Source organism: Pseudonaja textilis, chromosome 2 (assembly GCF_049901715.1).
Source record: "Pseudonaja textilis isolate UNSWEBS1 chromosome 2, rPseTex1.2, whole genome shotgun sequence".
Classification (NCBI taxonomy): Eukaryota; Metazoa; Chordata; class Lepidosauria; order Squamata; family Elapidae; genus Pseudonaja; species Pseudonaja textilis.
Genome location: NC_141991.1, coordinates 18,813,577 through 18,957,755, shown reverse-complemented (window position 1 = coordinate 18,957,755; position 144,179 = coordinate 18,813,577). Strand labels below are relative to the sequence as shown.

General features: G+C 41.2%; 5 protein-coding genes across 7 annotated transcripts; 3 read left to right on the top strand and 2 right to left on the bottom strand.

Annotated features, from left to right (window-relative positions):
• Nucleotides 1–13,119: 13,119 nt before the first annotated feature.
• Nucleotides 13,120–18,429, bottom strand: LOC148126782 (uncharacterized). Its single transcript, XM_087923067.1, has 4 exons — nt 18,138–18,429; nt 16,807–17,055; nt 14,308–14,411; nt 13,120–13,491 (listed from the first exon to the last, which is right to left on the bottom strand). The coding sequence occupies exons 1-4, from the start codon at nt 18,214–18,216 to the stop codon at nt 13,384–13,386; spliced, it is 540 nt and encodes a 179-aa protein (XP_087779193.1). The 5' UTR covers nt 18,217–18,429; the 3' UTR covers nt 13,120–13,383.
• Nucleotides 18,430–30,483: 12,054 nt separating this feature from the next.
• VARS2 (valyl-tRNA synthetase 2, mitochondrial) lies at nt 30,484–71,508 on the bottom strand. The gene is made up of 30 exons (XM_026720741.2): nt 71,382–71,508; nt 69,419–69,797; nt 67,581–67,662; nt 66,306–66,406; nt 65,484–65,605; nt 64,324–64,390; nt 63,531–63,628; nt 62,636–62,717; nt 61,122–61,241; nt 60,928–61,039; nt 60,637–60,725; nt 59,557–59,647; nt 59,324–59,451; nt 59,046–59,149; nt 58,169–58,250; nt 57,184–57,260; nt 56,045–56,132; nt 55,816–55,924; nt 53,095–53,165; nt 48,556–48,681; nt 46,878–46,982; nt 39,808–39,876; nt 39,650–39,728; nt 38,856–38,983; nt 35,960–36,112; nt 34,706–34,915; nt 33,589–33,700; nt 32,152–32,333; nt 31,234–31,368; nt 30,484–31,076 (listed from the first exon to the last, which is right to left on the bottom strand). The coding sequence occupies exons 2-30, from the start codon at nt 69,665–69,667 to the stop codon at nt 31,005–31,007; spliced, it is 3,243 nt and encodes a 1,080-aa protein (XP_026576526.2). The 5' UTR covers nt 69,668–69,797; nt 71,382–71,508; the 3' UTR covers nt 30,484–31,004.
• Nucleotides 71,427–87,058, top strand: GTF2H4 (general transcription factor IIH subunit 4). 2 transcript variants are annotated; one of them, XM_026720742.2, is made up of 14 exons: nt 71,427–71,557; nt 74,731–74,904; nt 76,045–76,149; nt 76,755–76,886; nt 77,615–77,711; nt 78,777–78,865; nt 78,952–79,063; nt 79,168–79,236; nt 80,563–80,646; nt 80,840–80,972; nt 82,453–82,583; nt 82,703–82,750; nt 83,554–83,632; nt 85,410–87,058. In XM_026720742.2, exons 2-14 carry the CDS (start codon nt 74,771–74,773, stop codon nt 85,580–85,582), a joined length of 1,386 nt encoding a protein of 461 aa, XP_026576527.1. In that variant the 5' UTR covers nt 71,427–71,557; nt 74,731–74,770; the 3' UTR covers nt 85,583–87,058. The 2 variants fall into 2 exon arrangements, with proteins under 2 accessions (XP_026576527.1, XP_026576528.1); XM_026720743.2 differs by having other exon boundaries at nt 71,442–71,557; nt 78,955–79,063.
• Nucleotides 87,059–90,275: 3,217 nt separating this feature from the next.
• Nucleotides 90,276–98,529, top strand: LOC113449649 (cholinesterase-like). 2 transcript variants are annotated; one of them, XM_026720756.2, is made up of 5 exons: nt 90,276–90,358; nt 92,089–93,610; nt 95,055–95,209; nt 95,857–95,905; nt 98,179–98,529. In XM_026720756.2, exons 2-4 carry the CDS (start codon nt 92,115–92,117, stop codon nt 95,889–95,891), a joined length of 1,686 nt encoding a protein of 561 aa, XP_026576541.1. In that variant the 5' UTR covers nt 90,276–90,358; nt 92,089–92,114; the 3' UTR covers nt 95,892–95,905; nt 98,179–98,529. The 2 variants fall into 2 exon arrangements, with proteins under 2 accessions (XP_026576541.1, XP_026576542.1); XM_026720757.2 differs by having other exon boundaries at nt 97,999–98,529.
• Nucleotides 98,530–103,478: 4,949 nt separating this feature from the next.
• LOC113449639 (killer cell lectin-like receptor subfamily B member 1B allele B) lies at nt 103,479–118,194 on the top strand. The gene is made up of 6 exons (XM_087923146.1): nt 103,479–103,803; nt 107,286–107,428; nt 108,643–108,792; nt 111,775–111,929; nt 113,270–113,382; nt 116,183–118,194. The coding sequence occupies exons 1-6, from the start codon at nt 103,676–103,678 to the stop codon at nt 116,319–116,321; spliced, it is 828 nt and encodes a 275-aa protein (XP_087779272.1). The 5' UTR covers nt 103,479–103,675; the 3' UTR covers nt 116,322–118,194.
• Nucleotides 118,195–144,179: the final 25,985 nt, after the last annotated feature.

Sequence of the window (144,179 nt, the reverse complement as noted above, 5' to 3'; positions counted from 1 at the left end):
CAGATTGGTAAGAGTAATAAAAATAAATTAGGTTATACAAAATATTCATAATGTTGAATAAATCAGGTTTGAAATTGTATAACTCTAGAAATAGAATATTGGATAAGAACAAGTAGAATTTAAGGGAAAATGTCTACCTCTTGAAACAAGTTTCTTTAATTTGGATGTGGCTTCCAAATATGTGGCTTTTGATTTCCATTCCCAGAATTCTCAGTAAGGTCTGGAGAATTATGGGAGCTGATATCTACACATTTGGGAAGCATACATTCATTGGTATCTCTAACTAAAATGTTTAGCATATAGTAGAGAGTAGTGAGACATATGGGCCATCTAATCAGATTATAAAATACACTTCAGTAGAATTTACCCTAACCATTGAATTAACTTACTTCTCCATTGCATATCGTCCCCAAGGGATTACAAAACTAACACTTCTGCTACCCAAAATGAGAACTTGCTAGCTGGAAATAGGGTGAACGGAAGCTCCATTGACAAAAATAAAGAAAGGAAAGAAAAGGCACGATGACTGCAAGAACATCCATTATTATATAGTTCATAACCTACATTTGCCTGCGTATTTGTAGACCAATTTATTTATTTATTTTATTTATTTATTTGGTTTGTCAATTGCTTACAAGGTAATAGGTATAAGTAAAAACATAGATATGAATACATGGATACATATAAGAAAAATAAAAGAAACGTCGTATTTCCTGCAATCAAGTTTGTAGGATTTAAACCACAGAACTATCTCTGAGTAGCAGTGAACATGGTAGGCTTCATGGAAGTTAAGACTGATGAGACAAGAATTATGAAGGAAGCATGACCAACTCACAGCAGCCTCTCTTGCTATGTGAGAGCTTTCAGCTCTACTCAGAGAAGATGCAATGAGATGCAATACAAATGTACAAAATTTTGTCTTACCAGACTTCCTTTCGGAAATAACACGATCCCTTTTTTGCAAGAAAGAAAGACTTACATGTCCCATGAAGGTATAAAGCAATCCAGAGGCACACTGTTGAGAAGAAGAAAAGTGATCTTTTGGGGGGATCCATGATGGATGAGTTGAAAAGAGAGAAGGCAGCTGGTTTCCAGGTGCCTACTTTCAGATCTTGTCCCTGTCTCCAGTTTTATCCTTGCTTAAATAATCCTGGATAAAGTGGCTCTACCACCAACTAACCAGTTCCGGCTGTTATCATAAGACAGGGCTGCTGACATACATTTTGCCTGACAAGATTCCTGACTTTTGGTATTTTTGTAAGGAAAAACAAAAAAGAAGGGAGAGAGAATCCCTGTCCACTCATTCCAGAATTGCCTATCACAGGAAACTGACACACAGTTCCATGTAGACACAGGGATTAAGAAAAATAATTCTGGATTAATGTGGGGAAATGATGTATTAAGTACACAAAGAAGAACACTAGTACACCCAGAAACATGCCACAAACTTTAATGTGGAGTCTCTATCTCACAAAAGAATTATAAAGTACATCTTAAAGATGGCATGGTTTATTTTGGGGGGCTATGGATGGAATTTGACAAGGACATTTGATATCCGAATATTAATTCTGGGCTCAAGTGCTGCTTTGCAATTCTGGAGTTCGAACAATATGGCCAATTCTGCTCCATTTCTTTGTTACCTTCCTATTGTAGAGTGGACTGAACAGAGAAGAGCAACGAAGATGATTAGGGGACTGCAGACAAACACATATAAAGAACAGTTGCTAGAATTGGGTATGTCTAGTTTAATGAAAATAAAGACTGAGGCGGGTATGATAGTGTTCCAGTATCTCAGGGGTGGCCACAAAGAAGAGGGAGTCAAGCTATTCTCCACCTGGGTGGAGAAACTAATCAAGGAGAGGAGCAACTTAGAACTAAGGAGAAATTTCCTGACAGTGAGAACAATTAATCAGTGGAATAACTTGCCTCCAAAAGTTGTGAATGCTCCAACATTGGAAGTTTTTAACAAAAGATTGGATATCCATTTGTCTGAAGTGGTGTAGGGTTTCCTGCCTGAGCAGGGGGTTGGACTAGAAGACCTCAAAGGTCCCTTCCAACTCCGTTATTCTGTACATAAGGTCTAGATATAGTTATTGGTTATTCACACTTGGCTAATAAAGTGTTGCAGTGTTATGTATTTATAGAATGCTGTAATTCTTTGATTGATGTAGACTTTATCACGTTGAACTAAAGGATTGTTTTTGATTTGGCCAGCTGGATATTCTAGGAACTGTGATCCTAACACATCTGGAGAATGCCAGGTTGAAGAAAAATGGACTTATTCAAAACCTACATCCTATTGCATCTATTGTAACCCTATCTTTTATTCCTGTTTTTTAAAACTTTGTTCATATTTAGGCTTTTATATTTAGTGACATGTTGTTATTGTGAGCTCCTCAGGGTCACTTAGAGGAGATAGATAGTATAGAAATGTGATGAATGAATGAACAAATGAATGAATGAATGCACGTCATATAGGAAGCCATCATTTAATGATAACCCCTAGATCTTTAGGCTTTGAATTAATTCATACTTCTCCGACCTGACACCCTCCACATATGTTGGGATTTATTTATTGACTTATCTATCTATCATCTATCTATTATTTATATCTATCTATCTGCCTACCTATCTATTTACCTACCTGCCTGCCTGCCTACCTACCTACCTACCTACTACCTATCTACCTGTCTACCTATCTACCTATCTACCCACCTACCCACCTACCTACCTATCTATTTATCTATCATCTATGAGGGCTATCCACAAAATAGATTACGTTTTCGTCTGTAGCAAGAAGGGGCGGAGCTAGTCGTGCTAGTGGGAGGTTCGTATCATTGCCCGTTATTTCACAGCAAACGTTTGAAATGTGTGCTGCAATTGAAAACCCCGCGAGTTGTGAGGTGCGATCAGTGATAAGGTTTTTGTTGGCAAAAAACCATAAACCGATTGAAATTTCCATCCTCGTAAGAAGAGCAATTCAGAACAAGCGTAGAGGAAAGTTAAGCTCAAAAATTTTGTTTTTGCATGACAATGCCCGACCACACACAGCAAATCGCACTTGAGAAGTCCTGAATGCTTTCAAGTGGGAGATTTTTCCTCATCTGCCCTACAGCCCTGGTCTTGCACCAGGAGGCTGAATTTTATGACAATGGAATTACAAAGATTGTTCACCGCTGTGATAAGTGCCTCAATATGTTTGGTGAATATGTTGAAAAGTAGTATTTGTCACTTTCAAGTGTATATAATAAAATTTTTTTCCTACACTTTGTTTTTTTTCTATCGCAAAACGTAATCTATTTTGTGGATAGCCCTCATAGCTAGCTAGCTAGCTATCTCTCTACCATCTATCATTTCTCTCTCTCTCTCTCTCTCTCTCTCTCTATCTATCTATCTATCTATCTATCTATCTATCTACCTACCTACCTATCTATCTATTGTCTATCATCTCTCTGGTATGCTGCCCATTCTTGCCTAGAGATGATTTATATTATTGAATGATGACAGCAATGTTTCTTTTTTTCCGCTCTCCATGGGAATGCTTTGGAAAGGTTTTATAAAGAACCTTTTGAAACACTAATCGTTTTACCATGACAAATATGCAAAAGGTTTTATAACAATAACACTACTTAAATTAAATCCTCAAGCAGAAGTTTGGTAAGGAAGCGTCTCAACCATGAGGCTAAACCATCACATGGAGCTAAAACCAAGTAATAGTAAATGGAGCATTAGGATATAGCACCAATATCCTGGTGATGTCATATCTAGGAATGAATACAAAGGGTGAATGCACTTAAATGAGGATCTACAATGTGATCCCTGCACATGAGCAAGTGTTTAAGAAATGGAGGTGAAAAGATCCAATCTGGGTCACCATCACCAGAGGCAAATGCTCTTTGCAAGGGTCTGCAAGGGTCTCCAAACTAGGCAATTGTGGATTCAACTCCCAGAATTCCTCAACTAGCCAGTTTGGGGACTCCTGGGATATTTTCTGCACTTGGCAATGTAAATAGTAGAGGCCTGTCACTTTTAGAGGAGATGAATTGTACATTTCTAACTGGGTCTAGCAAGCAATTTACTTTGTGTAATTCTGAGTCAGCGTTAGAATAGAATAGAGTTGGAAGGGACCTTGAACGTCTTCTAGTCAGACCCCCTACTCAAGCAAGAGAACCTATATTATGTCAAACAAGTGACTGTCCAGTCTCCTCTTAAAAACCTCCAGTGGGGGAGCGCCCACGATTTCTGAAGACAAGCTGTTCCACTGGTTAATTAACCTCATTGTTAGGAAGTTAATTCTTAATTCCAGGTTGCTTCTCTCTTCGATTAGTTTCCAACCATCGTTTCTTGTCCTGCCCTCTGGTGATTTGTAGACTAATTTGACTCCCTCTTCTTTGTGGCAGCCTCTCAAATACTGGAAGACTGCTATCATGTCCCCCCTAGTCCTTCTTTTTTCTAGACTAGTCACACCAAATCCTGCAGTCGTTCTTCATATGTTTTAGTCTCCAGGCCTTTGATCATCTTAGTTGCTCTTCTCTGCACTTTTTCCAAAGTCTCAACATCTTTTTTGTAGTATGGTATGGTGACCAAAATTGGTTGCAGTATTCCAGGTGTGGTCTTACTAGAACACAGGTGTGTTTCTCAACTTGGCCTGTGGACTTCAACTCCCAGAATTCTCCAACCAGCAATGAAAGAATGGTCATAACTTCAGCACTACTTGTATCATAAAAACAATATCACTGAATCATTTCAGATGTCATTTCAACAAATTATCATTGATAATTTCATCAGTTTTCACCTTAATAGGCATACTCTCAGCTGGCACTCTTCACCAGCCTGTATGCGAACTCGATAATATGCCTCACATAAATCTAGATTTGTGAAGATGCATCCTTTTGCCAAGGTGGCTAGAACAGTGGATGCCAACCAGTGAGCTGGGGACCACTGGTGGTCCATGAGAAAATTTTGGTGGTCCACAGAGAAATGTCACCCCCAAAGCACCCTCCAAGGCAATTAATCCAGGCTGCATGGGAACACAAGGCTGTGCCACCCAAATGGCCCGTGGAAACACAAGGCTTGCATTACTTGCATTGTGAACAACATGAGGTAGTGACGGGAGTGGGGAAAGGATGGAGGGGGTGAACTCATCCCACTCGCCCCACATGCCTTGCCTGGCCACCAGGCTGCTTCTTTCCGCTTCTTTCTTCTTCTGCTTTTGGCTGTACAGAAGGAATGTAGCAAAAGTCTTTCTTTCTCCCCCCCAAATTCCACCAGAAATTAGTCTTTGGGACCCTGCAAGGCATCCTGCTCTAAGAGGCTGCACCGGCATGACAAGTTTCACAAAGACTTCTTTCTGGTGGAATTTGGGGGAGAGAAAAAAAGATTTCTGCTGCTCCTGCTGCTTTCCTTGCATGAAGCCAAAAGTCTCTCTGTCTCTCTCTCTCCCTCTCTCTCCACACACCCCTGAAAACGGAGCTGGAGATGGTATCCTGCAATCCCAAATGAAGAATGATCAATTGGTAGGAAAACAGGGTGGGGAATTTTCCTGCAGACTTTTTTGGGGGTTCTCCCAGGGTCTCTAGTCCATGGGATTTAAAATTATGGGTTTGGGGGTCCCTGAGGTCCAAAAGGTTGGTGACCCCTGGGCCAGAAGGCCTTTCATGAGAGGTAATGGGTATAATGGTTCCATACATATGGTGTTGAGACCCCGGAAGTCCACACAAAGTCACAAGCCTCCATCCTTCTCTTGAAACAAGACTGGCACTGCTATGTGAGCCCAACCTGGTCGAATGAATCCCTGTGCCAAGGTTTTATCAATGTATTTGCACATCTCCTCCATCTCTTTCAGAATCCTGGACTACATCTGGGTTTGGGCAATTTCGCCCCGGGGAGCAACTCAATCGTACAGTCCGTAGGTCAATGTGGGTGTAAACAGTCACTTCCAGTCTTGGAGAACACCTCTGCTTCCACTGTACAGCCTGGCTCTGTTCCCTCTGCCATCCTTCACCAGGTCCCCAAACACATTCACAACAGAAACAGGTAGAGAATGTAATGAGCGCCTCTCAGCCAGCTCAGGATCCAGGGTAAATGCGTAGAAATACAAGTTGGCATTCATGCTTGTGCTGTGCAGTCACGTCTTTATTTCAGATCACAACCTGGCAACTTCAACGACAAGAACGATAGCTCGTGCAAAGCTAGCACTGAGAGCTGCTTCCTCTCAGCGTGTTATATATCCACCCCGGCTGCTTGCCTAACATCCACCCACCTCATTATCTAAACCACCCCCCTGACGCTTGAATAATCATGAAACTGGTCCCTGGTACAAAGAAGGTTGGGGACCACTGATCTAAACCACCCCCTGTGTCGTTTCCCCGCTTGCAGAAGATCTCCGAAAGAGATGGATTGCCAACTAGTGGCATTCTGAAACTTTGCAGCCCATATGTGATAATGCTTTTATTCTATACTTCTATATTATTTATACAGGCAGTCCTTGAACTATGATGACAATAGAGCCCAAAATTTCGGTTGCTAAACAAAACATTTGTTAAATGAATTTTGCCCCAAATTATGACTATTCCTGTCCTGCCACAGTTGTTAAGTGAAACGGTGCAGTTGTTAAATCAGTGGCACGGTTATAAAGTGAATCTGGCTTCCTTGTTGACTTTGCTTATTAGAAAGTTACAAAAGGGGATCATGTGACTCCAAGACATTGCAACCGTCATAAATATGAATCAGTTGCCAAGTGTCTGAATTTGGATCCCATGACCATGAGGATGCTAGAAAGGTCATAAGTGTGAAAAATGGTCATAATTCACTTTTTTCAGTGAATTAATTTTAATTTTGAATATTCACTTAACAAACTGTTGTAAGTTGAGGACTACCTATATTGTTTTATTCTATACCTCTGTACGTATGTGATGGTCCTTTTATTCTATACCTTACTCTATGTTTGTGGTTCACTCCACAGCCTTCTCCTTTCTTTATTTGAAGCTCTCCCCATTTCCTATTTCCCTTCAAACTAACTAACTAACTGGCTAGGTGGGGTTCTCCAAGCTATAGGAAGTCTTATTTCTAGTATGGCTTTCTTAGTTGGCCTTTTGTGACCAATATCATGGACTCTGCTCTTGTAACAAAAACTGCCTTCTGACTTCTCTGTTAATATTGATTGCTTTGCTGATGCACTTCTGTACTGCAGCTCAGAGCTAATGGACTCTCATGGCCCAGTAGAGAGAAATGAATCTGATGGAAGAAATCTACTTTGGATTTCAAACTCTTCCTCCACTTTGATCGTGGCAATGTCCAAGTGGTCCATTCAGGCTGATCGGTGGATTCTCCTGCTTCTTAACCCATTTCACTCATGCTGTGAAAGCAAAAAACTTATCATATCTCTTTCATGGTGGTCCCAAAGATGCTTTTTTCAAGAGGCAACTGGACTCTCTGGTTTTTCTTTGAAGAGGTTTCACTTCTCATCCAAGAAGCTTTTTCAGTGAAGTGAATGAGAAGTGCAACGTCTTCAAAGAAAAACACAGGAAGTCCTGCCTCTTGAAAAGAAAGCACCTTTGGGACGTCCATCACTCTACATAAATAAATACATACTCTATATAAATGACCTCTGTGATCATATTAAGAGCAATTGCATTCTCTTCACTGATGATGTAAAGCTATTCAACACCACAGACAATACTGCTACCCTTGACTATGACCTTGACTATGTATCAGAATGGTCAAACAAATGGCAACTTCAAATCTCAACAAACAAATGCTCTGTCTTATATATTGGCAAAAAAAAATCAGAAAATAAAATACAAGCTGAATAGTCAAGACCTTGTTGATGATCCAAGCTCTGTAAAGGACCTTGGAGTTCTCATCTCAAATGATCTAAGTGCTAGAGCCCAATGTAACTACATAGCCAAAAAGGCATTAAGAATTGTTAACCTAATCCTACGTAGCTTTTTCTCTGGTAATATCACACTACTAACGAGAGCATACAAAACATTTGCTAGACTAATACTTGAATAGAAGCTCATCAGTCTGGAACCCACATTACGTATCTGATATTAACACAGTTGAGAAAGTCCAGAAATATTTCACAAGAAGAGTTCTCCACTCCTCTACTCATTGCAGAATACCTGATGCTACCAGACTTGAAATTCTAGACCTATAAAACCTAGAACTACACTACCTTCTGTCCGATCTAAGTGTAGTATATAAAATTATACATTGCAATGTCCTATCTGTCAATGAATACTTCAGCTTCAACCATAACAACACAAGAGCACACAATAGATACAAATTCAAGGTAAACCGCACCAAACTTGACTGCAGGAAATACGACTTCAGCAACAGAGTGGTCAATGTCTGGAATACTCTACCTGACTCTGTGGTTTCTTCCCCAAACCCCAAAAACTTTAACCTTAGACCGTCTACTATTGACCCCTTTCCTAAGAGGTCTGTAGGGGGCGTGCATAAGTGCACCAACATGCCTACCATCCCTGTCCTATTGTTTCTTTTTTATTTTTATTTCTTTTATTTTTCTTATATGTATCCATTTCATGTATCCATAGCTATGTTTATACCTGTTATCTTATAATTGCTTGACAAAATAAATAAATAAATGACCTGGATGACTGAGAATCTCCATAGACTTTCATGGATGGGCTTTTGTCAGCCATTCAATGTAGACCAGACTAGGAAACCAAAGTTACATAGGTCAATATTACTTTAAGTGTAAAGTTATAGGAACAGAATCTTGTAAGTCTGAAGGCACATTTTAGAGGGGCTGAAAATACAGCAAGGATTTTATGGAATCTTGGACATGCCACCCAAGCATATGAATCACTGACAAGTTGCAGAGTCCTTCATAACCCAATAATGCTGCCCATCCAACCAATAGAGTGCTCTCTTTTGTTTAATTATTTTTCTTTATAAGTTTCTGTGTCTTTTGGCGGGTTAAACTCAATTTAATAAAACCCTCTTTTTTGCATATTCCCATTCTACCCCATCCTACTGGATTTCCTGGAACTGGAAAACCTTTGAATTTAAAACATTTGTTTTGGTATTGGGTATAACTTGCTGGCCTTTGCTTCGGATGGAATGAATGTGAAATCCCTCTAACAGAGGAACCAATTCTTACATTGACTTATTATGGTCAAAATATATTGTTGACGCGCAATTTACCTTGTAAAGTAACACATGCTTTTAGGGGTAAGTCCAATTAACTCTAATTCCAAGGTGCCAAAGAACAGGCTTACCCATTCCCCAGTTATACTCCCCCTAGTGTATGAAATAATAATGCCTTTTAACGCTAAATTCCTACCCTTTTCACAACTGCATTTGGGACAGAAATTTATTTTTTATTTATTTATTTTGATTTGTCAATCACTTACAAGTTAATAGGTATAAGTATATACATAGTTATGAATACATGAAATGGGTACATATAAGAAAAATAAAAGAAACAGTAGGACAGGAACGGTAGGCACGTTGGTGCGCTTATGCACACCATCTACAGACCTCTTAGGAAAGGGGTGAGGTCAATAGTAAACAGTCTAAGGTTAAAGTTTTTGGGATTTGGGGAAGAAACCACAGAGTCAGGTAGAGTATTCCAGACATTGACCACTCTGTTGGTGAAGTTGTATTTTCTGCAGTCAAGTTTGGTGTGGTTAACCTTGAGTTTGTATCTATTGTGTGCTTTTTTATTGTTATGGTTGACGCTGAAGTATTCATTGACAGGTAAGTCATTGCAATGTATGATTTTATATACCATACTTAGATCAGACTGAAAACAGTGTAATTCAAGGTTTTCTAGGTCTAGAATTTCAAGTTTGGTGGCATAAGGTATTCTGCAATGAGTAGAGGAGTGGAGAAACATTTCTGGACTTTCTCAACTGTGTTAATATCAGATACATAATGTAGGTTCCAGACTGATGAGCTGTATTCAAGTATTGATCTAGCAAATATATTGTATGCTCTAGTTAGTAGTGTGATATTACCAGAGAAAAAGCTACATAGGATTAGGTTAACAATTCTTAATGCAGTGGGCTCTAGCACTTAGATCATTAGAGATGAGTATTCCAAGGTCCTTTACAGAGCTTGGATCATCAACAAGGTCTTGACTATTCAGCTTGTATTTTATTTTCTGATTTTTTTTTGCCAATATGTAAGACAGAGCATTTATTTGTTGAGATTTGAAGTTGCCATTTGTTTGACCATTCTGATACATAGTCAAGACCTTTTTGAAGGTTAGCAGTATTGTCTGTTGTATTGAACAGCTTTACATCATCAGTGAAGAGGATGCAGTTGCTCTTAATATGATCACAGAGGTCATTTATGTAGAGTATGAAGAGAGTTGGTCCTAGAATGCTGCCTTGGGGGAACACCACTATTGACAGGTACAGAATTTGATAGGACCTTCCCAATTTTGACCATTTGTTGTCTGTTTGAAGGAATGCTTCTATCCAGTTATGCAGTTGACCAGAGATACCATAAGATTTTAGTTTTATGAGTAGTTTGTTGTGTACCACTGAATCAAAGACTTTACAGAAATCTATGTAGATTGCGTCTATTGTTTTGCCCTGATCAAGTTGTGTAGTCCATATGTTTTTGCAGTGTAAGAGTTACAGATTACAGGATAGTTTTTTTCTGAAACAAAATTGTTTATTGGAGAGTAGGTTGTTTGTCTCTAAGTGGAAGATAATGGATTTGTTAATAATTGATTCCATGACTTTACAGGTGATGCAGCATAAAGATGTTGGTCTGTAATTTTCAACTAGGCTGGGGTCTCCCTTTTTGAAGATGGGGATGACCGTGGTTTGTGACCATAGTTTTGGCAAGGAGCTGGTCCTGAAAGATTTTTCAAAGATTATGCTTAGAGGTTCTGCTATGGCAGTGGATAGCTTTTTAAAGAAGTAGGCACCTATTCTATCCAGTCCAATAGATAGAGATGGTTTTGGATTTCATAGCGCTTTTTCAACATTGTCTTCTGTAAAATCGATATGTATTAGATCATTGTAGTTTTCTGTGGTTCGGCTAGAAAATACTGGGCATGATCCATTGCTGTTTACAAATACTGAGCCAAAGAATGTGTTAAAGATGTTGGCTTTAATGGTGTCGTCGTTGCAGTCTTTACCATTAGGTCCGAGCTGGGATGGACCTTGAGTCTTTTAGTTTGTTGTTTACAAAATTGTAAAAAGCACGGGTGGAATTGGTGCATAGAAGGTTTTCCCCTTGTTTAATGTGATAATTGGTGCATTCAGTCGTTATCTGGTGGCATAAATTTTTGCATTGGCTTTTGAAGTTGGCAACGTGACCAGATTTGTTTTTCCGCCAGAGTGATCTCTTTTTGGATTGAAGTTTCCTTATTGTTATGGGTAATCTGTTTTTTTTTGTTGTTGTTTTGGGAGTTGTTATTGGTACATATAGTTTGATGACTCTTTTGACTTCAAGTAAAAATATGTTGTAATGGTCTTCAACAGTATTGCATCCAGTGAATAGAGATTGCCAATCAAGGGATGAGAAATTGTTGTCTGTAAGATCATAGTTGCCTTCTTTGAAGTTATAATTGGGGATTCTGTCATTGTGATTATTTTTGTGTGGGCGTATGTTGAGACAAAAGTCAATCATATTGTGGTCACTGTTGGAAAAGGGTTCTTTAGTTTGTATTCTGTAAATTAAATTCAAATTACTGCAGAAGATGAGATTGAGGCAGTTGTTAAGTCTAGTATTGTTGGTTACTAGTTGTTCCAGTCCCAGATTGTAACAGTATTGTAGAAGGTTGCATGTATGGGTTCAGTTGTACATTCATTTAGGGTCCAGTTCATATGAGGTAGATTGAAGTCACCAAGAAAGATAAAAGGCTATGGGCAAGATGCTGCCCATGTTAGTAGTGTATTTAGCTTGTTTACATGTTCAATGTCATAATCGGTGCTCTGTAACATAGTAAGAATCGAAATGTGATATTTAAGGATAGTTCACAGATGATGGTCTCAGGAAGAGCAAGCTCCTGGGTAACTTGGATGTTTTTTAGATGTAAGGACTTTTTATAGAAGATAGCAACACCACCTCCTCTACGAATTTCACAATCTGATCGGTAAACATGATAATCTCTTACTGTGGTAATGGAGTCAGGGAGAGATGCGTTGAGCCATGCTTCACAGACAAATATGAGGTCGAATGTAGCCATATTTAGTAAGAGGAGAAATTCAGGTATTTTATTCACAAGGCTTCTTGCATTGAGTAGCTTGCATTTAAGGCCAGCAGTAGTTGGAATTGAGGTAGTTAGGGGCATGCGTGCCTAGTCTTGGGTGATGGTGGGTTGGTTGAGGTAGGGTTGTGGTTGAAGGTTAAAGCTGAGTTGCGGGTTGTGTGACTTACTTTTGATACAGTCAGCACGGTAGTCAATGTACAGGTCCTTCTCTCCATTGTCTAGACGTTTTTTTGAGTTCAGTGCGGAGTACACAGGAGCGGGCACATTGCTGTATGGTTAGGTCAGGGTGAGAACAGAAGTTCTTATGGTTGGTGTTGCTTTTGGCAAGTGAATTTATAGTATAGATGAATTTACGTTTGCTTGATTCATTTTTGCAAATGACCCTGCAGAAGCATGGGGCCACAGAGCCGTCTCTGTTTTTGAGCTCTAGGTCGATGTGGGAAATGTCAAGTATTTCATCAGGGGAGATGGTTGATGCTTGATAATCACTGATGATGTTTCGGACAGTTGTGATGTCATCATTGTCATTGATGTCCTCTAGACCAAATAAGATAGCGTTTGGATGTTTCCATTCATGCTCAACAGCTTCTCCGATGAGGATTGGGATATCATTATTTGTCTGATTTATGTTTTTTTGTGGATTGGGTTGTGGATTGGGTTGTGGATTGGGTTGTGGTTGTTGGGTAGAGATGTGGTTTGTAGCTATTGGATGTTCAGGTTGGGTTAGGGTTAGGGCTAGGGTTAGATACTTCCTTTTCCAAATAATGTGTATCTTTTGATCTCCCAAAATATAAGCTTTCTTCTTCTCCCCCCAGCCCTTTTTCCCAGCAAGATGTCCATGATCTCCTGATTCCATCATCAAGAATAAAAAATAAGAGGAGGCATCTTTGGAATATTTTTTTTGTGCAGGTACAATATGATGGATTTTTCACTGAGATTAAATAGGGAGAAGAAGATGGGTGAAGATTGGTACTTGATGGGTTCCATCAACAGTCAAAGTGCCAATTGCTTGAAGACATCTCCACATCAGCTTTCTCCAAAAACGTGTCTACTTTCCTGACCTTCCATCTCTTGTGGTGGTGGCCTTGCAAGCACTAAATTGGAAACAAATGTCTAGTTTGTGTCAGAAAATAGTTGGAGCACTAGAGACCTTCGGATTGGGCCTTCTTCTTTATCTCCATTCATTCTAGCGGTAGGCTTTGTTCCTCTGGAGCCACATAGACCTTGTGGTTATATCGTGCACACGGTTGCTGAGCTCCCAAGCATCGGCAGCTAAGGAAGTAGCAGAGCTGGAGAACACAAACAAAAACAGTTTTAATTTGTGTTATTATGATGGTGGAAACTCATTGACCTCAGCAGCAAGAAATTATTCAAATTTAAAATGATAAATGATTTTTAAAATGTTCAAATTTAAAATGATAAATGATAATAAATTATTAAAATTTCAAATTTCAAAAAATTAAGACCTGAGTATCAAGTAGCAAAGGGGTCTAAGGGTATGTGATAACCCTGAAATGGCTGGTAATTTGAGGGCACTCCTGCAGACTTGTTAACCTTTTTTTTTAGCCTTCTGAATTTTTAACTTTGACTCTTACTTCTAACTTGTATGTTTTGACTTGTTTTTAACTCTGTTTTTATTCAGGTGTTTATATGGTTTTTTTATGCTGTTGTAAACCACCCAAGTGACATGGACAGTGTAGATATATAATAAATATTGTACTTGAACCAGAGGTGGTATTCAGACAGTTCTGACCAGTTCTGGAGAACCACTAGCGGACATTTTGAGTAGTTCAGAGAACTGGCAAAAACCACCTCTGAGTGGCCCCGCCCCCATCTATTCTCTGCCTCCTGAGTCCCAGCTGATTGGCTGAGTCTTCTTTTGTTGCCCTGCACAGGAGAACGGAGCTGGAAAGCAGGGTAGTGGGGTGGGGAGGGAATGGGGATTTTACAGTATCCTTCCCCTGCCACACCCATCAAGCCACGCCCACCATGCCATGCCACACCCACCAAGCCACACCAAGCCCACCAAGCCATACCCACAGAACCGGTAGTAAAAAAAAATGAATACCACCACTGACTGGAGCAGGTGTTTGTAGATCACTTACCATAACTGGGAGACCAGCTAGAAGGACCATTACCAATAGGGCAGATAAGAAGATAAGAAAAATGGCCCAGCCTTGCAAACAGGTGACATTCGATGGCACACTGTCTGTAGGGAACAGAGAATGAAATAAAACAATGTATTTTAAAAATTGCCCATTCCTTCTTTTACTTCCTGAAATCTAGAAACCACCCACCTGCGCAACTTAGTTACTTTATGATTTTGGTAGCCACATCAACTATTTAGCAATAGTTATCGAATCATTGTTTGTTTATTAAATCTGTATGCTGCCATCTTGCCTATAAGGTGACTCTGCTTTCTCCAGTTTTTACAGAATTATTCAGTAATGGTGAAGTGCTCAGTGGACTATCTAAGCTGGAACTTTAAAAGAGCGAAATTAGAGGAAAATAAGAGGAAGATACTAACCCAGGATGAATAGGGTAGAATAGCTTCAGGAAGGAGACAATCAAGCAGGTTAAGAATCATTGGTATGTTGTGATTTCTATTTTTTTTATAAAAGCCAAGGAATCCCTGCAGATTTTACTCCACCAGTCATTGCCGACTATAGGGGGCAGTGCTCATCTCCATTTCAAGGCTATTTCAAGGTCAGATCAGTCCAAAGACATTTCTATGGTCATGTGGCCAGCCCAGCATGACTTCATGGAGGGCAGCTACCTTCACACCAAAGTGGTACCTATTTATCTACTTGCGTTTGTATGCTTTCGAACTGTGAAGTTGGCAGGAGCTCACCCCCGCCACATGGTGCTGGGGTTTCAAACCTGGGCTGCCACCTTTCCAACCAACAAAGTCCAGATCTTAACCGCTGAGCCGTGTGGTTTCTATAGGAGGCTAAAAATAAGGACTTTGGGGGATGTCTCTAGAAGGAGAAGACCAAGGAAGTCCTTCTGCTTAGCAAAATGTTAACCAAGAAAAGGCAGAGCTTAGTTCATGTTTCAGCTCAGTTTGTTTCACAAAAGAAACTGATGGCTGGTTGATAGTTCCTCCATGGCCAAATGGGCCAAGCAGCCGGTGAAGGAATCTCTAGCCAGAATAAATGAGAATGCCAGAATACTGAATGTTCAGACCCAGATGAGTTTGAGCTTTTCACAAACCCCTGTTTTGCAGTATTTAAAACAACTGCCTGGAGAAAGCCAAAAAGATTGGAGATGGACAGATGGATAGAGTCCATACATGGCAAGATTAGGCAAGATTCTGCACCAGATTATGTAGGAGTCAATCTGTGAGCTTCTAAAATATAATGTACAGATTGCTGGAATAGAATACATACCCATCACTTCTGGAATACAATGGGTGATGGCATTTATAATCCATTTGTGATGTGTGAAGTGCAAAAAAAGGTTATGAATAATAAGCAAAGCAAATTAAAAGCATATAGAAAAGAAATACAGCTAAAACTATTTCAGTCCTTAAACCTCTCCGTGCCTTTCTACCCTTTCAAGCATATTCATATGCTGCTTAATAATTTATGTTCTTTAAGCTTCTCATCAGTCCTTTTCAAATTCTTCTCAACAATATGCAGTCAAACTTTGTCTTCCTTTATGAATTGGCCAATGCCTTCTTTTTTCCTATTTGTTCTAAGCTTATTCTTGTTTCATAACACTCATTCTAAGTACCTCATTCTTACTTCATTGTACTTTTTAATTTTTCCCCCCACATACCCATTTCTGATTTCCATGTAATCGAATAGAAGCATATTTTTATTTACAGAAATGTTGCTTCTTTCAATTACCTACAACCTACAAACGTTCTACCAGAATCTCTGCATCTTAAACCTTTTCCCATCCATGTTCCTCTATGAAAAATATTCTATAGAAGCCTACAAATTTATCTATTTGCTAGTTTTTCCACTTATTAATAACTTGCAATTCACTCCACTTTCTCTGAAAAGACAATTAAATTGGATTTGGATGCCTTAATGATGCGTTAATTTTCAGATCTATACTCTTGTTGCATCATACAATTCAGCTAGCTTTCCTTGCAAATAATTAAGGCTCTCAGCTATCAGCATGGCATCATCTATATATAAAGGTGTGTGCAAATGTACATGCCCTCAATTGAAACACCTCTTAATGTCACCACCAGCTTTCTGATGTATTTGTCCATAAGTAAATTCAACAACAGAAAGGATACTATACATCCTTGTCTTGCTCCCATTTCAGTGTCAATTATTTACTGAGTATATATAGTCTGCTCATCATATTGCAGACTATGTTCACTTGAATCATTATTCAAATTATCTCATCCAGATAACATAGAATGAGAACTTGCAGACTAGGAGGAAAGCAGAGGTCTGATATTTCTCCAAGGCAGAATATAGTTTGTAAGGAACTGAGACTTTTGTGAGAACCATCCATCAATTGAACCATGGCACTTAGAAGGCCCTTTTCCACTGGAAGGAGAATACTACCAAACATTATTGGCACCACTTTCAAAAATGGATTTTAAATGACAATTCCAACTCAGACCCATTTGAGTGACTTACCAGTGCTATTAGGTGAGGTGTAGAAGGGTAAATGAGTGACCTCTGGTGCATTTTCTGTGGCATTGTAAGTTTCATTGGCATTTATTGTGGCTGTTGAACTGGGGGTGGTACTCTTTGTTGGGCAAGTTATCTTTTTATGGGTGGCTTCTGGAGTCAAAGTTGCAGGAGTGGCATTAATCTTCTGAAGCCCAGCAAAGTCACTAGGAGGGTTGTCCTCACAGCCTGTGGTGGCGTTTGGATGGTGAGCGCCTGGAAAATGGAAAAAGGAAAAGGAAAAAAATGGGATGGATACCATTTGTCCTAAATCAACATTACTCATTATTACTGTGTCCTCAAGCATCGAGGATTGTCCTTAAGCCTTGTGTTTGGTCTGGGACTATAAATGAAATTTTGATTTGATTTTTAGCCTTTTGATTTTGGTTTATTGGTATGGTGTTATCCCTGGGAGCAACTGATTCAAAGAAGACCAAAAATGGAACCAGCATGTTATACAGATTAACAGAATTGGAAGGGACCTTGTAGGTCATCTAGTCCACCCCTCACCCCCCCAAGCAGGAGACCCTACTACACCATTTCTGACAAATAATAGTCCAATCTAAAAGAGTAACTTGATATTTCCTCAACTCAGCTATAAAAGGTATAGCAGAAATGTCAACATCCAAGAGAGCTGAGGAAATATCGAATTACCAGAAGCTCTTGACAATAATAACTTTAAAGAAAGGAACAGCCTCTGCTTTTCAGAGTTTAGGGTGTTTGAAGGTGAAGTGGAAGCTCTTCTGCACAGATCTGCAGATAGGCACGAAGAAAAGAGTTTCTTTTCTGAGATTCTGAGGTGATTGTTTCTGACTATCTATCCTTCTCCAAATACCTCCCATTATTTCATTTGGCACCAGAGGCTGAGGCAGGAAATTCTGCACTTCAGCTATTTTCAGTAAGATAGTCCTTTTGCCAACTCAGAAGGCCCTATTCTGTAAGTTCTGGAATAGAAATTCACCTTTCATCAAATACACTTTCTCTCAGCCATTTTGCCAAGCTAATACGATTTCAGTTGTCATCCATTCAGGCAGGGAAAGATTCAGGCAACATGGAAGAGAGATGCTCAATTTACTATGAACCTTTCGTTTTCTCTTGGAAATCCTCAACCTCCCACCCTTTCACAGCTGTATCTTCTTCCAGATTCTGACTCCCTGGGAAGAAGCATTGGATCTTGCCAGCAATGAAGGGACACTATTTTGCCTAACTATATTGAAACTTTGAAATGTTCCTCAACTGTTGGCAAAGTCTGATCTCCAGATGGCTTGATCCAAATAACACGGGGCAAAGATGCTCACCTGCTACACAGAGGAACAAGATAGTAAATATACAGAGAATCCAGGGAGAGCCCTTGAAGCTTTTCCATTTCTTCTCCATTGTAGCACAGTAGTGCAGAGTACAGAGGTCTTGGGTGTACTGGTCAATTTCTGGCAAGTCTTCTGTAATATTTACAACCCTTTTATATAAGTGATTGCAACAGCCAATTCTTTCCTAATTTAGTAATACCTCTTCAAGAAAATAGGTGTCTAATGCATGAAACATTTGTCATATTTTATCAAAATATGCATATATGTGCATTAAAACAGGAAAGGACCTGAAATACACTTGTAAATCTGGATATTTTTTTGTCATCTTCCTTCAGTTAATGGAAAAGATAGATTTGAAAAGAGAGAGAGAGAGAGAGAGAGAGACAGAAAGATATATTGTCCAGATGCATTAAATTGTAGTGTAGGTTAGTTCCATGCAGTTAATTACAGAGGCAACAATTAACAGTGTGATTAATAACCAAGCTGGAATGAACCCAAATTGAACTGAATTATGGGTGTTTCTGGAAATAAAAACTGGTTCCTGAAGTGTCCTATTATTATTTCTCTGTATATAGCCCCAGTCTTTATAAAAACTCAACCACTACCTTATTACCTGCTACCTCAAGAATGCCTAGGATAACAAGGGCAGAGAATGAGATTCCTTCCCAGGTGGCTTCATCTCAATCTTGATGAGAAGTCACTGAGATGTCAATGCAGAAGAGGCAAGAATGTACCTCTGGATGGAGGAAATCAATAACCCTCCCCACAAGAAATAAATAAGACTGACTCAACTCAGCCCAACCAATACCTTCCAATACATCATGATGACATCTCCAATATTCCTCAGTTCTTGGTATAAATGGGTATCACAGCCATGAATGGCTAGGAGAAATGGGAGATAGACTTACATGCCCTCTGTAGCCCCTTACATTGTAGCTATGTGCATATCCTTATATTCGAATTGTAGGATTTGGAAGTCAGGAAATATATCGTATTTGACTGACCTGAGCCCTTCCTTCTTTATTATGACATACCTATGTGCCTGTATGTACCTGTCAACAGTGGTGTCCCCCAAGGCAGTGTTCTAGGACCAACTCTCTTCATACTCTACATAAATGATCTCTGTGATCACATTAAGAGCAACTGCATCCTCTTCGCTGATGATATAAAGCTATTCAACACCACAGACAATACTGCTACTCTTCAAAAGACCTCGACTATGTATCAGAATGGTCAAACAAATGGCAACTTCAAATCTCAACAAACATGCTCTGTCTTACATATTGGCAAACAAAATTAGAAAATAAAATATAAGCTAAATAGTCAAGACCTTGTTGAGGATCCAAACTCTGTCAAGGACCTTGGAGTACTCATCTCTAATGATCAAAGTGCTAGAGCCCACTGTAACTACATAGCCAAAAAGACACTTAGAGTTGTAAACCTAATCCTGCATGGCTTTTTCTCCGGTAATATCACACTAAGAGCATACAAAACATTTGCTAGACCTATACTTGAATACAGCTCATCAGTCTGGAACCTACATTACATATCTGATATTAACACAGTTGAGAAAGTCCGGAAATATTTCACAAGAAGAATTCTCCACTCCTCTACTTGTTGCAGAATACCTGATGCCACCAGACTTGAAATTCTAGACCTAGAAAATCTAGAACTACGCCTCCTTCGGTCCGATCTAAGTATAGTATATAAAATCATACACTGCAATGTCCTACCTGCAAATGAATACTTCAGCTTCAATCATAACAATACAAGAGCACATAATAAATACAAACTCAAGGTTAACCGCTCCAAACTTGACTGCAGAAAATACGACTTTAGCAACAGAGTGGTCACTGTTTGGAATACTCTACCTGACTCTGTGGTTTCTTCCCCAAGCCCCCAAAACTTTAACCTTAGACTGTCTACTATTGACCTCACCCACTTCCTAAGAGGTCTGTAGGGGGTGTGCATAAGCGTACCAATCGTGCCTACCGTCCCTGTCTTATTGTTTCTTTTTATTTTTCTTATAAATATCTATCTCATGTATTCAAAACTATGTTTGTTCTTATACCTGTATCTTGTAAGCGATTGACAAATCAAATAAATACTAAAATACTAAAAAATACAATTATTTGGATCACCTGTATTTAGTGCTGATAACCCATTTGGGGCTGCTAATAATAGCAATAGCACTTAGACTTATATACAGCTTCGCAGTGCTTTACAGTCCTCTTTAAGTGGTTTACAGAGTCAGCATATGGCCCCCAACCATCTAGATCCTCATTTTGCCGATCTGGGAAGAATGAAGGCTGAGTCGACCATGAGTCGGTCAGGATCGAACAGTTGGCAGAATTAGCCTGCAATACTGCATTTTTACCACTGTGCCACCAAGACTCTTGGTACATATTTTTGTAATCAACAAATGTCAAATAAAAGACAACAAGATACAAAAAAGGAGTAAACCATTTTGGATTGTTTATGCACAGTATTTCCAGAAAATCTCCAAATATACAGAAATATTGATCAGAAGAGACTATTTATAACTCAGGGTAGAACTGTGGAATCCTTGATGCTCTCTGAGCTTGATTGTTTTATTGAAGTTTCAGTACCAAACTAGGTAACATCATCAGTGCTGATAAGTACTGGTAATGAAACATGAACAATAACCCAGCACAGAGAGCACCATAATACAGGAATATCCCTGACATCATCTGAGCTCATCATCATCCCTAAGAAGCTCTTCTGTACCTTTCTGGTATTTTAGAAGACTAGCAGGAAGAAGGAGGTTCATCTTTTGTTTTTGCAGTTATTTACAATAATTATTCTGTTTTAATGACAGGTTGTCCGTAAACTTTCATAGGAAATAGCATGCATTCTCTAGGTGTATATTGAGCCAGTGGTTCTTAATTTAACAGACTACTGTCCATAGTCTTTGCTAAACGTTTTGGCTTGATACACAATGAATAATTCACTCAAAAATGTTTTAATCATAGCATCCGTGTCTGGAATGATTCCACAATTCTATCAACACTGAAGCAATTGTTCACACAATATGTAATTTTTTTTTATTTTAAAACTAAGAAAATATTACAAACTCCCATTCTAAATAGTTCTGGAGACCTGGTCCACCTGCAGCCATTTTTTTTTTCTTGGTGTTCCTATTTCTTCTTTTCTCTATCCCACTTAATGTGAACTCCTTGTGTTGATGTACTGAAGAATTACTTTGAAATTGTTTTCAAAGTTGTTGTTAGTTGCAAAGTCATGTCCGACCCATCACGAACCCATGGACAACGTTCCTCCAGGCCTTCCTGTCCTCTACCTTCCCCCAGAGTCCATTTAAGCTCACACCAACTGCTTCAGTGACTCCATCTAGCCGCCTCATTCTTTGTCATCCTCTTCTTCATTTGCCCTCAATTGTTCCCAACATTAAGCTCTTCTCCAGAGAGTCCTTCCTTCTCATGAGGTGGCCAAAGTCTTTGAGTTTAATCTTCAGGATCTGGCCTTCTAAAGAGCATTCAGGGTTGATCTCCTCTAGGACTGACTGGTTCGATCACTGTGAAGTTCAAGGGACTCACAGGAGTCTTCTCCAGCACCATAGTTCAAAGGCCTCCATTCTTTGGCGCTCAGCCTTTCTTATGGTCCAGCTTTCACAGTCGTACATTGCAACTGGGAAACTTCCTTACAGAACTCTCTATAAATGATTTGAAACAATGAATTACTTAGCTTCAATAGTATATATGAAAACCAAGGAAAAGAGGAAGTCAAGCTCTCCACCTGACTTTGAGGATGTAATCTTTGAACATAAAATAACAGAGTTGGAAGGAACCTTGGACATCTTCTAGTGCCGCGCTCCTAAACCTTTGTGGCTTGGCAAGCCAGTTCAGGGGGATGCGGGGAAATAGGGGAAGTGGGTTTCGCAGACGTGCACAGTTCCATTCACACAAGAGAAAAGAGAAACTTGTGCATCCCAGTTCCAAACAGGCCCAGTAGTGTGCCGCGGCTGGGGGGCTGGGGACCCCTGTTCTAATCTCCTGCTCAGGTAGGAGATCCTATACCAGTGGTGATATTCAAAACTTTTTACTACTGGTTCTGTGGGTGCGGCTTGGTGGGCATGGTGTGGCTTGGTGGGTGTGGCAGGGGAAGGATACTGTAAAATCCCATTCCCTCCCCACTCTACTAACCTGCTTTCCAGCTCTGTTCTCCTACTCAGAGCAACAAAAGAAGACCCAACCAATGAGCTGGGATTCGGGAGGCAGCGAATAGATGGGGGCCGAGCCAACCAGAGGTGGCATTCATTAGTCCTCCGAACTACTCAAAATATCTGCTACCAGTTCTCCAGAACCTGTCAGAACTGGCTGAATACCACCTCTGCCCTATACCATTTCCAACAAATGGCTGTTTGAATGTCTTCTTAAAAACCTCTAGTGAGGTACCCCATGTTCTCCATGACTCCGGTGAAACCAGTTGAAAGTTTTTCCAGGACAATCTGGAATGTTGAAGACTGAATGTAGGCCCTTCTGCTTAGAAATCATGTGTGCTGACCATTAACTTACGCTCTCGGCTTAAAGCTGTGGAACTTTTTCACCTGTGACAATAGAAAAACATCTTGCCTCTTCTTCAGCAGACTCCCATATAAGCTTGTATTTATAAATTATTATTACAACACCTGCACAATGTTTAGGAAGTGTTAGATGCAGTCATCCTGTTGATGGAAATGTTAATTCTGGAGCTGAAACATTCTTTGTGGATGTGTCTTATTATGAATGCAGTTTGGACTGAAATTCACCATTATGAACGTAAGTCTACATCAGGTGCAGGATAAGTATAGTAAAAATTAGATGTATTAAGTTTGGTTACATTTTCAGTGTCTGGATTTTATTGAAAGAAATTAACAATTTCGAAGTTTTCACTCATAAAGGTTGGCTAACCCTGGAATATTCCATTTCTAATAACCATTGTTAGGCTGCTGGTTTTGTCTGACGACCTTTTTTTAAGAAAAAGTCAAAGAAAGAGATGTTTGAGCCACATTTTAATTCTAGGTATGTTTATGTTATGTTTATTGACAGATTTTGCTGTGGTTGAATTTTATGTTTCTGCTTTTATGCTTATTTTATCTTGATTGCTATGAATTACCCAGAGTCTATGACCGAAAGGCATACAAATCATGTATTGAATATAATATCATTTAATATAATAACAGATCAAACTTCTTTGAATGTTTGGGATAATTGTCCAAGCCTTCCTTCCTTCCTTCCTTCCTTCCTTCCTTCCTTCCTTCCTTCCTTCCTTCCTTCCTTCCTTCCTTCCTTCCTTCCCTTCCCTTCCCTTCCCTTCCCTTCCCTTTCTCTTCTTTCATTCTATTTTGAAATTATAACATGTGGTTAATCCCGTCCAATGTATGCATTTCCCTTAACTAATTAATATTATAATTTATATTTTAAGATAAATCCGATTGAGATAAGACCTAATCATATTTTTTTTTAAAAAAAAATCATATTTACTTCGTTTGCTTCCCTTTTGGCAAGTCCTGTCTGCCATGTAACTGCTTATTAGATAGGGAAGTCCATGTGTCACCATACCTCTGCAGTTTAGAATAACTGGAGCATATGAGATGATGCTGTTTGTGATGGATGTGACATTTTGTGCTGATAGCCAAAGGCCACATTATATTTAAGAAGTGTTTTAAAGAACAAACATCCTTTCTTACCATCCATATTACATCCACTGTGTGGGAAAATGAGTGTTTAATTCTATCTCCATGTTACAGTTCCACTGAATATCATGATTTCAAAGCTGGTATTTTCTGCAAGAACAATTTAACAACACTCATAACAGTGGTGGGATTCAATTTTTTTTAACTACGGTTCTGTGGGCGTGGCTTGGTGCATGTGGCAGGGGAAGAATACTGTAAAATCTCCATTCAGAGGTGGTATTTGCCAGTTCTCCAAACTACTCAAATTTCCGCTACCCGTTCTCCAGAACTGGTCAGAACCTGCTGAATACCACCTCTGACTCATAAACACCTGAAGCTACAAATGGGAAGGATTAAATCCATGCACCTATTTGGTAGCCCCAATCAGGTCTAGTTCTGATATAAACTTCAGATTCTGAGTGTCATAAAAAAACCCCAGCAAATAGCACAATTTGTTATTAGTAAATCTTTATTGCTTGATACATAGGCAAGGATGATGAGGGTTATTTGATTCAGAACACAATCTAATTTGTCCTCTTTGGGGTGTTTATATACAACAGTGTTTCCCAACCTCCTCTCAAATTGCTTGAGCAAGAAACTACTAGAAGACCTCCAAGGTCCCTTCCAACTCTATTCTGATTTATTGATTGAATTTGACTGCTTTAACATATGTGGACATCAACTCCCAAAATTCCCCTACCAGCCTTGCTGGCTGAATTATTCTGGGAGTTGAAGTCCATACATCTTAATATAATCAAAGTTGAGAAACACTGAATATCATCCTGGGGTGAATAAGACATTGGCTATTGCTGGTCTCAGTCCATATCTTGGTCAAAGAGTGGCAAAAACCTCTACAGCACATTAAAAAGCAGGTGATTGTGACAAAAATCAGGAGACAACCATATAGAATGTATTTGCTCATGCTTCACAATGTTCCAGGTGACACCCATGGACTCCCAGAGTTACTGTATATGATCTTCAAAAATAAAAGAGATGGCGGAAATGTGGCAAGATTACTACAACTCAGGAGAGGTCACAATTCCTGTAAAAGATCTTGCAAGATCAGAGGTGAGAATGGGTGAGCACTTGCTGTATTGTCTTGAGAATGTATAAAAGCTGGAAGCGGAGATAACACAAATCCTACAAGATTTGGTGATCTTGTACTATTTAAGCCAGGGGTCTCCAACCTTGGAAATTTTAAGACTTGTGGACTTCAACTCCCAGAATTCCTGAGTTAACATGACTGGAGGAGGAATTCTGGAAGTTGAAGTCCACAAGTCTTAAAGTTGCTAAGGTTGGAGACCCCTGATTTAAGCTATGTATAGGAGAGAATGGGCATATCTGAAACAATCTATTTTGTAAAATTATACCATGGCTGTTTGTAAAAGAAAAGCTGTTCTCTAACATGTTCTGTTTTGTTAAACTAAAAGTTTGTCCTGAAGAGACCGGCAACTCTAAAAAGACCATAGAAATATTTTATGAGTTGACATTTGGCTCAAAACTCATGATTTAATGGGGGTAACTGCCGGAATGCTGATAGATACTTTAAGATTTTTAGCATTTTATAATATATTTTATTTACCTGTTTGCTAGTTTATTAATTGATTAGTCCCAATGATTATATAAAAAGTAAAATTAAAATTAAAAAGGAAATTTAATTCCAGGGTAAATAGATAAAAGAAAATGCAGTAATAAAATACCTATATGATAAATACAAAGAATCAATTTGTCACCTTTACCGAATACTCAAACTTGTTGATATAACAGGTTCTTTGTTCAATTGCCTTAATTATAAACTCAGCAGTCCTATTCATAATGTACACTTTAGAGTCCGGGAGAAAATTATTTGGTGATAGAAAGTCTTAATATAGCGAGGAATAAACGTCAGCCTATTTTTAATTACATTCTCACTATGCACAATTGCATTACCCTGAATACTTTCTTAGAAGATGAGAGAAATAATATGATAAACCATATGCCACGTCTGCAGCAGAAAGTCTTATATTTTTTTTGGTGGAAAGCTAAATAAAGACATAAAAGGACTCATTCTAAAATCCCATTTTATTAGCATGAAAATAACTCACAGTGTTTCCTTTCTTGAAAAAAAAATTATATAATGCTTGAAAAATCCAAGTGTCCTTAAAGCAAAAGGATTCTTTTTTCCCAGTGAAAAGAAGGACCTTCTCTATAAGTTGAACGTTTTTCTCTGAAGTTATTTGGGTGAAAATGTGCTTCTCTTGTATTTAGGGGGAGGCTACTGTGAGTTCTAAGGATGGCTGCAGCTCGACAAAATAATTTCTAGAGATTTAGAGATGGTTTCTAGGCACCTTAAATCGACATGTCAGATCTTCTCAGATGGGATTTTGCTCTGGCCAGTTGATGCTTCTCTTCCTCCTTCCCCTTGACCGTCTGCTCCAGCAGGCCCCAAGAAGAAAGGGGTTTGGCTTGGTCAGTGATGGCCATGAGGGTTGCTGGAAAACATGCGTGCGGTCAGTTCCTTGCGCATCAACTCGTTCACTTCATATTGAAGGTCTTTGGAACTGAAGAAACAGAGATTCCTGACAACTCTTGTCCTTTTAGCTTTGGAGGAGGCCTGTCTGGTGGCACCGCTCCTGGTGGAGGAAGCTGCCTTCCCACTGCCCTTCACGGGCAAGCGAGCTTTCTTTTGGTGGCCCACTTGAGACGTCTTAGGCGCGGGCAAACCGGAAGCCTCTCCCATCTCCTTTCTCTTATTCTCCGGCCTCACAATTGATGTTTTTGGGCCCTGTTTCCTTTGTCTGAGCTCTGGTTTCTTCTCCTTGGGTTGTATTATCTTGCACGGGGTCTTCCCTCCTGGAAGCCGCTGTGCTTTCTTCTGAGGCTGAGATTTTTTCTTTCCCCTTTGGGCGGCAGCCATTTTCTTTTTCCTTCTCTCTGCCAGTTCTGAAGCTTAAGGACGAAGGCGTCTTGTCCTCTTGCCGCCTCTGGGAATTGGATTCGGTGAAGGACAGGTATGATCGGCTGGCTAGAGAAATACAACTGCCCTGTGACAGAGCACTTGGAGGACTTCATAATATGTATCTATGAGGCGTCCATCCTTCCCACCCATATGCAAATACAAGGAATTATGACATCAAACCCTTCGTTGGCCAATTGGAAAGATGTAAAAGGGTAATACGGTGGTTATTGGTGTCTCTGGGTTTGAAACATACCCAATCAAGTAACAAAAGCAGGGTTAAAAATTTAATAAATAAATAAATGAACTACACCCCACAATTAATTAACATCGTTTTGATTAAATGTAGCACAAATGTGGTGAAGGGGAGGATGACATTGCTTGTATTTTAGAGCAGATCTAAGAGCCAGTTTGGTGTAGTAGTTAAGGTGCCAGGCTGGAAACTGGGAGACAATGAGTTTTAATACAGATTAGGCATAAAGTCAGTTGGGTGTCCTTGGACCAGTCACTCTCTCAGTCGTAGGAATGAGGCAAGCCACTTCTGAAATCTCACCAGGAAAACTGCAGGGGCTTATCCAGGCCTCTGCCCGGAGCCAACACCTACTCAAAGGCAGGCCACACAGATAAGAAAACTTCAGACCTGAGCTATAAAGATTCATGCGATCACTAGGTGGCAGCAGAGATCAAAATTTCACAACCCAGAAACTTGTGGTTAAGACCACAATGGAGCCCAAGATTTATGCTGCTAAACGAGACATTTGTTAAGCAAGTTTTGCCTCATTTTATGACCATTCTTGACACAGTTGTTAAATGAATCAGTGCAGTTAAGTTAGTAACACAGTTGCCTTTGCTTGTCAGATCACAGAAGGGGATCACGTGATCCCAGGAAACTGCAACCGTCCCAAACATGAACCAGTTGCCAAGCGTCCAAATTTTGATCATGTGACCATGACTACAGGGCAGGGCAGATTTTGATGCAGTAGGGAAATTGAGGAAAAAGAGGATAATATTTAAGGAATATTTAAGAAAGTATAATAATGTAGGGTGTTGGGTACCCACCTGTTCACAATCTGAGAACTTTCAGACATGTTGAGACTGCACTAGCCAGAATGTTGTGAGCATGTTTCTAGAATTTCATGGCTTTCAGCAATAACCTGGCTCTCACTGCACAGTATCCTAGTTTGTAGTCTAGAGCAGAGGTCCCTAAACCACGATCCTTGAATCTGCATCGATCCATGGACCAGTGGTGGGATTCAATTTTTTTCTGTGGGCATAGCTAAGTGGGCATGGTCAGGTGGTCATGTGACTGGATGGATGTGGCTATGTGGTCATGTGACTGGGGGGGGGATCAAGTCTTTTTTCTTTTTTTTCTTTCACAGTCAGCCCTCCCTCCATGCCTCATTTTTGGCCTAGTAGGCCTCAGGGAAGCCTCCTGGGAGCAAAAACGGCGAGCCGAGGTGGTGGGGCGCAGCTTATTTTATCACAAAAATAAAACTCTTGCAAACTGAGGGCATAGAAAACTATTGAGTGATGCCTAGAAAAGTGGAAGATACAGAGAAGGACAAAGGAACCAGATTTATGGATTCCTGCACTGTTGTTCTTTGTACTGCCATGTCATCCAGAGCTTCCCAATCATGGGTATGTTACTCTAAAGTGTTTTTTCTTTGGGTAACAATACACAAATCCATTACTCATTAAACAGGGGCATTTAAGTTGACCTAAAGTGCACCACGCGTATTAAAAGATATTCAAAAATCTCCCGAAGTATTCCTATTAAGAGAAAAATGGATGAAACTACCAACAGAAATTTGTTGAAATGACATCAAGATCATTCAATGGTGTTGTTTTATAAAACTCAAGATAATCCTTGAGTTATGTTCATTCATTCAGCCATCATTCAAAGTTACATCAGTGCTGAAGGAAAGGACTTACGACCGGTCTTTGAAGTTTGACAAGACTTTTGATAAATGGTTTTGGGTAATGAAGAAAAAAGTTTGCAAGGCACTGATGTAGTGAGTCGGGCATCCTTAAAAGCAACCGCAGCTTTCTTGACTGCGGCTTTGGATGAAGTCATTCATTACCAAGTGGTCCCGTATAATCAGCCAGGATGGATTTATTTGCGTATCTCAAGGCATTTGAGGCCAACAAAAAAGTAGGAATGGCCGGATTTGATTCTACAATCAATGTAGCAGCTCTCCACGGATAGGACAAATTACAAGATAGCAGATCTAATGACACAGTGGCTCAGTAGCTAAGACACCGAGCTTGTCGATCAGAAAGCTTGGCAGTTCGGCAGTGCGAATCACTAGCACTGCGTAACGGAGCGAGCTCCCATTACTTGACCCAGCTTCTGCCAACCTAGTAGTTTGAAAGCATGTTAAAAAATGCAAATAGAAAAAATAGGGACCACTTTGGTGGGAAGGTAAGAGCATTCTGTGTGCCTTCGGCGTTTAGTCATGCCGGCCGCATGACCACGGAGATGTCTTTGGACAGCGCTGGCTCTTCGGCTTTGTAACGGAGATGAGCACCGCCCCCTAGAGCCAGAAAAGACTAGCACGTATGTGCAAAGGGAATCTTTACCTTTACCTTTAATCTAATGTAGCAGCAAACTGGACCGCATGGAAATAAGCCAGCAATTTAGAAATGGTTCTTTTGACAGTTGCCTTTTGCTTCTTGTTGGGACAACCAGGCCGCCTGCTGGTAAAATTACCAGATCTGGTCTATATAACACTCCAGGTGTCCACTAGATGGCAACAAAGACATACAGGAAAAATTACTTAGGCCTGTAAATTTCTGAAGCCAGAAATCAAAACTGACTCGAAGGGTCATACATACACAGCTAGATTATAAAGTTATAATGATGTACTTTGCACTATTTTTTTTTCTTTCATAAAATGAGGTCTGACCATGGAAAACTGGAAACAGCTGAAAATGTGGCATGGCTTCTGAGCACCTAGTGGGGTCATGTGACTGCGAGGGGGCAGCAACAACCAGGATTCCAGGTCGTAAGGTTGTAAATCCAGGCCGTAAGCACTCCTCAGGTAGGTCCATCAGAACTTCAAACTGTCACTTAAGCCAAGGACTACCTGTATTAGAGCAACTCTCCAACTACAACTTGGCTTTATGACCAGCTGGAAGAGTGAACTGTCTGTGGTCCTGAACTCCTCTGCCCTTCAACAAAGCAGTGGCCCCCAACCTTTTTTGTACCATGGCCCGGTACCGGCATCACAAAATGATCCACAGACCGGTACCGGTACCAGCACGCGCGACCAAGGCAAGGCAAGCTGAGCGACCGGCCAGCCAGCTGTCCCCCGCTTCTCCCTGCCACCTTCAACTCCTCCTTTGTACCTTCTCGCGGTCGATGGGCTTTTCTTTCTTAATCTCCTCCTGAGTAACGTGAGACTCCACCGCCATCGGGACGGCTCTTTGTTCGAAGCTGCCCCCCCCTTCGATGAAACTAAGGCGCGAGGATTCCTTCAGCACCCAAACGCCACTTTCCATCCAACCAACGACTGACAAGCTTACCTGGAAGCACTTTCTCAAGCGCCGTCGAAACAAGATAGCGGAGCCCAAGTAAAGTAGGTGGCCCGGTACAAAATGATCCACGGACCGGTACCGGTCCGGGGCCCGGTGGCTGGGAACCACTGCAACAAAGGATCTCCATAGACTCAAACTTGAAGAACCAACCTTTTTTTTAAAAAGTATAACAGTGTTTTAAAAACATAAATATTTTAATAGGCTACCAAACAATATTATACTCCAAGCCAAGCGGAGCCATCTGATCTATGTAGTCAAAAGGACCAAAAATGTTACCCTTGTGATCATCCCTGCTAATGGAAAGGAAGTTATCCCTAGGGGGAAAATACAATGCCCATTTTCTCTTTATTAGAGAATTAGAGCAATAAACCATGACACATTTCAGACATTCATGTCCTTTTTAAAATAATCTGTCCCAACAATTTCCAAGCAATGCATTCATCTGGAAAAAAAAAGTTTCATGGTAGATGCCACCATGATGGCTCTAATTTTTTTTTCCAGCCTCCATCATCACCGATGCTTCAAAAAAATTGGGCTGGTGCCAACAAACACCTGAGTAATTCCCACCATAGAAGGTGATGCCTAAACTCTTCCAGGATCTGCCCTCACGCTCAGCATCCTCTTCTTTGGAGTTAATTCTGCTATCTGGAACAGGGTAAATCCACTCGTTCTCCTTAGTCAGCTGAGCATCCTGCTATTCAGCCATTTTCTGAAAAGTGGCAAACGCTTGTTCTATGTGCTCCAGCTCTGAACGAAGCAAGGAAATCTGTGGGGAGGAAAAAAGAGCGTCAAGTAAGTAGGTGGGCCATCCCTTGCTAGCCTCGTGGCATGGTTTTCTTTGAGCTCTATGACAACGCTCTCAAAACGTCAACTGGGCCAGTGGAACCAAACAATCAGGAATCTCAGCATGAAGCTCTTGATACCTTTTGCTCATGATTCATCTTGGCTTTCAAGGAGTTTTGCTTCTGAAGTTTCTCTGTGAGGTTTGCCAGCTGTTGCTTTAATTTCTGTTGCCGAAGTGTCAGTTTGAGGAGTTCTTTGTGAGGATCCACCAAATCCTAGGATGAGAAGAAAAAAATCAGAAAAAAACTGTAGTGGAAGATATCCCCCCTTCTAAACATCCATTCTCCATCTACGGTCCTTCTATCTCTCTGTGGTATCTCTCTCTCCCCCCCACCATTATCTGTCTGTCTGTCTATCTGACTGCCATTTTGTCTAACTACTTGCCTATCATTCATCTATCATTCTATCACTTTATCCCTATCATCTATCTATCATCGATTCATCCATCGATCCATCCACCTACCTACCTATCATATCTATCTATCTATCTATCTATCTATCTATCTATCTATCTATCTATCTATCTATCTATCTATCTATCTATCTATCTATCTATGTCTGTCAGTCATCCATCCATGTGTATGTATGTATGTGTATACACACACACATACATACATACCTATCATTATCTATCTATCTATCTATCTATCTATCTATCTATCTATCTACCTACCTACCTACCTAGTTACCTACCTATCTATTGGCGTCTGTCTGTCTGTATGTCTGTCTGTCTGTCTGTCTGTCTATCTATCTATCTATCTATCTATCTATCTATCTATCTATCTATCTATCTATCTATCTATCTATCTATCTATCCATCTATCCATCCATCCATCCTCAGCGGCTCAAAGTTGACTAGCCTTCCATCCTTCCATCATCTATCTATGATGCTCTGGCCTATACCTGTCCCCTGATAAGAGGCCATAAACTTTCTACAATGCTTTCAATCATCTTTTCTTTGAATCTTGAATCCAGTAATATGTTAAATTGTAACCCACCTGCAGATCCATGTAAATGCTAGTATGGCCATTGACTTTCACAGCCAGGCAGTTCAGAGGTAGATCTAGTTCCTCAGAATTGGGGAGAAGATTCACAGATCCAGCCAAAGACAATGTCTGTAATGGCTCCTGATATTTGTCATAGGCAGCCCAGGGGGCTGTTTCTGAGCAAGCCAGATACACTGGAGAGAAGTAGGAAAAAAATAATGTATATGTGCCACCTTCAAGAAGTCAAGACCCTAAGAGAAGAGGCCAACCTACTTTTGATTGGGAATCTTGTTATTACCTGCACATGGATATATTTTATAAAGTCTATAAATAAGTATCTAATAAGCCTTGCAAGCAGGAGTGGGATTCTACCAGTTCGCCCCTATTTGGTAGAACCAGTTGTTAACATTCTAAGTAGTTCGGAGAACCGGTTGTTAGAAGAAATTACTGGACTAATCCTGTAAGGAAGGCATGAAGGAAAGATTCTGGTGTTGCTTACAGAAACTGCCTCTCTGCTAACTCTTATGACATTCTTAGCAGGACTAGACTTCCTGTTTCAGGAACATCTCTGGAGTTTTTTCCCCCTCCTTTGCTGGTACTTTGCTTGTGTGGAGTGACCAAAGTTACAATGGCACTGAAAAAAGTGACTTATGACCATTTTTCACACTTACGACTGTTGCAGCATCCCCACAGTCATGAGAGGCCAGGCGAGGTGATGCATGCCTCGATGCGAGTGATATTGAGTTGGCCACGCCCAGCCAATAACATGACCTCCAAGTCACGTCCACCCAGTCACATGACCAACAAGCCACGCCCACCAACTAAGCCACGCCCACAGAACCGGTTGTTAAAAATTTGAATCCCACCCCTGCTTGCAAGGAGAAACTTTCCTCATCAAATAAACATAAATCTTGATCTTCTGCCTACCTTTCCAACGAACCCGGGTGTAACTCAAGAGATATTGTGAGTTTCATTCCAGATCATTGCAAAAAAGCAAATACCACGAGAAAGTGAGTCCTATGCATTTTGGGGAGGTTCCCTGTACGTATTATTTTTCCCACAAGAAAGTGAGTCACATGAATTTTTGAATTTAGTGCTAATAATATTAATCATCATTTGAGCTTCAGCGACTTGTTACCGTTTTTGCTAGTGGAAAATTGTGATATCTGTGAAGCACTATCAAGAAAAGTGAATAAAACAAAATACCCCTGTACCTATTCAAATATCTTTTGGATTGAAATGGCTTTAAAGATATCTCTTGAAAATGCAGAACTGACAGAATGGACCACACCTGCCGGTGCGGGTGCTACAATCTGTAGGCCTGTGAGTACACCCTATTTATTATTTAAAATTATGTGCTACCCATGAAGTATTACCCATATAATACTCTGCTAGAGAGAAGTCCATGCATCCATAAGCTTTGATGGAAAATGGAGAGTTCAGACTCACCTGTTGGTCGGGCTTTAGTCAGCTGGTAAGTTGCCCTCATGGAGCGTATCACTTGGATAATTTGCTGCACTAACAAAAAGTTTGCCTCTTCCTCAGGATTACACCAATGTCTCTAGAAGTGGAAGAAAATCACTCTTGAAAAGATATCTTTTATTTTTATTTATACATTTTTCTTTAACATATGTAGGTATTTAATAGACAGTGTATTGTCTGGGTCATTTTACATACACATAATAATAACAGTAATAATATTCTTTACTTGTATATAATCGCATTCTTCCAACTTCTAATTTCTACCTTTATTAGCTAACTATTGATAAAACAAATCCAAAGTTAAAAAGTATTGTGTCTTCTTTTGTTCTTTATCTTTTAACCTGTCCATTTCCACACAATCTAATATTTTTTTATTATATTTTTCATCTGAAGGAGTTTCCTCATTTTTCCAGTGTTGCACAAATACAATTCTCGCTGCCATCAAAATATGTAATATTAAATATACATTCCCTTTATTATATATTTTTTCTGGCAAAATATCTAATAGAAATATTTCTGGCTTTAAATCTATATGTTGCTTTATCATTTTCTCTAACCATGTATGTATTTCCATCCATATATATATATATAATTTGCCTTTGGGCAGGTCCATCGCATATGGTAGAACGAACCCGGTATCTATCAGGGGAGACATGATAGCGGTCTTCCAATATTTGAGGGGCTGCCACAGAGAGGAAGGGGTCAAGCTATTTTCTAAAGCTCCTGTAGGCCAGACAAGGAATAATGGATGGAAACTGAACAAGGAGAGATTTAACCTGGAAATAAGGAGAAACTTTCTGACAGTTAGAACAATCAACCAATGGAACAGCTTTGCCTTCGGAAGTTGTGGGAGCTTCATCACTTGAGACTTTCAAGAAGAGACTGGACTGCCCTCTGTCAGAAATGGTGTGGGGTCTCCCGCTTGGGCGGGGGGTTGGACTAGATGACCTACAAGGTCCCTTTCAACTCTGATTATCTGTATCTTTTTCATGCTGTCAAATTCTAGAATTTCACTGTAATTTATTCGAGGAAGAACTAGGTTTGCCCCAAGGAATGGAGGTCACCATGTGAAAGTTGGACTTACCAGATATTCAGGGCTCGGGTACCTGGCCACACAGATACTAGGAGACGTCTCCAGGTGTGTCTTGGGAAGCCTCTGCCACAGCTCCTCAGTGAGGAAAGGCATGAAGGGGGACAGGAGGCGTAGTGCCAGGTCTACGCAACTGTACAAAGTCTGCTGAGTAGACAAAAGGCGGACCGGATCCCCAGACTTCAGGATGGGCTTGACAGATTCCTGGAAAGAGAGAGCAAACACCTTAATGACGGAGCTCTAAAATCTGCAGGCCCGTGAAAGGTTTTAGCACAAACGTCTGCAACCCAATAAGCTCTGCAGGAGTTAGATCACAATTCCTGGAACTGGCATCACCTTAGAGAAGCCCGTTTTAACATAAGACACTCCTTCTGGGCACTTTAGGAATAGCAGTAGCACTTAGACTTATATACCACTTCATGGTGTTTGCCAGCCCTCTCTAAGTGGTTTACAGAGTCAGCATATCTGCCCCCAACAATCTGGGTCCTCATTTTACCCACCTCGGAAGGACGGAAGGCTGAGTCAACCTTGAGCTTGGTGAGATTTGAACTGCCAAATTGCAGGCACCGGCAGTCAGCAGAAGTAGCCTGCAGTACTAAACTCTAACCACCGTGCCACCATGGCTCATATGGAATCCAACACATCCGGGTCTTTCAGACTCTTCAAAAAGGGTCCAACATAGAATAACCTATTTACAGGTAGGCCTCAACTTACAACCTTTCATTTAGTGACTGCTTGAAGTTACAATGGCACTGAAAATAGTAGCTTATGAGCATTTTTCACACTTAGAATCATCGCAGCATCCCCAGGTCATGTGATCAAAATTCAGACAGTTGGCAACAGGTTGATATTTAGGATGGTTGCAGTGTCCCGGAGTCTCCTTTTGCAACCTTCTGACAAGCAAAGTCACTGGGGAAGCCAGATTCATACAACAACTGTGTTGCTAAGTAACAGCAGCAGTGATTCATTTCACAATAAAGGTCATAAAATGGGGCAAAACTGACTTGACCACTGTCTCACTTAGCAATAGGAATGTTGGGTTCAATTGTGTTTGTAAATGGAGGACTACCTTTACTCCATGTGGAATAAATAAATGAGGAATCTCGCATGAAAAAACTCAAATCCCCCAAATTCTTGAACTCTCTGTGCCTTTTCCTTCTTAACATCGACCTGCATTCTTTCCTAGGCCAAACTAAGCTCCTCCCACAGCAAGGGAGTTGTTGAATCCTGAATCAATAGTAAGTTTACCAGATAGGTACTGCAAAAATCTTGCACCCAGAAAAGAGAAATAGCGTTGGCCACAGAATGCAATTTGTAGTTCTCGAAGTGCTGGGCACAATATTCTGCTGTGTGGTAGAGACGGCTCAAGATCCACTGGTCCATCGGAAAGCTTGGGAAGACCTGGAAGGCATAAAGAAAGATAATTCAGAATCACGATGCCTTGTGGTATTAATGAAGGTATCCTTTCTTGAAAACAGAGGAAGATTGCGTGGGATAAAAACTGATTGCCTAGAGGCCATAAGTATAGTAGATACTTATATAAGTATAGAGATATCTTGAGGAATGTATCTTTTTTTTATGTACACTGAGACCATATGCACCCAGACAAGTTCCTTGTGTGTCCAATCACACTTGGCCAATAAAGAATTCTACTCTATTCTATTCTATTTTTGATTTCTATGGGGTCAGGTAGAGGTTATGGCTGGCTCTATAGGATCTATGTTCAGGAGCTCACCTACTCGCAAGGTTCCTGTTCAGTTCAAATCTGTAACAATATTATGCACCAGAGACAAATTCCTTGTGTGTCCAATCACACTTGGCCAATAAAGAATTCTATTCTATTCTATTCTATTCTATTCTATTCTATTCTATTCTATTCTATTCTATTCTATTCTGTTCTGTTCTGTTCCGTTCTATTCTAATTGAGAGGATCATACATGTATGATCATCATAAACACACCTCTGTTTAAGGACAAGTTTGAAAGTGGGATCATTACATATAGTCTTCGACTTATGATTGGTTGCTCAAAGTTATGTCAGACCATCTAAAGGTATTTATGACCTGATTTTGAAGTTCCAATTGCCAGCCCCTCACCCTACAGGGTCATGTGAGTGCTATTTTTTTTACAGCGCCCTCTGGTCACATGACTGCTATTTACATTTTTACTTAGGATTTTTGGCAAAAATACATAAACTGTTCGGCATTCGCTAATGACCATGGATTCATTTAATGGCCTTGATTATTCCTTTAATGACTGCTGGATAAAGAAGTCATAAAATCGGGTCGTGATGATACACTTATGACTATCTCAATTTATAACCACAATGGGCAGGCTCCATTATGGTCCTAAGTCAAGGACTATCTTGCACACCAGTGGTGGGATTCAACTTTTTTTTACTACCAGTTCTGTGGGCGTGGCTTGGTGGACCTGGCAGGGGAAAGATACTGTAAAATTTCCAGTCAGAGGTGGTATTTGCTGGTTCTTTGAACTACTCAAAATTTCCCCTACTGGTTCTCCAGAACTGGTCAGAACCTGCTGAATACCACCCCTGTTGCACACTTGGAAAAATGATTTATTCCAGATTTCTATAGCACAGCCCCTATTTGCACATAATATCTCTCCATCCGTCTAGTTGTGCTAAAGGTGGTAGATGCGGAGACTGGAATTTCTTGTCCAACTCTAGATACGGTTATTTCTCAGTTGTCGTTATATGGTAAATCATAGCAGAAGCACAGTCCCCACTCACACAGCTTCTGAAGAATTGCCAGGAGTTAATAGTTAACTTTAGTGCAATAATTAATGTCTAGTCTAATGAAAAAAAAAGGAGTAGCAGTGACATGATAGCCGTGTTCCAATATTTGAGGGAACGCCACAAAGAAGACAAGGGATCAACCTATTCTCCAAAGCATTTGAAGGCTGGACAACAAGCAATGAATGGAAATTAAATCAAGAAGAGAACCAATGTAGAACTAAGGAGAAATTTCCTGACAGTGAAACCAATTAACCAGTGGAATAGCAATAGCAAACGCACTTAGGTTTATATACCGCTTTAAAGTGCTTTACAGTTCTGTCTAGGCGGTTTACAAAGTCAGCCTATTGTCCCCAATAATCTGGGCCCTCATTTTACCCACCTCGGAAGGAGGGAAGTCTGAGTCAACCTTGAGCCTGGTAAGACTTGAACTGCCGGCAGTCAGCAGAAGTAGTCTGCGGTAAAGCATTTTTAACTACTCTGCCAATGGCTTGCCTTCACAAGTTGTGGGCGCTCCCATCACTTTGAAGAAGAGATTGGACAGCCACTTATCTGGAATTGTATAGGGCAGTGGCCCCCAACCTTTTTTGTACCACGACCCGGTACCGGCATCACAAAATGATCCACAGACTGGTACCGGCATCAGCACACACGACCAAGGCGAGGCGAGCTGAGTGACCGGCCAGCCAGCTGTCCCCCGCTTCTCCCTGCCACCTTCAACTCCTCCTTTATACCTTCTCGCAGTCGATGGGCTTTTCGGGCTCTTTCTTAATCTCCTCCAGAGTAACGTGAGACTCCACCGCCATCGGGACGGCTCTTCATTCGAAGCCACCCTCCCCCTCGACGAAACTACACCGCGAGGATTCCTTCAGCAGCCATATGCCACTTTCCAACCGACGACTGACAAGCTCACCCGGAAGCACTTTCTCAAGCACCGTCGAAACAAGATGGCGGCGCCCAAGCAAAATAGGCAGCCCAGTACAAAATGATCCACGGACCGGTACTCGTCTGGAGCCCGGTGGTTGGGGACCACTGGTATAGGGTCTTCTGCTTGAGTAAAAGGTTGGACTTGAAGACCTCCAAGGACTGTTCCAACTCTGTTATTGTTATACGAGATAGTTATACACACCGCCAAGGGATCCAAAGTTCAGAAGACCCACAATATTTGGGGACTTGAAGTTTATTTATCTATGCCTCTCCTTACTTCTTGACCAAAGATAGACTACATCCAAGGAACTTCAACACCACCTGGGCACCCAAGATTAGAAATATTACCTAAATTGGATACAGGGATCACCAATGTCTCAACAAAGCTTTCCTCCCACACAATAAAAGACAGTGCCACTTTCAAACATCTTCCCACAATCTCATTATAGTTCTCACTCCCAGTTACCTGCTCTGGATCCAGTGGGGCAAACTCTTCTCCCAAGGCTGCAAAAGTAAACTTTAGGGCATTCCACACCTTGTTACAGAAATGGGAGGCTTTTTCCATGGCTGCCATATCTAGATTAATACTGGTTCCTGTTAGGATATAAATTAAAGAGAGTCTGAATTTTCGAGCACGCTGATGATAGACATTGTCAATAATTTATACAATAGTATAATAATTTATACCAATAGTTGTATTATGTCATAAAGTCAGCACTAACTACATGATGCCTATTGATTCCTCCCCTATCTCTCCTGACAACCCAGATTTCCTAATTCTTCTGACTTTTTCCATATCTCTTTCAAATCTAAATAAATAAACAGGATGTTCTTTGTTGCAAGAAAACCACCTTGGTATAATAGTTAAAGCAGTGCTTCACAGCCTTGGAAATTTTAAGATATATGGAGTTCTTCTGCCAGGGAGGGAGGGAGAGAGGGAGGGAGGGAGGGAGGGAGGGAGGGAGGGAAGGAAGGAAGGAAGGAAGGAAGGAAGGAAGGAAGGAAGGAAGGGCCACCTTAATTAATTTAATATAAGTCTCAATGGGACTTGACCCTTACAATTTTCAAGATTATATTTTCAACCAGACTAACATGAAAGAGACTTTTCCAAAATCTGTATCATTCTAGCCCCCTTGGTTGCCCAAATACCGAGAGCTTGTCCAATGGTCAATAATAAAGTGTTGATTTTTTGTTCTTGTTAGGAGTTCTTAAAGGGCCAGCAACAGTTCAGCTGAAAGACTGAAGGACTGAATTTCTCACCGTGGGCATCGTAACGGCAGAGAGCAAACCTTAGGACATCAGAGCCACTTTCAGCAATTCCTTGAGGAAAATTCTGAAGCTGAAAAGGAGCAGAGAGGGGAGCAGTGAGATCACAAGGGCCATGGGGATAAAGAGTGACCAAAAGGAAAAGGGCTTACCAGGCCTTCTGAACCAATGACAAGCTCTTGTGGACTCAAATTGCTATCTTTTAGTTTCTGCTGTAGGACCTGAGACAGGAATAGAAGTAGCTGGTGACTGATGGGAAGCCACCTCCATGCAACCCAAACCCATTTTTACAGCCTACCCAAAACCTTTCCCCAAAATCATAGCACCCAAACTCTGGCAGCACTTTTCTCGTGTTTTTCTTGATATAAGCCCCCACGTACATTTATAAGCCCCCAGGGTAGTTTAAAGCAGGGGTGGGATTCAAAATTTTTAACAACTGGTTCTGTGGGTATGGCTTAGTTGGTGGGTGTGGCTTGGTGGTCATGTTATTGGCTGGGTGTGGCCAACTCAATATCACTCGCATCGAGGCACGCATCTCCTCGCCTGGCCTCTCATGACTGTGGGGATTCTGCAAAAGTCGTAAGTGTGAAAAATGGTCATAAGTCACTTTTTTTCAGTCCCTTTGTAACTTTGAATGGTCATTCCACGCAAAATACCAGCAAAGAAGGAAAAAAAACTCCAGAGAAGTTCCAGAGACAGGAAGTCTAGTCCTGCCAAGAATGTAATAAGGGTTAACGGAGAGGCAGTTTCCGTAAGCAACACCAGAATGTTTCCTTCCTGCCTTCCTTACAGGATTAGTCCAGTAATTTCTTCTAACAACCGGTTCTCTGAAGTGCTTAGAATGTTAACAACCGGTTCTAGCAAATAGGTGCGAACTGGTAGAATCCTACCCCTGCTTTAAAGGTACTTTAAGATGACACATTCCTTTTTTAAAAATTTTTATTCTTTAAAAACAAAAAATACAAAAATCCCACTTCCATTAACAATTAGTGTCACTGTATATACCTGTTTCTTATTTTGTGACTATACATTATTTTTATCCTTATCCTTCACCCATTCGTACCACCTCTCCCATGTTGCATAGTATTTGTTAGTGTTTGGGGATAAACCCCCAAGCAGAGTATGCAGCAGCAGTCAAGCCAGGCAGGCAAATGAGAGAGAGAGTGGGCCCAAGAGTATACACACACTGGAGACAAAAACACTGTTTGTGGTTTTAAAATAGTTATTTAATACACACAGAGATTAAGAAGTGTCATTCAGTCCATATATCATTATCCAGTATATCCATCCAGTTATCAAGTCCATTAACAGTAAATACAATGTCCTTATCTGCTTGTAAATCTTCTCCTCCCGATACCTTTATCTCAAAGACAACGCTGAATCCACAGCTCACCAAGCAAACAGTCTTTGTGTTCAGTTGAAATGGTATCTGGCACAGTAGCCTCCAAAAGTAAGCAGATAGACGTTCCAACACAGCAGGCAGCAGACCAGGAACAGAACCAGGTGCATCCAGAAGCCACGTCTATTACGTTTCCCTTCCTACCTATATTGCTGCCTGCAACCGCACCCACAATGACATTGCAGTTTCTTGCTTAAAGCTACATAGACACTTAATCCTAGGTTTACATATTTATTCAACCCAAACCTGGTTGGTGTATCCATATACCCAACATTCTCCCCTTTTGGGTGATATAAATATGTAATGCCTTTACATTCTAAACCCATATTTTTTACAACTCTCTAGATGCTTAATAGCACCTTGGGCTTTAGTAAAATGATCAGCTACATTGTCCTCCGACATGCAGTACTCCAGCTGTATCAATTTACTCTGTACAGATTGTCTTACATTAAGATACCTCAAATCTGTATGTTTACTTCTCGTTTTAACTGCAATATTAGTGGCCATTTGAATTGCTGCCTGATTATCTTCATGTACAACTACAGGGTAATTTACAGTTATACCCATATCCTTCAACATTTGTTTGTACATAATCAACTCAGTACACAATAAAGATAAACAGGAGAATTCTGCCTCCATAGGAGACAAACTTATATGCTGTTGCCTTATTGACTTCCAGCCAATTAACGTCTTATCCAGCATTATGGCTGTTCCTGAAGTCGACTTTCTAGTATCTCTTTCTGCTGCAAAACTAGCATCTGCATAAGCACTCAATATGAGATCACCTTTTGGTTCTAGATACAGTGCATGGTGTAATGTACCTTTAAGATATCTTAGGATTCTTTTCAATGCTATCCAGTGACACTGAAGCGGATCATTATTGTGTCGTGCCAGCTGATTAATACTAAAAGCAATATCTGGCCTTGACCAATTGCTAATATATGATAAGCTACCAATCAAAGATTGATATAATGCCTTATCACATTTGGGACTTTGAGTATCCATTTTGCAAATATCCTGACTCATTGGAGTCTTTGCAGGCTTACAAAGTTCCATCTTATAATCTATTAGCAATTTAGATATCTTATCTTCCTGAGATATCTTAAAACCTTTCTGTGTTTTCAGTATATTCAATCCTAGATATCTCTTTATCTCCCCTAATTGCTTGATTTTTATTTTCTTGGCTAATGATGCAATTATTTCATTTGCTTCATCATTAGTCTTAGTTAACAGAGCAATATCATCAGTAAACAACAATAATAATGATATTTTCCCATTCTTTTCTCTCTTAAATAGACATGGGTCGGCTAAACCAGCTTTAAACCCTATATTGTTCAGTTCTTTCACAATATACTGGTTCCATTCATAGCCCGATTGTTTAAGACCATAAAGGCTCTTCTTTAATAACCAACAATCATTATTATTGTCTCCTTTAAATCCATTAGGCCTTTTCATATAAACAGTATGTCTTAGTGGAGCATGCAAGTAAGCAGTTTCCACATCAAGATGGTTAACTATATATTGCTTGCTTGCTGCCCACACTAATGCTGCCCTTAAAGTTGCTGCTTTCAGACTAGGTGCAAATACTTCATCATAGTCTTTTGCACTTTGTCTAAAACCTTGGGCTACTAACCTTGCCTTATGGATTGTGTTTCCATCCTTATCTGTTTTTATTTTAAAAATCCATTTGCAGCCAATGGGTTTTTCATTACTAGGTAATCTCACGTTTTCATACACCTTCATATCCTTCAATGATTGTAATTCCTTATTAATTGCTGCATACCAATTTTCTTTCTCTTTAGAAGGATATCTTTTAATCTCATCCACAGTATTTGGGATTCTATTTTCCTGGCACACTGTGTTAGCCTGGTATCTGTCAGGCGATCTAGATATACGTGTAGTCCTTCTGGGTATTACTGGGCTTGGTTGAGTTACTACCTGTTCCTCATCTTCAGCTATTTCTTCCTCTAGGGGCTGTACTTCTTCCTGTACTTCTTCCTTTACATTATTTTTAAAGTTACAGGGATACTTAATGGGATTTCTATATGATTCAATAACCACTTCGTTATTGCTATCCTGCTCTAACTTATCCCATCCTACATACTCTAGAAATTGGGCATTAGCACTACATAACACCTTAGATGTGCCTTTCTCCCAAAATCTATATGCCCTATGGTTAGCTTGGTAACCAACGAAGAAAAATTGTTTAGCTCTATGTTGCCCTTTACGCCTGAGTTGTGTAGGGATATGCACCCATGCTGGTGCACCAAATGTGTGCAGGTAACTCAGATCAGGCTTCCTGCCATGCCACATGGTGAATGGTATTTCACCAGTGGTTGAGTTAACAACATTATTTAATAAATGATTAGCACACATTGTGGCCTCCCCCCACAAAGAATCAGGTAACCCAGAATCAGTTAACATAGTACGGGTCATCGCCTGCAATGTTTGGCCTCGCCTTTCAACAAATGCATTGTGTTGTGGTCTGTATGGTGCAGATGTCTTATGAGCTATTCCAGCTGCCTTTAACCTATTCTGGAATTTGCTATTGACAAATTCCGTACCATTATCTGTCACCAGGGTTATCAGTTGCCGTTTGGTTTTTCTTTCAGCAAACCTTAGCCAATTGAAGAAATGTTGATATGTTTCAGTTTTGCTTTTCATTAGGTAGCAAAACCCATATCTAGAGTAATGGTCCATAATGCTCAGTATATATCGAGCACCCCCCATACTGGGTTTCTTTGGACCTATAATGTCTGCAAATACTACTTCTAAAGGTTCTTTAGTTTTGAAACCATTTAGCCTATTTGCAGGCATTATTTTACTCTTATCTTCACAACAGACATTACAACGCAAATACTTATCACAGGGTTTTAACCTTATTCCTTCAGATAACTCCACTGTACGTTTTAGCATTTTAAAATTCACATGCCCCAAACGCCTATGCAATAAATGGATACATTCATTATGAGGCTTGATATTATTAAATACAGTCTGTGCCTCCCCTTTCTTACTATCATGTAAGACATATAATGCTCCATTTAAAGCTGCAGTTACCCTTTTGCCGTCTCTTTCCAGTATGCACTTATTATTCTTAAATGTAACTACATATCCTAGTTTATCTAATACTCTTACAGAAAGTAAGTTCATCTTTAACTGTGGTACATACAACATTTTTATATTCTGGTTTAAACATGGACAATAAGCAATACCTTCACCCTTGGCCTTGAGGTGCCAACCATTGGCGAGTGATATATGTTGAGAGCTTGTAGACATTTTTATAAACTTTGTCTTATCTCTCGTGATGCAGTGGGATGCACCACTGTCCACCACCCATAAATCATTCTTCATGTCACAATTGCCAAACATGGCCAGTTCAAAGGATTTCTTTGGCTTCTTTACATTCTGGCTTTTTACTTTTCTGCAGAATCTTGCCAAATGTCCTCTGCCTCCACAATTAAAACACTTTTTAATTGTGTATGCCGTTGAAGATAACTTCTCTTCTTCCGGGTGCTTTACTTTACACAGCTGGTTTCTTTCCAGCCTTGAAGATAATTTCTCTTCTTTATTAGGGTTATCTTCTCTCAGCTCATCACGTTCAAACCTTCTTCTGGCTTCTTCTAATAGCCTGCCGGTAATCTCAGTTACTGATAAGCTGTCTTTTGGCAATACCTCTAATGCAGTCACAAAATCATCATAGCTTCGATCCAAAGAAGACAGTATGATGTATACTTGTTGCAACTCATTAAATATAAGCTCTTTTTCTTGCAATTCTTGAAAAATGCTTTTCATACAGTTTAAATGAGTTAACATGTCTCCATTCTTCTCAAGATGTGTTCTAAACAGCTTCCGTGTAAGATTGATATGAGCTCCTACACTGTCTCGAACATAAATCTTCTTGAGATTATCCCAGCAATCTGCAGCATTTTCCACTCCACGGATATGAATGAGTTGCTGGTCAGACAGGGTGAGACCTATGATGCACAAAGCCTGTTCATTCTTTCGTTCATAGTCCTGTATCAGTTTATAATCCTCTTCATCATTGGGATTTAAGTTAGATACATCTGGTGGGTTTGTAATTATGTTCCACAAACCTTCTCTTCGTAGAAGTAAACTACATTACATTGACCATGAAACATAGTTTGTTCCATCTAGTCTGGATATCATGGACAGACTTGGCAAATTTACTTGTGCCATTGCTCTTGTGATAAACAACTATTTAACAAACAGTTTGTATTTACAGTAATGTGCAACTCCCACCAGCTCTCACTGCTATATCCTGGTTAGTTAGACTGTGCGCACTCTGCTGGGCCCATAACCAATGTTAGTGTTTGGGGATAAACCCCCAAGCAGAGTATGCAGCAGCAGTCAAGCCAGGCAGGCAAATGAGAGAGAGAGTGGGCCCAAGAGTATACACACACTGGAGACAAAAACACTGTTTGTGGTTTTAAAATAGTTATTTAATACACACAGAGATTAAGAAGTGTCATTCAGTCCATATATCATTATCCAGTATATCCATCCAGTTATCAAGTCCATTAACAGTAAATACAATGTCCTTATCTGCTTGTAAATCTTCTCCTCCCGATACCTTTCTCAAAGACAACGCTGAATCCTCAGCTCACCAAGCAAACAGTCTTTGTGTTCAGTTGAAATGGTATCTGGCACAGTAGCCTCCAAAAGTAAGCAGATAGACGTTCCAAAACAGCAGGCAGCAGACCAGGAACAGAACCAGGTGCATCCAGAAGCCGCGTCTATTACGTTTCCCTTCCTACCTATATTGCTGCCTGCAACCGCACCCACAATGACATTGCAGTTTCTTGTGCTTAAAGCTACAAAACACTTAATCCTAGGTTTACATATTTATTCAACCCAAACCTGGTTGGTGTATCCATATACCCAACAGTATTCTCGATCCTCTTTGCCTTTCAGTTCCATACTGAATTTATCTAGTTCAGCACAGTACATTATTTTTTGAATCAAAACTTCATCTGGTGGTATTTTATCACTCTTCCAATTTTGTGCTAATGTGATTCTTGCTGCAGTTATGATGTGTACAATGAAGTATCTTTTATCTTTACTCAAATTCCCTTTGATCATACCTAATAAAAACATTTCGGGTTCCAAATTCAATTTATATTTTGTAATCTCAAAAAGCCATCTCTGTATTTTCTTCCAGTATTTTCTGACCTCTATACATTGCCACCACATATGGAAAAACGTTCCTTTCTTTTGTTTGCACTTCCAGCATTCTGATTTCAAGGTTGGATACATTTTCGCCAGTTGTGCCAGTGCTAAGTGCCATCTACAAAACATTCTATATTGATTTTCTTTGAATGCTGTTGACAAAGTCAGCTTCCAGTTCTTGGTCCAAGTCTTTTCCCACTCATCTAAATTTATATTTTGACCCACATTTCTTGCCCAGGCAATCATTGGTCCTTTAACAATTTCCTCCTCTAGTTCTACCTCCAGTAAATAATTTATATGTTCGTGTTATAAATATTATATCCTTGCCTATCAAGGTTTGGTCCAATTTTTGTAAGTCTTAGCTCCTTTACATCTTTCTTAAATTTAGTTTGAATTTGCAAATATACCCACCAGTCTAATATTATCCCTTGTTCTTTTAGTTTATCCAGTGTTTTTAATTCCCCCTGTTCATCTACCAATTCCTTATTCCCTTCTTTAAGAAGGTTCTGGGTTTCCGGGCTATAATCCTACATCCGTTGTTGTAGAAATAAGCCCAGTTGGAAGGATTTTTTTAAAACTCAAAGGGAAGGCTATTAAGAAAACTCTTAAATGTCCCCAAAAGCAAAAAAATAATACCTGCAAAGAGGCCCCATGAATAACATCCAAGGGGTCAATCACATTCCCAAGAGATTTGCTCATTTTCCTGCCATGAGCATCATGGATTAAGGAGTGAAGGAACACCTGAAGCAGAGAGAAATAAGACAGGATGGAGCACAAAACTCTACTCAAAATCTTCACCTTGGATTATTTTTTCCTCAGACACAGAATTTGTAAAATCCTAGAACTGAGAGGTAACCAAACTTGGTTAGGTGACCACGCACCTTCTGTTCAATCCAAGTTCAAGCTTTTCTAATCAATGGCTATGTGTCTTCGGTATATCAAGGACATCTAAGAGAGAGGTCTGTCAGCTCTCTACCTAATCAATTGCACTGATGAACAAATAGTTTAAAAAAATCCTTCTGACAAACAAGGAAGAACTGTCATCCTGCAACTTAAGATCACATCCTCTACTCGAGGAGTTTGGGAGTACTTGATTCAGTAGAAAGGAACAAGATTTTCTCCAAATAATTTGTATAATTATGATTCCTTGTCATTAGCTACATTCTAGATAAAGTCCCAACTAAACTGTCTATCCTGTAGTAGATGTATTATGGTTCTTCAACAAAAACAGCGGTAAACAATATGTTCCCTATTTTAGGTTATGGTTTCTACACTTCTTCACTGACTTTGGCTGTAGCTGATGGAGTGCAATCAAACTGAGGAGCACAAAATTGTTTATTTCTAATTTACACCATAGAACTGGGAAGACAATTAAAGGTCATGATAGTCCTCTAGTTATAATCCAGAGTGACAAAGTACAAAAACAGGTAATCCTCGAAATATGACCCTGATGGAGTCAGCCCGTTATGCTCATATTGTTTCAACAGTCACAAAACAGTTTTTATTTTAACCTGATTTTATGATATATATTTTTTTGAGCAGCCAAGTGAATGTGGTGGTCGTAAAGCAGATGCTACAGTTTTTATGCAAACACCACTGTCATTTAAAAAAAACAACAACAGTCAAGTGGTTTGTGATGTGCACAGTTTTGCTGAAAACCAGGAGTGCTATTTTGGGCAAAAGGATCATAAACTGCAGTCATGTAATTGCAGGATGCTGCACATGTAATTGCAGCCATTTTGCCAAGTGTCTAAAGTTCGGTCACGTGATCATGAAGAGGGCCTTCAAAGTTCAAACAGTTACTATGCGACCGGTAATAAACCAAGGACCGTCTAAATAACAACTTAAGCTGAATTCAGTGTGACAATCAACGTAACAACCCAAACAGGAGGGATTTCAGGATGACAGAAAAATTAAGAAATGGGATTCAACATGGAAAATGCAGACTGAAGGAGAACACAGTAGTAACTAAGGAGAACCTAGCTAAGAGCTGTGATGGCGCAGTGGTTAGAGAGCAGTATTGCAGGCTACTTCTGCTGACAGCCAGCAATTTGGCAGTTCGACTCACACCAGGCTCAAGGTTGACTCAGCCTTCCATCCTTCTGAGGTGGCTAAAATGGGACCCAAATTGTTGGGGGCAATTGGCTGACTCTGTAAATCACTTAGAGTGGGCTGTAAAGCACTATAAGTGGCATATGTCTAATTGCTATTGCTAAGACTAAACAAAATTTCTCAGTATTAAACGGATTGTGCCCCCAGATCCCTGAAGCCCGAGAGCTCCAAAAGGCAAGGATACCTGGCCTCCAGCCCTCACCTGAGAGAAAGGCAGTTCTCCGGTTAGCTGTTTTCCCAGCATCACCATCCGGGCGACCCAAAAGAACAGAAGATCACTCCCAGTCTCCAAAAGGTTGTTGGGAAAGAATTGCTGGAGGTCTTCTGTCTGAGGGAAACAGAGATGCCTCTGAGATCACCATCACCATGAGGGAACACCTTATTCACTGTCCATTTTGGGAAATCATCTAGAGAGGGTCTGCAGAAGGTCCCATGTTCACAAGAGATGAAAAGAGTGAACCCAGGAGGACTTTGGGGTGATTGCCCCACTGCTGTGAAACTTATTAAGCCCACCCATACAATTGGTCCACCCACTCCTAGAAATCCAGACTGGAGAAAAAAGACATTTCTTGTTTAGCACACTCTGGATACATAAGCAGGGAATAAATGGGCAGCCATAGAGTTACATCTTGCTGTTGTTTGTATATTGGGGCTGACCGGGCTGTTGGTTTTTATGGCAAGCTGCAGGGTGTTATTTAGGGGTTTGTTTTACATCATTTTACACTGCATGTTTTTTCAGAGTTGCTTTGAGAAGGTGGTACAGATAATCAGTAAAATAAAACACATTTTAAGAAAACAAGTGGTTATTTTCCAAGGGGTTGGGATGATTAATCCACAGAATATTCTAAACCAAGATGATGAAATTAGAACTATTATGGAAGAATTAATATCAGTTGCTATAATTAATTGATTAGATTAATATTTTTGTAAGGTATAGATATTGATAAGGTGATTGAGAAAATGTAATGCAGAATCTAACAAAAAAAGTATATATGCGTGTGTGTGCGTGTGTGTGTGTGTTATATAGTAATTAGGGAGATGGTATCAAGGTTGATTGAAGGTGGCTGGCTCAAATTAATAATCAGAGGGGACAATTTTGAATTAAACTAAGGTTTGATAAAATTGCAAATATGACAGATAAAGATAATTTGGGAAATGCATATAGAAATGAGATGATAATTTTAAATAACAGTGTAAATTAAGATATGAGAATACTCTAATGAATAAAATAAGTTATAATATAAATTGGAATTGGATAAGTTTAATACTTAATACTAATAAGGTTAATGTGATATGAAATTGAACAAACAAAATCAATAGGTAAATATGGTCATGTTTGTATTGTATTGAAACCTGGAACCATACTGCTTGCCAAATGAGATTTTTTTTTTAACTTAAAAAAAATTGAGGAGGAAATTGAATAATGAAATTATTAGGTATGTCTAACTGATATGGTGGTTGGCATTAGGGGAGAGTAGCGAAATGTTGAAAATAAGCAAGGAAAGATTTTGACTTAATATGAATGTGGATATTAAGAGCTTGCTTATACTAAAATGTACGATATATTGATGCCACACAGTTAATGTATTGTTGTGTATATGTAGATGGAAATAAAAAACTTTTATTTTAATAAAAAAAAGAATATTCTAAACCAGAACATAGTTTTTGTATCATTTTAACATACGAGAAGGTGGAAAGAGCCAGTGATGGTATTCTACCAGTTCAGCCCAGTTCTGGCGTACCAGTAGCGCCGAAGATCAGCTGGCAGAGAACCAGTTCGCTTCGAACCTCTCTAATGCTCTGCAGTTGGGCCCACCCACCTGCCCCTGGGTCCTTTTTAAACCTCTCAGCTGTTGGGCGCGGCAGAGCAGATTGCTGTGCTAAACAGCTGAGGCGCAATAGCTTAGTTTTTACAGTTTTAACATGCACACAAAGTGTGTGTTTGCCGCATGTGTGTGCAATTGCACAAGCCGCACGAGTCGCGCGGTCCCACTCCTGCAGCCACGCCCACCAAGCCACGCCCACAGAACCGGTGGTGGGAACTTTTGAATCCCACCCCTGGAAAGAGGCACTGTGGCTTGCAAGTCACAGATGATGCCTTCACATTTTTGATCATCCCAGCCATCTCTGGCTCCGTCATTAAACCACAGCTAAACAAACACACGGTTTTCCGTGATGGGTGAATCAAGCCTATATCTCCATGCCCAAAGTGTGAAATGGAAAGAGCAGCAACCGAACTCTTGGCTTGATTTTGAAGACAATGAGGACAGACTTGGGGGTGGAGTTTATGTGGGCAGGGTCTCTTGGCTGCTCCAGTCCCATCAGATCTCGAGGGGGCCAGGTTGGGTCGAAAGCTGCAAAATCCTTGTCTACCAAAGTTTTTTTAAAACATGCTCTTTTTTTCTACTGTGACAATTTTCACGGGGAAAGCAATCAAGTGCCAAAATGCCACCCACTTCAAATGTTCTCACTCTCTATCATTTCTGGACAGCACATATCAGAAATGGTCAAGTAGCAGAACACGCTGCTGCCAAAACAGGCTTATCCTGGATTGTGGATTGCAATTCACACATTCCATCCAGAAAGGCCGACAGCCCTTCTGATAAGAACGTTTGATTTGCATGTATGGTTTCCAGTGAGCCTTGAACAAGAGTCAGGGATGATGAGAGTTGAGCGGCACTATTGTTCCGACCCAGCTTCCCAAACACGACAAACCCTCTGAAGTTAACTCAAAGATTCCTTTATCAGGTGTGCAAAAAGTTTCTCTCTTGACGCAGGCTAACTAGTCGGTCTGGCCGGAAGATGTCTGCCACATCTATTCATCTCCGCCCGCTGCCTTTTATCCCCAGAGCTAAGGTGGGGCTTCACTGGCAGTGGTGGCTCTTCCTTCCCAAGGACCGGCCCATGGATTTCCACTGCTCTCCTCTCCTCTACCTTCTGCACAGTCAGGCATCAGGCACTGGACCCAGCTGTTTCTCCTCTTCCTCATCAGCCACCTCCAGACCTGGGGGCTGTTGACTCTCCATCTGAGGGCTGACGGAAGGCCCAGGCTCCACCTCTTTCTCTCTCTCCCAGCTCCATCCCCTCTTACCCCTCGGAGCTCTCAGGTTGCCCTGATGCTAATCCTGACTCCGGGGGTGGGATTCTGCCAGTACGGGCTGGTTCGGGCAAATCCCTTGCTCCAAAGATCAGCCGTCTCCCAAACGGTTCTCTGTGAGGATCATGTGGGCCCATCCACTCGCCCTGTGCTGTACTGACCTTTATCGTCCCAGCTGATGAGTGCGGAAGAGTGGATTGCCGCTCCTCAGCTGTTACTCCTCCAAAGTAACATAGTAGGTAAGGACTTTTGTATTGTGTTGATGCCTGCACAGCATGCATTAGGTGCGAACGTGTGATTACCGAACTGGTTGTTAAACCGGCAGCATCTCCATCCCTGTCCTAACTCCCACGCCTCCTCCTCCTCCTCTGATTTGACTGCTGGAGGGGCTGGCGGCCGAAAGGCCACAACAAATATACCTAGATGTAGGAAAGCTGGATGGAGAGAGTAACTTTGGGAGACACGAGCAAAAGCAATAACTTGGTCACATAAGAGACATCTCAACCCACAGAATGAATGGGGATGGACAAAACGTCTCAGAAGGGACCCTCTTTAGTTCTCTGGAAAGCAAAGACAAAGTGGGGGAGAAGGTGTCATGCCCTTGTTGGAGTCTGATTCTGAGGGGGAGATTGAGCAGCTGACAGGGAGTGTGAGTGTGGCTCTGGTAGCTATGGAAGAAATGGGGGAAGGGCACAGTCCGGCTGGGAATTCAGAGGGCCACCCCCTCTTCATCCTAGGGAATGCAGGGAGGAACAGAGAAGGGAGCAACGTGGCTTATGGGAGAGAAAAGGGCACTGATCCCCTTCATTAGTTGCAGCTGGGAGAACAGGATATAAGAAGGGCATTTGCACACAGCACCTTGCTGAAAGCAAAGCGTGAATTATCTTTGCGTGCTTTGTTATCTTTTGGAAGTCTACAATTTATTATCCTGGCCTGTTGTGTTAATTTTCTTCAGCGTGGTTTGTGTTGGTTTTTTTTATTTCTAATTTATCTGTACTTTGAGTTCGGACTGCATTTCTTCCCTTTGTAGACTGTTTTTGGAAGAGTTTGATCTCCACCCAAGGATAACTTGACATTGGAGGTATTAAAAGGAATTTATCTACTTTTGTGACTTTGTTATTTTTGTGCCACGCCCTGGGTCATCACAGAAGGCTTGCAAGATTGTTAAAGGTAAAGGTTCCCCTCGCACATACGTGCTAGTCGTTTCTGGTTCTAGGGGGTGCTGCTCATCTCCATTTTAAAGCCGAAGAGCCAGTACTGTCCAAAGACGTCTCTGTGGTCATGTGGTCGGCATGACTAAACGCCGAAGGCGCACAGAACACTGTTACCTTCCCACCAAAGATGGTCCCTATTTTTCTACTTGCATTTTTGACATGCTTTCAAACTACTAGGTTGGCAGAAGCTGGGACAAGGAATGAGAGCTCACTCCATTACACAGCTAGGGATTTGAACCGCCGAACTGTCGACCTTTCTAATGGACAGGCTCAGCATCTCAGCCAATGAGCCACCGCGTCCCTTCTCAAGATTGTTACTGAACCTTAAAATAAAGATATCGTTACTACGCATGGCTTTGGTTTCCTGTCCAGACTACCACAAATATGGTCAATGAAAGCCAACTGCTCTATGTCTCCAAAGGTTACTCACCTTGTGGGGCCAGCCCAAAGCAGCAAAGGGGAAAAGGCTGGAGGAGAACCAAGTATCCAAGACGTCAGCATCTGGAGAAGAGGAAAGCAAATGGAATTTTTCCTTCAAAAACATCACACAGCCCCTCAGACTCCAAAAGACTTGGTGAAGCCAGATGTTTGTGGGAAAAGTTTCCTAGGCAACAGGGACCAGTTCTGAAAAGTCTTCCAGTTCTCCTAAATGCTATCACTAACTGCCTCCCGCTGTCTTAAAAAGTCTTGGGAGAAAGTCTTCAGCAGGATTCAATTAAATGTTTTAATGAAAGCAGCTATGGGAGAATATATAAATAATGGAGGCATTAAAAGTCTAAACCACATCAGCACCGCCAGATTAAACCATCAACAGTAGGAGCAAATCCATACGGTAAATAAATTACAATCAATATCACTATACCCGTCGCATAGTATTGCATAAAAGAAAAATGACACAATGAGATACTAGCCAATGCCAATAAAGACAGTATCATATAAACCGATTAAATAAATAAATCACCAAAGCAATTATATGTAGAATGTTTTTCAGAAGGCCATGTCGCCAACTAGACCGAGACTAGGAAATCAAGTCAACAAGAAGACTACAAGTATTCAGACTGACAATAATGGCAGAATCTTAAAAGTCAGGTTGGGCTGTACTTCCTCCTCCTTCTTATAATTTGGTGAATTAGGGAGGTAACTGTCCAAGTCACTTCTGAATGTTATCTGGCTGTCCTGGATTTAAACTATGCTTCAGCCCCACTTCCGCCACTTTTTTTTTTGCCTAAACAGTTCCTGTAGGTCTTCATCAAGATCATCTTCCTTGTTCTCTACAGGGGCCAAGCCTGACATCCATATAATTGGGGCCATTGAGAAAAAACTGCTTCAGTTCCTCTAATCTTGCCAAAAAAAAAAAAAAAAACCATTTTCCCATGATGAACATACTGGATAAATCATTTCCAGTTGGAGAATATAGCCCCTGAGGTACTTTGGAGCTCAACCATAAAGGGCATTAAGGTCAGAACTAGCACTTTTAATTCCACTCTTGTGAATATTCATTAAAACGTCTTCCTGTGGCTCTTTTCCTCGCAGAAATGTACAGGTATGGTAGTCCCCGACTTAATCCCCAATCATAATTGACCCCCAAATTTCTGTTGCTAAATGAGGCAGCTGTTAAGTAAGTTTTGCCCCATTTTACGACCTTTCTTGCCAGAGTTATTTACTACTTACAAAGTCTGCACTACTATTACTATTAATCTTCTCATCACTCTTTATCACCCATCCCCTCCTACTTGTGATTGCATGGCTGTACCTTTGTCGCTTGTATCCTTACGATTTATATGGACTATTTCCTAGTATGGTTTGATTGCTTATCGTACCCTATGACTTTCATTAAGTGTTGTACCTGATGATTCTTGACTCTTGACGAATGTAGCTTTTCTTTTATGTATACTGAGAGCATTTGCACCAAGACAAATTCCTTGTGTGTCCAATCACACTTGGCCAATAAAGAATTCTATCAATATAAGTAGAATAGAACAGAACAGAACAGAACAGAATAGAACAGAACAGCTCCCTGCTCAACCAGGAGATCCTATACCATTTCAGACAACTAACTGTTCAGTCTCTTCTTAAAACCCTCCAGTGATCAAGCAACTACCACTTCTGAAGGCAAAACTGTTCTATTGGTTAATTGTCCTCACTGTTAGAAAGTTTCTGCTCAATTCCAGGTTGCTTCCCTCCTTGATTAGTTTCCACCCCTTGTTTCTTGTCTTGCCTTCTGGTGCTTTGGGAAATAAGTTGACCCCCTCTTCTTTGTGGCAGTCTCTCAAATACTGGAATACTGCTATCATATCCCCCCTAGTTGTTCTTTTCTCTAGACTAGTCAAACCCAAATCCTGCAACTGATACAGATACAGATAATCAGAGTTGGAAGGGACCTTGTAGGTCACCTAGCCCAACCCCCCGCCCAAGCGGGAGACCTTACACCATTTCTGACAAATGGCAGTCCAATCTCTTCTTGAAAGTCTCAAGTGATGGCGTTCCCACAACTTCCAAGGGCAAAGCTGTTCCATTGGTTGATTGTTCTGTCAGAAAGTTTCTCCTTATTTCCAGGTTGAATCTCTCCTTGTTCAGTTTCCATCCATTGTTCCTTGTCTGGCCTACAGGCACTTTAGAAAATAGCTTGACCCCTTCCTCCCTGTGGCAGCCCCTCAAATATTGGAAGACCGCTATCATGTCTCCCCTGGTCCTTCTCTTTACTAGACTAGACAAGCCCAGTTCTTGTAACCGTTCGATGTATGTTTTAGCCTCCAGTCCCCTAATCATCCTGGTTGCTGTTGTGTTTTTCTCTTCGCTCTTCTTGTGTTGTTGAACTGTTCTTCATGTGTTTTAGTTTCCAGGCCTTTTTCTAGAATCACTGCAGTTAAGCTAGTAACACCGTGGTTGAATGAATCTAGCATCCCCGTTGCCTTTGCTTGACAGACAATGATCACATGACCCTGGGTATTGCTGAAACTTTAATAAATATGAACCAGTTGCCAAGCATCCAAAATTTTGATCATGTGAGCACAGGGATGCTGTAACGGTCGTAAGTGTGAAAAAATGGTCATAAGTCGCTTTTTTTCAGTGCTGTTGTAACTTTGCACGATCACTAAACAAACTGTTGTAAGTCAAGGACTACCTATAAGCTCCTATATTGTTGCTTTACCTCTCACCAGCTCCAGCTGCTGCTCAGATTTTCCCAGCAGGCCAGCTGCTTTCGTCCGAGCTTCTGCTTCCGTCCTGCCCACGACCCATAACCCATCGCTCTCATTTTGCTGAAATGCATACGCAAAGGAATATAAGTTGCATGGTGGCTCAGAGAAGCAGACATCTCCCCTTCCCTCCTACTGAAGCATTCATTTATAGTTCCTACAGTTAGAAAGGCTGTGGCTTACCTCTTCTAGCTCAGGTGACCCAGGAATCATGACTCGATAGGCTGGAATCTGATGACCCCACCACAGTTGTCGAGAAATACACCAGTCACTTAGCAAGGACACCAGAAAGACAGCATGTGGAGTTTAACAAGATAAGAAACTCTGCTGCATCATGTTAGACCAGGGGTCGCCAACCTTTTGGATCTCAGGGATCATCAAACTCATAATTTTAAATCTCGCGGACTAGAGACCCTGGGAAAATCCCCCCCAAAAGCCTGCAGGAAAACTCCCCACCCCGTTTTCCTACCGATCGATCATTCTTTATTTGGGATCGCAGTATACCGTCTCCAGCTCCATTCTCGGGATGGGGGGGGAGAGGAGAGAAAGACTTTTGGCTTCATGCAAGGAAAGCAGCAGAAGTCTTCTTTCTCTCCCCCAAACTCCACCATAAATGAGTCTTTGCTGTCATAGCTTCTTGGAGCAGGAGGCCTTGCAGGGTCCCAAAGACTCATTTCTGGCAGAGTTTGGGGGAGAGAAAGAAAAACTTTTGCTGGTTTCCTTGCGTGCAGCCAAAAGTAGAAGAAAGAAGTGGAAAGAAGCAGCTCAGTTGCCAGGCGAGGTACGTGGGGCGAATGGGGCAAGTTCCCCCCTGCTCCACCCTTTCCCCCCTCCCCTTACTACCTCACGTTGTTTGCAATACAAGCGACACAAGCCTTGTGTTCCTGTGCAGCCTGGATAAATTGCTTTGGGGGGTGCTCTGGGGGTAACATTTCTCTGCGGACCACCAAAATTTTCTCACGGACCATCAGTGGTCCCCGGCCCACAGGTTGGTGACCACTGTGTTAGACCATCTAGCTTGATCGTCCCTAAACTTAAGAGAATTCTTTTGTATAATATCCTTGGAGTTGCAATCTCTAAACACCTGCAAAAGCTCAGCTCAAGAGACCATGCAATGCTACCACCAACAAGACTGAACAGTGGTGACCCAAACACAGAATAAATTAAGCCAATGAACTATTTAATAAAGAACATTTTTCATCTACAATCGACACGGATGTTACAATGCTGAGCCAATCTTCAAACACATGAATCCTACGCAGCCAAGCAGGGGATAATAAAAAGAAATTGCAAACATTCATGGGAGATCTCCCTCATCTTACTTGATGTTCAAGAGCCAAGTCCTCCAGTTTTTCTCATAAAATTGGGGCATGAGCTTCAAAGATCCAGATTCCACAACCTTAGGAGAAAAGCAGGAGAGGTGAATTTTTACAGAATCTATCTATTGTTTACTTTCATCATAAATGCGTTTATGACAAACCCATACAATTTAGCACCATCATATACCGCTATAGCAAACCTTTAATCAAAGGCCACAAGAAGTCATAACAGTATTTGTTTTATTTTAGCTTAGAAATATGTGTGGACTTCATTGCTATGATAGTAAACAACCTTTAGAATCAAATGCCACAGGCATTTTCCAACAGACCATAGATAAAACATGGCTGCCGTGTATAAATATTTATTATAGGGAGTCCTCAATTTATAACCAGGTTCAAAGTCACAACCGACCTGAAAAAGAGGGCTTATCCAGATCCAAAGTTCTGACAGTCACCCCTCCCTGTGCTCACGTCATCACACTTTGGGTTCAGCAACACAGCCCCATTTATAGCTGTTTGCAGGATCCCACAGTCACGTGACTCCATGTTACAACAGCTTTGCCCAAAACCAACACTTACTGCAATTTTCTGCAAAAAAAGTGCCATAGCAAACAACGGGTTCATTTAACTACCACCATGTTTGCTGCAAAAAAAAAATGGTCATGAATTCAGGTCAGTCATGCAGCCAGCCTATTTTCTGACCATTATGACTTACAATGGTAATGGGCAGGCTCCATAATTTGAGGACTGCCTGCAGATTCATTCTCAAAATAAAAAGATATTGACGTGCCCACCAATTCTTCAAACAGACAAAAAAAAAAATGGAGCAGGGACTGGTAACTATGGCAACTTTATGACCTGTAGACTCCCAACTACCGGATTTCCTGAGACTGCCACAACTGGCTCAGGAATTGTGGGAGATGGTGTCCACAGGTCATAAAGTTGCCATAGTAACACCCCCTCACTCTCCCCTGAATTGAAGTGTTACCTGTAAGGCGCTTTGGGCAATGGCTTCACTTCGGACAAACCACTGGTTCTTCAAGAGGATTTCAATCACATCTCCAGAGCGGCTGTAGGAAACAAATATAAACCAAAGGCTCCCTTACAATCTTGTTTGTTTCTTTTAATTTTATCTAGGCCCCATTTTTCCACGTGAGGCAGCTACAAGAATTTAGAAATGAATTCAGAATACAGTTAATGATAAAAGCTAGGAACTAAAGGAGTTAAACCTTTAAAGTTAAGGCGGAAAAAGCCTACATTATCAATACAACTTCTAAAAGGTTAATAAAAATAAGGATGCTTGAATGGTACAATTAAAGCTAAGTACGGCACTGGAAGACCTTTGCAAAGTGCATTTAAGGTTACTATGGGGCCCTTGGTATTGTGAGCTTGGTGGTTTTCTTGCAGATGTGTCATTACCAAACTAGATAATATCATCAGTGCTAGCATATGATCATCATCACCTTCTTCTTTTAACGACCCTGTAACCCCTTGTGGGGTGGAATCTGAGCAATTGAATGGAGCTGAGTGTTTACTGTCCGGATGCCCTTCCTGTCACCAATGTGGAGTTATATTCAGCAGATATATTCTCAACAGTGCCCAGGGAGAGAAATATCTGCCACTACCTAGGATCGAACTCACACCCTCCTGACTGTGAGGCAAGAGATCCACCTCTGGGCCACCACACCACTCAGTGCTAGCACATGACATGTGATATAATATGTATTTTTGTCAAATGTTTACCCTGTCTGACCGCCTGTGACTTCGTGGCAGCCTCCCACAAAATCTGACCCATGGACCCTGAAGGGAGGGAGGCAAAGCGGGACCGGAGGAAGCCCAACAAAAGCATTTCAGGGCCCCATTACCTGCAAACAGGAAGGACTAAGCAATGGTCTTTTGCACCCCGATAGAGCCCTTTCTCCTTCAAAGCAGCTAGTACTTTCTCTCGAGCCAGGAATCGATGCAATCCCTGAAAAAGGAACCACCTATGTCCAAACCAACTCAGTGGCATCTATTTTACTATGGCAACTGGTTGGGGTGCCTCTTCAAAAGGGGCAACCCCCACCCACCCACTCCCAAAAAACACATATTCAGCTGTCTTGAGTCATAACAGAAACATTATGCATTCCAACAATGGGCTTACTTGCACCCATTCTCCACATTCTGCAGTCATCGTGCCGTTTTCTGCAATAACTGAAATGAGCGGCAAATTGTGCCTCTGGGCCAGTATGTAGTCCACGTGGTTGTGTGCTGGAGTGACCTTCACAGCCCCTGAAAGATGGTGTGAAGCACAAGCTGAAAGGCACCCCTCAAGGCAAGCATTTGGCACACCAACATCTGGCTTCTGCCAGCTGGGAGCGAGGTGCGTTTCCTCACCTGTGCCCATCTGCGGCTCCACTGCTGGATCCATAATGATAGGAAGGAGACGTCCAGTGAATGGGTGGCACACTCTCTTGCCATGCAAGTGCTGCCAAAAACATGCCAGAAAGACAGTTCAGGTCATATATGTGTAGGGTGGAGGGGTTCTGCCTGAAATAAATAGATGGGCAAAACTTTTGTGACAATATGGCTTCCCATGGACTCAATAGGGTAGATGGCTTATCCCTTTTTAGGCTATAAACTGATAAGGGGCAGTATTCTGGGCACTGATTTTTCAGGATCTCCCTAAAGTGGTGTTTCTCAACTTTGGCAACTTTTAAGACGCATGGACTTCAACTCCCATAATTCCTCAGCATCTTCCTGCTGAAGAATTCTGGGAGTAGTAGTCCATGCATCACAAAATTGCCAAGGTTAAAAAACATTGCTTTAGAGCAAGGGTCTTCAAACTTGACAGCTTTTAAGACTTGTGAAGTTTAACTCCCAGAATTCCTGAGCTAACATGTCTGGAGGAGGAATTCTGGGAGTTGAAGTCCACAAGTCTTAAAGCTGTCAAGTTTGAAGACCCCCGGTTTAGAGTAAGGAGGGATCAATTGAAATCCAGAGTTTATATATGGCTCCCCCAACCTCTTTTGGTATGTTTTTATATGTTGCAAAATCACAGGGCAAAATTTCATGACAAATCACTAAATTACACCATGCAGGTTTTTTTTTTAAAAAAAGTATTAAAATAGTATGTTGTGTTCCCAAAGGTTTAATACTTTATTACTTCCTTTCTGACACTCCCACACCAACATTCCAGCTTTTCTCCCTCTAGAGACACATGTATCCCCCCCAAATCTCTTGTAGTCTTAAAAGTTGGGAGTAAGCGATAGAAATCCTCCTACTTATGTCCTTCCTGGTCAAGGATCTCAATCAGAGAAAACCTCTTAACCCTATAATTCAACATGGCTTCCTCTGTTTTTCTGTCTTTCCTTAAGAAAGAAAGAAAAAGAGCCAAGCCTTTACAGTTACAAGATACAGTGACATTAAATCTGGTCTCAGGATGGACCAAAGCTTCCTTTTATGGGGCAGCCTTACCAAATAGCGTGAGTCATCTGGGTGAATGGCGACGGCCACGTCACCAAACATTGTCTCAGGGCGTGTGGTAGACACAAGAAGTTCCATGCCTGTTTTCATCAAAGAAAGAGAAGCGTTCATTGGAATGAAAAATAAGTAAATTAAAAGAGTCTTTTGCTTTCTGATTGTTTGTTACTTCTTTGAAATGGCTGACTATAAAAAAACTGAATACACAAACGTTATTTTGAGCCTTTGCCTGTGGCCTTCAGCAATGCTTAAGGTTATCGTCATGCCTCAGGGAGGCCAACTCACTTTCCTCTCCTTCTACTTTGTAAGCAAATGTCTCCAATACTCCAAACAGCACTTTGTCCTCAAGGCCCGGCACAGAGAGCTTTGTCCGTCGTTCTATCTGTCTATTCTCCACCTGCCAGGGACACAATCTATCAGTTTCTAGTCTCTAAATATGACCAAAGGTGCTTATTTGGGGTTCTATTCCAACCACATACCTCAATGTCAGAAATGGCTGACTGCAGGGCACAGGACCAGTTTACCAGGCGCCTGTCTCGATATATCAGGCCTTGTTCGTGAAGTTGCACAAAAGCCTCTGTCACAGCTTGAGAAAAACACTGGACAAGAGGAGGAGAATTTACAATTAAACCCATCTTTTTCAAACTCAGCAACTTTAAGACAGGTAGAGTTCAACCTGAATTCATGTCAAGGCTGACTCGTAACGCACCTCTACTCACAAGAGGTGACAACAAAAACGAAGAAGGGAGGGGAAGGGTTGGAATGTATTGGGAGCTGGGAGGAAAATGAGGAATTTATATGAGCTATTTGCAGCCTGAGAAGATCCTGGTACTTCAAGGCCATTCTGATGGGAACCTTCCAAAGGCGCAGACTGTTTCCCCAAAATAAAATGGTGGACAACGGGTGGCTCAAGTGGGGAAAAGGAGAAATTAACTATATTGTCCTGAAGGTGCTATTTTTCAAGAGGCAACTGGACTTTCTTGTTTTTCTTTGAAGACGTTTCACTTCTCATTCAAGAAGCTTCTTCAGCTCTGACTGGATGGTGGGGAATGAGATTGCTGAAGAAGCTTCTTGGATGAGAAACAAAATGTCTTCCAAGAAAACAAGAAGGTCCAGTTGGCTCTTGAAAAATGCACCTTTGGGACAACCATGGCCTGGATGATTGAGAATCTCCACAGACATTTTACGGTAACTATAGTATTTTTTTGTGTGAAAACCTCAGACTTCGCTTCTTCTGTGCCTGTATGGATCTATTAGTAAAGTTATATATTCTTGGTAAAAAAAAAAAATGTCCCAGGAGTTTCTTTTGCTAAATACACCACTTCTGGAGTTGAAGTCCACATCTTAAAGCTGCTAAGGTTGAAAAACATTATCATAAAGGCTAATTTGCCTCATAAATCAAAAACTGAATTCCCTCTTTCTGATTCCTAATCAATGTTGTAGCCAGAAAGACTCTTATTAAAAGCACTTAGGACTAATTCTGAAATGGAAAAGTCTCATTCCAAGCTACAAATGGAAAGTTAACTTCTTCCCTTCAGAAGAACTGATGTTAACAGAGCCTCTGTGGCTTCTGTTTCATGAACATTTTCCTGCATATTTTGCATATTTGAAATATTTATGCATAGTGAACATGTTCTCTTAACAACTGCAGCATTCACTTCATGAGGGAGCTACTCACTTTACGACCAACATGTATGCTTAACAACTGCTGCAATGGATCAGTCGTGTAGGTGACTCACTTTATGACCATCATAACTTATGGCAGACTCCATTACGGTTGTAAGTCGAGCTACTTGTATGCAGGTGTATTTTACATATACTGCAAAGCTTACCATGGACAGATAGAATTTTGCCTGCTGCATACTAAATCTGCTAAGTTGGACTCTATTAAATCAAGGGTTTGCTGTGTTTGCTCTCTGAAAGTGAGGAAAGAATATAGAAATCCTGACCCACAGGCAAAAAAAAATGGCCTGTAAAGATCTCAACTACTCACTGAGTCCATAGTGAAGCACGCTCTGTCCCAGTCCAAAGATGCTCCCATCTCTTTCAGCTGCCTGAATATTTCATTCCCTTTCCTGATATTGCAGAAAGACAAAATAAATCTTTTTTGGTCAGAAATATGAAGAAAAATACAAAGCATTTTGGTATTTTTCAACTTTAGCAACTTTCAGAGCTCTGGACTTCACCTCCCAGAATTCCCCAGCCAGTATGAAGTCCACACACCTTAAAATTACTCAAGGTGAAAAAACATTAATTTATTCATCTATTTAACTTGAACATTAAATCATTCCTATCTAATCTATCCTCAAACCAGAATTACCCACTTGCCAGATATAGACTCCCCCAGCTGATCTTTTGTAGCCAAGGCAGCCCCCAACAGCACATAAAGGAGTTTCCATAGCATTATTTATTTATATTTCACATTTCTAAACTGCCCACCTCCCCTCAAAGAGGGACTCTGAGCAGGTAGAATAAAACTTCAAAATATAAAACAGTATATAAGAAATAAAAATTCAAGAGTTAAAATTTTGTGTTAATTTTTTTAAAAAACATTACTTTTTCCTGAAATAAGTAGCAAATAGATCTATTTATTTATCCAGGCGGCAAACATATACAATACTCCTTTTTCCTATTTTCCTCACAACAACAACAACCCTGAGGTTGGTTGGGCTGAGAGAACGCGACTGGCCCAAAGTCACAGAGTTGGCTTTCATGACTAAGGCGGGACAAGAACTCACAATCTCCTGGTTCTTAGGCCAGAACCTTCACCACAACACCAAATGGGCTCTCTTAAACCTTCAAGAGACTCAGCCTGTTGTTAGTTCAGAAAATTTGTCATCCCCACTTTTCGATCCAAACATTGCAGCCTCTTCCCCTCTAATACTCACTCCTCAATCCACTTCCAAACTTCTTGGAGAAATTCGTCGCGTGAGAGATCTTGCCGCAAAACTCCCCGTTCTTTCCAGATCTTTTTTTCTACCACAGCCTTGTCAGATCAAGAAAGAACATAAAAACTCATGAGACTGACAAGTGAGACAAAAAAAATCTATCCAAATGGTATACGGGTAGTCCTCAACTTACAACTACAGTTGAGCCCCAAAATTCCCATAGCTAAGCAAGGCAAGTGAATTTTGCTCCATTTTATGACATTTCTTGCTAGTTATTAAGTGAATCACTGCATTTGTTAAGGTAGTAGTAACATATTTATTAAGTGGCTTCCCCATTGACTTTGCTTGTCAGAACCTCGCAAAAAAGTGATCACATAATCCCGGGATCCTCTAACCATCATAAAAACATGCCAATTGCCAAGCATCCGAATTTTGATCATGTGGCTATAGGGATGCCACAACTATCATAAGTGTGAAAAATACAGTCATATGGTACTTTTTGCAGTGGTGTTATAACTTCAGTCACGAAACAAATGGTTGTAAATCAAGGATTACCTGTATATTTAAATGGGCTGAGATTTCTTTTTATGTTTTCTGATTTGATTCAGAGCCGCTTTCTCTTGGGGCAAAATGTCAGGTTAAAATATGCAAATTAATTCACATCCATACAGTTTTTCCAACCCAAGGATCCTTCCAGTTAATTCTAAAAGGATTAGAATCCTTACAGAAAGCAGAAAACTGATCCATGGTTATTCAGGATTAAAAGTGTCAGCTTTGAACTCCCAATTCTCACCTGAGTTGCAATTCCAGCATGATCAGAACCTGGAAGCCACAGAACTCGATAGCCTTGCATTCGTCTCCTGGATCACATCAAGAAGAAGAAGAAAAATCTAGAATTCAGCTTTCTTCTTTCAAAGTTCCAAGTCCTTAGATGGTTTTCAGATTCAAACAGAAACTCCCAAAATGCAGAGGAACGGGAAGGGGAAAGTACTGCCATCAGCTAAGGCAATATTTCTCAAACTCAGGTTTTAGATGGGTGAACTTCAATTTCCAGAATTCCCATGCTGGCTGGGGAATTCTGGGAGTTGGAGTTCACCCATTTTAAACTTGGCAAAGTTGAGAAACACTAAATTAAGGAATGGGTTGTCCCTAACACTAAGGTAAGGAATGGATTGAAATTGAAGACAAATCATTGCCAATAGAAACAATTCAACCACATGACTCTTAATTTCTCAGTAGTGCCATTTTTTGTCTTTGTCAGTCTTTCTATAGATATCTCTATTTCTCAGGAATATGACATGACCAAATGCCTCAGTAATGAACTTAAAGGTTGTGGGGATCCATCACTATTAATGCTTAATGCTAGAGCAGGGGTATCAAACTCAAGGCATGCAGGTTGCATCTGGCCTGCAGGGTGGTTGGAAGACTGCTGGGGGCCATCATGGCTGAAAACGGAGCCTGGGAGGGCTCTGTTTTTGGCCGCGATGGCCTCCTGCAGCCCTCTGCCAGCAAAAATGGAACGTATAGTGTGTACAGCCCGCCCAGGCCCCATTTTCACTGCCAGAGGCCTAGCAAAACAAACTAAAAACAAACAAAAGGAGAAATTTTTCCCCTTTTGCATCTAAGCATCCAAGAATGGAGAGGACAGGAGAAAGGGAAAGAGGAAGAAAAAGAAAGGATGATGGGAAGAGAGTAAGGAAGGAAAAAAAAAGAAAAAGTAGAAATGAAGGAAGGAAGGAAGATTATAATGAGGGAGGGAGAGTCTGAGGGAAGTCCTGCCTTAGCACCTGGCCACCACAGGTGCCCCAAACATGAGTGACATGGAGCTGACCATGCCCCCCACACCCTGAGGTCAAACACCACCCTGATACAGCCCTCAATGAAATCAAGTTTGACACCCCTGTGCTACTGGATCTGCATAACCATTTCCCAAGTCTCCAGAAACACACTTACCATCGTACCAAAGCATCTTCAATAGCCACAGTCAAGGCGTGCCCCAGGTGAAGGGATCCTGTGACATTAGGTGGCGGGAGAGAGATAGAAAACATTTCTGGCTTCCTGTGGGGCAGGTGTTGCTGTCACAAAGAGGAACTGGATTTAGTATCAGTCTGAGTTCACCACCATACCATCCTATAGAGCCGTAATGGCAAACCTATGCCACATGTGCCAGAAGTGGCACATACAGCCATCTCTCCAGGCACACCAGACGTCGCCCATTGCTTTTCCAGGTTCCAGCGTGTGCATGCGTGCCGGCCGGCTAGTTTTTGTGCACGCGGGAGGGCCTGAAACCAGAAGAGCAGCTCCCCAGAGCGCATGCATGCATTGTCCAGCTGGTCTTCATGTATGCATGTGCGTTAGAAATGGGAAGACTAAGTGGCTGATATGCATGCCTGTGCCGGGAAGCTAAACTTCCGGTTTCCAGAACTCCCACGCGCGTGTCAAGGAGTTGCTCTGCCGGTTTCCTGCGCATGCGCACTCCCATTTCAGCACTTGGTGCCAAAAGGCCGCCACTGCTATAGAGGTACTACAAAATCTGAAACTCTTAAAAATGTGAGGGAAGGACACTTCTTCTCTGTTTGTTTACAAACTGAGTATGAAAACAGTTTGACTTAGCATTTTCCACAGAGAATACTATTCACAGAGAAACACAAACAATTCCTGGGTTAAGAACAAACTCCGTTCTTAACTCATTTAAGTCAAATTTGTACAGGTAGTCCTCGACTGACCTTGACATATCAAAGTCTAATATTAATAATTTTATAGAAACATTTTTACCTGACATTCTGGTTTAAAAAAACCTTCTTTCACCCACCAAGGATACCAAGCAGCTTCAACATAACGTGGACTATAGGAAGTGGGCAAAGGTGCTGAGGTATCTGTGGGAAAAAGTCATTATTAAGATAAAAACATAATAAAAGCAAGCATTTGTGCAATCTGCATGTCCAAATTTTATTACATGAGCACAGAAAAACTGAGCGGAGAATATAGACACAAACATTCTAAAATTCCCAATTTCCAGATGTTATAAAAAAGACATTTCTTATTAATGATGATCAAGATAAAAAGATCTGGAGAACATGTATACAGAACCTTAGATCCCTAACAATAAAACTCCATGCAAAAAATATGCTAGAGGAGCATATAAATATGCTAAAAATATAGGTCTATAAAAAAAATCAGGCCCCATAGACAATTTAATGCCACGAGCTTCATTAAATGTTCAAATTTAAGTTAATCCATTTATTAAATGTGTTGCGGTTGCCCACTCTATTAGACTCTAGATAAAATACAAAGTCTAGAAAGATAATTAAACACAGAGAAATAAGCAGCCTGAACTATAACAACCAAAATGATAAACCATATAGATATGACCAGGACTCCAAAGATATACCAATGAAAAAATTAATTCCAGGTGTGGAAAGAGCGCCAGGTTTTAAGGGTGGTTGCCATTTTCTTCTAAATGTTCCTTTACTTATTTGATGCACAATCTTTGAAATAAACTTTTCTCTGAAAAAAACATTTAATAAAATATTCCATGATTGGCCTATGAGTCTCTTGCTTGGTACACCCAGCATATTTTTTCTATGGGACAAAGGCACATTAAAAAGGACACATTAGTCTCTCTTTTTTCTTTTCTTCCTTCCTTTTTTTTTTGTATACTACTATGAGTTTAGAATGGGGGTATCAAATCAACTGCTTTCCCAAATTAGATTGGATAAAATAGGAGCAGGAAAACTGATATTTTTCTGATCAGCTTTGCCTAATAATCTTTCTGACAGCCAAACATACGAAGAGGAATTTAATACAAATGTATGGAAACAGTAACAGTGGAACGGATCTCACCATTAGATCCAATCCTGGCTATATCACAGCTCCATTTCTTTCTTGTTTATTCCTTTTCTTTTACTAGCCCGTGAGAAAGCCAGAATTTTACATTAGCCACCATTTACCTTTTCCACAAAGAAATTTTTTTTTGAACAACTTATTATTATTATTTTTAAAAAAGGAAAATCCTGGAAGCCCATTTGAACCAAGCTCTTCCCATCCTACCTTTTTTCTGTCCAGCTATAGTTGGTATGTCATATTCCGCTATGTTTTTTGAGGAAAGGGCCTTGTCTTGATTTGAAGGTTCCTTCAAAGAAGAGGGTGAAAAGGAAGGGGGGAGTGTACAAAAGTTTTTAAAAGAGGAAGCAGTCTTTTCTTATTTATTTACAGGTAGTCTTCGACTTAGAACCATAATTGAGCCCAAAATTTCTGTGGCTGAGACAGTTGTTAAGTGAGTCTTGCGCCATTTTACGACTTTTCTTGCCACACTGGTTAAGTGAAGCACTGCAGTTAAGTTAGCAACATGGTTGTAAAGTAGAATCTGGTTTCCCCGCTGACCTTGCTTGCCAGAAGGTTGTAAAAAGTGATCACATCGCACACACACACAAACACACACAATGTCACAAATATGAGTCACTTGCCAAGGGTCTGAATTTTGATCACATGACCACAAGAATGCTGCAACAGTCGTAAGTATGAAAAATGGTCATAAGTCACTTTTTCCGTAACTTCAAATGGTCACTAAATGAACCGTTGTAAGTCAAGGACTACCTGTATTTATGTTTATTTGGCTTGCATAATGCCAAATCCTGCAGGACACATGGCAGTTAACCGTGATGTCTTTAATCACCCATGGTAAATAATGAAACACTAAAATACCAATAAAATAATAATAATAAAATAAAATAAAATATCACTTTTACGTCTTTGTGATAATTGTAAAATCCTGAAAATAATGTAACCATCAATCCAACACAAATTTATCACCCCATAATGCCGTGAGGGCAAACTTTTTTGGCACTGAGGGACCAATTTGCGTGCGCATGCCCAAAATGCCCCCGTGCATGTGCATCCCCTCGCATGCCCCCACCCCTGCTTGTGCCCACCCACACCCATGCGCAGCAGAGACCCAAAGATCTGGCTAGCGGAAGGCACATGCACATGGTAGAGCTGAGAACAATCAACTAATGGAACAGAAGTTGCCCTCGGAAGTTGTGGGAGTGCCATCACTTGAGACTTTCAATAAGAGATTGGACTGCCATTTGTCAGAAAAGGTGTAGGGTCTCCCGCTTGGGCAGGGGGTTGGGCTAGATGACCTATAAGGTCCCTTCCAACTCTGATTATCTGTTAGCTACGCTGGGGCGACGTTGTGCATGCCCACAGAGGGGGCCCTGCATGCCACCTGTGGCGCACGTGCCATAGATTTGCCACCACGGCCATCATGTATTCAGATCACAATGGCATCAATCATGGACCACAGGACAAGCTGGATCACAGGACCTATTGGAAATCAGCAGTAGAAGATGGTAGGTCCCCAGGAGGGAGGGGCAACATCCCAGAGGACCAAGAGACAGCAAAGATGAGGTAAATGTCTATGGAGAATTCTCAGTCATCCTGGTCAGGGTTGTCCCGAAGGTGCTTTTTCAAGAGGCAACTGAATTTTCTGGTTTTTCTTTGAAGACATTTCACTTTTCATCCAAGAAACTTCTTCAGCTCAGACTGGATGGTGGAATCCTGCCATTCCCTACATTGTAAAGTTACTGGGTGAAATGTATTGCTGCTTATTGTTCTCTCTCTACATCTTTGTATTTTCCAAGGATTCTGTGTAGGTCTAGTACAGATGGATCTGAATAACAAACAGCTGACAAACAATATTTGTAGCAGCCAGTAACCAGAATGCCACAACTGTATCATCAGCGTGATAAAATCGTGGCAAGTTCTACAAACAATAAAGTAGAATTCTCCCTAGCCTTGACAGGGAGATGTTGATTTTTTTTTAAAATCAAGCCATTAGTTTTGACCAAATTAATAACCAAACATCAGTTCCCGCGAAGCAGTCTTACCTTGAGCCCAGCAGCCATCTTAGCTTCAATAGCCTCCATCTTCTTCCACAACCGCTTTTGTCTTTGTTCTTTGTTTTTTAGATGGTCCATTTCCCCCACTTGCTTATTAAGATCGGGCTTACTTCCTTGGGAATAACTCCTCCTCCATCCACCAAATCCATCCCAGCGCCTCTTCTCTGCCCAGAGGAGCAGGCGGCAAAGAACGGACATATTCCGATGAGAAGCAGAATTAAGATGGGCTGAAGGCATGTTTGAATGTAGGTGTGCTCAGTCCTCTTGCGCACATGTAGAAAAAAAATCACACCGCTTTTCTCCCTTTGGTTCCAAATGCACATGCTTCCAATAGTCACTTTTCCATCCCTTACATTGCTGATGGAGCCTACAGAAATAAATACCAAAAAACCCATATAAATAAGATACCCAAAAGGTTGGGGGCCACTGGTTCAGATCAGGAAACAGACCCTACAACAGGGTCCCCAAACTTGGCAATTTTAAACTATGCTGGCTGGAGAATTCTGGGAGTTGAAGTCCACAAGTCTTAAAGTTGCCAAGTTTGTAGACCTCTGCCCTACAAGATTTTTTTAAAAACTAAGCTTTATTGAGTTAAGACTTAGGAACAGAATCTTGCAAGTCTACTGATACTTTCTCTTCCTGTCCTCTTATACTCCTAGAGAGTTAGGGGTGGAACCAGCCTAATATTTTTTTTTCCTTTCCCAGGGCTTAAGGCAAATTTCTGCCTTTTTTTGATTTTGCCATCACTTTTGAATAGCTCCCTCAAGACCATCTCCATGACTCTCCACATCAGTGGAAAATACTCACAACCTGTATATCACCTCTTTCTACTAAATGTTCCACTGGTCATCCGGGTGGCCTCAACAACTCTCTAAAAAGAATGCAAATTACCAGCTGTCTGCAAGGAGTATAAATCCTTCCATTCCCCTCCATCCAGTCAGAGCTGAAGAAGCTTCTTGGATGAGAAGTGAAATGTCTTCGAAGAAAAACCAGAAAGTCCAGTTTCTTCTTGGGAAAGCACCTTTGCAATAGGTGTGTGAGAGAGGGAAAAAGGGAGAGAAGGAAAAGAGAAGGAGAGAGAGAGAGAGAGAGAGATCTATTTTTCTTCCCTTCAAAATATATTGTTCTATATCAGGTAGCCACAGTAAATACAGTAGCTGCATGATCTGAGGGCTGTAACTATAATTATATGGAATTATCATGCATTACTTTCTTACCCAACAACAGTGTTTCTTAAATTTTATTCTGTCGGGATCCCTTTCCACTTTTAAAAATTATGGAGGACTTTTATTTGTATCAATATCAATTTGTTAATTGATATTGACCGGATTGAAATTTAAAATTGACAACATTTGCTGCCACTACCACTTCTCTGGATTATTTGATGAGGGTTTAATATCGTATTATTTTTCAGCCTAGGCTGCCGAATCATTTTGATTTTCCAGATCGCTGAGAGTGTCAGAGGACACCCCCCCCACCCCGGGGTTCTCGGACCACACTATCCTAAGGCATTCATTTTATGTGCATATATATATTTATCAATACGCGCGCACACCCAGGCACTGCTATTCCCTTTTGAATAAGCAACGCAGGGAGCAGAACAAGAGTAAAAATGGTACGCCAAAGGAATGAAATTCCCAAGGACCGGATTAGGGATTGGATTAGGAATAGAAAATTGGGCGGTACTCCAAATCCCATGTACCTTAGCCAACATTGCCAATGGTGGTAGCGTCCGAGCACAACAGCATCTTGGAAGCCCAGTTATTAAGAGGTTCCCCAACGCTACATTCTTATGATTCCCAGAATCCAGTTTTGCACTAGTTTTGCGCGTCCCGTTCCTCTCTGCAACTGTGAATGCACTGCACGCCTTCCTTCCCCCACCCCAACCTCCTCCCCCTAATTTAGACCTCCCCAAAACCATGATCCGGGACCCATTCAAAACCAGACTTACTTCTTGCAACCCGGGCCTCTTTTCCGCGCTCCCGACATGCAACTCACACAGGAAAAGGAGCCGACGCCGAGAGGTGGACTGCGCCGATCGCTTCCTGCTCGCCGGGAGGGCCGGCTGGTGTGAGGGCGCTGCCGCGGATCCTTGACCCCTGTTGCCCCGATGCGATCCTGGTGAAGGTGAGTCCTTTGGGTCGAAACATGCAAGCGCCCCGGCAGCAGCCGGGTTGGACAAACCGGAGGAGTCTTGCGGTCCGGGGAGGGGCAGGTTGGCGGGCTGGCAGCGCCGCCCTGTCTAAGAATAAAGCCCCGGAGGAGCTTCACCCAGCCCTGGGCATGATCCTGGGGTCTTTGGAGAAGGAGACCCTGGCGAAGGGAGCGCCGGGTTTTGTTGTGCCAGCTTGGGAAAGTGTAGGAAGATCATAAACCGAATGTATTTATGTTTGATAAGCCGCTCCAGTTCTAAAACGCAGCAATCCGGTTGAAAAAGAGAAAACTATATATATAAAAATATATGATCCCAAAATGCACCAAGTAGGCACAATTAGCAACAGTTCATATACAGAATTCCACCACCATCCCGCCGGACGTCTCCTTTTTTGCCTATTGTCTAACGTCTGGCTCTTTGTCTAGTCTTTATCTAATCATATATTTTATTTGTCATCCGTTCATGCATAAATCCATCTATCTATCTTAAACATTCCCATACTGTAACCACAACACTTAATTAGGAAGAAATTAACCTATCCATTCTCCCATTGTGGCTGTACAATTAGACCTCCACTTATGACCTCAATTGAGCCCAAACATTTTATTGCTAAGTGTGACAGTTATGAAGTGAATTTTGCTCCATTTTACAACCTGTCTTGCCACAGTTGTTAAGTGAAACCGCAGTTGTTAAGTGAGTGACACTGTTGTTCAGTGAATCTGGTGTCTCCATTGACTTTGCTTGTCAGAAGATTGGGGATGACCTGACCCCGGGACACTGCCACCGTCATAAATATGAATCAGTTGCCAAGCATCTTGAATGTTGATCAGGTGACCGTCGGGATGCTACAAAGGTTGTAAGTGTGAAAAAAGGTCATGTGCAGAGGTGGTATTCAGCCAGTTCTGACAGGTTCTGGAGAACCGGTAGCAGAAATTTTGAGTAGTTTGGAGAACCGGACAATACCACCTCTGACTGGCCCCACCCCCATCTATTCTCTGCCTCCCAAGTCCCAGATGATTGGCTGGGTTTTCTTTTGTTGCCCTGCCCAGGAGAATGGAGCTGGAAAGCAGGTTAGTGGGGTGGGGAAGGAATGGGGATTTTGCAGTATCCTTCCCCTGCCATGCCCACCAAGCCACACCCACAGAACCGGTAGTAAAAGAATTCGAATACCACCACTGGTCACAAGTCTCTTTTTTCACTGCCGTTGTAACTTCACTGTAAGTTGAGGACTACATGCAAAGGCAGGGCATGACGCAAAAAGAATTGTATTAAGAAATTAGAAAACTGGCATTATTCAAGAGATAAAGAAAGGATTGTGATGTATCAGTTTTGGAAAAGGCAGTATTTTGCACTAATTGAAGAATGCAACAATATGTGTTTCTATGGCAGAGAATCTGTGATCTGACAGTAATATATTGTTCAGACTATAATAGCAAATTTATTGATATTCCAGTAGCTATTGATAAATATAAGTTGATCAGATATTAGAGGTTTTCGTTTCTTCTTTCCCTTCTTAGTTTGTTTTTTTAGTTTTTTTATTTTCTTTTTAAAAACAAAATATTGTTTTTGTTACAAGAAATAATAAAATAAACTTGTCAAATCTTTAAGAGACGCCAACTTAATAGCTTTTCAAAGCATGGGGCTATTCTGGCATTAAATTTTTAAATCGCATTAGATCAATGTTTTTTCAAACTCGGCAACTTTAAGATGTGGTGGCGGTTTCTATTCCCAGAATTCCCCCAAACTGTTGATGTCCACACATATTGCTTAGTTTGAAAAATTCTGAATTAAACAATCTCCAAATTATTGAACTGGTAAGTCATGGGTGATTTGATGGCATCTAAAGTCACGGTATTTAGAATAGGAAAATCTGCAAACAGATCCTTAGTTCTCGTTCTCTTCCTGAGAGGAAAACAACAGCAACCAGATATTGGCAGGGATCTTTTGCCTACAAATTGTAGCTTGTGTTTTCTAGACTGCCTGTTTTAAAATTAAAACTTTTTCCTCATTGGTGGAAAGTTTCACCTGCCATTTTGCGTCCGGAAGTAAGACCAGAAGGAGAACGCTCAGGCATCAAAACATTTGCTGTTTATCGGGGCATTTTCTTTATGGGAAATTTGCCTAGAAAAAGTCAAGTCTGTCAAGACGTTGCAAATGGATTCCCCCATATTACCATCCTGTCAAATTTGCTGTACAGGTAGTCCTCAATTTACGACCAAAATTGGAACCAGAATTTCCATTGCTATGAAAGATGATTGTTAAGTGAGTTCTGTCCAATTTTATGGCCTTTTTGCCCCAGCTGTTAAGTGAATCACTGCAGTTGTTAAGTGAATCATGCATTAAGCAAATCTGGTTTCCTTCGTTGGCTTTGCTTGTCAGAAGCTGGCTGACAATGGTTTGCAAATGATGATCGCATGACCCCAGGATATTGCAAATAAATACCGTACTTTTCGGACTATAAGAAGCACCTAGGTTTAGAGGAGGAAAGCAAGAAAAAAAATAGTTTTTTAGCTCCACACGTCCTGTTTATGCCCTCCCCGGCGTCCAGAAGCACTCTGCAGGCCGAAAATGGGCCAATTTTTGGTCTCCGGAGGCCTCCGGCATCAGGGAGGCCGAAAACGGGACATACTGAGAGTTTGGTAGGCCAAAATTTGGCCTGTTTTTGGCCTGCAGAGTGCTTGCTGGATGCCGGGGAGGGCAAAAATGGGATGTGCAGAGGGTTTGGGAAGCCAAAAGCAGGCCTGTATTCACTCTATAAGACACACAAACATTTCCACCCAGTTTTTGGGGGGTGGGGGTGGGGGAGGGAAAGTGAGTCTTATAGTCTGAAAATTACGGTACATGCTGGTTTCAAAGCACCTAAATTTTGATCATGGGACCATGGGGATGCTGCAGTGGTCATCACTGTGAGGACCAGTCACAAGTCACTTTTTTCCATACCATTTTAACTCTGAACAGTCACTAAACAAATGGTTATAAGAGGAGGATTATCAGGTGATCCTAAACATTATACCACAGATTTCTGGGGGTATGTTTTAATTCATAGACTTTCCTTTTAAAAATGTGGTTTCGTGCTTATTCCGTTCACAGCGAGCATACTATTTTTACTGAATTCACCAGATGTTTTGTCTTTGTACTATTGCAGCCTTTGCAGAAAAATGTCCTGGTAATGAAGGGTAGCGGTCATGACGGAGTCAGTGATGAAGCTCCAGAGAGTTCAGCTGAAATGCAAGAACCTTCATGAATACCTGCGGGGCCTGAGCCCCGGGATTTTGGATCGGCTGTATAATCATCCTGCCACTTGCCTTGCTGTCCTTCGGTCAGTGAGAATCTCGCCTGTCCTGAAATATTAGAATATAGGTCTTGTATCAGCTGAGGGTCAGATTGGGGTAGAAATGTAAGTAGATTTTAACCTCCAGAGGTAGTATTCAGCAGGTTCTGACTAGTTCTGGAGAACCGGTAGTGGAAATTTTGAGTAGTTCAGAGAACCGGCAAATGCCACCTCTGACTGGAGATTTTACAGTATCCTTCCCCTGCCACACCCACCAAGCCATGCCTACAGAACCAGTAGTAAAAAAATTTGAATCCCACCACTGTTAACTTCATGTGTTTGAAACCACATTTTATAGATAATTAGTTGCTCCTGGTTCCAGACTGCTTGACCCAGGGTTTCTACAGAATAGACTGTCAGACCTGCCACCACTGAAACCTCTAAATCAGGGGTATCAAACTCAGGGCCCGGGGTTTGGATCCGGCCCACAGGGCCACCCTGAAAACAGTGAAGGACCGGCCTGTGGTGCCTCTGCCAGCAAAAATGAAGCTCAGGGAGGCAGCACAAGGCCCGCCCAGGCTCCGTTTTTGGCCACAGTGGCCTCCTGCAGTCCTCTGCCAGTGAAAATGGAGACCCGGGGAGGCTGAATGCTCCATTTTCGCTGGTAGAGGGCTGCAGGATGCGGTCACGGTTGAAAACGGAGCCTTGACGAGTGACATCAAGTTGGCCACACCCACCTTGGCCATGCCCCTCCAGCCACCACTCCCTGATGAGACACAACCCTGATGCGGCCCTCAATGAAATCGAGTTTGAACCCACCCACCCTGCTCTAAATAGAAATGACCTTTGGCTCCATTTGTTGAGGAAAGTATGGTTTTCTTAGAAGAAAAGGGCATTGCAGTAGTGCATAGCCAGAACTGAGCATCGCTTGCCAAAATCCCTAAATTCAACTACTCCCTCCCTTAGCTAATTCCCATTACCTCTACACACACACAAACACACACATGTATATGAGCAGTCAGCTTTAGAAAGGATATTTTTGTATGTCACCGTAGTTCAGATGGAAGCAAGCATTAAAGTGGCAGCTGACGCAGACTTTGGCAGACCATGCCTGGCTAGGGGAAAAAACAACAACAACAACTCATATCTTGTGTGTGTGACCCTGATCTTACATTCTTCCCTTCTCAGGGAACTGCCTGGGTTAGCCAAAAATTATGTCATGCGGATGCTTTTCTTGGAACAGCCTCTTCGTCAGGCAGCTGTGGCCCTGTGGGTGAAGAAGGAATATGTCAAGTAAGTTTATAGCTCTAGCCCTGATTGCGTAGCAAATTTTTTAAAATAAAAATTTTAAAAAAATACGGTCACTGCTCAAATGAACATTGAAATGAAAGTCTGCGTTGCATTGAGGTATTCCGTAAGCAGAGACGTGGCTGGCTGGTATAAATAAAACTCGTGTTTATTTTCATTTATTTAATAAACTTGTTCACAGCCTCAATTACAAATGACATCTTGAGATTTTACATATTAGGATTAAAATAAGAAAAAAAAACCCTCAAAAGCCACAACAGCAGCAACATAATAATAGAAGATAATATTTGTAGGTGAGGGTGACCTGTGGAGTTCTTGGCGCTCTCTGAGCTTGTTTGTTTTCATGCAGACATTTCCTTACCCAACTAGGTAATACCATCAGTGCTAAAAAGGAGTGGGATTTACTCTCTGTTTATATACAGTGCCTTGCCCTGTCAGTGTTGGTGGGACTGTTGTTGCTTTCTCCTTGATTAAGGAACTACCTTGATTAAAGAACTACCATAATCACTCTTAGTTGTCTTAAACTTAACTAACTACGGTAACTACCTTAATCAAGGAGGTACACTTCCTGATGGGCTCCGGTGTTTCAGGGAACAAGAGGAGAGCTCGGATATCCTGCTAGGACTGCGCCTTTGGCACACACAGTTGCTCCCAGGAGGCCTCGAAGGGATCGTCTTGAACCCCATCTTCAAAGAAAACCTGCGCATTGCTCTCTTGGGAGGGTGAGTAAAGGCCATCCAGATTCTTGAGGTTGGAGAGTGAAGGCAGAAGCTCACAGAAATTACTGCACTGGCGGAAGATGAGGGTAATTTCAGTTCTCTGAAAGGGGCGTTTTTGGGATCCTGCCACTTCGCAGATAGGGAGCAAACCGGCTATTAGCAATATACTAATGTTGAGCCACATTAGGGCAGTGGTTAGAATGCAGTGCTGCAAGCTACTTCTGCTGACTGCCAGCTGCCTGCAATTTGGCAGCTCGAATCCTTACTCCTGAATAGGACATTAGTAGTGCTATCCTTAAGTTACAGCCCAGTGGGGGTATTCAAATAAAGTTGCCATCGGTTCGGTGGACGTGGCTTGGTGGCCAGGCTTTGCGCACATGCACACACTTTGGGTGCACGCGTGCGCCAAACACGCACTTTGCGCAGGCGCAGAGGCATTCTAACTTGCCTCCTGCAAGCCTGCACTATGGTAGTCGCTGAAGCAGCTGCTGCACGGCGCTATTTTGCACCACACAAAGCAGCTGCGCTTTGAATTCTGGCCATAAAAGTGAGTATAGGAGCCCTTGCGTGTGGGTGGGCTGACCACAGAACAGCAAAGAGAACCGGTTCGGTCTCCACTGCTTATTGCCGCTACTGGTTCTCCAGAACCGGGCAGAACCGGTCGAATACCATCACTGTTACAGCCTATAAATAGTAATGGGGTTTCTTACTTTTCAATTCTGTATCCACAGAGGTAAGGCCTGGTCTGATGATACTAGCCAACTGGGCCCAGATAAGCATGCCCGAGATGTCCCATCCTTGGACAAGTATGCAGAAGAAAGGTGGGAGGTGAGCATTTTGTCTTGTCTAAATAGCCTGATTTGTTATGGATGTGTTTATAGGTAGTCCTTGACATACAACCTTGTGTTTGGTGACTGATTGAAGTTAGAGTGGCATTGAAAAAAGTGACTTATGACCAGCTCTCACACTTATAACTGGTGCAGCATCCCCGACCATAGGATTGCCATTTGCAATCTCCCCAGCTGTCTTCCAGCATGCAAACTCAATGGCGGAAAGCCAGATTAACTTCATGACTGCATGCTTTTTACTTAACTGCAGTAATTTGCTTAACTATAGCAACAACAAAAAAACAGTCAAAAAATTGGGTGTGGCTCAATTAACAACCGCCTTGCTTAGCAACAGGGATTCTGGTCCCAATTGTGCCGATAAGTTGGGAACTACCTGTATTAATCTTCAAATGACTGACTTTGTTGCAGTGTTCTCCTACCTCTTGCCAGTCAAGTCACCAAGACTGCTTCTTCCTCTCCTTCCTTCTCTGGATTTAATTCAACAGCCCTCCTTTTGGGAAAACACCAGGTTAATCATGCAAAAAGAAGATCTTCTGATATGGCTTGGTTAATATTGTCCTTAGCATTTTAAATTTTCTTGGAATCAAGAGTATTTAAAATGGTATGTTTCCTTCTATAGAGGATTAAACTCCTGAAACTTCCTGTTTGAATTCATTCATGATGGAATATTATTGTGTTTCCTTTTCACCAGGCCTAGGATGGACATCCATGTTTCTCAATTCCACACTAACTCTCCCTTTATCTAATGTGATCCTACGGGTCTTTTAGTAGCATTTGCAGTTGTCTATTGCTTTATAGTTTCAGCTGGGAGTAGTTGCCATTACAAGCCAGGATCCCTCCAATTGGGTCTATCCTAGAATTCTGCCCATCAAAGCAGTAGACATGATGATGATGAATCATGAGGGGAATTGCAACCATTTGTAGAATCTGCAGTGACTTTGCATATGGTGTGTAGCACACAATGAATGGACTAGCAAACACCATTGTGGACCTACTTCCACAGAGATCACAGTTTTCTTCTCTTTCTTCGCATTGTTCCATCCAGGTCATCCTGCATTTTATGGTAGGCTCTCCTAGTGCAGCGGTGAGTCAGGATCTGGCTCAGCTGCTGATTGAAGCTGGCCTGATGAAGAGGTAAGCGTTTCAGGGAGAGGCGGACATGCCGATACCTCCCCAAAGGGTAGGATTTTCTCTTGAGTTACTCTTCTTCTTCTTCCTAGTAGCGAGCCTGGAGAACCTCCGTGCATCACATCCTCTGGCTTCCAGTTCCTGTTGCTGGATACTTCATCACAGCTGTGGTACTTCATGCTCCAGTATCTCCAATCAGCAGAGGTGAGGAGAAACAATGACCTGACGTCTTGCCACCTCAGCTCTGGTTATTCTGTCCATTTCTTGTTTCTGCTTCTAATTCCCCCCCTTTTTGCATCCCTCTACAGACCAGGGGCATGGACTTGGTGGAGATTCTTTCCTTCCTCTTTCAGCTGAGCTTCTCCACACTTGGCAAGGTGAGAAGGATTAGAAGAAGGAAAGGAAAAGTATGGAAAAGTCCCATAATTAAAGCATCTGAAGGACAGTAGCTGCTTGGGGAAAATCTCTCCATCCCCTCTCATATTGTTTACAATGTCATCCCTTTATTGTAATTTTTTTTAACATGAATAAGCCCCTTATTCACCCTTGCAATACCCTAGGACCTAGGAAAATATGAACTATTCCAATTGCAACTGTTTCATTGATATCTCTGAAGGCTTCGTAGCCCTTTGCAATGCTTTCATAATATTTTGTGGGCAGAGGAGTTCCTTTTCTAATGTTTTTTCCACTGAGTTTCAAGAGACCACTTTCGACAACTTGTCATGTCAACAAAACCGCTTTGTGTTTATGATCTATTCACCAGTGATGGACAGGGTCCTCTATGTAACAGAACAATAGGGTTAATCTTGAATATGAGGATTGGCAGTCTCCATTTGTAGTAGCTTAATAGCAATAGCACTTAGATTTATATACCGCTTCACAGTGCTTTACCGCCTTCTATGAGTGGTTTACAAAGTCAGCATATTGCCCCCAAAGAATCTGGGTTCTCATTTTATCAACCTCAGAATGATGGAAGGCTGAGTCAACCTTGAGCTGGTGAGGTTTGAACTGCTGGCAGCTGACAGTCAGCAGAAGTAGCCTGCAGTGCTGCATTGTAAACACTGTGCCACCACGGTTCTTAAGTAGATTAGACTTAAAGGAGATTTTGTTTCAAGTCCCTGCTTGATCGCCAAAACTACTGAATCACTCTGAACCAATCACTTAAACAGCCTGAACTCTACATTACAGGGTTTTTTTTGTGTGGGTAACATTAGAAGAAAGCAAAAGCTGTCAGAGAAAAAGTGAGAATTTAGAAATAAAGAAAGCAAATGTTATAAACATAACAGAAAACCTGGCTTTCTTCCAATGAACACAAGGATTGTTGTACACCAGGTTGATTCATGAAACTATGCACACTGGCTTTGATTAGGAGTAACTTTGAACTAACATTGGTTCAGTGCAGAAATGGTGCATTTGCTGAATGCTCAGTTTAAATTATGATTTAAATCACAAGCATAGCTTAATTGTTCAAGAAACAAAGCATGAATGATAGGTGCCCAGAGCATTTATCCCTTAATAAGTGCATCTTCCATTGATGACTCTTACAGGTTAATGAGCAGAAGAATTCTTTCATGTCCTCTCAATATGATTTGATTGGATATTCATAGCAATTTATCCACTGGTCCTTAAGCATTGACCAATCAAGATGTTTGTGCAACATACTTGCCTATGAATAAATTATTTTCCAATTTCTTTATTCTCAGGATTATTCCGTGGAAGGAATGAGTGATTCTCTTCTAAATTTCCTTCAGCATCTCCGGGAATTTGGCCTGGTGTTTCAAAGAAAGGTACAACACAGTGGGGGGATTATATGAGGAGCTGAACCAGAGTTTTAAAAAACACAAATTGTCAGATGTTAGAGGTATTAAGGACTTCTTCAAGGATCTTGTGAGTTAAAATGGTAGGTTTGTCTTCTGAAAGATAAATGGTCAGACAGCTCTGAATTTGCCACTAACTTGTTGCTAATATCTTTCTTTGCAGAGAAAATCCAGACGTTACTATCCCACCCGCTTAGCTATTAATCTTTCCTCCGGCATCTCAGGTACCACCGTGGATACCCATAACCAAGGTTTCATCATGGTGGAGACCAACTACAGGATCTATGCATACACAGGTCTGAAACAACATCGATTTCCATTCTTCAAAGGCCCACCCCTCTTCTAATCCAGAATTGGGAATCAGTACCTCCAACCCATCTTTTTAAAAAAATTATCTTGATTGTATAACACAAGATAGCTGAGATTTTGCTTTACTGGTTGTGGGGAAAGCTTATTTAGCCAAGATTGCTTTCTCTTATGTGACATAGGACAATATTTATCAATTTGTCTTCTGATATAATTCAACTTCTGAAAAAAAATGTGGGGATGATGACCACCCCATTAAATTTACACCCCTTGCTAGGTTTTTGTCTTTAAGAGCCGGGGAGTTTCCATTCTTTGAAATAAACAACCTTACCTTCCATCCCTTGTTTTAAAAGGCGTCTTTTAGATTAAACTTTGTACCAAAAGATGTAATTCAAAATTAAATAATAATTTGTCCCCTTGGGTGGGTGGGTAGGTTTGGTGAGGCAATGCTGGCTGAGGAATTCTGGGAGTTGTAATTCACACATCTTAAAATGGCCAGGGTTGAGAAACACCAATCTATTTCAAAGACACCAGGCTGGAGAAGGCTGCTCATGTGTTTTAAAGCAGTATTCCTGAAGTTCAGCCACATTAGGATGTGTGGACTTCAACTCCCAGAATTCTTCAGACAAGTCACAATTGCGAGCTTGTGGAACAGGACTGAGAAATTTTGGGAGTTGAAGTCCACACACCTTTCAAGTGGCTGAGCTTGAGAAACCTTGTCTTAGACTGGGTGAAACCAGGCTCAATAGCAGTAACAGTGAGAGGGATCTCGGAGTCTTAGTGGACAACCAGCTAAATATGAGCCAGCAGTGTGCAGCAGCAGCAGCCAAAAAAGCTAATACAATTCTAAGTTGCATTAACAGAGGGATACAATTGAGATCAAGTGAGGTACTAATACCACTCTATAAAGCCTTAGTAAGACTACACCTAGAATACTGCATCCAGTTTTGGTCACCACACTATAAAAAGAATGTTGAGACTCTAGAAAAAGTGCAGAGAGGAACAACCAGGATGATTAGGGGACTGAAGACTAAAACATGAAAATGGTTACAGGAACTGGGCATGGCTAGTCTAGTGAAAAGAAGGACCAGGGGAGACATGATAGCAGAGTTCCAATATTTGAGGGGTTGCCACAGAGAGGAAGGGGTCAAGCTATTTTTCAAAGCACCCAAAGGCCAGACAAGGAATAATGGATGGAAACTGAACAAGGAGAGATTTAACCTGGGAATAAGGAGAAACTTTCTGACAGTGAGAACAATCAACCAGTGGAACAGCTTGCCCTCGGAAGTTGTGGGAGCGCCAGCACTTGAAACTTTCAAGAAGAGATTGGACTGCCATTTGTCAGAAATGATGTAGGGTCTCCCGCTTTTGTGGGGGGTTGGACTAGATGACCTATAAGGTCCCTTTCAACTCTGATTATCTGTTATCTATTAAAATGTTGCATTTCCCTCTCTCTGTGCTTCCTTCCAGATTCAGAGCTACAGATTGCACTAATTGCCCTCTTCTCTGAGATGCTGTATCGCTTCCCTAACTTGGTGGTGGCGCAAGTCACCCGGGAGAGCACACAGCAGGCCATTGCCAATGGTATCACCGCCGATCAGGTGAGGATACGTTTAAAGGGGACTTTGGAGTCGTGCTCTGCTTCTCTCGGTTGGTTGGGTGGCAATTAAAACTCGAATGACCCAAATTCGCCAAGTTTCATTATCCTCTTTTCCTACAGATCATTCACTTCCTACGAACAAGAGCTCACGCCGTGATGCTGAAACAGGTGAGAAAATAGCTACAGGAGATGAAGGCAGAAGGCACCTGGGGGATTAGGGCATCCAAGAAAAACGTTGCCCTTTGTAACGGTTTATCTTCTGTTTAATAAAGCTGGTGCGATACTTAGGCTAGCTTAAGTATTGCAGCACCTAAGACATTCCGAAAGGCATCCCCAGAACCCCAAAATTAAGTTTTTTAAAAATACATTGGTTTTATGCTAGTTAAAAAGTTGAACCATTTTTTATTTAATTTGTAAAATTTATTGGCCACCCATGTTTCCACAGGATAAATCTGGGCAGTTTACAATCTTAAAAAGATAAAACACGATACAAAACCTAAAAGACATAAATAAAACACTGTCAAGATCCTAAGAAACTGTGTATAAAAAGATTGCTAAGCCTTCTGTGGAGAAAGCCCAATATGGGGCTTAACCCTGATCCCAAATATGAAATATAGATTAAAACAACAATCTTGAACTTTTCTGGCTGGACATCCTGGGGCAGGGCGGGGGGGGTTTTCTGTGTGAGTGGTTAGTGCGTGCACAGCTCCATTTGTGTGAGTGGTGGGTACGCACACCCACCAGACGTGAGGGGAACTACACATGAGCGCAAGTTCGTGCAAGGGAAGCTGTGTACACACATACAGTCGCCTGAGGCTTTTTGCGGCCTAGTTACAAATAGGCCACAGCTCTGTTGTGGATCCCTGGATTAAAAGGCTCAGGGGAAATAGGGGTTGGTCAATTCTAGAGGAAAATGCAGTGGGAAGATTGACATAAATATTTTGCTAACTTTTCCACTCTCCTCTCCACAGACCCCTGTGTTGCCCCCCACAATCACAGATCAGATCCGGCTGTGGGAGCTGGAACGGGACAGACTGCGCTTTTCTGAGGGTGAGCATCTCCAAGAGATGGGACAGGCGGTCAGGAGAGGAAGCGGTAACCGTGAGAAGAATACTAATAGGATGTCCAACTTGGACAATTACAGTTTGGCAGATTCCCCAACCTGGTTTCCTCTCCCAGTGGGCTGAACTCCAGTGGGACCATTAGCCAAACCGTCCGGGCATTAATCTTTAGTCCAATATAGATGTAGTCTTCAGCTTATGACCACAATTGAGATCATAATTTCCATTGCTAAACAAAGCGACTATTAAGTGAGTTGCAGCCAATTTTATGACCCGGTGTTTAAAGCAAATCACTGCAGTTGTAAAGTGAATGATATGGTCATTAAGTGAATCTAGTTTCCCCCCATTGGCTCTGCTTGTCCAAAGCCTGCTGGGAAGCTTGCGAATGGAGAACCCATGAGTCTGAAATGCTGCATTGTCACAAATACATGCTGGTTGCCAGGCGCCTGAATTTTGATCATGTGGCAACGGGGATGCTGTGATAGCAATAACTGTAAGGACCAGTCCTAAGTCACTTTTTTCAGTGCTGCTGTAACTTCAAATGGCCATTAAACCAATGGTTATAAATCAAGGACGTCCTATACATCAGAGGGGCACCAGGTTTGGTCATTGGCTACAGTTCTTGTTTATCTTCATTTCTGCTTTCTTTAGTTTTACTTAGATGGGTATTTCTCAGCCTTAGTATCTTTCAGAGGTATGGATTTCTAATCCCAGAATGCCACAGCCAGCCTTGCTGGCTTAGAATTCTGGGAGTTGAAGTCCATTCATCTTAAAGTTGCCATGGTCCAAATGCATTGCCATGGTCCAAATGCATGGTCCCAAATTCAATTGGGTTTGTCAAACTCAATTTCATTGAGGGCTTCATCAGGGTTGTGTTTGACCTTGGGGGCTCGGGTGGGTGTGGCCAGGGTGGGCATGGCCAGCTCCATGTCACTCGTGTCAGAGGCGCCTGTAGTGGCCCGAGTGCAACCCTCTGTCAGCGAAAACGGAGCTCAGGAGAGCCATACATGGACCTCACAAGCTCTGTTTTCGGCAGTGACAACCTCCTGCAACCCTCTGCCAGCAAAAACGGAGCTCGGGAGAACCGCAGGCGGCCCTCCTGAGCTCCATTTTTACTAGCAGAGGCACCATGGGCTGGTCCTTCACTGTTTCCATGGCAGCCCCACGGGCCAGGTCTAAGCACCCCGCAGGCTGGATCTGGCCCCCAAACCTTGAGTTTGACACCCCTGCCTTAGCCTCCTAGACTTCCTACTCAGCGTTGGGATCTCATTCAAGATCCCTTCCAACCCTTGTTATTCTGTTACCCTTCTTAGAAAACCTCCAGTGATGGAGCGCTTACCACTTCTGAAGGCATTCCACAGATGGATGGTTCTCCTTGTCAGGAAATTCCTACTTAATTCTAGGCTGGATTTATTAAAATTAAATTGAAATTAAAATGTGAATTTTAAGTTCTCCAGGAGAGTGTCTATTTCCCGGACCATGTCTAGGGCTCTGCGTACAGCCAAGCAACCATATTCTCTGTGGTTGGGTCACGCCAGTTACAGGGGCTGTCACGATTATTATTTTAAAAGGAGGAGTTGGCTCTAATGTCCACAAAGAGGATGGAGATATAAAGAGGCTCTAATCTGTGCCCCTTTTCTTCCATCCTTATTCCTCTTTTGCCACATATTGCCGCCTCTTTTTGCACGTCAGTCTCTTTCTACGTCCCCAGCATCTTCTCCTTGCATGTCTTCCTGTTCATCTTTTCCTCCAACTCTTTCCCACAGGTGTCCTGTACAACCAGTTCTTATCCCAGGTGGACTTTGAGCTGCTCCGTGACCATGCTAAGGAACTCGGGGTCCTCGTTTTTGAGAACCCAATCAAGCGTCTCATGGTGGTCACTCCCGCCGGCCATTCAGACGTCAAGCGCTTCTGGAAGCGTCAGAAACACAGTTCCTGAAGACATTGGATTGTACCTCCATGTTCTTCCGATCATGCTTGTCAGAAAGTGGACCAAACAGAAAGGCGGATATATCTTTCCTCCCCATTACTTTGAGTGGATGCAAGGCAGGCGGAGAGAAGAAAAACAAGGATGGCTGACTGATCATCCCCTTTTCAGCCAAAAACAGATTCGAAACTTGGTTGTTTTTTTTTTAAAGAACAAAAATGGCAATTGGTTCAGTGTAAGTGTCACCTTTCCATCAACTCTCTCTGGTAGGAATGACACCCTGACTGAGATAACAATACTGGCACTGAAATAGAAGTCCAATAAAATGCTTTGAGAAAATAGAAACCGCAGGAGCAAAGCCATCTCAACGAAACTAAAAGTCCAGAAAGTTTGTTGGTGGAAAGTTACTAAAGTTGAGAGGATGTTCCCTGCGTGGTTGAATACTAAATCGTCAAGGTGCCAGGGAGTTCTAGTATCAGACTGTCTACAACCTGGCGCCATCCAACTATTTAGATGCTTCCTACCTTCTTCCTGAAACCTGTCTGGGGAATGATAGAAATTGGAGCCCACTACATTTGGAATGCAACACGTTGAAGAAGGATGTCCAAAAAAAAAAGTGTTAAGCAATTAGCATTTTTATTCTTTAAATGGATTGACCCTCTCAACGGGTGCAGAAAGAAGAGACAGCCTTTCATTTTAGATTTATAGAAACTGCTAATTAGTAACAAAGCACAGCTTACGTTCAGGTTGCCTTGTTCTAATAAGACATGTGTTTTTATAGGGGTGATTCAAGGTATTTTTCTATCCATGTGTGAATGAAGACAAACCTCTATGCAGAAGCTGGGTTTCCACATTGCACTACTAACCCATATTGTGATTAGTTTGGCCCTAACATAATGTGTTCAGCATACCAAATCTCCCTATCCTGATCCAGTGATTTGCCTAATTTGATATCAATTTAATATTCCATCATTGGGGTCTGCCATTTGTTTTTTAAAAAACAATACCAAATCCTCAGATGTTTCACCATGAATCAGCACTGTAACTCCAGCCTGAAGGTGCTGTGATTTTACTTGTTCCTCCTCTACCTATGAGGGAGATTTCTGTTGAAGTTAAGCAGATAAACCTGTTCACCAATCTGTCCTGTGTTGGTGAACTTGTGGAATCCTGTACGCACAATTGAAATCCTCTGTTGAGATGGACAGGTCAAGTCAACGGGTTCCTCGTTCCACTTCTTTTATCTGAAATTCAGATGCTGAATTAAAACTAGCTGAGAAATTGTGGGGATATCTTTAGGTTTTTATTCTGCATCCTAAATTTGCCATCTCCAAACATTGCAGAGGATATGGTACTATTTTATATGTGGGAAGCTGCGCTAGGTGGCTTATGGGTGATTGTAAAGAGGAAGTGGGAAACTTTTATGTATGTCAAACAAATAAATGCGATTTTTTAAAAAACAAAATAAACTACCTTGGCTATATCCCTGTACTCAGAGGCTCTGTCATTCTAAAAGTAAAGAATAAGGCTAGCAAATGTAGTAATTACTAGAGATGAGTAATCTAGAAATTCTCATTCCTGGCAGCTAGTAAAATTCTTAGTTCTCATACATGTTTTGTATCGCCGAAAGGGAATTCCCCAATCTGAGGTTTGCCAAATTGCTTTAGTGAATTTTTCCTATTGTGATACAAACTTACGATGACTTTATGTAAACTCCCCTGTTCGTCTGCTTTGGGAAAAATTCCCAGCTAGGCCAGCCTCCCTCATTTCCTTGACTGGCCAGAATGTGGGAATTGTATTCTGCTGTCCACCAGTCCTTCTGAAATGATCTTCCTTGAGCCTAAAGCCACCATCTTCCCAAACAGATAGACCACCCTGTGGAAATTAAGCAAAGAAGGTGGTGACATGAAAGGCAGCTCAGTCTAGTGGTTAAAGCGCCAGGCTAGAAACCGGGAGACTGTGAGTTCTACCTTAGCCATGAAAACTGGGTGACCTTGAGCTAGTCATCCCAGAAGCTTCTTCAGTTCTGACTGATCTTGCAGCCCGTTTGCCTTACAAGATTCAGCAGTATATCTGCATTTGAAAGACAAAGACCACTCTTTTGAAGATAGCAAAGTCCATAATCTGGACAGAGAGGACCACTGGTTTGAAAGAGGTGACAAAGAGGCTATATCAAAATTGAAGACCCCTCCTTCAACAGGATTGTCTTTTGTGCAGTGGGTAGAAGAAGTTATATGTCTATTGATGGCCAATTTGATACAGTGCCAGGCGTCCAGGAATTCTCTAGTATTTTGGACTTTGCTTGGTCTAGGATGGTCACAGTTTCTCAATTGAAACTATGGTTAGGTCCATAAGTTGTGAAATTAAAGTGTTTTCATCATGTCCTCTGACTGGCACTCAGAGAGCACCAAGGACTCCTCATTTCAGTTCTGAGCTCCTTTAAAGTAGAATAATTTGACCCAGCTCACTTGTACCTCAAGTGGGAATGCTGGGTTGATTTGCTCGATCCATCGGTTTCTTTTTCTGGCTGACCATGGTAGCCTCAGGAGTTTTCTCCAACATTAAAAGTTTCTAAGGTGTCAATACTTCCTATCCTGCTTCTTTAAATTCCAACTTTTGCTTCCATAGAGTGTCACAGGCAATACCATAATCTAATACTAATCACCCGAACACACAGAGATTGCTTACGTAAAGGGTTTACAAGGATCAATGTACTGCCACTGACCCGTCGATGGCAAGCACTGCTATCATGGGAGGAGATCCAACTGAGCTAATATTGGCTGTACACATGCCAGAGTTGCATTTGTAAGGTGCCACCTTCTCTCACCAGTATGCCAACATTTCTTTGCTGAAAGCATGTTACAAACTGGAGCCTCAGACATCCTTGGACTGAGGGAGGCCTGAGGATGGCAAGGCTATGAGGCCTAAAAGGGGAGCCCCACTCTATGGACTATCTTCCCACCTGAATTGAGATCTGCTCCCACCTATTGACCTTCTGGAAAAGCATCAAACCCTAAAAACTCTTGTCTGGCCTATCTCATAAAACATAGCCCAGAACAGTTGTGTGAACAGATCTTGGCTCCTTCTTTGGCCAGGTAACTACGCTGATCGATAAAGAAAAGACTTGGAATTATGTACCTCAATTTCAGTAAAGTTTTTAATCAGGCTGCATAGGGTGATTTCATGAACCAGCTGTTGAAATGTGATTTGAATGGCAGTGCAGTAAGGTGAGTCCACAACTGGATGGAAAACCATGTGCAGAGCATCAGCATTAATAGTTCTGTATCAGGTTGGAGAGGATGAACTCTGTTTACATAGGACTTAGAGTTTTAAAAACAAATTAATTAGCATAGAACATAGAATCAGCACCGGAAAGGACCTTAGAGGTCTTCTGGTCCAGTGATTGCCAGGGACCACTGGTGGTCTGCAAGAAAATTTTGGTGGTCCACAGAGAAATGTCACCCCCAAAGCACTCCCCCCCCAAAGCAATTAATCCAGACTGCGCAGGAACACAAGGCTGCACCGCCCACATGGCCCTCCGAAACAGAAGGCTTGCGTCACTTGAATTGTGAACAACATGAGGTAGTGAGAGGAGGGAGGAAAGAGCACAGGGGGAAAACTTGCCCCACGCGCCTTGCCTGGCCACCAGGCTGCTGCTTTCTGCTGCTGCTTTTGGCTGCATGCAAGGAAAGCAGCTGCACTCTAAGACCAGGATGCCTGGTCCCAAAGATTCATTTCTGGCGGAGTTTGGGGGAGAGAAAGAAGACTTCTGCTGCTTTCCTTGCATGAAGCCAAAAGTCTCTCTCTTTCTCTCTCCCACTGAGAATGGAGCTGGAGACGGTATCCTGCAATCCCAAATAAAGAACGATCAATCGGTAGGAAAACAGGGTGGAGAATTTTCCTGCAGACTTTTTTGGGGATTTTCCCAGGGTCTCTGGATCGCTGGATTTAAAATTATGAGTTTGGTGGTCTCTGAGGTCCAAAAGGTTGGCAACCCTTGTTCTAGTCCAAGCTCTCAAGGCAGGAGACCTTATACCAAGGACTCTGATCTATTTTTGAAGACCTTCACTGATGGAGCACACAAAACTCCAGGAGGCAAGCTATTCCCTTGAGTAATCATTCTCACTATCAGAACATTTATCCTTCTAGCTTGGATCTTTCTTTAAAAAGCTTCCCCCCATTACTTCTTCACTGATGCCTTAGAAAATGAGTCAATCCTCTTTTTCTTTGTGACAGCCTCTAAAGTATTGGAAGGCAGCTATGATGTCCCCACTAATCCTTCTCTTTAATAAGCTAGTTACTAGACATACCTACTAGCTCCCGCAACTGTTTGTGATACCTGCTGAGTGCAGTTGGTTGGCCAATTGTGAACCTACAGGGTGGTGATGCTATCCTATATTTTTCGAATCCCCCAGTGAAGGGCCACCTCAGCTATCTGTTATTTGCTTTACTTGCTTTAAAATCTGGGCAGATGTTGTAATGGCTCTTTTCAAGGCCGTAGATTGCATATCAGAGATAGTGACTGTCCTTTGCTCTAGTCTACAGTTCTCTCACCCCATTTGAAGGAAGTTCTCTGTTTTTTCCGTGTCTTTGATCTTGGAGCCTTTTGCCAATATTTGCAGCTTCCTCCCCCTTCATGGACAGAATCCAGTTGGTAAATGTACCTTCCTGCAATATATAAAGTTGCTCTTTTCGTGATCATTTTTTTGTGAGCAGGGTAACATACAGCCTGGTCATCTCTGAAGCTGCTTTCTTCTTTCAAATAACAGATAGTCCAGTTAAATCTGACAAGTGAGTAAATCTGCAGAATTTTTTTTAAAAAACAGTTTTTTTTTCAGAGAATTAAAAGGTGATTTTTTAGGAAAGGGAATAGCATTTTTTGTTTTTGTTTTTTCTGGCTGGTTAATTCTATTTAGGTTAGTTAATTCTATTCCAGGCTAAACATAGGTAAAGAAACAACAATTTATTCAACCATAATAGGAAACGCCTGCTAGAATTTGAGACACAGAGAACAAGAGTGGAAAAGAAAAGCAGTGAGGAGAAAGCCCATACTGCGCTGCCATTTCTTTTAGATTCAGATATGTGCTTGCAAATTTCTACCATCTTTATCTAGCAATAAGACCTCTTAAAAATCAGTGGGAAATTCTTCTAGGTAGATGCAGATAGAATTGCATTTCCTAAAGCAATGGTGCAATTGTTCTGGATACATCATGGGAGGTATTATTTCTACTTTGATTTGCTTTAATATTGCTGACTGTACGGCTGACAGTTTTGGAATCTGTCTTGCTCCTGGAGGACAAATAAGAAATGCTTATGTTAGGCAGCCTAGAGTGCTTGCTGAGGAAAGCATGTGTGGATGGGAAAATATTAACATTAGGGCAGAGTTCCCCAACCTTTTTGGCTGTGGACCGCCAGGGGGGCGGTTAGAGGGGAACACACACATGCTGCTTGCGTAAATGGGGATGGATGCATGCTCACCTGCCACCTGCTCACCTGCCACTTCCACGGCCCGGTTGCAAAAGGTTCAAGCCTGGTAATGGGCCAGGTCGCAGGGGTTGGGCACCCCTGGGTTAAAGGGAATGTAGCTGTTCTAAAAAAATATTTTTGAGACTAGCTTTTGGGTAAAAGAAAATAGGAAATCCCACGGTGATAGAAAACCTGAGTTACTGGGTTCAGAGGCAGAAGCTGAAAGTCTGCTGTCTTACCTTTTCAGTCGTACCTGACTTTTTATAACATTGTTTCTCAACCTTAGCGACTTTAAGATGTGTGGACTTCAACTCCCAAAATTCTGGGACTTGAAGTCCACACATCTAAGTTTGCTAAAATTGAGAAACACTGATTTATAGCCTTTTATACATTTTATAGATCTCTCCAATTTTTTTCTTGATGTTTTACAATTTTGGTTAATGTTTCTAGGTTAAAAACAGCATCATTATTTTTGGTATTCTTTGCTGGTCTCTTATAAGTGCCTCCAACTATTCTTAGCATAACTGATTTTTCTAAGGAATTTTATTGCACAACATACCCAAAAGAGGGCACACTTACTTTTGTGATCCTAGGTTTTCAGTGACTCTTCTGGCTTGACATGGGCGGTGGATTTAAAACAAGATCAGAGCAGTAAAATGTTAATTTCGGGTCATTTTACATTGTTATTTATTTCAGTTATATCTTAAACCATAGTTTACAAGATAGGGATTTGTACACCAAGTTCTAGAATAGGATTCTGGAATAAGTTAGAAAGTTAGAACGCAAATAATATATAACAACACTGTATTGGAGAAGATCTACTAGCAATTCTGTGTAAAACTCTCCATTCGCTGAACAAATGGATCTTTAATCAAGAGTTCTAGAAGGTTGGAGATGCATCATGGAGAAGCGCAAAGTTGACTAAGTCATTACCTGCTCACCATTGGCATCCTCAGGAAAAAAAGGAGCACCACCATCACAATAATCATGAATCGGCATAAGGTGGGCTTATTCAGTATTGGAATAATCTTATATTGGTTGTCATTTTTTTCCAGGTCCACTGACTCGTCCTTCTGTTGCAATGCCTTGTCTGCTTTGCCCGTCTCTCTTGTGCTGCCTCCTCCTCGTCCTCCTCCCCTTTCCACTGGCCTCCAGTTCTGCTTCTAATGGAGACACAGTGGTCATAACCAGCAGTGGCCCTATTAAGGGCAAGCAGGTCCTGTCTGGCCTTGGATCTGTGACAGCCTATCTAGGCATTCCTTATGCTGAGCCTCCCCTGGGGAAGTTGCGTTTCCAGAAACCTCTTCCACATCAACCATGGAAGCAACCATTGGAAGCCACTAGCTTTGGCAATGCCTGTCCTCAATTTATTTTCCGGGATGTCCCTGAAGCTGAGATATGGTCTCCTAAAACACCACTGTCAGAAGACTGCCTTTCACTCAACATCTGGGTGCCACACCCACAACCTTCTGCCCCAGTGCCTGTTTTGGTCTGGATACATGGAGGAGGATATTTAATGGGCACGTCTTCTCTGGAGTTGTTCAATGGGGCATCCTTAGCTGCCACTGAGAATGTCATTGTGGTCACCATCAATTATCGCTTGGGAGCCTTAGGCTTCCTTTACTTTCCACCAGCTGCCCCAGGGAACCTAGGCTTATTGGACCAACAGCTGGCCCTGAAGTGGGTAAAAGAGAACGCAGCTGCCTTTGGGGGAGATCCTTCTTGGGTGACCATTTTTGGCCACAGTGCTGGAGGAGCTTCTGTGAATTTCCATCTCCTTGCGCCAAAAAGCCAGGACCTTTTTGCCCAAGCGGTGATACAGAGTGGAACAGCCAATGCCTTCTGGGCTTGGAGGTCTCCTGAGGAAGCCAAACAGATATCTCTGGAATTCCTTCATTTGCTAGGTTGCTCTGAGGACAATAAGATCAGCCTAGGGCACTGTCTGCAAACAAAAAATGTTTCTGAATTTATTCAGCATGAAATAGCTCTGTTCTTGAAAGGTGGCTTCCTTCTGAATTTTCCCTTCAGGCCAACCACAGATGGGGACTTTTTACTTGGGGAACCAGAAAAGCTCATGGAGGAGGGGCAAATTCAGGTCAAACCTGTCCTCATAGGTGAAACCTCTGATGAAGCAGCCACATTTGTCCACTATGTTTTCTCTAACGTCACCCACAATCTCATCAATCAGGAGCAGCTTCTGAAAGGGATACAGCTGTTGGTGCCAAATGCAACTGAAGATGTGGTTCAGAGTATAGCACTGAGGTACAGTGAAGGAAATCACAGTCCAGCAAAATACCGCTCCGCTCTGTCCTACTTCTATACAGATCGGATATTTACATGTCCATTCATTGAAGCTGCAGGAAATATCAGGAAAACGGGGAGTCCTGTATATGCGTATTTATTCGCACATCGCCCTTCATGGTCAGTTTGGCCTGAATGGATTGGGGCATCCCATGGTGCTGAGGTTCCTTTTGTTTTCGGGACCCTTGAATCAGTGATGCCTGTCAATCAAACAGAGGCTGAAGCCAGACTGAGCCATAAGGTGATGCACTACTGGGCAGAGTTTGCCAGAACTGGGTAAGTGGTTCACTATATTTCTATCAATTTGTATTTTAAATCCAAAGAAAGCCTCCCCCCGCATTCAACAAATGCATTTTACACCTAAAGTAATGCAGCCATAAAGTAATGCACTCTACTCCTTTGCCTATGTTTACAGGTTGTGTTAATACATGTAGTTCAGAGGTGGTATTCAGCAGGTTCTGACCCGTTCTGGAGAACCAGTAGCAGAAATTTTGAGTATTTCAGAGAATCGGGGCAAATGCCACCTCTGACTGGAGATTTTACAGTATCCTTCCCCTGCCACGCCCACCAAGCCACACCCACAGAACCAGTAGTAAAAAAAATTGAATCCTACCACTGATGTAGTTCATGATTTACGACCACAGTTGGGACTAGAATTTCTGTTGCTAAGCACGACGGTTGTTAAGCGAATGATGCCCAATTTTAAAATCTTTCTTACTGCAGTTATTAAGCATCACTGCAATTTTTAAATACAATATATGATTATGGGAATCCAGCTTCCTCCCTAACTTTGGCTTGTTAAAAATCAGCTGGAAAGATTGCAAATGGTGATCATGTGATCCCGGGACCTTGCAGCCATTGTAAATACATGCCAGTTGCCAACCAGCCAAATTTTGATCACGTGACCGTGAGGATGCTAGAATAGTTGTAAGTGCAAGGACCAGTTGTGAGTCACTTTTTTTCAGTGCCATTGTAACCTTGAATTGATGTTAAATGAATAGTTGTAAGTCAAGGACTACGTGTACTAGAAACAGCCCTGGAATTTTTAAGGATTCTTAATAATATCACTGACAGATCATTGTTCTTTTGTGAGTTCAGTGGTATCACAAATATGCCAGGGTACATTATTTCTCCAAGTGGAATAAAGAAGGCAAAAGGAAGAAAGGAAACAGGGTGTTGTTACTGTACCATTAAGAGAACAAGCAAAGGCTTGCAAGGGAATGAGTAGTAAAGGGGAAACTCACAAGATGGAGGGTGCCAGGGTGTGTGGAATGGGGGAACGGATTGGGACTGGCAGATCTAGGAGTCTATGGGGAGCTGACCTGGGATTGGATCAGCAAGGAGGAGACATAAGAGATTTCACCAAGCCAAACTCCACCCCTCCTTCAAAGTCCCCTTTGGCAGTTTCTCCCAAAGTTTGGTTGTAGTTTCTCAAGTCAAAGCCAGTCTCTTTGGAAAAGAGCTCCATCAGAATAACAGAATTGGAAGGGACTTTGGAGGTCTTCTAGTCTAATCCCCTGCTCAAGCAGGAGACCCTATTTCATTCTGGACAAGTGGTTGCCCAATCTCTTCTTAAAAACCTCCAGCAAAGATACGCATAACTTCTGAAGGCAAGCTGTTCCGTTGATCAATTGTTCTCACTGTCAGGAAATTTATCCTTATTTCTAGGTTGGCTCTCTCCTTGATTAGTTTCCATCCATGTCCTTTTCTTCCTCCTTAGGAATCCCACGGGGTTAGCAGCCACCAAGGATGAGTGGCTACTCTATAATGCCACAGAGCAGAATTTCTTCCTTCTTAATACTGAGCCATTCCAGGAAAGAGTGAAAGAGCACTGCGGTTTTTTAAAGAGCCTTTTTTCAAAGGCTGAAGAGACACGTAAGTTCAGCTATTAGTTCTGCCTTTGGAAGGGAGTAAAAAGCTGTTTTTAAAAATAATTTATATATCAAATATAGAGATCGCCCGTCTTATTCATAGAGCAATTTCTAAAAATTGCTTTTATTTCAGTCTTTGCTGAAACATATGCGTTTGATTTTGCACTGGGCAATTTTGTAATGCTAGTGATACATTTTGTAGAGCAAGCATATTTCATGACGTCCCAAGAGTTGTGTCTGTAGTAAGTCTTAGTTGTTCACATAAAGATAACAACAACAACAACAATAATGAATCCCAAAACACCTGGATCACCCCTTGACCACCATCAGCATTGACAAAATCCCTCTCAGTCAATTGCAAAAGGCAGCTTTACTCGGAATAGCTTACATCCTGCAATGATACCTCTAACACCCTCAAAACGTATCTGTCCATCCAGCTTTTTGTGAAAGAATGGGTAGGTGGACAAAAAAAGTCAAATCCACTCTAAACATCTGGCTGACTGTGATGAACAATAATGTTTTGATATATATTTCATAAATATATATTATGCCATGAACTATGGAATCCTCAGAATCCTACTTCTAGACTCAGATTCTTCAGTGATAAGATGTACACCTTATTTTGATATTTCATTTTTCTTTGTTTTGCAGACAAGTCCGAAGGTGATTCTGTTTCATCAGACTAGGAAGAAGACAGGAGGTAAGAATCCAGTGCTTGGTTGTAGTAATGGCTGTCAATTGGGATCAAGTTGGATGATTCCAGAAGGGGGCTAGACTTCTTTCGAAATAGCAATTTCACATCGGCATTCCAAACCATTTTTAAGTAGCACTTTTGTGGCTCAGCTTTGCTGTGTGGAGTGGAAGGTCTCCAAGCAGATGCCAATGGCCTTTGTGGAAGAGGAACCTGGAGGAACCTCTAGATCTCAGCATAAACAAATACAGATCTTGGGCATAAGGTAGGAAGAAATGAGCCACGAAGAGTAACTTACACAGAAGATTGTGCATTGTTGAGAAAGAGGAAGTATGACAATGAAACTCAGCCTTTGGGGGAAATCAGTTTTCAGGTGAATGGGACTATTTAACAGACAAATGGAGAGATTGGGAATGTCTCCTTGTAGCCAGTGATAAATGTTATCAAAACATTCCCATAGGTACCCCTGAACCTCAAGATGCAAATGTTTCTTCTAACAAAGGCCATTGTCCTCTCTAGTTAATACAAGAGCAGGAAGATTGAGATCAGTTATGTTATTAATTACCAATGTGTACGCATGCATATAAATCCCCCTCCATTTTGAAATGTATAAATATGAGTGAATCTGTCAAGTCTGTCACCATGATGGCTTCAGTCTACTTCGCTTTGTTGGCATCCTGCCATAAAATGCAGGGAGGGGGAGAATGGGGACGTAGGGAAGGGGGATGACAGGATGACAGAAACCAGAGGTGTCAATCTGGAATAGACAGGCTGATCCAACAACATGAGCATGAGAATGAAATGCAAAACTCCACCAAAGTGGTGCCAAATTTTAAAGCTGTTACCAAAACTCCTAATATTATTGGGCTCTTAAAATTGGTCAAGATGAGAGGACCTGGGAGAAGAGGGAAAGGAAGGCTTTGAGTGGGAATACTCAGATTTAGCTTTTCTTGTGCTGTAACCACTTGACTTTAGCAAAAGTATACCTTTTGCTACAAATGGATTTGAGGGTCTTTCCTAAACATCCAAGCTGGGAGAAGCTTGACAGCATCCTTTTCTCCAGGGGTGGGATTCTACAAGTTCACACCTATTCACTAGAACCAGTTGTTAACATTCTAAGCAGCTTGGAGAACCGGTTGTTAGAAGAAATTACTGGACTAATCCTGTAAGGAAGTCAGGAAGAAAACATTCTGGTGTTGCTTACAGAAACAGCCTCTCTGTTAACCCTTATTACGTTCTTGGCAGGACCAGACCTCCTGTCTCAGGAACGTTTCTGGAGTTTTTCCCCCCTCCTTTGCTGGTACTTTGCTTGTGTGGAGTGACCAATCAAAGTTACAATGGCACTGAAAAAAGTGACATGACCATTTTTCACACTTACAACTGTTGCAGCATCCCCACAGTCATGAGAGGCCAGGCGAGGAGATGCGTGCCTCGATGTGAGTGATATTGAGTTGGCCACACCCAGCCAATAACATGACCACCAAGCCATGTCCACCCAGTCACATGGCCACCAAGCCACACCCACCACCTAAGCCATGCCCTCAGAACCGGTTGTTAAAAAATTTGAATCCCACCCCTGTTTTTCTCCCACTATTTTCTGAAGGGAATTTCTCCAATGCACACTGATAACAGTAAACACTGCAGCGAGCCTTAATTACGTACTCTGGGTCCTGCATTTGGATTCCATAAACTCCACCATGTTTAATATAAGGAGAACACAGAGCACCTTAGGTGGACTTTTAAGGTTAAGATTAAGGCACCAGACTAGACATCAGGAGACTGTGAGTTCTAATCCTGTCTTAGCCATGAAAGCCAGAAAGGTAGGATTAGAACTCACAGTCTGATAACGTTTAGCCTGGTGCCTTAATCTCAAAAATCAATCTAAGATGCTCTGTATTCCCCTTATACTAAATAGGCTGATTTTAGACTAGTCACTCTCTCTCAGCCCAACTCATCTCACAGGGTTGTTGTTTTCGGGAAAATAAGAGGAGGAAGGAATGTAGAGTATGTTCTCCATCTTGGGTTATTTGTAAAAATAATAACATCAAGACACATATAATAAACAAAAATAAATAAAATTCTCTTATTCTACCTTACTACAGAGAAGACCATCCCGGAATCTCTGCTTTGCCTGTGTCTTGAACTGGCCTAGTGTGAAGGGCTGCCTGCTACATAGGTTGGACCTCTTTGAAAATGGTGCCCACATCTTAAAGGCACCATTTGAAAATCTACCTACAGTTTTGTTGGCTTCAGAATAGCGCTTATGTGTTTATTTCTCTCAGGAACCAAGACTTTTCCTTAAAGCTTGAGAAAATGATGACAAGTTGCATCAGAGAACTTTCCAGAATCATCTATTCTCCTTTCAGGGACTGACTGGTGGAAACTTGGGAGAAAAATAAGCAGACAACTTAAACCCACATAACTTTTGCTGTAAAAATAATAAACTGCTAGGAGTAATTTGTTCCATCTTGATTTGAGACAAGCTTCTAATTAATCCCACTGCCTCAAAAAGAACTTCTTAATACTGTCTGAATTCTTTGGATAGAAAATCCCTTTATTTTCACAAAGTCAGACTTGACACAAGATGGAAAAACAAATAAAGGAAACAGGAATTCTGCCAAATTTTACTATAACCTAATGACTCATATCCTTTTCATAGGGCTGAGCTCCTTAAATCTAATAAATCAGCAGGTTTGGTATTCTGGGTATCAAAATTATTTTAATATGTCCTGATATGGAGAAACCAGTTTAGGCAGGATGCTTACATTGGGACATGATCCGTTTAATTAGAGATGTTTTCTTGTGTGCTATAAAAACAATTTCAATCTCAAATACTAGTAGTAGTTACTGGAATCCATGTGTCCTAGTTTGGAAAGATAGGTCCACCTGTTGCCCAACCAGCAGAAATTCATAGCATTAAACGTTGGACTTTTCAAAGTTTTCCCCTTAGCAACTATCTACTGAAACCATCTCCATTACTTTCCCATATCCCAAACTCCCAATGTTTCTCCACACACATCATACATACACCGCACTCAAACCTCACCACACACACCACACTCAAACCTCACCACACACACCACACTCACACCTCACCACACTATACCCACTATACTATGCACACCACACTACACCACACAAAAATCTCACCATACAACCACACACCATACCACATCATACCATACCATACTATACTATACTGGATTAATCTGTAGACTCTACTATACTGGAGTTAGGAACCACGGTGGCATAGTGGTTAGAATGCAGTACTGCAGGCTAATTCTGCTGATTGCTGGCTGCCAACAGTTCAGCAGTTCAATCCTGACTGGCTCAAGATTGATTCGCCTTCTGTCCTTCTGAGGTGGGTAAAATGAGGACCCAGAGTGTTTGGGAACAATAGGCCAGAGGTGGTATTCAGCAAGTTCTGATCACTTCTAGAGAACCAGAAATGGAAATTTTGAGTAGTTCGGAGAACCAGCAAATACCACCTCTCACTGGAAATTTTACAGAAATTTCCAGCTACGCCCACAGAACCGGTAGTAAAAAAAAATTGAATCCCACCACTGCAATAGGCTGATTCTGTAAACCACTTAGAGAGGGCTGTAAAGCACTGTGAAGCGGTATATAAGTCTAAGTGCTACTGTTATGCCTATGTTTCTTCACACTTTGGTATTAATTTCTAATGAAGTTAATCTGCTTGTTCAAAAAACCACTGCAGTTTTCACCTCCTACACTCTTGACACCTTATTTAGTTTTTATTTACAATTGTTATTTTTACTGTCACCAGTGGGTTCCCATCTTCTAGTGAAAAGTGCAGGAATTTTGAGGGAGTCACTAGGGGTCAGCACAGGCACACATACACAGAGAGAGAACATTACAGCAGATTAAGCTTTCATGCCTGGCAAGTCCATCAGGTGGCTTCTACTTCCAGCCTTTGCATTATTAAAGTCAATGGGATTGGCCAGAAGAAAAGCCCCATCACACAGTCTGTGTTTTCAACAACGTCACAATTTTGTCCTTCCAGGACTGACCTGGGAGGACTTCCTATGCCTCAACATTATTCTGCCTCTCTATGACTATCAGGTGGAAAACTCTCTAAAGACATTTCCAGCAACTGGAGAAGGTTGAAACCATCGTTCTATTATTCCCAAAGCCTGCAAATTAACAGAGTGAGGCACTCGGGCCCTTAAGACTAATGCCAGCCCACAAAGCTACATACAGTTTAATTTCTTTGAGGAAATAGCTGCACTGTTTGAAGTACTTGTGAAAAAGTGGGTGTTCATAGAATCAAAGTGGGAAAGGAGAAATGAGACAAAAGCCATTGGCAGTCGGAAAGTCTGAGTAAGAGCTCAAATTGTTATATGCCAATTCAATCAAAATTAACATGTTAAACCAGTTTTGTCTTTTCCAGTTTACAGTTGTAGAAAGTTAGCACCCACTCCTCTCCTAGAAGAATGAAATATTTTAGGAAATATTAAAAAGGCAGAATATTATATTTCCCTGGATGAAAAATGGAGAAACATGCTCTTGGAAAGCAGCCCCCACCTTTCTTAATAGCCCTCAGCAGATGTCAGCACTTAAGAGATAAATAGATAGATAGCTCTATTCATAAGCAAATTCCCTGCAGCAAGGTCTAAACAAAAATAGGATTATCCCTCAACCACAATAGGAATTGCCCAACAAGCCCCTTCATTGCCTCAGCCAAAGTTCAACCAAGCTTAGCTCAGACAAACTCCTAGAATTTGTACATGGCCCGTGGGAGTCTGACAACAGCCAATAGAATACATGTTCTTGCACAGGAACAGGAAGTTTAAGTGCAAAGCCCAAGAGAAAGTATAAATATCTCCCATTCTCAACTCCATGTTGTCAGCTGCCCAGAAGCCATGTGCTGCTTGGTTCTGCTTCATCAATAAATGGATCTTCTTTCCAATCAGCCTCCAGCCTCCATTTTGTTTCTAGTGCCTTTCTCCTGCCTTGGAACTGAACCAGGTGGATATTTCTTTCAACACAGTATTCTGTTTACTTAAATAAAGGATCATCATTATCACTATCACCATCATATTTTTGCAGCCATCACGTAAACAAAAATTTGGTTAATCTAGTTGAAAAAAACCTCTTGAAATTGCACTTTATTATATTAAATGTGTTGAAGATTTATTGTATTTCACCGATATCTCTCCTTTCACTGTGGAATTCTAATAGTTGAAATGCACCGATTTCCAAATTTCCAAAGTGGAGAACATAGATCTGGCAATTTTAAGATAGGTGGACATGTTCAGACCTGGTTTAGAAACTGCTTTCAACGGGGATTTATTCCACATCCAAGCGGTAAACTTGGGTGAGGAGCTGCAAACCCCTTGCATTCTTTCATGATTTATTAATAATCTGATGAAGAGGAAGGAATACTTAACAAAACTATAGATGCCACCAAATTAGATGGATTAGCTAAGACTTGACAGATAACAGATAATCAGAGTTGGAAGGGACTTTATAGGTCATCTAGTCCAACCCCCCGGCCAAGCAGGAGACCCTACACCATTTCTGACAAATGGCAGTCCAATCTCTTCTTGAAGGTCTCAAGTGATGGCGCTCCCACAACTTATGAGGGCAAAGCTGTTCCATTGGTTGATTGTTCTCACTATCAGAAAGTTTCTCTTTATTTCCAGGTTGAATCTCTCCTTGTTCAGTTTCCATCCATTATTCCTTGTCTGACCTATGGGTGTTTTAGAAAATAGCGTGACCCCTTCCTCTCTGTGGCAGCCCCTCAAATATTGGAAGACTGCTCTCCTGTCTCCCCTGGTCCTTCTCTTCACTAGACTAGCCATGCCCAGTTCCTGTAACCATTCTTCATATGCCTTAGTCTCCAGTCCCCTAATCATCCTGTACTTTTTCTAGAGTCTCAATATCTTTTTTATAATGTGGTGACCAAAACTGGATGCAGTACTCTAGGTGTGGTCTTACCAAGGAATAGAATAGAATAGAATAGAATAGAATAGAATAGAATAGAATAGAATAGAATAGAATAGAATAGAATAGAATAGAATAACTTTATTGGCCAAGTGTGATTGGACACACAAGGAATTTGTCTTGGTGTAAATACTCTCAGTATACATAAAAGAAAATACACATTCGTTAAGAATCAAGAATCATAACGTACAACACTTAATGATAGTCATAGAGTACAATCAGCAATCAAATCATACTAGGAAACAGTCAATATAAATCGTAAGGATACAAGCGACAAAGTCCTACAATCATAAGTGGGAGAGGATGGGTGATAAGGAGTGATGAGAAGATTAACAGTAATAGGAGTGTAGACTTTGTAATAGTTGGACAGTGTTGAGGGAATTATTTGTTTAGCAGAGTGATGGCGTTTGGGAAAAATCTGTCCTTGTATCTAGTTGTTCTGGTGTGCAGTGCTCTATTGCGTTGTTTTGAGGGAAGGAGTTGAGACAGTTTATGTCCGGGATGTTAGGGGGCTCTATAGATTTGAGAAGGTAAAAACAACCTTCCAAATGAGCTTGATAGTTCGGAGAAATCGGCTGAAAATAATAGAATAAAATTTAACGACAGATGCAGAGCGTCCCTAATTTAGGAAAAAACAACATCCGAATCATTGGATAGGGTAACAGGTAATCCTAGATTTACAACCATAATTGAGCCCAGAGTTTCTGTTGCTAAGTGAGGGATTTGTTAAATGAGTTTTTCCCCCATTTTATGACCTTTCTTACCACAGTGGTTAAGTGAATCACTGCAGTTATTAAATTAGTAACACGGTTGTTAAGTGAATCTGGCTTCTTCATTGACTTTGCTTGCCAGAAGGTCACAAAAAGTGGACACATGACCCCAGGACACTGCAATTGTCATAAGTATGAGCCAATTGCCTAGCATCTGAATTTTGATCATGTGGCCATGGAGCTGGTGCTAAGGTCATAAGTGTGAAAAACAAACATAGGTCACTTTTCAGTGCTGCTACAACTTTGAATAATCATGAACTATTATAAGTCTAGGACTATCTGTATTTGGCTTGGCAAAACTCTAAGGATCTTGTAATTATAACTCATCACAAGCTGGACAGGAAAAAGAACAATGAAAAAAGGTAATAAAATCTGAAATCCGGAGCTCCTTTTTCAGAGTGAAATGAGTCGTAAATACATTTAAAAATACATAAAATATAAGCATATTAAATAAATGTTGCGGCTGCATCGCTAGAAGCATCTATTGGCTTGACGAATACTTCTTTTTCTTTAGACCCAGCATGGTAAGGATCTGAGCCTTCAGTCAGAGATCTGGATTTCCTCCCTTTATGGGTATTTACACCCTGAGATAATTTAATCTTGGTTGAAGTACAGAAAGCATTTAACAGTTCCACCTTTCACCTTGCATTCTTCAGACAGATAGGCCTGGGCATTAATGGGAAGGCCTGCACATTTTTGTAGTCAGTTGATACAGTACATAGTGGCTGTTTTCTCACAGGGGAAAAATGAAGTGAAAGGCTCTAAGTGAACCAGTGCTGGCCTGTGACCTTTCTCTACAGCCTTTTTTGGAAACAAATTCATTGGCACCATTGAGCCATCAAGAGCAGAGCAGAGGTGCTGAGAGATGGTCAAGCTAGAGACCTCATTCCCTCTGTTGCTTCTCTATCACAAGTGGCCAGTTCTGCTGCTTCTTCCACAGAACTGCAGGCTCAGAAAAGAACACACACACACACACACACACACACACACACACACACACACACATATTCTTCAAAGGGCACTCTGAAGAACGTCTTGTCAAATGGAGGATGAGGAAGGCTACTTGGCGCTTAACATACAAGCCAGAAAACAGCAAAGTCCGATCTCTGTGTCTCGGGAACCAGGTAAAATAACATTTTATGAGATCTGTAAACACATGTGGAAGGCTGGGTCTGTAGATCATAGCACGTTTTCTCTCTACATTCTTCCTTCCGCTGTTTGTTTGTTTGTTTGTCTGTTAGTTTGATTGCCACATGTGCTAAATATTTTTGACTGCTTCAATGAGGAAAGCGTTGCAAAGAATGTTAGGTTAAATGGACTGAGAGATGCTGGATTCCAATCCTCCCAGCTATGAGGCTGAATGGCTGATTTTAGACCAGTCAATATTTGCCCTCCTGGAAGGATTTTTGAGAAGACATCCAAAACACATATATAAAAATGCTTTTCTAGTTCAGCACATTCGTCCATCCTTTGTTCTGATACTTTATAGAGTATCTGATGCTTCACAAAGGAAACAGACTGGCAGTCTTCCTCTGATATGAGTAGCTTTAATTTGATAGCAACCATGGTTATATTTTAGTATTTATTTGATTTGTCAATCGCTTACAAGATACAGGTATAAGAATAAATATACAGTAGTTTTGAATACATGAGATAGATACTTATAAGAAAAAAACAAAACAATAGGACAGGGACGTTAGGCACGATTGGTGCGCTTATGCACGCCCCCTACAGGCCTCTTAGGAAGGGGGTGAGGTCAATAGTAGACAGTCTAAGGTTAAAGTTTTTGGGGTTTGGGGAAGAAACCAGAGTCAGGTAGAGTATTCCAAACAATGACCACTCTGTTGCTGAAGTCGTATTTTCTGCAGTCAAGTTTGGTGCGGTTTACCCTGAGTTTGTATCTATTGTGTGCTCTTGTATTGTTATGATTAAAGCTGAAGTATTCATTTGCAGGTAGGACGTTGCAATGTATGATTTTATATACTATATTTAAATCGGATATATATAAATATATACAATATATTTAGATATATTTAGATGATTGGAGGAGTTACAAATCTGATGTTTGCCTATCTCAGCTTTTAATCTGAAAGCCAGTGAAGCAGTTAGGTCCCAATTTCACAAATCAAAATGTCATTGGATATGGTTGAGGAGACAGAAAATATTTTATCACTAGATAAGATATCTAGGTCCAAGTCAGGGTAAATTTCCAAACATTAAATTTGGAATCCATAAAGGAACATTTTCATTTTGCATTTTAGTATACTAATTACTGCCCTGAATTATTTTGGTTCAGGAATGTCCACAGAGAGGTTGTCAATAAGCAAGATAACGACCACAGATAAGTGATCAAGGTCTTGTCACTTTTGTGTGTGTTGAAATAGTTGCAGACACCACCCTGGATTTTTTTTTTTTTAACTCTACCAGCCTGCAATGCCTCTGGCTTTGCTCTTCTCAAGCAGCCCATCCAATCCCACCCAAGACTGCCAAACCATATAAACAGCTAGTACCAAGAAATCAACAAAAAAATTATTGTTCTGGATAAGGTTTTGATGGCAGGAAATAAATGTGAAGCTGCTAGAAGAGTGTTTATCAACTTAAGCAACTTTAAGCCAGCGTGGGGAATTCCAGGAGTTGAAGTCTACACACCTTAAAGTTTCTGGAATTGAGAAACATCTTGACTATTTTGGTGATGCTATAAAAGCACAACAGAGAAAGATTAAAGGGATCATAAAGGCAGAACTGGGAAATTCTGGCCTATTGGCAGACTCACAAATATGTCTCTACTGAATTTTCATTTCTCACTCTCTGATTTGAGAGTAATGCAGGGAATGGAGAAGGTCTTACAGCGTTGTAAAATCACAAAGAAATTCCAGGTAGCCATTTCTCAACTTCTTGGATCAAAGGTGGGTCATAAATTAGACAAATAGTTGCAAACTGACAATGTGAAATACAATGAGCAATGAAAGAAAGATTTTGTCCTTGACTCTGAGAAAAGGTCAAATTGTATCTATCACCCATCATCTATATCTATACATCTCTATATCTCTATCTATCTATTATCATCTACAGCAGGGGTTCCCAACCATTGGTCCGGGGACCGGGACTGGTCCATGGAACAGTTTCTACCGGGCCGCCGGTTTGCTGGGCGCCGCCATCTTGTTTTGGTGAAAAATTGCTTCCGGTGAGCTTTTCCGGGTAAAAGCGGCATTTGGGTCCTGAAGGAATCCTCGCGCCTTAGTTTCATCGGGGGGGGCGGCTTCGAACAAAACTAAGGCGCAAGGATTCTTTCAGCACGCATGGCAAGGCGAGCCGAGCGACCATCCCGAAGCCGTCGCGAAGCCCATCGACACAGGTACAAAGGAGGAGTTGAAGGTGGCGGGGAGAAGCGGGGGACGGCTGGCTGGCCGGTCGCTCGGCTCGCCTTGCCATGCGTGCTGATGCCGGTACCGGGCCGTGGATGATTTTGTGATGCCGGTACCGGGCCACGGCACAAAAAAGGTTGGGGACCACTGATCTACAGTATCTATCTATCTATCTATCTATCTATCTATCTATCTATCTATCTATCTATCTATCTATCTATCTATCAGCATATACAATTTATATGTGTGTGGGTGTATTTATGTATGTATGCATGTAAAATGCACTACACACACACACACACACACACACACACACAAATATTATATTTTCCTGGATGATAAAAGTAGAAACATGTTTTAAAGATAGAAAGCAGCTCCCTGCCCCCAGCAGTTATGTGATGCCCATTAAGAAAGACTGGGCGTTCTGTCTTTTAATTACTAGCTGAATATAAAGGCAGACAGATTAAACTCTACAAAGGCTTCCATACAAAGTTTCTTTATTGGTTCATCAGGTATGCTCCTATATAACTCACGGTTACGTTGAGATTCATCTCAATGTCTAAATATTTGCATAGCTGAATTCATAGTGTAAAAGGATAGTGCTCTTTTCATCCCCATAATGAAGGATCAAGGGGGTGAGGCACCAGCATGCTGCTGGGGTCCAGGCAAGAGTGAAGGAACCTCCCCCAACCCACCAAGGGTCAATTCAGTGACCAATCAGGATTACAGATGTGACCACATGACATGGACTACATTTCCCAGGATGCCTTAACTACATTTACCATGATGCATTCCCTTAAGGGGACAGCTCCCAATTCCTAACTAATTATCCCAATATCTCAATTAACTATAAACTGTCTGGACAGCACACTGGGCCAGCCTATCTACAGCAGAAAAGACCTTCAGCTCCAGGGTAATGGGATTAAGACATGACCCCCCAGGACATAATAGGATTAACCCATCTAGCAACAGAGCTCACCAAGTGGCATAATCTCCTAAGGACATTGCATCACCCCCAGCAAGCTTCAACCAAACTTATTTTAGACAAGCATGACTCCACATGGCCCCATGGGAGTCTGTCAACAGCCAATAGAATACATGTTCTTGCACAGGAACAGGAAGCTCAAGTGCAAAGCCCAAGAGAGAGTATAAATACCCCTCTTTCTCAACTCCTTGTGGTCAGCTGCACCAGAGACACAAATATGTGCTTCTGCTTCACCATTAAACCATCTTTTCAATCAGCCCCCATGTTTCCAGTTTTTTCCTCCTGGCTTGGAACTGAACCAGATGGATGTTTCTTTCAACATTATCCTTGGGTTGTTTTGTAGATCGTCTGCTGAGATACCGTTGTTATCGTTGGATCATTACTGGGGCTGGATGTATTGTGGTCAGCCTATTAGTAGGAGCTGTGATAGCATTACGTATCTGTGGTGAGTTGCTATAAATTCAACACCTTTTGCCCTGAACCTCTGAATATTTTGAAATTTATATAAAGTAAGGAAAATTACTTTGATGAGGATATGCAGGAGCTATTGTCTAGGCCAAAAAGAAGACTGAAATAGTTTTAAAGTCAGCAACATGCAGATAATGTGAGAACAGGAAGATAACATTTGGAAGCAAGTCAGACAGTTCATTACTTCACTGAACTATGAGGAGAAGGAGGTGGTGGTGGAGGAAGTTGAGCCAAATCAGATTTACAAGATTCTGTTATTATAGCCAATCTCAATCAAAATAATTTTAGGTTTCCCATGGTCTCATTCATCCAATGGGACTTACAAAATACCAGGATTTAATGGCATAGAAGATAACTCTTCTGAACCACAGTAAAGTTCTCCTGTTTGGAATTTTATTCACTAATAAGATATTATGGCTATTATACTTTACAATGTCTTCACTCATTCAGAGAAACTTTTAGGAAATCATGCCAGGAATCATAGATATCAGCTAGAAGCCATAGTTAGTTTGCTAGTTGGTTAGTTAGTTTGTATCCTGCCTTTATTATTTCTAACATAACTCAAGGCAGTGAACATGCCTAACACTCCTTCCTCCTATTTTCCCCACAACAACAATCCTGTGAGGTAGGATTGTGTGTGTGTCATGAAAGCCAAGATGGTGGCTGAAACCATGTAATTGATTCACACAGAGAAAGGAAGGGATTGTGGGTGTTAACAGGAACTTGAAATCATCTGGGCTTTCAAATTGTATTATTAAATCTAAATCATGCTTGTGCTTGCTTCTTCTTCCCCACCTAAGCCTGGATCAGTGGTGGGATTCATTTTTTTACTATTGGTTCAGTGGGCGTGGCTTGGTGGGCATGGCAGGGGAAAGATACTGTAAAATCTTCTCCAGTCAGAGGTGGGATTTGCCGGTTCTCCAAACTACTCAAAATTTCCACTACCGGTTCTCCAGAACTGGTCAGAACCTGCTGAATACCACCTCTGGCCTGGATGTAATAGTGTTTCTTCTTCTTTATCTTATTGTTTATGTATTTTAAGTGTTTCCTCCTACTCTTTCAGAGGAACAAAATGTTCTGAGTTAAATCATAATCAGATTATTAATAAGAAAGAGTGGAGAATGGGTTAGGAAAAAAGGATAATAATATCTTTCTTTCCTCAATTTATTTATTTTCTGTTTGAATTTCAAGCTTTTCAGAGAAGACAATACAAAGAGGCTTTTGACAAATCTGTTGACTCTCAGGAGACCAGCAATGGCACAGAAATTAAGCACAGATTAGAGAATGTTGTCTCTCGCTTGCAGACATTTTTGTGTAAACAAGTCCCAGTTAACTCAACAGGTAATGCCACTATTCTCTCCCTGTGAGATAAGGATGGGGAACATGTTATATCCAATCTCCTGAATTTTGAGAAAATTCCATGTTATGCGGATGTTAGGAAGATCTGAGATGTAACTATCACTTGTGTTTCCACAAATGGTGGGAATACCAGCTTTGGGATATTGAGGGATATATATATATATATTGACGGATATATATTATAGTAAATATATATGTGTGTGTGTTATGTTTTTGCAGGTATTTATATATATGGTATTTAGCTTTGTTCGGGTATTTTCCCACATCTTTATACTTGTGCTTTTAAAGTTATAACTTCACTTGTCTTTAATATATATATATGTATGCATGTATGCATGTATGTATATGTATGGATATGGATATATATGTGTGTGTGTGTGTGTGTGTGTGTGTGTGTGTGTGTGTGTGTGTGTGTGTATGTCATTCGGCTTTGCTCGGGTATTTTCCCACGTCATAGTAGCTGTGCTTTTAAAGTTGTAGCGACATTTCAGCAGAATCTCATCTGCCATCATCAGGCTACAGAAGCCTGATGATGGCAGATGAGATTCTGCTGAAATGTTGCTACAACTTTAAAAGCACAGCTACTATGACGTGGGAAAATACCCGAGCAAAGCCGAATGCCATACATGTAAGTACCCACGAAAACTTAAGAATATATATATATTAAAGACAAGTGAAGTCTCTATTGCTCAGATTATGGTCCTTTTATGGCCTCCTTAAGAACACTTCTGAAATACTTTGTAGATGTTTTCCATAACTATATTCTGCAAACTATCAATATGTAATCTGTGCTAGTGATGTTAACTTAATCCAACATTCTCAGCTAGATATTTAAAATAAATAAATAAAACCCTTTGTCTTTTCTCACAATGGATAAGTATTACAAACATATACAGAACATATTAGAATGTAAGTTAACCAATTGGCATTTTTAAAACCCAAAATGGAGGCAATATCCTTTTTTTCTCATGTACTTGAACATTGTTTCAAATTAGACTATCATTTTTCTTTTTTGCTAAATTCACTTATGAACTTCTGTTTCATTATAACCTTGGACCACATTCCAGTTGCTCTAAAACTTAAATATTATAACTTATATGATATCAGCTTTCCTAATAAGCAGTGCTTATTTTGTGGAATGCATCAAGAGGGATATTTGCTTTTAAAATAAATAAATACTCTTTATCATTGAGTTAATCCTCTAGGAGGATATTTAAGGAATCTTTTTAAAGCCCTATTACTACTATAAAGACAATACAATCTCTGTGTAAAACTAGGGGAAGACCCTGGACATGATGGATTTCCAGATGAAAGGTACAGAACTTTTATAAATATATTGATGTCTATATTTTTAGAGGTTTATAATCAATGCATCTTTCTACAGTATATTCCCGTTCTATATTCCCTCCATCTTTTTATACATCCTATGTTACAGTAATATTAATACCTAAAAATGCCCCCACCAAACATGCACGTTGTAGATCAATAACTATGCATAATATGAATGCTGAAGTATTAATGGCACCGCTAGTAGGAGGCTGCAGAAAGAAATACAATACTGTGATAATACAGTACAGACTGTTATAAAAAAATCATTAAAGTGGCAGTAGACACAGAATACAAATGACAGTTTGGCTGATCTGGGTTCATTAACTTTTGGTATTGTCACATACCATGACTTCTATATGAATTAGCAATAATAATAAATATTCATAATGTTACTGACAATAAATCAAGTTTCATTTCCCCTCTGAATTCTCAACCAAAAGAAAAATCAACCTGCATTAAGCCACCCTGGTGGAGGCTTTCAGAGACAGCCACCCAAAAGGTCTCATTATATTTAATTTGGTTTTAGCATCTGCAAGAGGGATCCAAAAAATTGAGATGGTAGCCATGACCATATAATTGATGCCCCCGCTTTTTACACGTGGTTTGATACAGCTGCCTTTTGATATTTTTGCACCCTTCCCCAGTTGTCCCTGATTTTAGATTTTTTTTTTCCAGATTCAATACTTGAAAGTATACCTCTAGAATAGTTTCAGTATATAACTGCTGCAAATACAGGTAGTCCTCTACTTACTATCCGTCGCTTAGCAACAGTTCAAAGTTATGACAGAATCCGCAAAGCTACATATAACAATTCAAAGTTGTACAGTAACTCCTGCACCACTTCTGTGGTCACGTGAATAAAATTCAGGCTGATTCAACCTTACAACCAATTGCAGGGATAGTGCAGTGGCTCCCCGCCTATCTCCTCCATGATAGCCAATTATTAACAATACATTTTAAGAGAAAGAGAAATAAGAAAAATTAAAATATAAGAAAACCCGTGTTAGCCAGTGCAGCAGTACTACAAAACCCATATTGCAAATATTGAAAAAATCTATCCCACGTGACCAACTATCCTCCTTTAGGGAGGACAGCCTTCCTTTTGTAAGTTCTGTCCTGTCTCAAAAAGTGTCCTCCTACATGTCCTCCTTTTTGATATTTGAAGACTAATCTGTAAATCTCCGTATTTGATCGATGCCGATCCGATCCGCTGTGTGTGATGTGACGTATTTTTATTTGACATGACAATTCATCAAGGCTCGGTATAGTGCAGCGAGACATTATTATGAGACGCATGCCCTCCACACAGGAGAATTGTTTTGAGAGAGTGCGCCACACGCAAGTGGCTTTGTTTTTTTTCTTCTTCAATTTATTTTTGTCCTCCTTCTCATTGTAAAAAAGTTGCTCACCTTAGTTAGGCGAGATGATCATATGGAAGCTTTGCTTAATGACCATCACGACTTGGGACAGTAATGGGGAGACTCCAGTATGGTAATAAATTGAGGCCTATCAGTGTCTCGCTGTGATGGCAAATGCATGAATGACTGTAGTGCAGCTTTAAAACTTCCACATCCCTTTTAAAAAGTTCATACATGATTCTTGTAAAAAAATGAATCTTTTTTGTTTGACCTTCAGAGCGTTCCAGATGCCACCTATGTCCTGGAAACTGGTCTTATCATGATGGCAAATGTTACTGGATTTCCAAAGAACCAGGGACCTGGGACAAAAGCCAGGAAGACTGCAGAGCCAGAGGTGCTCAAATGTTGGTGCTAAAGGAACAGGAAGAAATGGTAGGTCAAGATTTGGGTTGGGGAGGTTAAGGGAGTAATGAAGATGGATGGAATAGCTATTCTGTATGTTGATTAAGCAGATGCTATCCCACCGCAGATGCCCATGGGAGGGAGGGAGAGGAGAAAGTATGTTAAAAAATAAACCAAGATAGCAACTGTGACTTGTGTGTTAGAAACTCCACCTTTTTTATACGTGTTCTGAGCTACGTATTCCTCTTAAAGATGTTGAGGAGTAGACAACCAGCAGTGAACCATGCGCATCCAATTCAGTAGCTCCTTCCAGTCTGATAAAGAACAATTGAAGAGCACCTTCAACACAAGGGTGGTACTAACAAAGATGGTTTCATTTTTCAGCAAATGCTTTATTATTACCGGGAGATGCATATCCCACTGTTGTTACTTGTATAAATGGTGTATTTAATGCTTCTGCCTATTTTCTCCACGGTGACAACCTGTGCAGTAGGTTGGAAAGAGAGGCAGGGGGACTGGCCTAAAGTCACCCAGCCAGCTTTCACACCTAAAGGATAGATAGAATTCAAAGTCCACTTGTTTCTTGTTCACGACGTAAATCACTACACCTAGCAGACTATCATATTCCACTACATTTCCCTGAACTACTTCTAAGAAACTATTACAAGTCCTAGTGTTGCAACAGCAATAGGACAGGGATAAAACCAAGAACTAAGAAGAAATTCCCTGTCAGTGAGAACAATTAATCAGTGGCATGGCTTGTCTCCCAGAAGTTGTGGGTACTTCATCACTGGAGGTTTTTAAGAAGAGACTGGACAGTCACTTGTCTGGAATGATAGTGTCTCCTGCTTGAGCAGGGGGTTAGACTAGAAGACCTCCAAGGTCCCTTCTAGCTCTGTTATTCTGCTATTCTGAATTTCTATCTCTAAGCGATTCAGTCATAAAGCATAATGTCACGTGACCGCCTAGCTTAGTAATTCTGGCAGTCCTGATTGACAAATATGTACTATATGTTGTTAAATGCCTTCACTGTAACCATCCTAAATAAATTACTTCAGTACACACCCAACCTTGAATTTTAAACAGCGGTTGGAGGGAAAGGGTCCTTGCAGGCATCCAAAACAGAGATGGCAAGACACTATCAACAAAGATATGCAAGCTGTGGGAATACGCTAGGAAAAATTTGGAGGGAAAAGGTGTCATTAAATCCATATATATGTTATTGATATACTCATACAAACAATGTACATTTATAGATTGCTTCAGATGTAGTGGCTTGAAATATAATTTTACTGAATTCAACGTCTGCTAAATGACAGACAGCAAAATCAAAGCATTCAGCAAACTCTAATCAAGTGCTTTTTTAACAGACTTTTATCCAGAGTATTTCTGGTGAAACACAGTCACTATGGATTGGGTTGATAGGAATATTTCCGGCAAGACGGTGGATGTGGGTCGATGATTCCCCATTGAATGAAAATTTGTGAGTATTTCTTTCTAGACTTATTGAAATCCTGCAATGGACAATTCCATTCATTAAATAACATGCAGCCTATTTCTGAATAAAAGTGAATAAAATCAGAAATAATCAATTCAACCGGGATAACAATACATGCAAATGACACTTGTAAATAGCTAAAGGAAGTGACTTTATTGTTTTCTACTTAAGTTACAGAATCTCCCCAGCATCGTGGAACTTGAGGAAGGTCAAGTGACAGGGTAAACTGAAACCAAACACCACTGTTTACAAGCACTGATGAGTTAAATAACAATTTGAGTAATGAAAACTCTGCATAAAAACAACCAAGCTAAGGCAACATCAAGGACCCCTCAGGTCAAGCTAAGCAGAGACAAGTGCAAGTGTTGAGAAACTGCCAGCTAGGTTGGAAAGAAAGGTCAAACCAGGGCTTAGCTTAGAATCTGTGCAGCTAAAAGAGCCATAAGCATGACCTGAGGAGTCTTTGATGTTGCTTTAGCTTGGTTGTTTTAATGCAGAATTTTCATTATCCAGATTACAGGTTGTTCTTCTGTAGGAAGTTAGCACCCACCCGTTGTTGGAAGAAATATCCTTCTAGGTTCAGTTCCAAGTGGGGAAAAAGACACTGGAAACATGGAGGCTGTTTGGAAGGTTTAATGGTGGACAGGAGGAACACATGGCTTGAAGTTCCAGAGTGAAAAGGATGATCACATGCTTCAAGGTGAAAGAAGAGATCAAGAAAGAAGGGCTGAGGTGCTGAGAGTGCCTGGGTTTTATAACCTTTGTTGGGATTTGAATTGGAGCTTGTATTCTGATTGGTTGTCAGACTCCCATGGGGCCATGCAGGGGCCACTCTGTAGGCTGTCCTGAGTTCCAGGCTTGGTTGAGCCTTGCTGGATGATGATGCACTGAAAAGGGCTTTTGGCAATTGCTATAGCTTTACCTGGAGATCTTTGTTATGTAAAGTATTCTGGCCGAGGCCTTAATGGCCCACCCATTAACAAAGGTGGGGGTGAGCTTCTACTTCTGAGGTGAGTTTCTGCTTCAGAGTTCCTACTCTTTTTAGGGGAAATATTCTGCCTTTTTAATATTTCCTAGGATATTTCATTCTTCTAGGAGAGGGGTGGTTGCTAACTTCCTACAGGAGAAACATGTTTCCAAAGATAGAAACTCAGAGCTTCAGCTCCCTGCCCCCAGCAGATATTTGGTACCCGTTAAAAAGGATTGGGCCAGCCTATCTACAAAACAGAAGACCTTCAGTTTATGATTAACCCATCTAGCAGCAGGGCTCACTGCATTGCCAAATCACCTGGGGATATTGCATCATCCAGTAAGCTTCAACCAAACCCTGGGAGCTCAGACAACCTCAGCTATGACCCCTGCATAGCCCCATGGGAGTCTGGCATTAGCCAATAGAATAAATGTTCTTGCACAGGAACAGGAAGTTCAAGAGCAAAGCCCAAGAGAGGATATAAATACCCCCTCCTCTCTCAAATCCATGTGGTTAGCTGCACCAGGATCATGTTCTGGATGGTTCTGCTCCATTAAATCATCTTTCCAATCAGCCTCCATGTTTCCAGTGTCTTTCTTCCCATTTGGAACGGAACCAGATGGATATTTCTTCCAACACTGCAAAAAGCCATAAATGTGTCCCAAATGCATTGTGTCCAAAGTTCAAACAAGCAAGGCCCTACTGTCTTAATTTCCAATCCTGGTTATACATAGCCCCCAGGTGCTAAGCAACTAGTCCAGTGGTGGGATTCAAATTTTTTTACTACCGGTTCTGTGGGTGTGGCTTGGTGGGCATGGCAGGGGAAAAATATTGTAAAATCTCCAGTCAGAGATGGTATTTGCCAGTTGTTCTAACTACTCAAAATTTCTGCTACCGGTTCTCCAGAACTGGTCAGAACCTGAATAGCACCTGTGAACTAGTCATAATTCAAGGACTACTGTGAAGGAAGCGCATTCCTAGACAAGAATCGCGCTTTGTCGGGGACGTATCGTTGAGACGATCACGTCGGGGTCACCAGTTGATGCGTTGCGGGTCCCACTACCGGGATGAATTAGTCAGCTGATGACCTGCACCCGGGCAGACTGTCCGGGCGGGCTCCTCTTAGCGGCAAAGATGACAGTGACACAAAGGTTTCTTTCAGTGAGAGGAAGCCCAGATGGTACTACGCACCTCTCTTTTATTGTGCAGCAAGCAGGGGGGGTTATGTTACACATGAGGAAGTTAGACAGGAATAGGGAATATTGCCATATATGGCTACACCTTATACTATAGCCAATTCACGTTTTATACATTGCTGTTCCATAGTGTCGCCCTATATGTGTATTGTATGTGTATTGGGTTTTCTGTGTACGTGACTTCCTACTGATGTGTCATGATATTGCAACAGACTACTTGTAAAATAAAAGTATAACGAATTAAAGGAATAATAAAAAAGACAGTATTTTCACTTCCACTATTCTTTCTATTGTGCAGTTGCCTTTTTACTCTTTTCCTTCCCTCTTTTTATTTTGGTAATTCCATTCCCCTTCTCTTTCAAGTCTTTTTAGCCCCTAAATTCATAAATCCATTTAGTCTTCTTTCAACAAAAAGTTCATATAAAGTTTCTAGTCTTTCAAACACTTCTTTATCTGTGTTTCTGGATGAAAGTTAAAATAAAAGATGTACTGCATATTGTGTCTGATCAACATATCAATATTGGAAGGCTGATTATGGGGAATAGAAAAAGTCCTGCCAAATATAAAGGAAGATGGACAGCTCTTTCTAAAAACCATCATTCTTTCTTTTATTCTTCAGGCCGCAAGAACTGGGGCCCCTTTTAGGAGACAGCTGTGGGATGCTGATTGGGCCAAAGATTGTTACTGAAACCTGCTCGACTCTCTCCATGTGGGTTTGCCAGGCAGAAGCTTTGGATATAAACACTCCTTTGGCTTGAGCTAAAATGGCTGTTTTGGTCTGGAGAGGGGTAAGGTAGTAAGGAAATAGTTCATTAAAGCAGAATTACATTCTCAGGGAAAACATACTGTATGAAGTTAGCACTCACCCCTCTCATCATTTTGTTTGCACACCAATTGGAATCATTTCTGGGAGGGACACAGCATATCAGTGATAACTAGGGCAGCTGGTAGTTGTGGTCGGCAAAAATTGAGTCATAGCACTAAATTAAAATGGCAAGGAATGGGTGGGGCTTAAACCTTAAGAAAGTATTTATCCTCTTGCCCTTTGTAGCAGAAATGCAGAAAGTTTTTGAGTGGAGACAACGGGTACTGGAGAGCAGCTGGGTTGGAGCTTCCCAGGTATTTGGTGTTTCATGGAAGGGGCAGAAGGGGGCTGCTTGGCATCTTTGGGGTCTCTTGGTGTTGGGAGTTTCTTGCAGGGCAGCTGTTTTGCATCCAGTTGTGAAGGCTTCCCTGGTGTTTGGATGGAGGGGGGGGTGAATGCTTTGTGCTGCTCCCTTGAAACTTTAGAGAGTGAAACTATTTTTTTAAAAATAAACTTTATTGCTCTTTTAGAACTTTAAAAACTAAAAATAAGTAAAACAAGTAAAAAGTAAAAATCTCTTAAATTTGGCAAATTGTGACAATTTTCTTATACTACTATTTGTGCATTATTTACAGATACAATTTATGTGACTATAAACATTTAACTTATAGGTTGCTTATCCTTAATTCATCAACCTGTTAACTATCTTTGTTCGATCTAGCCATACCATTTTCCCCAAATTTTATAGTGTTGGGTCTCCTCTCTCTTTTCACATCGAGGTTAATTTATCCTTCTTGGCACGTCATTAGTTTCTGAATAACCAGTTCATCTGAAGGCATGGATGGGTGTTTCCAGCATTGGGCAAAAGCAATTCTGGCTGGCGTCAGAATATGTACTGTGTTTCTCCAACAATACGGCCTCCCCCAATAGGAAGGCCCAGCATGATTTCTAGGCATGAGGAGAAATTAAGCTCCGACCCCCAAAATTTAGGCCTATTTAAACCATGCATTTCCCCGCCATTTCTCACATCGTTTGTTAGAACTACATGAGGTGAAGAGAAATGGGGGGGAAGGGCGGGGGGATGGGGAGAAAACTTGCCTTTAGGAGTGCCCTGCAGGTAGCCTAGGCTAGAATACCCCGCTAGCTGATAGAAGCTCCCTGAAGGCAGTATCCCCAGCTGCTTCAGGGCGTGGCGTAGCTGCCTATGTCCCCTCGCCTTTAGGTAGTCTCTTTCGGGCGATGGAAGCTCCCCAAGTGCAGTTGCGAGCGCACACACACACTCCCCTCTCCATGAGGCCGCTTCAACCGGCCGATAGAAGTGGCTCTGGTGACTGCACTTGGGGAGCTTCCATCGCCCAAAAGAGACTGCCTAAAGGCGAGGGGACATGGGCAGCCTTTGAGAGCACAAAAAGACGCTCCTCTTGCTGTGGGGAAGCTAAGTTAAAAAGGGGGGGAAAGACAGAATACCCAATTGCGAGACAAACTGCAAGACCACAGCGCAGAAAGCCCATTTGCCCGCCCTTCCTTCTCTTTCCTCATTGGCTGGGATCTATTTGTGATAGATTGTAGAAAAGAGGCAGGAATATTTTGTTAGTCAATGATAGGGCGCCATTTGTGCAGATTTTTAGATTTGTGTGTGCATGTGAAATTGAGAAACTACTGCATTTTGAATTGTTAAGTTCTAAACTTATATATATCCCTTTAAAAGCTGAATCTGTGATGAATTCAGGATCTAGCCATGTCTACATTCTGGCATGTGTTATTTTATAAGTTTTGTGATTTGTGTATATTGAGTGCATATTAAAAAAAAAAAGTTAAGGAGTTTTTATTGGCTGCCATTTATTCTTTATTGTTTGAAGGGTGTGTGTTTTGCCTATTTGCTCTTGCTCTTTACTCTTTTCCTATCTACTCTGACTTAGGCTCAAAGCCCCCCTCCTACAGACCCTACAAAATTTCCTTTCCATTAATTGAAGATCAAAAGGAGGGTTTCTGCTCCATTTCTGCAGCCCCTGTGAAGCCCACAGACACAGACACACAATGTTTCAAACCTGTTCGGCTCCCTCCTACACCCTTTAGAAGAATTTCCCTCCTCTCAGTTCAGAGGGGAAACACTTGGTGGAGCTTGTCCCCTTCCCTGCCGGCTTCCTTTTGACTCTTTGGGAAAGCCCCTTCAGAGAAGGTTAGCCTGGCAATCACATGATCACTGGGCTTTTTGCAACTAGCTGGGAATGCAAGCTGTAGTAACCTCAGTGTGTGTGTGTGTGTGTGGGGGGGGGTTGTTGGAATATTTGATGCAATGTTTATAATGGCCAGACAACACTCTTGAGATCATTGTAAATTTGAGCCCAATCCTAATTATTATATAGTGGTTTGCCATGTGGCTCCCATTTATTTATTAAATTTTTATTCCTTTTATAATTCTATAATTCTGTGTGGTTTGATCAGATTTAGATAAGAGGGACCATGATTATCTATTAACCATGGTCATGGCTTGCAGCACAGAAGTAGAGCACTTTGCTCTACTTACGAACTTTTGACTTACCAACCTTCACCAATACTATCTATCCGCTATGACCAACTTAAAAATATTGGAAATCAGGAAAAAGTCAGAAAGGGATGGTTTATGGTGTACTGTATATATGTCTGTTTGGCAAAGCTTTTCTGTCGGGAATTGCTCAGCCAGGATCCAAATGGAGTCAGAGACGCTGACACGAACTTGTAGTTTTATATAAATAAATATATTTTGCAACTATATATACAGCAAACCAGATAGTCAGGCAAACAGCAGCAGCATCTGATGAGTCACAGCACAAAGACCACACAGAAGAAAAAGACGGGAGGGGAGAGAAATTCCCCTTCCACACCCACAGCAACCAACCACAGCATATATTACCTCAGGCAGGAGCCAGCACTGTGGTACCAATCAAGCACAACTGTGTGTTCTGGCCCATTGCACAACCCCACTGCTCCAGCTACTACATTTAAATATCTTAACACTTTCTCCAAGCTTCCCGTGCAGGCAGAGGCTGATGGAATGAGCAGGCTGGAGGTTGGCATAGACCTGCCTGAAAGAGGCCCCAGGAGGGGAGAGGGTAGTTGAGGCAGGGAGGAATCAACCCAGGAGGGCCAGCCTCAGAGTCCATAATTGATCAGGTGGAGAGAAAAAAACAAAGTTGAGCCATGCTTAGGTCTTCTGGAAAGATGATCTGCAACAGAGGTGGTATTCAGCAGGTTCTGACCAGTACTGGAGAACCGGTAGCAGAAATTTTGAGTGGTTCGGAGAACCTTTCCCCAGGAGTGGGGAGGGAATGGAGATTTCACAATATCCTTCCCCTGCCATGCCCACCAAGCCACACCATGCCCACCAAGCCATGCCCACAGAACTGATAGTAAAAATTTTTTGAATCCCATCACTGATCTGCAACCAGTTTTCCTTAAACACCCCCAGACAGTACCAACAGTAGAGACCTTCAAATTTCTAGGTTCTACTATATCACGTGACACAAAATGGACACCTAACATCAAAAACATCATCAAAAAAGCACAACAAAGAATATTCTTTCTGCACCAACTCAGAAAGCTCAAACTGCCCAAGGAGCTGCTGATACAGTTCTACAGGGGAATTATTGAGTCTATCATCTGCACCTCTATAACTGTCTGGTTTGGTTCTGCAACCCAACAGGACAGACGCAGACTTCAGAGGATAATTAGGACTGCAGAAAAAACAATTACTACCAACCTGCCTTCAGTTGAGGACGTCTATACTGCATGAATCAAAAAGAGGGCTGTGAAAATATTTACAGACCCCCTCACATCCTGGACATAAACTGTTTCAACTCCTTCCCTCAAAATGACGCTATAGAGCACTGCACACCAGAACAACTAGACACAAGAACAGTTTTTTCCCTGAAAGCCATCATTGCTAAACAAATAATTCCCTCAACATTGTTCAACTATTTACAAAGTGTACACTACTATTACTGTTAATCTTCTCACCACTCCTTATCACCCATCCCCTCCCACTTGACTGTTACCTAGTATGATATGATTGCTTATTGTACCCTATGACTATTACGTGTTGTACCTGATGACTTTTGACGAATGCATCTTTTCTTTTATGTACACTGAGAGTATTTACACCAAGACAAATTCCTTGTGTGTCCAATCACACCTGGCCAATGAAGTATTCTAGTCTACAGAGGCTCATGGCAGGGAAACAGGAAACTTAAAACTGTTCATAAGCAGAGTGCTGTTTGCTTATGAGTGACCATGATTAGCTATTAACCAAGGTGGTCATGGCTTTGCAGCACAGAAGTAGAGAACATTGCTCTATTTACGAATTTTTGAGTTACCAACTTAAACCTGTTCATAAGCAGAGCACTGTCTGTACACAGAATACTTTAGACTACTCTGATATCCTAATGGCAATGCTTTAGAAATTGGTATTCTGTATTGTTTTCCTCTATCTCTTTGGGTGGGAAACCCTATTACTCTATGATTCCTTCATAACACAAATAGTATCTGGAGGCCAGTACATATCAGGTCATATTAAACACGGTTGGAAAATACCTCATTTTTTCCCCAATTTTTTAAATTTTATTCATAAAGTTAAAATACAAACTTCACAGAGGAAAAAAAAATCTAACAAAAATAAACAAAACATTTTTAAAATGTACATTCGAAAACATAAAGACAAAAACATGTGGACCCATGTTGGCGCAGTGGTTATAATGCAGTATTGCAGGCTAATTCTGCTGACTGACTGCCATTCAATTCTCACCAGATCAAGGTTGACTCAGCCTTCCATCCATTCTGCGGAGCCAGTAGCAGCGATGAGCAGCGGAGACCGAACCAGTTCTTTCCACCACTCTGCTGCTGGGCCCACCCACCTGGGCTCCCATATTCACTTTTATCTTCTGCTTTTAAAGCGTAGCTGCTTTGCGTGGCACAGAATAGTGCCGCGCAGCAGTTGCTGAAGCGACCGGGAGAGTGCAGCCTTGCAGGAGGGGAATTGGAATGCCTCTGCGCCTGCGCAAATGCCTCTGCACCTGTGCAAAGTGTCTGTTTGGCGCACGTGTGGGTGCAAAGTGTGTGCATGCATGCAAAGTGTGCCCACCAAGCCACGCCCCTCGAACCGGTGGTAAAAATTTTTGAATCCCACCACTGCTTACGAGGTTGATAAAATGAGGACCCAGATTGTTGGGGGCAAAATGCTAACTTCATAAACCTCTTAGAATGGTCTTTAAAGCACTGAAGTAGTATATAAGTCTACAGGTGAAACTCGAAAAATTAGAATATCATGCAAAAGTTCATTTATTTCAGTAATGCAACTTAAAAGGTGAACCTAATATACGAGGAAGACTCATTACATGCAAAGCAAGATAGTTCAAGCCATGATTTGTCATAATTGAGATGATTATGGCTTACAGCTCATGAAAACCCCAAATCCACAATCTCAGAAAATTAGAATATTGTGAAAAGGTTCAATATTCTAGGCTCCAAGTGTCCCACTCTAATCAGCTAATTAAGCCATATCACCTGCAAAGGGTTCCTAAGCCTTTAAATGGTCTCTCAGCCTGGTTCAGTAGGAAGCACAATCATGGGAAAGACTGCTGACTTGACAGTTGTGCAGAAAACCATCATTGACACCCTCTATAAGGAGGGAAAGCCTCAAAAGGTAATTGCAAAAGAAGTTGGATGTTCCTAAAGTGCTGTATCAAAGCATATTAATAGAAAGTTGTGTGGAAGGGAAAGGTGTGGAAGAAAAAGGTGCACAAGCAGCAGGGATGACCACAGCCTGGAGAGGATTGTCAGGAAAAGGCCATTCAAAAGTGTTGGGGACTTTCACAAGCAGTGGACTGAGGCTGGAGTCAGTGCATGAAAAGCCACCACACACAGACAGATCCTGAACATGGGCTTCAAATGTCGTATTCCTCTTGTCAAGCCGCTCCTGAATAACAAACAACAGAAGTGTCTTACCTGGGAATAAATTTTGTGTCTCAGAATTGACAATGATAGGGTTTGACCATCAAATTACACTTGCTCTCATTAATACTATGTATTTTAGCTGCCAATCATTTTGTTTGTATCAATTGGAATCATTTTGGGGGGCAGGACAATAATATCAGTCAACAGCTGTCAATCATATCCCCTATGGCTACAGGCAGAAATCAATTCAAGACAGGATATTTTGAAACTCCCTGCGGCAAAGTCTGAACAAAGGCAGAATGGCACAATTAGCCCTCACTCAAGATCCAACACAGGAAAACCATAAAGCCACAATAGAAATTGCCCAATACCCTTCCAGAGCAGTCCAAAGAAGGTATTAAAAAAAACCCACTCTCAATTCCATTTTGTCAGCTGCTCAGAACTACAAATCCATTTGGTTCTGCTTCATCGATAAACCACCTTTCCAATCAGCCTCCATGTCTTCAATGTCTTTCTTCCAGCTTGGAACTGAGAACTAGGTGGATATTTCTTCCAATAGCACATAACATACCGGTGACTAATAGCTGTGGTAGCTGGTACCTGTGGATAGGGTGAGAGTTGATGAGTCATAGCGCTAAACTAAAATGGAAAGGAATGGATTACCATCTCTGCTGTTGTGCCTGCTGCCCTCTGGAACACCTTATTCCCCCACTCCAAAGTAAAATCAGTTCCAACACTCCTGACTTTCTGTAAGAGCTTAAAATACTTCACTCTGTCAGTTGGATTGAGGCACTAATGGAGGGGATTTATGTTGCAGATGGTTGATTGTTTAACAACAGATCCCACCCTTTCCCCCTCTTATTGTAATCCCTCTCCCCATTTTTTGGCTAAATTGATTTTATAGTATTGTATTTATATTAAAAAATAAAACTGTAATTTATAAAAAGATAAATACAATATTGTATTATAAGTTGGCCAGAATTACCGTGTGGGCGAAGTTGGACAGCTAATAAATGTTACAAATTAATAACCTGGATCCAGGGCTTTAAAGGTGGTAACCTACCCCTTGAATTGGACCTTGAAGCAAACCAGCAACCAGTGTAGTTTGCACAACAGTGGTGTAACATGGGCTACCTTAGGGCCCCTAAGACTGTTCATGCAGCTGCACTGTGTGTGAGTTGTAACTTCTGAATGCTCTTCAAGGGTAGCCCCATGTAAACTCCTGGATCCTAAGGCTCCATGTACCCAAAGTCACTTGACCTTAACCAAGATTCAGCTGAAACCTTTTGTCCCCCAACCTGCCTCCAGAGCCTCTAGGCACCACAGTTGGGTAATGAAATATCTGCAAGAAAACAACCAAGCTCAGACATAACAATCTGAATTGGTCTCTCCACATGTCATCCTTAGTGAACTGTGCAAACCAGTGCCTGCATTTCCTGTGTCAGATGGGGAGAGCACATCTTTCTCCTTCTGTCCTGGCCACTTTCTACAGAGGCATAATTGAGAGTATTTTAACAAGCTGCATCACTGTTTGGTTTAGTGGTAACAGTGCCTCAGATAGAAAGCCCATACAGAGAGTGGTAAGTGTTGGGTATAACATTGATACACCAACTAAGTTTGGGTGAATAAATATATAAACCAAGGTTTGGGTGTTTGTAACTTGTAGCTTTAAGCACCAAACTGCCTGTAATTAACTAATTAAGGGTGCGGTTACAAACGGCAATAAAAGGCAGTAAGAGAAACGTAACCTCCTCTCTGCTGGTTATCTGCTCTGCTCTGCTGCTCTGCTTGATCTCTCTGCTTGCTCTGCTCTGCTTGTTATCTGTTTGCTACTGTTTGCTACAACTGTTTGAATACCTGAACGAAAGGACTATTTCATTGATGTGCTGATATGCTGATATGTGGCAGCTGGCGTTTCTGAACCTGCAAGATGCCCGGGAATGGGAACCTCCACAGGTTAGGCACAAAAGGGTTTCTTTTGGGCCACTGTTGTTTCTTTGCCTCGCTCCTACCTGCGGCTGTCTCATCGGCTTGAGACGATGAATGTCAGAGTATTCTGCAGGGTCATCTTCGCCCACCACTTCTTCAGAGTGGATGGAGGAAGTGCTGGGCTTGGGTGCGGTGCCCTGGATCTCGGCTGCTGATTGGGCTGAGAGTTCAGCAGCTAAGGCTTCCTCAACGGCCTGGGAGAGATTTAAATCTTTTCTGGCCAGCAAACGTCTTTGGAGCCTTAGATCTCTTACCCCACAGATGAGTTGGTCGAGCAGCATATCGTCCAAATAGTTCTTAAACTCACAATGTAGAGCTGCTGTCCTCAGGGCGGCCATGTATTGGTTGATGGATTCCCCCTCGGCTTGCTTCCTCATTCTAAACGCGAAACGTCTAGCGATCTGGGACGGTTTCGGTGAGTAATGGTTGGAAAGTGTTTCCAGCAGCTCAGTCCACGGGACGTTCCTGATCTCTCGTGGTGCGAAAAGTGCTGTGGTGGTATCGAAGACTGCAGCCCCACAGTAGCTGAGGAAGTAGGATTTCTTCCTATGCTCCGCAGCATCAGCCAAACCGATGGCATCGATAAAATGGTTGAAGCGATTCTTATACGAATCCCATTTTTCCTCATCGGGCTTGAATGGTGGGAATGCCGGATTGACATTCATTCTGGATCCCTCAGTCTCTTAGCAGACTGGTCTGTCTCTCTGGGTGTTCGTGGCCCTGGTTTAATGCTAACCGTGAGCGTTGGCGGCTGTGGCTACAGCGCCCTAAACTCGCTCAGTGACTCCAGCCTTCGTGAAGGCAGTTTGTATTTTCGCACTCTCTGCGAGCGTTTGGCGGCTGTGGCTACAGCGCCGTAACTGACAGCAATTCGAATTTCGCGCTCCCTAGAGAGCGTTGGCGACTGTGGCTACAGTGCCAAACTTCACTCAAGTGGTTGAATTCAAACGGCAGCGGTTTGAATTTCGCGCTCCTTTGCGAGCGCGGGCGGCTGCGGCTTCAGCGCCCGTCTTTCACTAACTGTAGCGTTCTAACTCGAGCGGCTACAACGCTCGTGACTTTCACTCTCAGACAGCAGCGATCTGAGCCCGAGCTCTCTGCGAGCGATACGGCTGCGGTTCAGCGCGGTGATTCTGGTAGCGTGATTCTCAGCTCTTTGAATGAGTGCTTCTGGCTAGCCTGCCTATCCCACCTTCGTCACCAGTGTTGTGGATCGAGGGAAATGAGAGGCTAGACCAGAACATACACGTAACTGGTTTTATTCAAAGAATAAATGGTTGTCGCGTCTGCCAGCTAACAGGCAGACTTGCCAGCGAACAACGGCTGGCTCAGCCCGACAGCCGGCTTTTATAGCCGACTGTCAAACGGAGCCAACCAATGGGAGCTGCTGGTGCTCCCGCTTAAAGAATGGACCTGGTTGGGAACACCAACCAGTCCCAAAGACATAACAGACAGAATACCCAATTGCGAGGCAAACTGCAAGACCACAGCGCAGAAAGCCCATTTGCCCGCCCTTCCTTCTCTTTCCTCATTGGCTGGGATCTATTTGTGATAGATTGTAGAAAAGAGGCAGGAATATTTTGTTAGTCAATGATAGGGCGCCATTTGTGCAGATTTTTAGATTTGTGTGTGCATGTGAAATTGAGAAACTACTGCATTTTGAATTGTTAAGTTCTAAACTTATATATATCCCTTTAAAAGCTGAATCTGTGATGAATTCAGGATCTAGCCATGTCTACATTCTGGCATGTGTTATTTTATAAGTTTTGTGATTTCTGTATATTGAGTGCATATTAAAAAAAAAAAGTTAAGGAGTTTTTATCGTCTGCCATTTATTCTTTATTGTTTGAAGTGTGTGTGTTTTGCCTATTTGCTCTTGCTCTTTACTCTTTTCCTATCTACTCTGACTTAGGCTCAAAGCCCCCCTCCTACAGACCCTACAAAATTTCCTTTCCATTAATTGAAGATTAAAAGGAGGGTTTCTGCTCCATTTCTGCAGCCCCTGTGAAGCCCAGACACAGACACACAATGTTTCAAACCTGTTCGGCTCCCTCCTACACCCTTTAGAAGAATTTCCCTCCTCTCAGTTCAGAGGGGAAACACTTGGTGGAGCTTGTCCCCTTCCCTGCCGGCTTCCTTTTGACTCTTTGGGAAAGCCCCTTCAGAGAAGGTTAGCCTGGCAATCACATGATCACTGGGCTTTTTGCAACTAGCTGGGAATGCAAGCTGTAGTAACCTCAGTGTGTGTGGGGGGTTGTTGGAATATTTGATGCAATGTTTATAATGGCCAGACAACACTCTTGAGATCATTGTAAATTTGAGCCCAATCCTAATTATTATATAGTGGTTTGCCATGTGGCTCCCATTTATTTATTAAATTTTTATTCCTTTTATAATTCTATAATTCTGTGTGGTTTGATCAGATTTAGATAAGAGGGACCATGATTATCTATTAACCATGGTCATGGCTTGGCAGCACAGAAGTAGAGCACTTTGCTCTACTTACGAACTTTTGACTTACCAACCTTCACCAATACTATCTATCCGCTATGACCAACTTAAAAAAATATTGGAAATCAGGAAAAAGTCAGAAAGGGATGGTTTATGGTGTACTGTATATATGTCTGTTTGGCAAAGCTTTTCTGTCGGGGAATTGCTCAGCCAGGATCCAAATGGAGTCAGAGACGCTGACACGAACTTGTAGTTTTATATAAATAAATATATTTTGCAACTATATATACAGCAAACCAGATAGTCAGGCAAACAGCAGCAGCATCTGATGAGTCACAGCACAAAGACCACACAGAAGAAAAAGACGGGAGGGGAGAGAAATTCCCCTTCCACACCCACAGCAACCAACCACAGCATATATTACCTCAGGCAGGAGCCAGCACTGTGGTACCAATCAAGCACAACTGTGTGTTCTGGCCCATTGCACAACCCCACTGCTCCAGCTACTACATTTAAATATCTTAACACTTTCTCCAAGCTTCCCGTGCAGGCAGAAGCTGATGGAATGAGCAGGCTGGAGGTTGGCATAGACCTGCCTGAAAGAGGCCCCAGGAGGGGAGAGGGTAGTTGAGGCAGGGAGGAATCAACCCAGGAGGGCCAGCCTCAGAGTCCATAATTGATCAGGTGGAGAGAAAAAAACAAAGTTGAGCCATGCTTAGGTCTTCTGGAAAGATGATCTGCAACAGAGGTGGTATTCAGCAGGTTCTGACCAGTACTGGAGAACCGGTAGCAGAAATTTTGAGTGGTTCGGAGAACCTTTCCCCAGGAGTGGGGAGGGAATGGAGATTTCACAATATCCTTCCCCTGCCATGCCCACCAAGCCACACCATGCCCACCAAGCCATGCCCACAGAACTGATAGTAAAAATTTTTTGAATCCCATCACTGATCTGCAACCAGTTTTCCTTAAACACCCCCAGACAGTACCAACAGTAGAGACCTTCAAATTTCTAGGTTCTACTATATCACGTGACACAAAATGGACACCTAACATCAAAAACATCATCAAAAAGCACAACAAAGAATATTCTTTCTGCACCAACTCAGAAAGCTCAAACTGCCCAAGGAGCTGCTGATACAGTTCTACAGGGGAATTATTGAGTCTATCATCTGCACCTCTATAACTGTCTGGTTTGGTTCTGCAACCCAACAGGACAGACGCAGACTTCAGAGGATAATTAGGACTGCAGAAAAAACAATTACTACCAACCTGCCTTCAGTTGAGGACGTCTATACTGCATGAATCAAAAAGAGGGCTGTGAAAATATTTACAGACCCCCTCACATCCTGGACATAAACTGTTTCAACTCCTTCCCTCAAAATGACGCTATAGAGCACTGCACACCAGAACAACTAGACACAAGAACAGTTTTTTCCTGAAAGCCATCATTGCTAAACAAATAATTCCCTCAACATTGTTCAACTATTTACAAAGTGTACACTACTATTACTGTTAATCTTCTCACCACTCCTTATCACCCATCCCCTCCCACTTGACTGTTACCTAGTATGATATGATTGCTTATTGTACCCTATGACTATTACGTGTTGTACCTGATGACTTTTGACGAATGCATCTTTTCTTTTATGTACACTGAGAGTATTTACACCAAGACAAATTCCTTGTGTGTCCAATCACACCTGGCCAATGAAGTATTCTAGTCTACAGAGGCTCATGGCAGGGAAACAGGAAACTTAAAACTGTTCATAAGCAGAGTGCTGTTTGCTTATGAGTGACCATGATTAGCTATTAACCAAGGTGGTCATGGCTTTGCAGCACAGAAGTAGAGAACATTGCTCTATTTACGAATTTTTGAGTTACCAACTTAAACCTGTTCATAAGCAGAGCACTGTCTGTACACAGAATACTTTAGACTACTCTGATATCCTAATGGCAATGCTTTAGAAATTGGTATTCTGTATTGTTTTCCTCTATCTCTTTGGGTGGGAAACCCTATTACTCTATGATTCCTTCATAACACAAATAGTATCTGGAGGCCAGTACATATCAGGTCATATTAAACACGGTTGGAAAATACCTCATTTTTTCCCCAATTTTTTAAATTTTATTCATAAAGTTAAAATACAAACTTCACAGAGGAAAAAAATCTAACAAAAATAAACAAAACATTTTTAAAATGTACATTCGAAAACATAAAGACAAAAACATGTGGACCCATGTTGGCGCAGTGGTTATAATGCAGTATTGCAGGCTAATTCTGCTGACTGACTGCCATTCAATTCTCACCAGATCAAGGTTGACTCAGCCTTCCATCCATTCTGCGGAGCCAGTAGCAGCGATGAGCAGCGGAGACCGAACCAGTTCTTTCCACCACTCTGCTGCTGGGCCCACCCACCTGGGCTCCCATATTCACTTTTATCTTCTGCTTTTAAAGCGTAGCTGCTTTGCGTGGCACAGAATAGTGCCGCGCAGCAGTTGCTGAAGCGACCGGGAGAGTGCAGCCTTGCAGGAGGGGAATTGGAATGCCTCTGCGCCTGCGCAAATGCCTCTGCACCTGTGCAAAGTGTCTGTTTGGCGCACGTGTGGGTGCAAAGTGTGTGCATGCATGCAAAGTGTGCCCACCAAGCCACGCCCTCGAACCGGTGGTAAAAATTTTTGAATCCCACCACTGCTTACGAGGTTGATAAAATGAGGACCCAGATTGTTGGGGGCAAAATGCTAACTTCATAAACCTCTTAGAATGGTCTTTAAAGCACTGAAGTAGTATATAAGTTTACAGGTGAAACTCAAAAAATTAGAATATCATGCAAAAGTTCATTTATTTCAGTAATGCAACTTAAAAGGTGAACCTAATATACGAGGAAGACTCATTACATGCAAAGCAAGATAGTTCAAGCCATGATTTGTCATAATTGAGATGATTATGGCTTACAGCTCATGAAAACCCCAAATCCACAATCTCAGAAAATTAGAATATTGTGAAAAGGTTCAATATTCTAGGCTCCAAGTGTCCCACTCTAATCAGCTAATTAAGCCATATCACCTGCAAAGGGTTCCTAAGCCTTTAAATGGTCTCTCAGCCTGGTTCAGTAGGAAGCACAATCATGGGAAAGACTGCTGACCTGACAGTTGTGCAGAAAACCATCATTGACACCCTCTATAAGGAGGGAAAGCCTCAAAAGGTAATTGCAAAAGAAGTTGGATGTTCCCAAAGTGCTGTATCAAAGCACATTAATAGAAAGTTGTGTGGAAGGGAAAGGTGTGGAAGAAAAAGGTGCACAAGCAGCAGGGATGACCGCAGCCTGGAGAGGATTGTCAGGAAAAGGCCATTCAAAAGTGTTGGGGACTTTCACAAGGAGTGGACTGAGGCTGGAGTCAGTGCATGAAAAGCCACCACACACAGACAGATCCTGAACATGGGCTTCAAATGTCGTATTCCTCTTGTCAAGCCGCTCCTGAATAACAAACAACAGAAGTGTCTTACCTGGGAATAAATTTTGTGTCTCAGAATTGACAATGACAGGGTTTGACCATCAAATTACACTTGCTCTCATTAATACTATGTATTTTAGCTGCCAACCATTTTGTTTGTATCAATTGGAATCATTTTGGGGGGCAGGACAATAATATCAGTCAACAGCTGTCAATCATATCCCCTATGGCTACAGGCAGAAATCCATTCAAGACAGGATATTTTGAAACTCCCTGCGGCAAAGTCTGAACAAAGGCAGAATGGCACAATTAGCCCTCACTCAAGATCCGACACAGGAAAGCCATAAAGCCACAATAGAAATTGCCCAATACCCTTCCAGAGCAGTCCAAAGAAGGTATAAAAAAACCCCCACTCTCAATTCCATTTTGTCAGCTGCTCAGAACTACAAATCCATTTGTTTCTGCTTCATCGATAAACCACCTTTCCAATCAGCCTCCATGTCTTCAATGTCTTTCTTCCAGCTTGGAACTGAACTAGGTGGATATTTCTTCCAATAGCACATAACATACCGGTGACTAATAGCTGTGGTAGCTGGTACCTGTGGATAGGGTGAGAGTTGATGAGTCATAGCACTAAACTAAAATGGAAAGGAATGGATTACCATCTCTGCTGTTGTGCCTGCTGCCCTCTGGAACATCTTATTCCCCCACCCCAAAGTAAAATCAGTTCCAACACTCCTGACCTTCTGTAAGAGCTTAAAATTGAGGCACTAATGGAGGGGATTTATGTTGCAGATGATTGATTGTTTAACAACAGATCCCACCCTTTCCCCCTCTTATTGTAATCCCTCTCCCCATTTTTTGGCTAAATTGATTTTATAGTATTGTATTTATATTAAAAAATAAAACTGTAATTTATAAAAAGATAAATACAATATTGTATTATAAGTTGGCCAGAATTACCGTATGGGCGAAGTTGGACAGCTAATAAATGTTACAAATTAATAACCTGGATCCAGGGCTTTAAAGGTGGTAACCTACCCCTTGAATTGGACCTTGAAGCAAACCAGCAACCAGTGTAGTTTGCACAACAGTGGTGTAACATGGGCTACCTTAGGGCCCCTAAGACTGTTCATGCAGCTGCACTGTGTGTGAGTTGTAACTTCTGAATGCTCTTCAAGGGTAGCCCCATGTAAACTCCTGGATCCTAAGGCTCCATGTACCCAAAGTCACTTGACCTTAACCAAGATTCAGCTGAAACCTTTTGTCCCCCAACCTGCCTCCAGAGCCTCTAGGCACCACAGTTGGGTAATGAAATATCTGCAAGAAAACAACCAAGCTCAGACATAACAATCTGAATTGGTCTCTCCACATGTCATCCTTAGTGAACTGTGCAAACCAGTGCCTGCATTTCCTGTGTCAGATGGGGAGAGCACATCTTTCTCCTTCTGTCCTGGCCACTTTCTACAGAGGCATAATTGAGAGTATTTTAACAAGCTGCATCACTGTTTGGTTTAGTGGTAACAGTGCCTCAGATAGAAAGCCCATACAGAGAGTGGTAAGTGTTGGGTATAACATTGATACACCAACTAAGTTTGGGTGAATAAATATATAAACCAAGGTTTGGGTGTTTGTAACTTGTAGCTTTAAGCACCAAACTGCCTGTAATTAACTAATTAAGGGTGCGGTTACAAACGGCAATAAAAGGCAGTAAGAGAAACGTAACCTCCTCTCTGCTGGTTATCTGCTCTGCTCTGCTGCTCTGCTTGATCTCTCTGCTTGCTCTGCTCTGCTTGTTATCTGTTTGCTACTGTTTGCTACAACTGTTTGAATACCTGAACGAAAGGACTATTTCATTGATGTGCTGATATCCTGTGAATACTCAGCGTTGTCTTCAAAAGGAAAGGTATCAGAGGAGAAGATATCTTTACAAGAAGATAAGGATATAGAACTGACTGGTAAATGGACTAAGTTACTGAATGGATATATTTGTGAATGACATATGGACTGATTGACAATGCTTAAACTCTAATTGGATTAAACAACTATTTAAACTACAAACAGTGTTTGTCATCAGTGTGTGTAAACTCTAGGGCCCTTCCTCTCTCATTTGGCTGCCTGGCTTGACTGCTGCTGCACATTCTGCTTGGGGGTTTGTCCCCAAACACAAACATTGGTTATGGGCCCAGTGAGCACAGTCTAACTAACCAGGATATAGCAGTGAGAGTTGGTGTGAGTTGCACATTACTGTAAAAACAAACTGTTTTTTTTTCATTAGTTTTTAAATAGTTACATATCTGAAGAGCAATGGCACAAGTAAATTTGCCAAATCTGTCCATGATATCCAGACTAGATGGAACAAACTATGTTTCATGTTCAATGAAATGTAGTTTACTTCTACGAAGAGAAGGTTTGTGGGACATAATATCAAACCCATCAGATGTGACTAACTTAGATCCTAATGTTGAAGAGGATGACAAAAAGATACAAGACTATAAACGAAAGAATGAGCAGGCTTTATGCATCATAGGACTGACTCTCTCTGACCAGCAACTTATCCATATCCGTGGAGAGGAAAATGCTGCAAACTGCTGGGAGAACCTCAGGAAGATATATGTTCGGGACAGTGTAGGAGCTCATATATATCTTACATGCAAACTATTTCGAACACATCTTCAGAAGAATGGAGACATGTTAACTCATTTAAATTGTATGAAGAGCATTTTTCAGGAATTACAAGAAAAAGAGCTTATATTTAATGAGTTGCAACAAGTATACATCATACTGTCTTCATTACATCAAAACTATGATGATTATGTGACTGCTTTACAAGTATTGCCAAAAGATAGTTTATCATTAACTGAGATTACCGGCAGGCTATTAGAAGAAGCCAGAAGAAGGTGTGAACGTGACCAGCTGAGAGAAGATAAACCTAATAAAGAAGAGAAATTATCTTCAAAGCTTGAAAGAAACCAACTAAGTAAATTAAAGCACCCGGAAGAAGAGAATTTATCTTCGACGGCATACACAATTAAAAAGTGTTTTAATTGTGGAGGCAGAGGACATTTGGCAAGATTCTGCAGAAAAGAAAAAAGCCAGAATGTAAAAAAGCCAAAGAAATCCTTTGAACTAGCCACGTTTAGCAACTGTGATGTGAAGAATGATTTATGGGTGGTGGACAGTGGTGCATCCCACTGCATCACGAGAGATAAGACAAAATTTATAAAAATGTCTACAAGCTCTCAACATATATCACTTGCCAATGGTTGGAACCTCAAGGCCAAGGGAGAAGGTATTGCATACTGTCCATGCTTAAACCAGGATATAAAAATGTTGTATGTACCACAGTTAAAGATGAACTTGCTTTCTGTGAGGGTATTAGACAAACTAGGTTATGTAATTACATTTAAGGATAATAATTGCATAATTGAAAAAGATAACAAAAGGGTAACTGCAGCTTTAAATGGAACATTGTATGTATTACATGATAGTAAGAAAGGGGAGGCACAGACTGTATTTAACAATATAAAGCCTCATAATGAATGTATCCATTTATTGCATAGGCGTTTGGGGCATGTAAATTTTAAAATGCTAAAACGTACAGTAGAGTTATCTGATGGAATAAGGTTAAAACCTTGTGATAAATATTTGTGTTGTAATGTCTGCTGTGAAGATAAGAGTAAAATATTGCCTGCAAATAGGCTAAATGGTTTCAAAACTAAAGAACCTTTAGAAGTAGTATTTGCAGACATTATAGGTCCAAAGAAACCCAGTATGGGGGTGCTCGATATATACTGAGCATTATGGACCATTATTCTAGATATGGGTTTTGCTACCTAATGAAAAGCAAAACTGAAACAATCAACATTTCTTCAACTGGTTAAAATTTGCAGAAAGAAAGACTAAACGGCAACTGATAACCCTGGTGACAGATAATGGTATGGAATTTGTTAACAGCAAATTCCAGAATAGATTAAAGGTAGCTGGAATAGAGCACAAGAAATCTGCACCACAACACAACGCATTTATTGAGAGAAGAGGCCAAACAATACAGGCAATGGTTAGAACAATGTTAACTGATTCTGGATTACCTGATTCTTTGTGGGGGGAGGCCACAATGTGTGCTAATAACATATTGAACAACGTTGTTAACACAACTACTGGTGAAATACCATTCACCATGTGGCATGGCAGGAAGCCTGATCTGAGTTACCTGCACACATTTGGTGCACCAGCATGGGTGCATATCCCTACACAACTCAGGCGTAAAGGGCAACACAGAGCTAAACGATTATTCTTCGTTGGTTACCAAGCAAACCATAGGGCATATAGATTTTGGGAGAAAGGCACATCTAAGGTGTTATGTAGTGCCAATGCCCAATTTCTAGAGCACGTAGGATGGGATAAGTTAGAACAGGATAACAATAAAGAAGTAATTATTGAATCCTATAGAAATCCCATTAATTATCCCTGTAACTTTAAGAATAAAGTAAAGAGAGAAATACAGGCAGAGATAGAGCCCATAAAGGAAGAAATAGTACCAATAGCTGAGCAAGCTGAGGAACATGAACAGGTAGTAATTCAAAAAGTCCTCATACTAGCCCAGCAATTCCCAGAAGAACTACACGAATATCTAGACCGCCTGATAGATACCAGGCTAACACAGTGTGCCAGATTAATAAAGTTCCATATACTGTAGATGAAATAAAAATGTATCCTACTAAAGATAAGGAAAGTTGGTATGCAGCAATGAATAAGGAATTGAAATCCTTAAAGGATATGAAAGTATATGAAAATGCGAGATTACCTGTTGATATAAAACCCATTGGCTGCAAATGGATTTTTAAGATAAAAACTGATAAAGATGGTAATATAATCCATAAGGCACGATTAGTAGCCCAAGGTTTTAGACAAAATGCCAATGACTATGATGAGGTATTTGCACCTAGCCTTAAAGCAGCAACATTAAGGGCAGCTTTAGTGTGGGCAGCAAGCAAGAAATATATAGTTAACCATCTAGATGTAGAAACTGCTTACTTGCACGCTCCACTAAGACATACTGTATACATGAAAAAACCTATTGGATTTAAAGGTGAAAATAATAATGATTATTGGTTGTTAAAAAAGAGCCTCTATGGTCTTAAACAATCAGGCTATGAATGGAACCAGTATATTGTAAAGGAACTAAACAATATAGGGTTTAAAGCTGGTTTAGCCGATCCATGTCTATTTAAAAGGGAGACAAATGGGAAAATATCATTATTACTATTATTCACAGATGATATTGCTTTGATTACAGAAACTAATGATGAAGCCAATAAAATAATAGCATCATTAGCTAAGAAAATAAAAATCAAGCAATTAGGGGAGATAAAGAAATATCTAGGTTTGAATATACTGAAAACACAGAAAGGTTTTAAGATATCTCAGGAGGATAAGATATCTAAATTGCTAATAGATTATAAGATGGAACTTTGTAAGACTGCAAAGACTCCAATGAGTCAGGATATTTGCAAAATGGATGCTCAAAGTCCCAAGTTTGATAAGGTAATATATCAATCTTTGATTGGTAGCTTATCATACATTAGCAATTGGTCAAGGCCAGATATAGCTTATAGTGTTAATCAACTGGCACGACATAATAATGATCCACTTCAATGTCATTGGATAGCATTAAAGAGAATTTTAAGATATCTTAAAGGAACATTACACCATGCACTGTATCTAGAACCAAAAGGTGATCTAATACTGAGTGCTTATGCAGATGCTAGTTTTGCATCAGAAAGAGACACAAGAAAGTCGACTTCAGGAACAGCCATAATGCTGGGTAAGACATTAATTGGTTGGAAGTCAATAAGACAACAGCATATAAGTTTGTCTACTATGGAGGCAGAATTCTCCTGTTTGTCGTTGTTATGTACAGAATTAATCATGTATAAGCAGATGATGAATGACATGGGATTAACTGTAAATTATCCTATAATTGTACATGAAGATAATCAGGCAGCAATTCAAATGGCCACAAATATTGCAGTAAAAACTAGGAGCAAGCATACAGATTTAAGGTACCTAAACGTTAGACAATCTGTAAAGAGTAAAATGATACAGCTGGAGTACTGCATGTCGGAGGACAATATAGCTGATAACTTTACTAAAGCCCAAGGTGCCATTAAGCACCAAGAGAGTTGTGTAAAGTATGGTTTTAGATTATAAGGGTATTATATATTTATATCACCCAAAAGGGGAGAATGTTGGGTATAACATTGATACACCAACTAAGTTTGGGTGAATAAATATATAAACCAAGGTTTGGGTGTTTGTAACTTGTAGCTTTAAGCACCAAACTGCCTGTAATTAACTAATTAAGGGTGCAGTTACAAACGGCAATAAAAGGCAGTAAGAGAAACGTAACCTCCTCTCTGCTGGTTATCTGCTCTGCTCTGCTGCTCTGCTTGATCTCTCTGCTTGCTCTGCTCTGCTTGTTATCTGTTTGCTACTGTTTGCTACAACTGTTTGAATACCTGAACGAAAGGACTATTTCATTGATGTGCTGATATCCTGTGAATACTCAGCGTTGTCTTCAAAAGGAAAGGTATCAGAGGAGAAGATATCTTTACAAGAAGATAAGGATATAGAACTGACTGGTAAATGGACTAAGTTACTGAATGGATATATTTGTGAATGACATATGGACTGATTGACAATGCTTAAACTCTAATTGGATTAAACAACTATTTAAACTACAAACAGTGTTTGTCATCAGTGTGTGTAAACTCTAGGGCCCTTCCTCTCTCATTTGGCTGCCTGGCTTGACTGCTGCTGCACATTCTGCTTGGGGGTTTGTCCCCAAACACTAACAGTAAGAACAGCTGAGAAGATTATAGGAAGTTCTCTTCCCGGTATTCAGGATGCTGCTTATAAGCGCTATGTGCTTAGAGCTCAAAACATTGTTAGAGACCCCACATACCGACTTCACAGTCTGTTTCTGTTGCTCCCCTCTGGATGGAGGTTTCAAAGTATTTCTAGCAGGACTTCCTGATTCTGTAACAGCTTTGTTCCGTATGCCATCCATCTGATAAACTTGCAAGATTCATTTTTCCCACCATGTACATGTATACATCTGAACTAGACTATTGTTTGTGTCATATATATGGGTATATGCATAATTATATCATGTTTATGTATATTGGAGGGGGTGATCCTTTGAGAGCTGTATGCAATGAAATTTCATTTTAATGTATACCTATTAGTGTGTAGAGTTGTAATTGCAGGAATGTTCCAATCTCGGATGGCAAACCTTAGATAAAGAATGTTTCCAAGCAAATACAACTCAGGGAAACAAAGTCACTAATCTAAAGGAGGATTAGAGAGAGGAAGTTATCATATGTTAGACTTTAACTAGAGATAATTAATTAACCCCCCAACCAATCAGAACACAGCCAAACCCCCTACCAATGAGAACACACCCCCACCCAATCAGAACACAGCCAAGCCCCCACCCAATCAAGTCCCACCCCCACTAGCAGTTAAAAGGAAGAAGCACCTGCAATCTCACATCACTCTGAGAAGCAAGAGCCGAAGACAGAAGCCTGAAGATGATGAATGAGACTTCATCGAAACGTTGCCTAGATACTTCGAATCTTACGCGGAGAAAACCCAACAACCAAAGATCCACATACAAATACCCGAGAACCTCAGAAAACACACACACACACACACACACACACACACATATATATATATATATATATATGGATCTTTGGTTGTTCGGGTTTTCTCCCGCGTAAGATTCGAAGTATCTAGGCAACGTTTCGATGAAGTCTCATTCATCATCTTCAGGCTTCTGTCTTCGGCTCTTGCTTCTCAGAGTGAAAATTTTCAACAAATGATGGCGAAACATGAGGAGAGACTCCAAAAAATTGAGGAGAAAGACAAACAAAGAGATGAGACAATTGGAAATATCGTTAGCAAATTAACAATGGTTGAACAAGATATAACTGGGATGTTGAAGTGGGAGATGGATAGGTCAGAATTTTATCTCAGATTTCAAAATATAGAGGAAGAAAAAGGACAAGATTTGGCGGCTGTAATGATAGAAATTCTGGCTGGAGCTTTGGAGATAACAGAGGAAAAAATGATGGACGGAGTAGATGAGATATACTGTGTCTTCACAAGATATGCGATGAGGAATAAGCTACCAAGAGAGGTCCATGTCAGATTTACTAAAAAGACTATTAAAACACAAATATTACAAGTCGCAAGAGATAAGGTGTTGAAATACAAAGACAAAGAGATTGTGGTTTTAAAACAAGTGCCCAGAAGAGTGAGAGAGATGAGAAGAGAATATTGATTTTTGATCAAAAAGTTATTGGAAAAAGAGGTGAATTATAGATGGTTGATTCCAGAATGATTAATGTTTATATGGCAAGAACAGAGACACAGAATCGACTCAATTGAGAAAGTAGAAACATTCTACAATGAATTTTTTGGAAGAAGAGAAATAGAGACAGAAAAAGAGACCATCTCAACTTAACCTCAAGAAGACCAGATGGAAATGGGAAAAGAAGAAGGTGCGGTAGGTGGACAAATGGAGACCAAAGAACAACGTGAAGTAAGATCTACAAGAACTGTTAGACCTAAATATAAAACATAACCATGGAGGAAAAAAAATTGATTTCTATGAATATAAATGGATTGAACTCGGCTATTAAAAGAAGAAAAATCTTTCATAAATTAGAGAAGTTAAAATTTGATATAACTTGCCTACAAGAAGTACATATTAAAAAACAACATCAACGATTATTGGTACGACCAAAACTGGGGAAAATTTTTACCTCCTTGACTAACTGTAAGAAAAGATGAGTGGTCCTGTACATTAAAGAAACTATTGCAGCAAAATTGATTTATACTGATGAAGACAGAAGAGTATTAATGGTTGAAATAGTGGATAACAATATAAAAACACTTCTGGTTGCAATTTATGCTCCGAACAATAAACAAGAAGAATTTTATAAAAAGTTACATATGAAATCAATTGGACTGGATTATGTCAATATAATTATGATGGGAGATTTCAATGGAATTGTAGATAATAAACTGGACTATACAGCGACAGCATCAAAACAAAATAGAAAGACTCTCCCTAAATCCTGTTTTAAAATGATAGATGAATTAAACTTAAAAGATATATGGAGAGAAAGAAATGGTAAAAAAAATTTATGCCACCAGATAAAGACTGAATGCACCAATTATCACATTAAACAAGAGGAAAACCTTCTAAGCACCAATTCCACCTGTGCTTTTTACAATTTTGTAAACAACAAACTAAAAGACTCAAGGTCCATCCCACCCCTGTTAGGACCTAATGGTAAAGACTGCAACGACGACACCATTAAAGCCAACATCTTTAACACATTTTTCGGCTCAGTATTTGTAAACAGCAATGGATCATGCCCAGTATTTTTTAGCTGAACCACAGAAAACTACAATGATCTAATACATATCGATTTTACAGAAGGCAATGTTGAAAAAGCACTTCGCAATCTAAAACCATTTCTATCTATTGGACTGGATGTAATATGTGCCTACTTCTTAAAAAAGCTATCCACTGCCATAGCCAAACCTCTAAGCATAATCTTTAAAAAATCTTTCAGGACCAGTTCCTTGCCTAACCTATGGTCACAAGCCACGGTCATCCCCATCTTCAAAAAGGGAGACCCCAGCCTAGTTGAAAATTACAGACCAATCTACTTATACTGCGTCACCTGTAAAGTCATGGAATCAATTATTAACCAATCCATCATCCTCCACTTAGAGACAAACAACCTACTCTCCAATAAACAATTTGGTTTCAGAAAAAAACTATCCTGTAATCTGCAACTCTTACACTGCAAAAACATATGGACGACACAACTCAATCAGGGCAAAGCAATAGATGCAATCTACATAGACTTCTGTAAAGCCTTTGATTCAGTGGTACACGACAAACTACTCCTAAAAATAAAATCCTATGGTATCTCTGGACAACTGCACAACTGGATAGAAGCAGACAACAGACAACAGACAACAAACGGTCAAAATTGGGAGCGTCCTATCAAATTCTGTACCTGTCAATAGTGATGTCCCCCAAGGCAGCGTTCTAGGACCAACTCTCTTCATACTCTACATAAATGACCTCTGTGATCATATTAAGAGCAACTGCATTCTTTTTGCTGATGATGTAAAGCTGTTCAATACCACAGACAATACTGCTACCCTTCAAAAAGATCTTGACTATGTATCAGAATGGTCAAATAAATGGCAACTTCAAATCTCAACAAATAAATGCTCTGTCTTACATATTGGCAAAAAAAATCAGAAAATAAAATACAAGCTGAATAGTCAAGATCTTGTTGATGATCCAAGCTCTGTAAAGGACCTTGGAATACTCACCTCTAATGATCTAAGTGCTAGAGCCCACTGCAACTACATAGCCAAAAAGGCATTAAGAGTTGTTAACCTAATCCTACATAGCTTTTTCTCTGGTAATATCACACTACTAACTAGAGCATACAAAACATTTGCTAGACCAATACTTGAATACAGCTCATCAGTCTGGAACCCACATTACGTATCTGATATTAGCACAATTGGGAAAGTCCAGAAATATTTCACAAGGAGAGTTCTCCACTCCTCTACTCGTTGTAGAATACCTTATGCCACCAGACTTGAAATTCTAGAACTAGAAAACCTTAAATTACACCGTCTTTGGTCTGATTTAAGCATGGTATATAAAATCATACATTGCAATGTCCTACCTGTCAATGAATACTTCAGCTTCAACCATAACAACACAAGAGCACACAATAGATACAAACTCAAGGTTAACCGCACCAAGCTTGATTGCAGGAAATACGACTTCAGCAACAGAGTGGTCAATGTCTGGAATACTCTACCTGACTCTGTAGTTTCTTCCCCAAACCCCCAAAACTTTAACCTTAGAATGTCTACTATTGACCTCACCCCTTTCCTAAGAGATCTCTAGGGGGCGTGCATAAGCACACCAACGTGCCTACCGTCCCTGTCCTATTGTTTCTTTTATTTTTCTTATATGTACCCATTTCATGTATTCATAACTATGTATACACTTATATTTATTATCTTGTAAACAATTGACAAATCAAATAAATAAAATAAAATAAATAAATAAATAAGATAACTCCTACTTCCTTAAAAGTCTGTGCTGACCAATTGGCCTCCATCTTCACCTGAATCTTCAATAGTTCACTAGAGATGTGCTATGTTCCTTCCTGCTTCAAAGGTTCTACCATCATCCCAGTGCCAAAGAAGCCATCAAGGAACTGAATGACTACAGACCAGTTGCTCTAACATCTGTAGTTATGAAAATCTTTGAAAGGCTTGTGCTGTCCCTCCTGAAAAACATCATGGATCTGCTGTTAGATCCCATGCAGTTTGCATACCGAACAAATAGACCGACAGATGATGCTGTTAACATGGTTCTGCATTACACCCTACAACACTTTGAATCTTCAAATACCTATGCAAGGGTCCTCTTTGTAGACTTCAGTTCAGCATTCAATACCATCATTCCAGATACTCTTCTAAGTAAATTAAACTAACTAGAGGTACCTGAACACACTTGTAAGTGGATCATAAGCTTCTTAACAGACAGGAAGCAGCAGGTGAAGCTAGGCAGAATCACATCCGATACTTGTACAATCAGCACAGGGGCCCCTCAAGGCTGTGTGCTATCTCCACTTCTCTTCTCCCTATATACCAGGGGTGGGCAATTAATTTCTGTCGGGGGCCACATGGAAAATCAGATCTGCATTCGAGGGCCGAACCTATTTTATAAAAGGCCATTATAAAGGGCCCATTATAAAATGCAGCAAATTCTTATATATAATTTGCTGCATTTTATAATGGGCCCTTTATAATATAAAATTGGGAAATTCTGGCCTACTGGCAGACTGCCTGTTTAACAAATTCCCATTTCTCATTCTTTGATTTGAGAGTAATGCAGAGATTGGAGAAGGTTTTACAGGGTTATAAAATCACAAATAAACCCACGTCCAGAGGTGGCATTCAGCTGGTTCAGACCGGTTCTATCAAACCAGTAGTAATGATGCTGCATAGTTTGGAGAACCAGCAAATCGCACCAGTGGCTGGCTCTGCCCTATATAGATAGATAGATAGAATAGAATACTTTATTGTCCAAGTGTGATTGGACACCCAAGAAATTTGTCTTGGTGTAAATACTCTCAGTATACATAAAAAAAAAGATACATTCATTAGGAGTCAAGAATCATAAGGTACGACAATGATAGTCATAGTGTACAATAAGCAATCAATCATACTAGGAAACAGTCAATATAAATCGTAAGTATACAAGCGACAAAGTCACAGTCATACAGTCACAAGTGGGAGGGGATGGGTGATAAGGAGTGATGACAAGATTAACAGTAATAGTAGTGCAGACTTTGTAATAGTTGAACAGGGTTGAGGGAATTATTTGTTTAGCAGAGTGATGGCTTTCAGGAAAAAACCGTTCTTGTGTCTAGTTGTTCTGGTGTGCAGTGCTCTATAGCGTCATTTTGAGGGAAGGAGTTGAAACAGTTTATGTCCAGGATGTGAGGGGGTCTGTAAATATTTTTACAGCCCTCTTTTTGACTTGTGCAGTATACAAGTCCTCGATTGAAGGCAGGTTGGTAGTAATTGTTTTTTCTGCAGTCCTAATTACTCTCTGAAGTCTGTGTCTGTCCTGTTGGGTTGCAGAACCAAACCAGACAGTTATAGAGGTGCAGATGATACTCAATAATTCCTCTGTAGAACTGTATCAGCAGTTCCTTGGGCAGTTTGAGCTTCCTGAGTTGACGCAGAAAGAACATTCTTTGTTGTGCTTTTTTGATGATGTTTTTGATGTTAGGTGTCCATTTTAGGTCATGTGATATAATAGAACCTAGAAGTTTGAAGGTCTCTACTGTTGATATGGTGTTGCCTAGTATTGTAAGAGGTAGTGGTATGGGAGGGGTTTCTTCTAAAGTCTACCACCATTTCTACAGTTTTGAGGTGTTCAGTTCCAGATTGTTCCAGTTACATCACGAGGCAAGTTCTATAACCTCCTAACTGTATGCGGATTCGTCATTGTCTTGAATGAGACCAATCACTGTTGTGTCATCATATATTTTGCCTTTGCCACATGGCCCAGCTAATCTCTACGCCTTGCCTCAGCGCCTTGCCTGCTCTGTTCACCAAAGGTAAGCATGTCGCCTGCTCGCCCTTCTCCTTGGGTTAGGCCCCGGAGACGCGCCATTCCCCAGCTCCAGCCTTGCCCCAGAGCCTCAGCCTGCTCGCCATTTGCCTTGGCCAGATCAGGGAACGCACCATTCACCTGCTCTGTCCTTGCTCCAGGACTTTGCCTGCATGCCGTGCCCCCCCTTGGCCTCAAACTATGCCACCCCCCTGGGCCAAAGTAATTTATTCAGCCTGCGGCCTGCCACGCTAGGCCAAAGGGCTCCGAGGGGAGCGGCGTGGTTGCAAGAGGGCCAAAACAGTTTTGGAATGGACTGGTTGGTTCTTCTTGCCTGTAAGAAGACCTTTCCATCCTGAAGGTGCTGCAGCAGCGATCTTGCAATTGCTTCTTCTGTCCCTTGCCAAGTCTCAGTCACTCGCAGAACGCTCCATGTGTTCTTCAGGTTGGCAGCTGTTTCTCTCTGCGGCTGTTCTTGCTGGGAGAGTGTCTTGTGCCATTTAGCAGCTGTGAGCTGCCGCTTTCTTCTAAGTCCCATCCGGAAAGCACTGTGGCTGAGAGAAACAGCATTCAACATGGCTGCTTCTTCTCTGTGCCGCAGTGCTTTCCGGATGGGACTTATGAGGAAAGTGGCGGTTCACAACTGCTAAATTATACAAGATGCTCTCCCAGTAGTGCGGAGAAAAGCAGCCGCTGCCCTGGAAAACAGAGATGGAGGGGAGCAGGCCCTGAAAGGCTGCT

Bases quoted from the DNA above. Each gene is read 5' to 3' on its own strand.
- LOC148126782 (XM_087923067.1), bottom strand. From the start codon at position 18,216: ATGGAGAAGAAATGGAAAAGCTTCAAGGGCTCTCCCTGGATTCTCTGT. The intron at 17,056-18,137 runs GTGAGCATCTTT...TCCATTTTCCAG, and splicing joins CTTGTTCCTCTGTGTAGCAG to GCGCTCACCATCCAAACGCC. The intron at 14,412-16,806 runs GTAAGTCACTCA...TGTTCCCTACAG, and splicing joins CACCTCACCTAATAGCACTG to ACAGTGTGCCATCGAATGTC.
- VARS2 (XM_026720741.2), bottom strand. From the start codon at position 69,667: ATGCCTTCAGCCCATCTTAATTCTGCTTCTCATCGGAATATGTCCGTT. The intron at 33,701-34,705 runs GTAAGTCCAACT...TTCCACTTCTAG, and splicing joins ACCCGAGCCCTGAATATCTG to AGACATTGGTGTAATCCTGA. The intron at 31,369-32,151 runs GTGGGTTACAAT...TTCTCATCCTAG, and splicing joins GCATTTACATGGATCTGCAG to GATTTGGTGGATCCTCACAA.
- GTF2H4 (XM_026720742.2), top strand. From the start codon at position 74,771: ATGACGGAGTCAGTGATGAAGCTCCAGAGAGTTCAGCTGAAATGCAAG. The intron at 77,712-78,776 runs GTGAGCATTTTG...TGTTCCATCCAG, and splicing joins ATGCAGAAGAAAGGTGGGAG to GTCATCCTGCATTTTATGGT. The intron at 82,584-82,702 runs GTGAGGATACGT...CTTTTCCTACAG, and splicing joins ATGGTATCACCGCCGATCAG to ATCATTCACTTCCTACGAAC.
- LOC113449649 (XM_026720756.2), top strand. From the start codon at position 92,115: ATGCCTTGTCTGCTTTGCCCGTCTCTCTTGTGCTGCCTCCTCCTCGTC. The intron at 93,611-95,054 runs GTAAGTGGTTCA...CTTCCTCCTTAG, and splicing joins GCAGAGTTTGCCAGAACTGG to GAATCCCACGGGGTTAGCAG. The intron at 95,210-95,856 runs GTAAGTTCAGCT...TTTGTTTTGCAG, and splicing joins TTCAAAGGCTGAAGAGACAC to ACAAGTCCGAAGGTGATTCT.
- LOC113449639 (XM_087923146.1), top strand. From the start codon at position 103,676: ATGGAGGATGAGGAAGGCTACTTGGCGCTTAACATACAAGCCAGAAAA. The intron at 111,930-113,269 runs GTAGGTCAAGAT...CTTTTTTAACAG, and splicing joins TAAAGGAACAGGAAGAAATG to ACTTTTATCCAGAGTATTTC. The intron at 113,383-116,182 runs GTGAGTATTTCT...TTTATTCTTCAG, and splicing joins TCCCCATTGAATGAAAATTT to GCCGCAAGAACTGGGGCCCC.